Raw genomic sequence first — 142,505 nt, forward strand, 5'->3', positions numbered from 1 at the left:
TTCTATGACTAAATAGTATTCCATCATATGTGTGTGTGTGTGTGTGTGTGTGTGTGTGTGTGTATTCAACATGTCTCTATCCATTCAAACATTGCTATGCATTCATTTCTTGTTGATGGACACAGGTTCTGTCCATGTCCTGGTTATTGTAAATAGTGCTGCAGTGAACACTGGGGCGCTGCTGTCTCTTCAGGATAATTATATAAATGCTTTCAGTTATGTGTGTGTGTGTGTATTCTGACAGTTCTATCTTTAACTTTGGAGGCCCCTCCATACTGTTTTACATAGTGACTGTAACAATTTACATTCCCCACCAACAGGGCACATGGGTTCCCTTTTCTCCACAACTTTGCCAAAACTTACCTCTTGTCTCTCTGATGACTATTCCAATAGGTATGCACTGTTGGTATCTCATTGTGGTTTTGATTTGCATTTCTCTAATAATTAGTGATGTTGAGTACCTTATCATGTGTTTATTGGCCATCTGAATACCTTCTTTGGAAAAGTTTTCAGGCCCTTTGCCAGTTTTTTTTTTTTTTTTAACTTTTATTTGCATTTATTTTCTTGTGGCATTTATTCCCGGGCCATAAGTTTTTGTTTCTTCAGTTTCTTTTGGGATATCTTTTTCTTCTGTGCAACCTCCTCTTCTGGTTTAGGAACAATCTGTTCTTTTCCAGTAAGGATCATCTCAATGTGGCAGGGAGAGCTCATGTAGGGGCCGGTCCGACCGTGAGCTCTGTAAGTCCTGTGCCGCATCTTGGGGGCTTTGTTCACCTGGATGTGCTCAGTGACCACAGAATCTACATCTAAGCCCTTAAGTTTAGCATTACTCTCGCACTTTTGAGCATGTGCAGTAAAAATTCAGCACTCTTTTTGGTGCTGACCACCGACCCTGCGTCCAGCCCCACTGTTTGGCCTGTGCACACCTACCAACTCCACCGTTGCATTGATGGGATGTCCACTGAGCCAGTGATGCTAACTAACCATCTCATCCTCTGCTGCCCTCTTCTCCTTTTGACTTCAATCTTTCCCAGCATCAGGGTCTTTTTCAGTGAGTGGGCTCTTCACATCAAGTGGCCAAAGTATTGGAGCTTCAGCAACAGTCCTTCCAATGAATATTCAGGACTGATTTTCTTTAGGATTGGTTGATTTGATCTCCTTGCAGTCCAAGGGAGTCTCAAGAGTCTTCTCCAGCACCACAATTCAAAAGCATCATTCTTCGGTGCTCAGCATTCTTTATGGTCCAACTCTCACATCCATACATGACTACCGGAAAAAAAACACAGCTTTGACCATACAAACCTTTGTGGGAGATAAAGGACAGGGAAGCCTTGCGTGCTGCAGTCCATGCGGTTTCAAAGAGTTGGACACAAACCTTTGTCGGCAAAGGGATGTCTCTGCTTTTTAATATGCTGTCTAGGTTTGTCATAGCTATCCTTACAAGGAGCAAGTGTCTTTCAATTCCATGGCTACAGTCATGAAATTTGGAGTGATTTGGGTGTCCAAGAAAATAAAGTCTGTCACTGCTTCCACTTCTTCCCCATCTGTTTGCTATGAAGTGATGGCACCAGATGCCATGATCTTAGTTTTTTGGGTGTTGAGTTTCAAACCAGCTTTTCCACTGTCTTCTTTCACCCTTATCAAAAGGCTCTTTAAGTGAAGTGGCTTTGAGTAGCATAGACATTTTAACAATATCAATTTTTCCAATCCATGAACATGGGCTATCTATCCAATTTTTGCATCTTCAATTTCCTTGATCATTGGCTCATAGTTTTCAGAGTAGGGATTTTTCACCTCCTTGTTTAAACTGTGGTGTTGTTCAGTAGTTCAGTCGTGTCCAACTCTTTGCAGCCCCATGGACTGCAGCATGTCAGGCTTTCCTGTCCTTCACCATCTCCCACAGTTTGCTCAAATTCATATCCACAGAGTCAGTAATACTATCTAACCATCTCATCCTCTGCTGCCCTCTTCTCTTTTTGTCTCCAATTTTCCTCAGCATCAAGGTCTTTTCCGATGAGTCAGGTCTTAACATCAGGTGGCCAAAGTTCTGGAGCTTCAGCTTCAGTCCTTCCAATGAATTTCAGGGCTGATTTCGTTTAGGATTGATTGGTTTTATCTCCTTGCAATCCAAGGGACTCTCAAGAGTCTTCTCCAGCACCACAATTCAAAAGCATCATTCTTTGGTGCTCAGCCTTCTTTATGGTCCAACTCTCACATCCAGACATGACTACTGGAAAAATAATATCTTTGACTATACAGACCTTTGTCAGCAAAGTGATGTCTCTGCTTTTTAACATGCTATCTACGTTTGTCATAGCTTTCCTTCCAAGGAGCAAACGTCTTTTAATTTCATGGCTTCAGTCATTGTCTGCAGTGATTTTGGAGCCCAAGAAAATAAAGTCTGTCACTGTTTCCATTGTTTCTCTCTCTATTTTAAATGAAGTGATGGGACTGGATGCCATGATCTTAGTTTTTTGAATGTTCAGTTTCAGCTAGATTTTTCACTTTCCTCTTTCACCTTCATTAAGATGCTCTTTAGTTCCTCTTTACTTTCTGCCATTAGAGTGGTATCATCTGCGTAACTGAAGCTGGTGATATTTCTCCCAACAATCTTGATTTCAGCTTAGGATTCATTCAGCCTGGCATTTCGCCTGATGTATACTGCATATAAGTTAAATAAGCAGGGTGACTATATACAGCCTTGACACAATCCTTTCCCAATTTTGAACCAGTAAGTTGTTCCATGTCTGGTTCTAACTGCTGCTTCTTGACCTGCATACAGGTTTTTTCAGGAGACAGGTAAGGTGGTCTGGTATTCCCATCTCTTGAAGAATTGTCCAGTTTGTTGTGATCCACACAAAGGCTATTGTGAAATCAATGATGCAGATGTTTTTCTGGAATTCCCTTGCTTTCTCTATGATCCAACGAATGTTGGCAATTGGATCTCTTGTTCCTCTGCCTTTTCTAAACCCAGCTTGTACATCTAAAAGTTCTCGATTCACACACTGCTGAGGCCTAGCTTGAAGGATTTGGGGCATAACCTTACTAGCATGTGAAATAAGTGCAATTATATGGCAGTTTCTACATTCTTTGGCACTGCCCTTCTTTGGGATTGGAATGAAAACTGACCTTTTCCAGTCCTGGGCCCACTGCTGAATTTTCCAAACTTGCTGACATATTGAGTGCAGCACTTTAACAGAATCATCTTTTAGGATTTGAAATCGCTCAGTGGGAATTCCATCACCTCCAGCTTTGTTTGTAGCAATGCTTCCTAAGGCCCACTTGACTTCACACTCCAGGATGTCTGGCTCTAGGTGAGTGATCACACCATCATGATTATCCTGGTCTTTAAGACCTTTTTTGTATAGTTCTTCTGTGTATTCTTGCCATCTATTCTCAATCTCTTCTGCTTCTCTTAGGTTAAATTTAGTCCTAAGTATTTCATTGTTTTTTGATGCTACTGTAAATAGGATTGTTTTGTTTCTTTTTCAGATAATTTATTGCTAGTGTATAGAAATTCTACTGATCTCTGTATGTTGGTTCTGTATCATGCAACTATGAAATTAGTTGATTAGATCTAACAGGTTTTGGTGCAGTCTTTAGAATTTTTAATATATAATATCATGTCTTCTGAAAATAGAGACAATTTTACTTCTTCCTTTCCAATTCTAATGCTTCTTACTTCTTTTTCTTGCCAATTGCTTCTGTACTATGTTGAATAGGAATAGTTAAGAGTGGGCACCCTTGTCTTATTCCTGATACAGGTATTAGAGGAAAAGCTTCCAACCTTTCACCACTGAGTATGACGTTGGCTGTGGGTTTGTCATTTATGACTTTTACTATGTATGTTCCTTCTATTTCTAGTTTGCGTTTCTAATCATGAATGGATGTTCAATTTTGCCTAATGCTTTTTCCTATACCTATTAATTTTATTTTGAACCATTCTTGCATCTCAGGGCTGAATCCTACTTGATCATGGTGTCTCATCCTTTTAATGTGGTGAATTCAGTTTGCTAATATTTTCTTTAGAATTTCTGCATCTCCAGTCATCAGGGATATTGGCCTGCAGTTCTTGCATTGTCCTTATATGGCTTTGGTATCAGGGAAATTCTGGCATTGTAAGTTTGGGGGTATTCCCTCCTCTTCAAATTTTGGAAGAATTTGAGGATTGGCATTAATTCTTCTTTAAATGTTTGGTAAAATTCACCAGTGAAGACATCTGGTCCTGGGCTTTTCTTTTTTGGGTGTTTCCCACCCCCCCGCCCCCGCCCCCGCCCCCCACCCGATTCAATATCCTTACTCACTGTTGGCCTGTTCAGATTTTCTCTCTCTTCCTGATTCAGTTTCAGTAGGTTCTATGTTTCCAGGACTTTGTCCATGTCTTCTGGGCTGCACAGTTTTGTTGGCATATAGCTGGTCATAGTAGCTTCTTATGATCTTTTCTGTTTCTGTAGTATCAGTTGTATTGTCTCCTCTTTCATTTATAATTTTATCGATTTACCTCTTCTTTTTTTTCTTGGTTAGTCTAGCTAATGGTTTGCCAAGTGTTTACCTTTTCATGAGCTTCCCTTGTGGCTCAGCTGATAAAGAATCCACCTGCAATGTGGGAGACCTGGGTTCGATCCCTGGGTTGGGAAGATCCCCTGGAGGAGAGAAAGGCTACCCACTCCAGTATTCTGGTCTGGAGAATTCCGTGGACTGTATAGTCCATAGGGTCGCAAAGAGTCAGACATGACTGAGCGACTTTCAATTCAATACCTTTTCATAAAATCAACTCTTAGTTTTGTTGGCCTTTTCTATTGTTTTCCTATCTCTATGTAACTTACTTTTGCTCTAATTTCTATTATTATTTTTTTCCTCCTGCTAAATTTGGGCTTTATTTAGTCTTCTTTTTCAAGTTCTTCTAGATAATTAGATTTAAAAACATTTAAGATTTCTTATCATCCAATATAGTTAACCCATTTTTTGCGTATCAGCATGGTTGATATTTATTTCTATGTGAATTGTCTTATTCTGACGCGAAGAGTCAGACATGACTGAGTGACTTCACTTTCACTTTTCACTTTTATGCATTGGAGAAGGAAATGGCAACCCACTCCAGTGTTCTCGCCTGGAGAATCCCAGGGATGGGGTCGCAGAGTTGGACACGACTGAAGTGACTCAGCAGTAGAAGCAGTAGTAAGCTTTTGTTTGATAGCCATTTTCATGTTTTCTGTCTCTACCTTAAGGGTTGTGCTTTGTTTTTGATTGATTTGAAAAGTGACCTTTAAATTCTAATAGCCATTTTTGCATTCCAAAATATTTAAACAAGTATTATCTCAAAACTACAGCTAGTGACTCCCTCCTTTCATGTTTTGTTTTTCTTATTCCTCCCATAGCCACTTCCTGTTAATGACAACATAATCTGGGATTACTGAACAAAATTTTTATGGAAAAAGGTATCTTTTTAAAATAAAGTAGGTTAAAGCCTGAATTATTTTTAACATCTGCAGTGCTTTTGAGCCATATTTAAATAGTCACACTTGCTCCTATATTTTATTTCCATATTCACCATCAGGACTTCTACCATGCGGCTCTATTTCAAAAGCTTTTATTTTGAATCGTCTTTTAAGTTATTTCTATCAAATAAATTCTTTAGCGCTTTGGACTCTTCCAAGCCCATATATAAACAAGGATTATTTCTGTGGCTCATACATATGACTGATAGAAAATTAGTGAACACACATGTCCTTTTCTCCTCAGCATATTATATATACTATCCAGTGTATCACATTAGTGTGTGATATACACTAAGAAGATTTTGTGCCTTTGTAAGTAATCTTTTCTTTTTCTCCTTGAAAATCTGTGTTCTCTATTTTTAAAATTCAAAATGTCATCCAAGTATTGAACAATTTTTGTTATTTTTGTTTTGACCACAGTGGGATCTTTTTATCTGAAGATCAACATATTCCTTTAGATCAAGAAAAATTCATTCTATAAATAATGCTTATCTTCCATTTGTTGGAACTTTCATCTAGACATGCCAATAATCCACATATTGGATGCCCAACCTCTGTTCTTTTTTAATTTGGCTGAGCTGGGTCTTAGTTGCAGAACGCAGGATCTTCAGTCTTCATTGTGGCATGAGGGATCTTCAGTTGCAGCATGCAGGATCTAGTTCCCTGACCTGGAATGAAACCTGGTCCCCTGCTCTGGAAGCGTGAAATCTCAGTCACCTGACCACCAGGGAAGTCCCCCAACCTCTGTTCTGAATATCTGTTTTTCTGAAGCTTTAGTAACAAGGAGACCCGAGAACAAAAACAGTTCAGAGATCCAGGTTTGTCTCAAGGCAACAGTATGTACAAAGTTTCTGAGGTGGGAAAGAACTCTGAGCAGTCAAGAAGAGAAAGAAGATCCTCTGAGGAGAGTGCAGAGGGAGAGGGGAGCTTGATGACATCAGAGAAAAAGGTGAGGCCTTGTAGACCATAAATTTAGTGTTTAAGTGTGAAGAAATGCCATGGAAGGACTTTAATGAGGGCAGTGACATCATTTCAATATCAAGTTCACTTTTCCAAGAGGAATGCATTGAGGGGAAGAAAGAAAATGGAAACTGGCTCTGAAGCTGTTACAGTTGGTTAAGTGAGAGTCAACTGTGGCTCAAACCAATGTGATAGCAATACAGAGGTGGGAAATGGGAATTTCAAGATAATTGTGTATAATAGATCAATAGGACTTGATAGTCACCTGGATATAGGAATGAAGGGAAAGGTGGAATCACAAATGACTAAGATTTTTAGCTTCAATAATTGTTAGACTTCCAACATAGGGAAGGCTATGCCAAGGGAACCTGCTAAGGAGGGAAAAGTATAGATTAGGGAACAAACTAAACTGTTTTAACAAAGAGATCCTAAAATACAGTGGCTTATATGAAATAGAAGTGTATTTTTCTTCACATAACAAGCAAGAGGTGAGCAATCCAAGTAGCAGGCAGTTGTGCTTTCACATCTGGCTTCTGTCTCGGGGTCCGGAGTAGCTGCTCCAGTTGCCACCATTTCCAGCCAGTGAGAAGGGAAAAGAGAAAGTGGAAGGCAAGCAATTTCCTTTTAAAAGGATGTGACCTGCATATGCCCATGTATGTGGGCTCCTCCGACAAATTATCCTCCAGGAGATAAGTCCCCTTACATTCAAGTCCTTATTTTATCTCCCACATTACAGGCCCTCTTGTTTTATGTTGACAAAGAACTGTGAGGATAAGGACATGTGAGCCTGCAAGACTGACACCAGCCCAGTTTTAGATTCTTATAGAAGTCGTTCAGAAGCTGGCCTTGCTGCTTTGAGTAAATGAGTAAAGCATTGTTCCATCCAATACGTGGCAGTGTTGTGGTCTCCCTGGTGACCATAATACCAAGGTGTGGTGGGCAGACAGGATCAGGCCTCTACTGACAGGCAACAGATACCACCTGCTAGAAAAAGAAGCCGGTTCTACTCTTGGCTGCGGCACTAACTAGCTGTGGGAATCTGTCTCAGTTTTCTCGTCAGCAAAATCCTGTATTCACTGAGGTCTCTCCCAGCCGTAACATTCTGTTTTCTATAAAAATGAAAGAATAGGATGCCCAAGGCTAAACATCGGTAAGGAGAACTCCTATAGACTTAGAAGCCAGATGGAATGCAAACCCTATTTGTTGCTCTCAAAGTTTACATGTTGGAATCATTTACTGAAGACAATAGATTTTACTTTAGATCAGCGTTTCTCAACTGGGACCAGATAATTCTTCACTGTGGGTGGCTGTCCTGTGCATTCCAGGATATTAAACTGTATCCCTGGTCTCTCTCCACTAGATGGTAGGAGCATCTCACTCTCAGTTGTGACAACCCAAAATGCTCCCAGACACTGCCAGATGCCCCTAAAGGGCAACAGTGCCCAGGGCTGAGAACCACTGATCTAGCTGTTTTCCTCTGTGTGTGTGTGTGTGTGTGTGCATGTGTGTGTGTGTTAGTTGCTCAGTTGTGTCTGATTCTTTGCGATTCTACGACCCCACGGACTGTAGCCCCCCAGGCTTCTCTGTCCATGAAATTCTCCAGGTAAGGATACTGGAGTGGATTGCCATTCCCTTCTCCAGAGGAACTTTCCAACCCAGGGATCGAACCCTGGTCTCCTGCATCGCATGTAGATGCGATGCATTTGAGCTACAGGAAAGTCTTCATTTATCAATACTTTTTATGAAAAATGAAATTCAATGTATTGATACAATGCATAATATAGTCAAAGATCTGAAATATAACTGGTTCCTTCTTAACCATTTCCCATCTTTAAGCAATAAAGATTATTCCTCTTAAGAGGAGGTAAAAAAATTACCCATATTAAAAACACTGATAATAAATACCATTAATAAGCACGATTAAATGAATAGTTCTACATCTCTCTAGTAACCTCTTTGTATTCTGTCAAGTAGCACTCCAAAATAAAAATTATGACTTCTGTTATGGCTTCATATTTCTTTACAACAATCACTAAAGTAATTTCCAATTTGGTAAACTAATAACTTATACCATTTAGTTTTAATGGAATTACATCTTAATCATCAAGCTAAAGTCATAAGAAAATAATGACACTGTCACTTGAAGATCACCTCAGTCTTCTGTTCACCATGTATCACCCTTAAATTAATTCCAGCAGAAAGTCTAAGGAATTAATGGATCAAACGCCTAGCATATAAAGTAGTATGCTAATACAGTTCGAAGACAATACAGTAGAACATCTTATTTAAACTTTTGATAACAGAACAACACAGAAGTGGAAATCTCTGTGAAATTTTTTTTCTCTTTTTGGTAACAAAACATTAATACCTTATACTGGTGGGATACTATAAGGTTTAAAGGATAAAATAACAGAGCTACACAATACACTTGAGATAGGAGAGACTGCTCCTAGAACTTACAGGAACAAAGTTCCTTAAGTTCCAGGCACATCTAGTCAACCCTCATTTCTCTCTAGAACAACTACAAGTGGGCCAGCTTATAAAGCAGCTGCTCTCTACAGATGGCTCTTGCCCACTACAAAGCTCTTAGGATAAACGTGTTTATACTTTGGCAGAACTGTCACATGGATGCTATAACCTGTATAATCTCCATAACTGTGGGAATTATACAACACTATTCGGTGAAATTTCTTGCCTTCGTTCATGATTTCTTCATTCCTTTTTTCAGTGGACATACAGTTTTCTAAAAAGTTTGAATCTTCTAAGTACATCTCATCTCCTGAAAAATAATAGTTTAACTTTAGTGTTATTTTATAAAACCTTCCAATATATTAGTATTTATTTTTATTCATTTCATGTATTTGGAACTGACATAGCTGTTAAATAATCAGAACTTTTCAAGTTTACCTCAATATATTTCTTATGTTTTTAATATCCTACCTAACCTCCCCAGTTCCCCATTTTCTAGCCAAGAATTTTCTTTGGGCACATGAATATTTATAACTGGTACTTTTTCATCCTGAATTATAATTTTTTATACTAATTCGACTCTCTTTATTTCATTCAATATAACGTTCACCTTGATATCCATATAATTTTGGTGTTTCAGTGTAGGCTGCTCCAATCATTTTAGGTTAAATTAGAGAAGCTATCATTTACACATCAAAACTGCTAAGCTGTCCCACTGCAGGATGAGTAACAAATATTATCACAATTCTGAGAAGTGAGACAAGCAGCCGTAAGTAAGAGAGGTCAGAAAACTCCACTGTAAGCTGCCACAAAACTTCTGTCCTGTACTAACCCAACAATAACTGACCACCAACAAAACTCTCTTTCAATCAAATAAGTATAATTTACAAGTTTTCATAATTCAAAATTAAAAGGTAAAAAAGTGAGATAATAGTCAAGAAAGAACTCTTGCCAATGTCTAGGAAATATATTTACATAAGTGTATATAAAGTAATACATCCAGAATTTCTGGTTATAATAAAAACTATGAATATCTTATAGAACTTGACCCTATCTAATTAGCTCCACTGTAGCATATAAAACATAAGATTGTAATTCATGTGTCTGTGTGGGAGAATACTGCAATACAGCCCAGAGCATTAAATGGGAATATCAACAAGAACATTGGTAAACACGGATTTACCTGGTAAAAGATGGATCTTCCCATCAGCAGTTAACAATATGATTGGCATCCATCTTTCCGTTCCTTCTGATTCACGATCCAAAGAAAATTTGTGCAAGTCAGACAGAGAGGCAAAGTTTCCTAGTCTACGTATTTCGTAGAACTGTGGGGGTGCAAGCAAAATTTCCTTTGATATGAGGCTTTCAATTGCCTCTGATGGAGATGACCACTGTGGAAAACAAAGGTAGAGTTTCCTAAGGTTTACCCCATAGACAATGCAAGATTTGAGACCCTTGGATCAGTACTTAAGATCTAACTGAAAAAAAATGTAAAATTAATTCATTAATGTATCTTGTTAGATTCCTCTGAGACAACAAGGAAAGACTCAGTGAAGAAAGCTGGGTTGATCCCCTTCAGAGGTTGATTATTAGGACATGGATCCTCAGAACTAGTAAATAAGCCAGGATAGATCACAACAGGTTGAACTGGGAGAGTTGTTCAGCATAAAAGGCAGGAGATGCTAAGAAGGCAAGGAGGTTCTGATCACTTTCGAAGGAAGACTGAAGTATAAATTCATGGCAGCAGATTGAGAACGTAGAGCCCGTTCATTCCTCCCATAAATGGGAGGGACTCTCAAGGGTCTCTCATTCCTGCCTACCTTGGCTAGGCAATGAGGACATGCTGGCGGACAAGACAAAGCTCTCTCAGGCCTGGTAGGGCCTTCAGCAAACAAAATGTAGCATGGTACATGTAGTGTGTAACAGTGAAGGTAAAGAGTCAGGAGCAAGAGAAGCTTTCAGAAAGGTCAAGAGGCATGACTCAGTCTATTGTCCCAGGAGTGAAATAACTGCATATATCAACCAGACAGCACTTAACATAAGTAGCCTCACTGCTGTGCCCTCTTTCCCAAGCCTTCCTTCCTTCCACATTTAGCTAAAAAGAGTGGATTCAATTAATATGAAATAACTCCAAAAGGTCTTTCTTTCTTTAACTGCTTTACTGCTAAATATCCACATACACTGGGGAAATTGACTCTCACATCCAAAACCAGGGAGTTGAAATTGATTGCCTTGAATAATTACAGGCCAACAATTTACAAGCTTGTATGAGAAACCTGAGAAACTTGTTAAATCTTCACTGTATGGAGCCCAGCAATCTATGTTTAGTAAGCATCCTAGATTCTTCTGAAGTTGGCCAAGGCTACGTTTTGAAAAACAAAGCTTTGGTCTTAAAGGACCACCCAATCTCTAAGGTATGCTTTGTGAGTTCCATGCCAGTTCAATGGTAACAATGACGATAAAGGGTTAAACAACAGGCATTAACTCAGTGCAACCTGTTCAGGTCAGTCCAGACCATAGGCTAAAATAATCTTAATTAACTTATTGTTTATTGGTTATTTGTTACTAGTAGAACACTGCCCAAAATACTTCACATATTTTCCAATCCTTAATCACTGCAGATGGTGACTGCAGCCATGAAATTAAAAGACGCTTGCTCCTTAGAAGAAAAGCTATGACCAACCCAGAGAGCATATTAAAAAGCAAAGGCATTACTTTTCAACAAAGGTCCATCTAGTCAAAGCTATAGTTTTTCCAGTAGTCATGTATGGATGTGAGAGTTGGACTATAAAGAAACCTGAGAGCTGAAGAATTGATGCTTTTGAACTGTGGTGTTGGAGAAGACTCTTGAGAGTCCCTTGGACTGCAAGGAGATCCAACCAGTCCATCCTAAAGGAGATCAGTCCTGGGTGTTCATTGGAAGGACTGATGCTGAAGCTGAAACTCCAATACTTTGGCCACCTGATGTGAAGAACTGACTCATTGGAAAAGACCCTGCTGCTGGGAAAGAATGAAGGCAGGAGAAGAAGGGGATGACAGAGGATGAGATGGTTGGATGGCATCACCAACTTGATGGACATGAGTCTGAGTAAGTTCTGGGAGTTGGTGATGAACAGGGAAGCCTGGCCTGCTGCAGTCCATGGGGTCACAAAGAGTCAGACACGACTGAGCGACTGAACTGAACTTCCTGACAGGAAAAGTCAAACACCTTTAAAAAAATAGGACAAAAAAAAAAAAAAATAGGACAAAATCCAGTACTCAACTGAAAATCACATTCAACATCCCATCAAAAACTGGGCTTCCTGTGGTGGCTCAGTGGTGAAGAATCTACCTACCAATGCAGGAGACTTGGATTCAAACCTTGATCTGGGAAAATGGCCTAGAGAAGGAAATGGCAACCCATTTCAGTATCCTTGCCTGGGAAATACCATGAACAAGGGAGCCTAGTGGGCTACATACAGTCCATGGGATTGCAAGGAAGTCAGACAAGACTAAAGTGACTGAACAACAACGACAATAAAAAACTGTAAGACCTCAGCAGAAAAATGTGACCCGTAACCAGAAGAAAAATCAGGCAATAGAAACAGACCCAGAAATTATAGAGATGATGGAATTGGCAGAAAAGGACATTAAAAATCACTGTTACAAGTATGTTCCATTGGCTCAAAGATGTAAAGGAAAATATGAACATGAGAGAAATAGGAAATGTTTTTTAAAAAAAATAAATGGAACTTCTAGAGATGAAAATTACACTGGATGATATTTACAGCAATTTTGATACTACATATAAACAGAGAAAATTTGAAAATACAGCAATAAATCTATTCAGAATAAAGCACAGAGGAAAAAAGCTAAAAAAAAAAAAAAAATGAACAAGTCATCAAGGACCCACAAAAAATTATCAGGTAGTCTAACATACATGTAATTGGAGTCCCAGAAAATAGGGGGTGGTGAAAAATATTTGAAGAAACAAATAATTATTAACAAAACAAAAAGAAAACTATGCACATCATAATCAAATTACTGAATACCAGTAACTAGAGAGAAAATACTTAAAGCAGGCATACATATCAAAACCAAAAATACAAACACGTTATGTACAGAGGAACAGAGTTAAAATTAAACTTTTCTAAAAGATGATGAATGTGCACTAAATTTATTGTGGTAATTATGTCATGGTATATGTAAGTCAAACCATCATGCTGTCACTTTAAACTTACACAATGTGCAATGCTAAGTCGCTTCAGTCAGTCCAACTCTTTGCAACCCTATGGACTATAGCCCGCCAGGCTCCTCTGTCCATGGGATTCTCCAGGCAAGAACACTGGAATGGGTTGCCATGCCCTCCTCCAGGGGATCTTCCCAACACAAGGATTGAATCTTTGTCCCTTATGTCTCCCACATTGGCAGGCGGGTCCTTTATCACTAGTGCCCCTAGCTGTATGTCAATTATATCTCAATAAAACTGGAGGGAAAAAAAGGCAGATTTCTCATCAGAAGGCCATGCAAACTGGAAACTAATGAAGTAACATCCTTAAGTACTGGCAGAAAAACAAAACAAAAACTCATACTGTTAACCTATATAGAATTCTACACCCACATGAAATAGCTTTCAAAAAATAAAAGCAAAATATTTCCAGACAAACAAAATTTAGAGGATTCACTGTCAGAAGATTCAAGACATATTAGAGGAAGTTCTTTAGGCAGAAAGATACCAGATGTAGATTTAAATCTACACAAACGAATGAAGAGTGCAAAGAACACATATGCAGGTAAAAAAAAAAAAACATTTCCCCCCCATTTGCACAGTTTTCAACAGACTAACTGCTTAAAGCAAAAATAATCACTGTATTGTAGAGTTTATAGTAGAAATAAAAGTCAAATGTATGACTACAAAAGCATACATGACAGAAGGGGAGAAATGGAAATATACTATTTTATGATTCTAATACTACACATGAAGTGAGAGATGTACTGCAAATCCTAAAGCAACTACAAAGAAGTACAGTTAATTAGGCAATAATGGAGATAAAAAGAGTCCAAAAAATACTCAAATAATCCAAAAGAAGTCAAGAAAAGAAGAAAAACAGTGCAAAGAATAGAAGGGACAGATTAAAAAAACTAACAGCAAGATAGTAGATTTGAGAATAACATTGAATGTAAATGATCTAAACACTCCAACTGAAATGCAGAAACTATCATAATGGAGAAAAGGTAAGACTATATGCTGCCTACAATAAACATACTTTAAAGACACAGGTTAAAAGTAAAAAATGGAGGAGGATATACTATGCTATTGCTAATTAAATGGAAGACTGAGCAGCTATATCACTATCAGATAATAAACTTCAGATTTCAGAATCAGGAACATTGTCAGGGATAAAGAAGGCTAGTTCATCATAATCAAAGACTAGCTCCAACAGGCTTGAATAGTCTTATGCAACACCTTACAAACGAGCTTCAAAAAACCCAAAGGAAAACCTGACAGAACTGAGAACAAGACAAACCCACAGTTACTCCTTAAGGATTTTTCTCAGAAATCGATGGAACAGGTTAACGATATGGAAGACCTAAAAAGACACTATCAACTAACTTAACCTAATTGACATTTTTAAAAACACTCCATCAAATACAGCAGAAAATACATCAACTACAGCACATTCTTTTTCAGGTGCAGAGGAATCATTCACCTAGGTAGGCCATATCCGTAGCCGAAAGTGAAAGTGAAAGTCGCTCAGTCGTGTCCGACTCTGCGACCCCACGGGCTATCCAGTCCATGGAATGCTCCAGGCCAGAATACTGGAGTGGGTAGCCTTTCCCCAACACGTCTCAAATGAAAACGTTTCAAATAAATGTTAAAAGACTGAACTACGAGGAAACAAACGGCTGCGGGGACGAAAAGAGTGAAAGCGTGGCAACTGCTGAGGAAGGAGCACTTAGCAGAACTCCTGGGATCTCCGCCGGCCGCCCGCTGGAGAAGCCGCGTCGGGGAGACATCGTCGAGGCCCTGGGACTGCGAAGCGGGAGAAAGCAGAAAGCAGCTCACCAATGTCACAGCTTTGGCCTGCTGGGCCGGGGTCCGGCCCGCGTGGGTCCCAGGCCCGCCCGGTAGCTAACTGGCTATGACGGCCCTGAGGCGGCCTCCTGGAAGGTCCGGGGGGGCCTGGGCCGCCTGCCGGGGTCCTCATTCTCTAGCTCCTGTGGGTCCCCACTCCGGGCCGGGAGGACGCCCTACCTGGCAGCCCACCACCTCCACCAAGTCGGGGAAGACCGGCGGCGGCTCGCTCAGGCAGCACAGGAAGAAGGTGGTTTCGAAACGGCGGCCGCCCGGGCGTGAGAAGGGCGTGATCCAGCCGCTCCAGTCGCGCAGCGCCCAGATGTCGGGAGTGCAGTCGAGCTGCGAGCACAGATGCAGGAAGCACCGCGGGTCCCGGCGGACGCGGGCGCGCCAGTTGGCCAAGGCGGGCGGCGGCGCGAGGGCGCAGCCCGGCGCCTGATCAGGGGGCCGCGGGCTCCTGGGCCGCAGCAGCAGCACGCCCGCCTCCTCGAATGCCTCGCGGATGGCGCAGATGCGGAAGGCGATGTCATCGGGCAGCGCCGCCGCGTCCTCGTCCACGGCTCCCGGCTGGATGTTGGGCAGCACCGGGAAGGCGGCGCGCTGGGGCGGCGCGGGGCCCAGGCCAAAGCGGGGCGGCCCGTGGTGCGGCGCGAAGAGGCGCAGCCAATCGGTCGAGCGGTCTGCCGCCTCCAATACCCCGCCCGGGAAGACGTGCGCCCCGGGCAAGAAGCCTTGGCTCGCCGAGCGCTGCAGCAGCAGCACCCGGAATCCCTCGGCGGGTGGCTGGGGCCTCGATGGGGCGTCGGGGACCGGGCGCGTCCAGCCCGCCGCCAGCACTAAGGTGGCTGCCCGCCTCCAGCTGCTTGGGCCCGGTCGCACCGGGACACTCATGGCGAGCGGCGGCGCGAGGCTTCCGGGCTCGGGGTTCTGGTGCGACTGAAGCTCTCCCGGGAAGTGAGCACAGAAGCTGGCTTCTTGCAAAGTGAACTTCCGCCTCTCCCTGGGAGGCGCGCAAGGGGCAATCGGTGAACCCGGGCTGTTTGGCCTCGCTGGCGCCTGCCTGTAAGGAGGGTGTGGTGGCGACACAGAGAAGCTCCGCCTCGAATGCCCGTGTTCCCAGCCAGGTCACTCTCGTGGGACAAAGGCTGTCACAGCCACGTGCTAGGAGGGCCTCATCTTCCTCACCCAGGACACGTGGACTAGAGCAGGAATGCTTAGGGTCACATAATGACTGTCGAGGTAAAAGTGCGATGCAAACCTGGGCCTGGTGACACCTACCTGATCAAACAAAACCTGAGAACTAGGACTTTCTCGATTAAACAAGGAATCAACAAGAGGGTATGTTTCCTTTGGCGGGGGGTGGGAGGCGGTGAAGGGGGATCCAGGGGGTAGGTGTCGGAGCTTTGCAAACTGACATCAACCCCAGCAATGAGAAACTGACGGATGAACCAGATACCAAAATACAAATTTCACACTGCACAGTCTGAGTGTGAAAAGTGCTCCTTGAATCCCAGGACAAGCTCATGCCTTGTGATCTGGGACACCTTTTATTGTCAAGGGCACCTGGGACCACCTTAAGCATTTTAGGTCATTTGATAATTTCCTCTTTCATGAAAAGTGAAAGTGTTAGTCACTCAGTTTCTTTGTGACCCCATTGACTATAGCCTACCAGGCTCTTCTGTCCATGGAATTTTTCAGGCAAGAATACTGGAGTAGGTTGCCATTTGCTTCTCCAGGGGATCTTCCCCACACAGGTATCGAACCCAGGTCTCCCCCAATGAAGGCAGTTTCTTTACCACTGAGCCACTGGGAAACAGTTTCTCCTACAATTGCTATTATAGTTGATCACACATTTGTTATGTTTTTGGATGAGTATATAGACCATGGGCTTCCCAGGTGGCACTAGCGGTAAAGAACCTGCTTGCCAGTGCAGAAGGCATAAGAGACATGGGTTTGATCCTGGGTCGGAAAGATCCCCTGGAGGAGGGCATGGCAGCCCACTCCAGTATTCTTGCCTGGAGAATCCCATGGACAGAGGATCCTGACAGGCTAGTCCATAGGGTTGTATAGTGTCAGACGTGACTGAAGTGACTTAGCACAGAACACTTACAGACCATACTCATTGAGCTTCATTTTCAAACTATCATTCTAATGTGGGATGTTTCCTGGGAGAGAATCCAGAGATGGCACCAGCTGTATTTAGGTTGATTTTTTTGTTTACATCATTCTCTAAAGATGCAAATACATGTATGCTGACCACATCCCAGAAACAGGACCACATGTTTAGAAAAGCACACACAGAGGGCACGGGAGCACACATGTACTGGCAGATTGGGGTTTGGGGAGGTGGAGTCTGCCGAAGTTCATCCATCTCAAGTCTCTTCATAATCCACAATTGGGGACCTTTCCCTTATCTGCTTTCCCACTACATTTGGCTGTCTGCTCCGAGACAATCATTTCACAATCTATTGTAGAGATCAGGGTGGTACCCCGGAGCCTATGTTTTTACCAATCCCCAACCATCCAGGTGATTTCAGTGCTTTGAGCCATGGGAAGCCATGGTGGTGACATGATGAAGTTTGTATCTTCAGAGGGCACGCTGACAACAGCATGATGACTCAAGTGGATGGGGCTGTTCTGGAACCCTGTGGAATGTGCTGGGGAAGCAATACTGAGGGTCTGAACTAGGAGAGTGACTGTGAAGAGGGGGAGAGGTGGGGAGAGGGAATGATTTATTAGAGAGTATTTAGGAGGTAGAACTGTTGAATATGCAGAGCAAGGGAGAGAAAGGAATTAAAGTTTTATCTTGGGAGATTGGAAACTCAGTAGCTTTAAACAGTAAGCATTTACTATCTCAGTTCCTGTGGATCAAGAGCATCTTAGCTGGATGATTCTGTCTCAGTATCTCCCATGAGACTGTGGTCAGCATGTCAACCAGGATTTGATTAGGGGCTGGGGGATCCATTTCTACAATGGCTTGCTCATATGACTGTTGGCTAGAGGCCTCAGTTCCTCACCACACTTGCCTTTCCACAGGGCTGCCTGGATGTCTTCAAGACTTACTTGGTAATCAGTGATTCGGAAGAGAGGAGGGAAGAAGTCATGATGCCTTTCCTGACTTAGCCACAGAAGTCACACTCCACCACTTTCACAGTATCCTACTGTTACACTGGTCAGCTCTATTCCATATGGGAGGGGACCACATAAAAACACCAGGAGGTAGGGATCATTGGTGGTCATCTTGGAGGCTAGCTACAACAGTGGATAAAAAACCATCTAAGCATTAGGAGAAAAAAGGTAAATTCCTCTATAGTCTTTGACCCAAAATCTAGAAGCATAAGGGAAAAGATTGATCAATTTGACACACCATGCATATTTATAACTTTATTATGACAACAGATACCATAAGTAAGTCCAAGATGTAATAAACTGAGAAAATTATTGCGTTTCACAAAGGATTGAGAGAAAAAACAGAGAAGAAAAAAAACCTCAAGGGACTTCCCTACTGCTCCAGTGGTTGAGACCACCGAGTGGTCCGCCTTCTAAGGCAATGGACTCATGTTCAGTCCCTAGTCCAGGAAACTAACACCCTACGTACCACAGAGTAACTAAGCCCTTGTGCTATACCTAGAGAGTAGCCTGTGTGCCGAAACTAAGACCCAAAGCCGCCAAATAAGTAAATATTAAGAAAGAAAAAACCTCCAATTGTGTAATGGGCAAGAGATATGGAAAGACAGTTCACTGTGATCTACATATTTAAGGTCACACATGCCGCAAGTGTTGGAATGTCTCCAGGCCTATCGGCATGTCCTCCGGGTGCCCTGCCAGGCACTGTTCTGCCGGGAGCACAGTGTTCTACCCCAGGCCTGACAGTAAGTATACACAGCCATCCCTTATTAGAGTTGGCAGTTCCCATGTGCCACTTGATCACAAGAGATGAGTGACTTTGTTTATGACAGTGGTTGCCCACTTTAGAGAAGGACACGACTCTCAGTTCTTATGTTTCACTTGTCTGATCCTCCCCAGCTATCTTTATGATAATAAATGTCCTCATTTAATTTATCATGACAGGCATGATCCTGAAAAAAAAAAAAGACTTCCCAAACATGTTTGTTTGTTTGTTACCCATAGCTATCTACTTCAGTGAGCCTAGATTCACTTCTGTTGTTTGTTATTTATCAGGTTTTTCCATGGAAAAAGAAAGGAAGAGCCTATGTGTGGCTAGATGACTTCACATAGAGAGATGACTTCAGCTTGGAGAATCAATAGTGGGCAGGAGAGTGTGTTCAGCCTGCCCGGAAATAAAGACGTCATTGCGGTTAAATGAGATTCACCTATGAGTGACTGGCAAATCCAGTGCACCAAGAATCACCACATAAAAATGACTTCTCAGAATGTTTTTTGAGAAGAGTTTTAAAAAGGTTCATGTTTTCTCAAAAATGCATCGATTCTATTTAGGTGACAGTCTGGAAAAGGCAACACTGGAGGGACAGAAATCAGATCAGTGGTTGCCAGATTTGAGGGTGAGAGGAAAGGATTGCCTACAGAGGACAGGAGGGAACTTTAGGGTGGTCATGAAAACATTCCATATCTTGGTTGCTGTGGTGATTACATGGTTGTATATATTTGTCAGAACTCAAAACTTCACACCTCAGAAGGGTGAGTGTTACTCTATTAAAATTATACCTTAATAAATTTCACTTTAAAAATGTACAGATTCCAACTTCTAGATAACCTAAATTTCCTTCTATAAACGTGACTGTTTTATTACATACCTTTTCTCATTTGACACGTTTATCAAGTTTTAGTTTTCAGATTGGTTTGTAACAGATTGCACCTAAATTATAGGAAGTTAGTATTTCCATATGTATTGATTCTTCTGCCCAATCATTCCATTTTAGGCAGCCAATATTTATTGAGCCTTGTGCCAGAAAAAAATCTTCCCTCAATATGACTATGGGCCTTCCCTGGTGGTCTAGTGGTTAAGAATCTGCCTGCCAATGCAGGGAACACTGGTTTGATCCCTGGTCCAGGACGACCCCACATGCCTCGGAGCAACTAAGGCTTGTGCCACAACTACTGAGCCTGAGTGCTGCAACTACTGAAGCCCATGCACTGACAGCCTGTGTTCCACAACAAGAGAAGTCACTGCAATGAGAAGCCCACCCCCAGAGGAAGTGCAGCCCCTGCTCGGGGGCAACTAGAGAAAGCCCACGCAGCAACGAAGACCTAGCACTGTCAATACCCCCCAGCACAGTCAATACCCCATGAAGTCTTTATCATCATCATCAAACATCATCAAACTTCATCGTCATCAAACTTGTGACCCCATGGACTATAGCCCACCAGGCTCCTCTGTTCATGGGATTTTTCCAGCAATAATACTGGAGTAGGTTGCCATTTCCTCCTCCAGGGGATCTTCCCTACCCAGGGACTGAGCCTGTGTCTCCTGCATTGGCAGATGGATTGACCACTGAGTCACCTGGGAATCCCATCCTATGAAGTATACCCTCTTATTACTCCCACTGTAAGGATATGGAAATTGAGGTCAGGGAGATTAATGAACATCTTCAATAAGAATGGATCAGAATTCAGGGGTACCCAGGATTCTGTAGTCAGTGTTCCTAACCTTGATGCTATTGTCTTGATAATACATTTTAAAACATGCTTCTGTGTGCACCCACGGCTGACTCATGTATAGCAAAAACCACCACAATATTGTAAAGAAATTATCCTCCAATTAAAATGAATTAATTTAGGAAAAAACATGCTTCTGATTCCCTGTGGGTAAGATTCTAAAAGTTCTGCTTTGCCTGTTTGTGGCTCCTGGTGGGGTAAGCGTGTGTGTTCTGAAATCATTTCTCATTAAAATTGAGACCCTAACTGTTAAAATTTATATTTTAATAACTAACATTTTCTAGATAAGAGCATTCAAACTTTATTGTAAAAACAATATAACAATATTAAATACAAATATATTGAAAAAATACCATTTATAATCCCACCAAACATTAACAAACATTTTCATTTATGTATATTTCTTCATAGATCTTCTCTATGTGCCTGACACATACCTACAAACAAAAGACATTCAAATTTGCTTTCTGGGGATTTGGTCCAGTCCATGTTCCCAATGCAGGGGGCCCAAGTTCCATCCCTGGTCAGGGAACTAGATCCCACATGCTGCAACTAAGAGTTTGCATGCTGCAATGAAAGATCCTGCATGTCACATCTTGAATGCCACAACTAAGACCCAGCACAACCAAATAAATAAGTATTTTAAAAATTCCTTTCCTGACAACAGCATGTTGAAAGGACTCTTAAAAGTTATTTTGTCAACAGGAGTTTTCATTTGGCTTATTAACATTTGTCATATAAGCCTTAAGGTTATAACATTCTATATTCAAACACCAGAGAAGAAGGATGATGAAGATCTCAGAGCACTGCAATGAAAGCACCCAGAAATCCTCTTTGGAGTGAAATGAAAATAAGTAAATAAAAGAGAGGAATGCTTTTACATAAATCTAGCCTGTGCTCATGGACGCAGGGCATGTAGTCAGTTCTTGTACCTTTGGTCAGTTCCTAAGAGCTAAAGGAACAGTATTTGAACAGGACTCTGATCTATGTTGACCACAGCCAAATAGTGTTCTTATGGAGATCTACTGTTCTTCTTGGATTCCATCTTCCATGAAAAGAAGAGTATGATTGTATTGTAGAAAAACACCTGGAGATTTATAATCCTGGCGTCCTTCTGAACATCTCTTTATGTAATGAATTCTGTGAAGTATAAATATGTTGACCAGGAAATTCACTTCAATTTAAATGTACATGAAGAAGATTAAGAATAACTTAAAATATCATAATAGTTGATAGCTGAATCATTTAAGGGTGCCTTTTCCAAAAAAGTTAGGAATGCTGCATGTTATCTTCCTGCATTGCAGGCAGATTCTTTACCAGCTGAGCCACAAGGGAAGCCCCTTTAAATTATTAATAACCATTTTAGTTAGAAGCATCATTCAAACAGTAGACACGAAGCCTTTTACTTCCAACTAGGGTCTGATGCCACATTCAAAACAACCCATGCTGTGCTAGTTTCCCAGCATCAGGTAGGCAATGCCATTACAGTTCTGAGGGTACAGGGCAGTTACAGAAAAGGATTCTCCAAGACTCCATGACAAACTATGGGATTTCACATCTGTAATTTACCAGAATCAGTTTAGGTTGCTGGGTACAACCAAGTGTTTAATAAACACTAGGCCTTCTTGGATTTACAGTCTGAATTTAAAATTCTAATCTAAATACTATAAATAAGTAGCATCTTTACACACTTACAATGGACTAAAATCACAGTAAGCTTAGTTCATTCTGATTTTTAAAATTCATATGGAAGTTTACCACCAGACTAAGTTTAGATAAATTGTAAGATTCCATTTTAATATGCACCAAAACCAACAATAACAACTCCTCTCCACATCCCCACCCCCCAAAAAAAGCCCCCGACGAAATAACTCTTCCCTGTCTAACTGCATTCTGTTAAATGTTTTTGAGTTCACCAGTCAGGACCCTCCGATTTCACAGATGAGGGAAGGGAGACACAGGGAAGTCAGTGATTCGTTTGAGGTACTTGGAGAGAAAGGCAGAGCCCTGCCCACTGCAGCTGGTCTGGCTTTGTAGGAGGAGGCACTCCCCAAAGGAATACAGAAGTCAGCCCTGTAGCACTTCTATTTCTGAGGGTGCTTTACAGGCTCACACTTTGGGGCTTGCACCCTTAACAAACACTCATTACAGAATAGAGAACTGCATCCTAAAAATCAACTGTCTAGCTAAAAAAAAAAAAAAAAAAAATGTATGAACGTGCATGTTGAAAAAAATGCAGCATGATCAGGGTTCTCATGCAACCCAGAACTCTCTTCAACCCAAACTGCTTTTCAGTCATTGGACATCACACATCTCTTACGTAGTTTACTATAAACCTTAGGCAAATCATGAATTTTATGCTCTGATTTGACTTCCCAAAAATATTTTCCCTTGTGGCATTTAAAAGCATACATTCTTAGAGTACATAAAAAAGAATTTGCCAGGCATTTTTTTCTTCTATAAACATTGTTCTGTTCTTTTTTTCTAATAGGAATAGTTGAAAGTTCCCGTGATAAGTGTCTTGACATTACAAGTTCTTGTCATATCAGTATCAGATAAAGCTGTGCTATTTCCCCCAAAGAGAAGCCAGGTGTATTTTCTCTTACAGGTATTTAACATATGATAGATTTATCAATATAATAGCACTTAATTTTTGAGGTAAAGACCCATCCTTTCACTTGTACCTTTAATTTAGGAAAGTTGACTCTTAACACTGACCGTACCCTATATACTCTCTATTAAATATTTGTAATTTTTAAATGACTTGTATCATGGTATAAGATCATACCAAATGTTTTAAGAAATTAATGGCTTTGATATCCAACCTCTAAATTGAATCAGACTTCTACCAGAAAACAACCTCTTGAATTATACGGAGAAATGAGATCAGGGAGATATTGTTATAGGACAGCCTATTACTCAAGCAGAAGGAGATTTTGCTCACATCACAGAGCAAAAAGTTCTATTAGGCAATGTTACAACTCCAAATAATGCCAGATATTATGAATATTTAACAAAGAGGTATTTAGGTTAACAGAGCCACAGGATAAATACGTTCATTCTAATTCAGCTTTTTTGGTGTGTCGACAGTACTTTATCACTGATTTCAGTGAACAGTGGATTCTCAGAACCAGGTACACGTCTGATTGCACGTGTAAGTAAATACTCAAGGATCTGTCAAGTGGATGGAAAGAGTGAAAATAAAGACATTTGCTTGTCCCAATTGCCCTCTATGGATTACACAACTTCTACACTTGATCTTAGCCAAAAGGCTGAGAAGTGATGACTACACAGCTTCTAACAGGTTGTTTCTATAACAGATTCTGATGAATCATGAACCAAAACACCTTCATAAGAACAGTCACAATTTTATAGGTCAAAGAATATATTTAGGGCTTGGTTTTTAGGGATATTTTCCAACACTGTGTCACAATATGCCCCAGCCTGAGAGACATGAGGTGACAGAGTCCATGCTTTGCCCCAGGTGGATGAGAAAGCAGGGAGTTAGAAAACTTCCTATGTCATTTCTGAAGGTATCCTGGAAAGGCAGGTGTAAAAAGAAATTTACATGGCCCAATTCAGATTCACCCAGACTGGATGAAGCAGAAGGAATTCCTTTTATCAGTTATTATTGCAGAACTCTTAATCAGCTTAAGATTTTGTGGATCTTTTAAAATCATTATCACAGAAACACACAAACAGGTTCTGTGGTTTAACTATCTGTGTTGAGGAGTGGGACTGGGTGAGCGAGGCTGGAAGAGTGGTCCATAGGAGTGAGCTGTTGGTACTGATATTTACTTTTGACCCTTGGCCCTTCAAACTGCCCTGTGAAACACTACCCATTCCCTCCTCTGGGTCCTCTTTCTCCCCTCTGGGGTGAAAAAGAGAAAAAAAAAAATTCTTACCACTTTTCAGCCGAATCAGTTTCTGGGCTTTATTCCAAATTATCTTTAGAGTTAAATGCATCTGTTTTCTCAGTCTTTCTTCCCCAACAATGCTCTCTCTGAACCACAGGTGGGGAGTTGGTGGCACTGCTCAGGCAAATTCCAGCCTGGGACCTAGGGTGTTTTCCACATTTCCTTATTTATTGCCACAAAGAGGCTATGGCTACTTAACTTCTGTCATCTAACACCTGTGGTTCCAATAGTTTATGCTATGATCTCCTGCCTTAAGACAGATTTTCAAAATAAATGGAGATGTTTGTTTAGCAATCTAAGTATGTAAGTAAAGATACCATGTATGACTCACTGGCAACTGTATGAACTTGTGGCCAAATGAAAAATCAGCTTTGATAGCACACAATGTGGTCATATGATTTTTTTAAACAGAAGATCTTTTTTTTAAGCTCCTTAATTTTGAAGTTAAAGCTGTTACTTACGTTCTAACCCACTCTCAGGGTTGATTGGCTCAAAACCTCTGTGCCCAGTGATGTCACTTGACCCTCTCAGGGGGGTGTCCAGGTCAGGGAGTTGTGCAGCTCCCTCCAAAGCCAGCTCTCCTACTGGCTAGCAAGCAAATTCCAAGGGATAGATAGGATTAAGGGCTCCAAAGAGGATTCCCCAGCCCTCCCCCAAAGGAGGATCAAAAACTCTGGTCTAGTTCTGGAACAAAAATAAGCCCCAGTCAAGGAGAAAGTGCCTTTTTGGATAGACTGAGTCCCTTCCCAAAGTTTGTGTCCCACCCAGGGAGTCATTTTCAGCAGGCAAGCAGGTGCAGAAGTGTGTAATGCTGCCCTGTAAGAACGCCCTTTGCATGAACTGCTATTTGCACACTCTCCTAAGCTTAGGCCCCAAAGGATGAAGGTAATAAAAACTGCTCACATCTTATTACATTTGCTTTCTTGTTCCAGGAAACAATACCAACACACAAACACAAAACAGCGCCCTCACCCCACTCTTCATTTCACCCCATCCTCTTTCCAAACTGCCTCTCTCCGAGAATGGGAATCACCCGCAGGGGTGGGGGCACGAGGCTCAGCCTCAGTGTAAACACGCCCCAGCAGCACAGGCGGTAACGTATTAAGTCGGAGGAATCTCGGGTCACTGTGAACGGTTTTCTATTAATAGGGGATAAAGCTCTTGCATACATTAGCGATAATGCCCTGATGGCCCGCGCAAGATTAACTCCTCCCGGGCCAGCAAGAGGGAAGCCACGTTCTGCCCAGACAGATGTGTGCTTGAAACACGCGTACAAACATACACGTTACACACACGGTGCTTTAGAACCGCTGCCCTTAAACATGCCAGATCCCATTTCCATCCCTAGTCCAGGCGGTTGCAGAGGTTCTCCAGGGGTGTCTCCGGAGAGGGGTTGGTGGAGGCGGGGGCCCGTCGGGTACCGGTCAGCTCAGCTTCGCCACGCACACCGCCAAGGCTACAGCCGCCAGCAGCACGGCGCTGAAGATGGTGGCGGCCTTGGCCTTGCTCAGGTCGCAGGGCCCAGTGCGCTGTTCTACCGACACGCCGCCCACCGAGGAGACGCCGGCGCTGGCGCTGGACAGGAGCTCGGCACCTGCCGCCTGCCGGGCCTGCACCGTCCAGCGGGGCACGTTGACCTTCATCTCCATATCCTGGATCATTTCGCCCACCTGAAGGATCTCCCGCTCCAGCTGGTGCAGGTCTTCCACGTCGAAGTCGCGATGCGCCTCGTGCCGCAGGCTCCGGACGCTCAGGGCGCGAGCCGCTACGCCGGTCGCCCCGCCTTCCACCCCTGTGCGCACCAGCGGCCGCCGCGGCTCCTGCAACGGAAACTCAGTGCCCAGGGCCAATGCACGCCGCATGTCGGCCTCCAACAGGTCCAGGCAGCCGGAGAAGGCCACCCAGAGGCGTTCGAATTCGGCGCGCTCCTCGGCTCCCAGGCTCCGGTCGCGCAGCGGGGCAGTCAGCCGGACGCGGATGGCCACCGCCAGCTCCTGCGCCTTCTGGCGCGTCTTCTGCAGCTCCTCTCGCAGGTTCTGCGAGTCTGCGGAGCCGCCGATGGTCAGCACCAGGTGGTGATAGCATGCGGTCGCCTTATTAAGCGCGTCCAGTAGCGCTTTGCACTCCTCCTTCGCCATGGCGCTGCTCTCTCGCGCAGCCCGGCCGCCTGCGCCCCTCTCACCTTCACCCACTCAGCGCAGCAGGATGCAGCCAGCCTCGACGGCGTTCCCCGGCCGGACGGCCCGCGCATTCCTCATGGCCTGAGAGGAGCTTGGCGCTGCCGCTGCTCAGGGTCCACGACATGTGCTTCCGCTGACCCGGCGCGGAGAGAGCCCTGTTAGCTGTTTGCCAATCCCTCATCCATCCTCCCGAGGTGCGCTCCTAGTCACACGCCGAATCTCTGCGCGGCCCTCGCCTCCACGGTAGCACCTGCGAAGCCCGTGTTGAGGTCCCCATTCTCCTCCCGTGCCGTCGCCAGGGCTAGCGGGTCGCTGAGAGCGCCTTAGCCGCCGCCAAGGGCGGCCGGGTCGGGTTTCTTAGGATCCGCCCACCCCCGCCTGTCCTCGCTGGGCGCTCCCATCCCCTGGACCAGGGATAGGCGGGGCCCTGAGCGGGGAAGTCACGTGCAGGTCCCCCATCTCCCCCTCCTCTGCACTCCATTACAGTCTGGAATATTAGCGCTCAGCAGATCCAACCCTCCTCTGTTTTTGAGAAGGGGAAACTGAGGCTCAGATTTAAAAGAGGGGAGGGGGATCAAGATCACGCCACGTGCATGTGAGTGATGAGGCTACAAACTCAGGGGCTCTGACTCTTAGACCCAGCCAGCGACGGAAGTAGTATGCTTCGTAGGACTGGACACCCCTGTCCTCCAAACCGAGTAGTAAAGGGCAATCTGAGGGGCGGGAAGGCTGCCCTATCTCCCCATCCTAGTCCAGCCCGCTGTCCAGCAACGGAGCTTGGACCCCACCCCTTGTGTCAGATGTGTTTTTCGGCCCCGCCCCTCCCGTTCCAGGCAGGCGCAGTCGGTGGCTCTGGGCTGGTCCAGTCTGAGTAGGAAGTGTTGCACGCCTCCTGAGCCCCACCCCCGGCTGGGCGGGCTCAATGATTGCTCTGCGCACGCGTCACTCTGAATAAAGGCAGCTTCTCATTGGTCTGACCAGAGTCCTAGGGTGCGACTCCGCCCAACGGGGGTGGGCGGTGCAGCAGTTCTGCCGCGTTGGGGTGGTGGGCCCTGAGGTCTCTACCGAGGGGCCAGGAGGTATCGGCGCCACTCCTGGAAGGGCGGGGAGTGAAACTATGTAGCCTTTTAAGTAAGTGTCCTCCCTCCTGTCTCCTCCCGCGCCTCCCTTCCCTCGGGACGGCTGCGCCTCTGGGCCCAGAGGCCGGGCGGGGCCTCGGAGCGGAGAAGGGGGAGGGGCTCTTTCCTCCGCCGGCGCCCCAAGCTGGGCTGGCTGTCCCCGGGAGGCCCCCGAGGCCTGGGCCCATCGCGGAGTGGACTGCCGCGCCCGCACTCTCCAGCTCCCGTCCGCATCCTGGCTCTCTCTGCCCCTCGTGTGTGTTTGCGGGTCGAGGGGTGGGGTTGGCGAAGAGTGCGCCCTCTGACCCCCGCGGCATCAGGACAGGTTAGCAGGTCTGGGATCCCGGGAGCTCAGACTTGGGGGCAGCAATAGGCAGGGCCGTCGCTCACGGGTTGGGTGGCTTCAGGGGTTTAAGGGAGGCCTGGCGGGGCGGGTGGAGGGGAGGCTGTGGATGGCAGGCTGTGGATGGGGGTGCTGATCCTCGAGTCGGGCTGTCGTGGTCCCCGTGGTGATGGAGGCGCTGGGGGGAGAGGAGGGAATCCCTGCTAGCCTGCCTCTCATGGGGCGGGGGTCTCCTCTTCCTGCTGGGTTAAGATTACCCCGGGAAAACTATGAAGCACCAAGCGGTGTTCTGGATTCTGAGTCTGTTCAGTTCTTTTCGTTGAAAATGGACTGCCCATTGGAGCGTGAGCAAGGCCTTGCGGCTCTGGCCGCCCCTGGAGGTGCTGGGGACGTGGTCGCTTGCGGTCGTGCAGGGCCACGGGGAGCAAGTGGCGCGTCTTCCTTGAGGATTTAGGACATTCGGGGAATGAGGCGCAGAGGAAACTGTAGGGGACTCCTAGTTTGCCTTGGGAGCTGGAATTTTCCAAGTTTTGTGGGTGTCCGGAAGAGAGACCCCTATTTTGATTAGATAGTGCACCCTTCCACCAGCCCTAGAGAGGAGCAGCAGATGTTAGCAGGATATTTACATTTCCAGGCACCTTGCCAGGTTTGGCATTGAGGCAACCACCCCTGCCCCCAACCCCATCCAGAGGGCTGGGTTCAGAGATCTCTCACGCAGCAGTCTGTCCTTTAATTGGATGTTTCAGTGGTGATACTGTGGCCCTTGGCCGTCTCAGCCACCTATGAGCCAAATGGGGCCTTGACCGAGAGCAAGAGTAGTTTTTAGGATAAAATGGGTAGAAGGGAGGAGAGCCCATCTCTTCCGGGAGCTCTGTGGACAGCAGAAGGAGATGAAGCTGCAGAGGTGGGCAGGAGGCCAGGAATAAGAGGGCCTCCATGCCAAGCGAAGTTGAGAGTGCATCTGATAGGGAGTGGAGTAGTCCTGCTCAGGTCTCAGTGTTGGAAAGATCCTGTCTTTCAGGTGGACAGGTTTGCAGTGGATCAAAGGTCAGGGCCTGAAGGCCTGGGGCGGGGGAGGGGGGGGGAATGCAAGATGGGAGCAGAAACAGATAGGTCTCACAAGTCCTAGTGGCAGAAAAGCAGACGGGGCCCTGAAGCTGGGTGGACATCTGCGGTGAGTTCTCCTCACCTGGCCTTGTCACCTGTGCCAATCCCACGTGGCAGCACTGCTGTGAGGGCAGCAGTAGTGTTTGCCTAGGGCCTGGGCTCCGGGTCCTCATCGTGCCTCCTTGTGGCTCTTGGACTGTGTTGCTCTCATGAAGGCAGGTGCTGGGATTTGGTTCTACACATGTCTGCCTCTGTTAGTGTGTTTTTTTTTTCTTCTTTCAATGTGGACCTGATCTTGGCCAGGCAGCAGTAAGCAGTGGCATGAAGTGAGATCTTGATTTCCTAGCCAGGAATCGAACCTGGGTAGCCTGGATGAAAACCAGGAATCCTAGCCACCAGAACAGCAAGCACTAGAGGCTAGAAGCTATTTTTCCCTGACCTCTGCCGCCAGTGCAAAATGCATTTCTCACAGAGCCAAAAATGTAAATGCAGGTACAAAGTTTACTAGAGACAAAGCATAACAAGTGTGAGAAAGCACAGAAAAATTGTTTCGTTAAGACAGAAGCGAGACAGAGATGCACACCCGGAGAGGAAGGGTGTGGACGTCCCCTCTTTGAGGAGGGGCACAGAACAGAGGCAATTGTCATTTATATAGGACGGTTCTTCCGATTTTAGTATCTGTAGCATGTGTTGCTGAAGTGAGCACAGGACAGTTCTTCAGGGTCTTTGTTTACCTTTAGCCAATTACCTGGTTTCTTTTTCCACACCTGAACTGCTCTAGGACCCTCCCCAATATGTGTGCAGAACTTTTTTCCAGGATGGATTCTGGCCCAGAGGTCTGTGGAATGCCCTTAATATCACATGTTACGGGGTGGTGCCCCCTCCTTTTTGACCTCCAAGGAGCCTTTCTGCACATGTGAAATGTCTCCCTTGGCCCAAGGCCGGGACATACCTGATCTTTTAACAGGATTTAGCCTCACTCTGCCCCTGCCATAAAAATGCCCAATGTCTGGTTATTTACCCAATTCCTGTTGCTGGTTTTTATATCAAGGTGTAGATCTTGCAATATAGACAGGAGTCTGGTCATAAATATGTCATCCTGGAGCCCGTTTGTCTCTTGCTTCAGGAAATATAAACAGGGGGCTGGTGATGAATGTCAGGCCTGGAGCTCATCTTCTTCCCACCCCAGGAGGTGTGAATAGGCCAGTTGTAAATGCCTAGCCTGGAGCCCATCTGTCTCCTCCTCAGACAGTTTTTAAAGTCTTTATTGAAATTTGTTACAATATTGCTTCTGTTCTGTGTTTTTGATTTTTTTTTTTTTTGGCCCTGAGGCATGTGGTATCTTAGCTCCCCAGCCAGGGATCGAACCTGCACCCCCTGCATTGGAAGGCAATGTCTTAACCACTGGATCACCAGGGACACCACTGTTAGTGTTTGAGTCAGGGCTTTCCATTTATGAAGTGCCAGGGTTAGGTTGGTGTCCAGTAACTTCCTCCTTCCCTAGAGGAGCAGGGGAATGTGACCACGTGATGCTCGAGTCCAGATCTAGAAAGGGTTCAGACACGAAGAGTCAGACACGATTTGTCCTGAGGTTGCTTCCACATCCGAGAGAGCACCAAGAAGTGGTCCTTGGTGCTCCTGCCCAAGGGAGTTTGGTCCAGTGACTCCCCTGCATTCCCAGGAACAGGGTGTGGAGTGGCTTTCTGAGGGGTAGCTGTGTCCCTCCAAACTTCCCTGCTTCCAGCCCTGAGGCCTTCTCTCCCACTGTGAGGCTCCACATTCCAGTCAGCTCTGTGCTTAGCCTGCTCTGGGCACGTTTGGTTTTGGCTTTTTGCCAGCGCTTGCAGGCCCAGCCCCTCATCCTCCCCTGCATGTGGGCGGTGGATTTCCAGCTCCTGGGAGAAATATAATCCCTCCCTGGGAGCTCAATCTTCCTCTAACACCTCACTGTCATTTTGTTCAAGTGGACCAGCAGTTACTGCACATCTGCAGGGAGTCAGGCAGCCAGGCTTCAAAGTGCTTTGAAGAAGAGCTTTGAGAAGCGTATGGACAGGAGCCATAGACGTTAACAGAAGGACACAAGTGACTGTAATACCACACGTTACATCATCAAATTGCTTCCATTTGGTATTAGGCAGAGATGCATACCAAGTTTTCCCTTTCTGCCTTTTCCTTCTGAGTCACACATGAAGCCCGCTGGAGAATATTGCTCATCAACTGGAGAATACGCCTGGTCAGGGTCTATGGTCAGGGAGTGCATCTCTGGGAGGTGCAGGCTTTCCTGGGCTAGCTTCTGCTGAGCTAGGCTGCACACTATCACCAGGTGGTCCCTGATAACAAAGACTCATCTGGGCTGGCAGGACAGTTGAAGACCACAAAACCACGGGTGTGCACACCACCTCCTAAAATGCCCAGCACTGGGCTGAGGCCTCGCTTGACTCTCCTTTTCAAAATAACCTCAAATAATTCATGTGCAAGGGTATTTGGTACCTCTGACTAACTTCACTTGGATTTTCTGTAAATCATTTCATCATTTGCACTTAAGAAAGGGTGGAATTTTGTGGGTTTTTTTTTAAGGAGTTTTATATGAGGTTTCATACCTCTTTCCCTCACATGTGACTTTAAAATACAAAACCAATTCTTGCAAGTAAACTTGTCAGATTTTTTAAAGCACATACCCCTGTATAAGAATTCAGCTCTGACATTAAGCATTATTACATATTAGTATTTTTTTTAATTTATTTGGCTGTGCCAAGTCTTAGTAGTGGCACACAGGATCTTCTGTCTTTGTTATGGCGTGCAGGATTTTTTAGTTTTGTTGTGTGGGAGCTATTAGTAGTTCCCCGACCAGGGATCTAACCTGGGCCCCCTGCATTGAGAGTGCAGAGCCTTAGCCATTGGACCACCAGGGAAGTCCCTGATTATTACATATTTTTAACACTGGGACCAAAAGGTCAAGAACAGTGCTGGGCAGAGTTCTCTGTATCCCTACTGCTGGACAGGATTCAGTCATTGGCAACCAGGAGACTGATGTCCAAGAGCAGGCATATGACTTGGACTGAAAAACAGCCAGCTCCATCCCATTCACCAGCAGTGGGTGCTGAGAGTCTTCTCTGTTTACAGTTCATGCATTTGAACCCAGCGTTTTGACGTGACATTCAGGGCCCTTCCCTTCTCTTGCTGCCCCTCTCTGACCTGTTCTGTCTGGATTCTTATTATTTCTCAGAGCTCATTTTCACAACTGGTCAAGAAGAGTTTAGCCTTGAGTTTATTCCTGTGCTCCCCAGGAACATGTTCCAGCCTCCTGATGCTTTCTTTGGCCCTGCTGTGGTCCCTGCCAAGGATGCCCCCCACACGCCCCAGCCCAACCCCATCCCTGGCACTGCTTTCTCCTTACCTTTCCTGGCACTCTTCTGTTTCTGGGTTTTAAGTCTTCTTGCTTCCCAGCGAGGTGGTTCGTTCCTCCATCAGAGCCCACCCTGGTCAGGTCTATCTTGTAGGCGCGGGTGTTGGGGCTCTGCCAGCATCCTGTCTGAGGAGCAGGAGGAGTGTCCCTTCTCAGTTTTAGTCTGACCTTGTCTCATCCTGTTTCTCGTGTGGTTTTTATCTAAGCATCTTTACTTTTGTGCTCCGCCATGTAGAACCAGCTGTGTCCGGAACCAGCACAGAACTTTGTGTTCTTGTGACTCTGCCCCAGCCAAATTATATTATCCAGTTGTTCTGGTAGGGACTCATAAAAGGATTATCTGGGCTCCAGTAATAGTTGCCTTCAACGATTTAAATACCTAAATGGTTGCAGAGCTGGGGCCTGCCGAAGGGATTATATGGAGCCATTTTCATGCTAGGCTTTTCGCCCTAAGAGGATTTGCAGGGAGCTCAGGGGACTTCTTCAGGCAGTCCTCAGGAGGGCCTGCAGCCAGGACAGCCCAGACTGGACCAGACCGAGGGGATTTGATGCGGAGCCTGTTTGGCTGTCTGTCACGGGGAGTTCTTCTATAAGGGAAATGCAGCGTGGAGTCTGTGCCTCCGTGGCTTGTGTGATATAACCCCTAGGCATAATTATTTTTACGTGATGAATGCAGTGGTTAAAGGGATGAGTGTTAGAATAAATTCTGACATCCATCTAACCTTGATTTGGACAACTGACCCTCAGTTTCTTCATCTGCGACATGGGGCAATGATACCTGTGGTTATTGTGAGCATTAGTTGTATTTGGTTACCTGTAGTTATTGTGAGCATTCAGTGGGATGAGAATGTGTAGAAGTCATCACAGTGTCTAGACCAAGGATGCTCTCAAATAAATTGTGGCTGTTTTCAACATTAGACTTTAGGGATAGAATTCATAATGCACTTAGGCATACGGTTCTGGTGTTTTCCCAAAGAGGCATTTTGGAATACTGTTACAAAATGAAAAAGTAATTCAGTTTTTCACTTATATTTCATTCATCTGCTTGTATCAAGGGTAAGATTACTTGATGCCCTTTACTGTTGCTAATTTTCTCTTTTTAATGAAAAGAAGAGGCTCGAGTTCAGAACCTTTGGCAGGCAGTGGTATCTAGCCAGCTTTTAAATAATGTCAATTGGCTTTATCATTTTTTTTTTTGGCTTTATCATTTTTAATTATAAGATTATCTGAATCGGAAGTGATGCTGTTTTTCCATTTAAAGTAGTGATAAGGGTTCTTTTAAAAATACATTTTAAATGGGAGTAGATGTTTGAAGGAAAATGTCAAACATTAACAATAGAGCCGTTGTGTACAACTGTGAAGGTTATTTATTGCACAAGTGACCTACCCCGGGGGAGAAGAGGTGTTGGCCAACTAGGCTAGTGTGTAGCCTATGAGCTGCTTACTAAGCCATGCGCTTTGGCACAGGGCTGTACCTACGGGAAAGATGGGGTGCCTTTTTGTAATTCTCACGAAAGCACCATGTGGGCTAACAGAAAGTGACAGTACATTGGTGTGTAGAGTGGCAAAAATAGTGAGGGTAGCATGTAAATGGAAATCCTGTAAGACAAGTATTCATTTTCTCCATTGTTCAAAACTGAGATGGAGGCTCAGAGAGGTGAAATAACGTGGCCAAAACTCTGATTCCTTTTCTGTGTCCATTTTTCATATTCCTGTCTCATACTTCAGTAAAAACCACACTGATATATGGTCAGGGGAGTAGACTAGGTGTATTGGAAGCCCCATTCACAACAGGAGCAGATCTTTATAGAATATATAAATAATGTCTAATAAAGGTTATACATGGTCTGTGATCTTTCACGAAAATTACATTCTGGCTGTTCTGTGTCTTCATTGCTGTGCGCAGGCTCTCTCTAGTTGTGGTGAGTGGGGGCTTCCCTTTCTTTGTGGTGCGTGGGCTTCTGACTGTGGTGGCTTCCCTGGTTGCAGCGCACAGGCCCTGGAGTGTGCAGGCTGCGGTGTTCGTGGCACACAGGCTCAGTAGCTGCTTCTTGTGGGCTCTAGGGCACAGGCTCGGTAGTTGTGGCGCTTGGGCTTAGTTGCCCTGTGGCCTGTGGAATCCTCCTGGCTGCTGCTGCTGCTAAGTCGCTTCAGTCGTGTCCGACTCTGTGCGACCCCATAGACGGCTGCCCACCAGGCTCCCCCGTCCCTGGGATTCTCCAGGCAAGAACACTGGAGCGGGTTGCCATTTCCTTCTCCAATGCATGAAAGTGAAAAGTGAAAGCGAAGTCGCTCAGTCAGGTCCGACTCTTAGTGACCCCATGGACTGCAGCCTACCAGGCTCCTCTGTCCATGGGATTTTCCAGGCAAGAGTCCTGAAGTGGGTTGCCATTGCCTTCTCCAGGAATCCTCCTGGACCGGATATCAAATCCACTTCCTCTGCAGGTGGATTCCTAACCAGTGGACCACCAGGGAAGTCCATGATCTGTGATCAAATGGAGAAAATTTAGTTGGCAGAAGTAAAAGAGGATGAAGGTAGAAAGACATACCATGCTCATGAAGAATGATTCATTATTATAAAGATGTTGACTCTCCAGTCTATAAATTTAGTGGTTACAATAAAATTCCCAATAGAAATCTCATGGAATTGATAGACTGACTCTAGTTCATGTGATATTGTAGAGAATTAGGTATAACCGAACAACTTTGGAGAACAGGGGGAGAAGTCTTCCTCTATGAGATGTCAAGGCTTATGATGAAGCCATAATTATGTAAACTAATGTGGTCTGATCCTCTCCTAAAGTAATCACTTCTAGCTACAAGTGGCTATTAAGTATTTGAAATGAGGCTACTATGAATTGAGCAGAATACACATCAGATTTTGAAGACTCGGTAGAAGTAAACAGAATGTAAAATACGTCAATAATTTTAAAGCATAGTTCACATGTTGGAAATATATTGTGCCTATATTAAATAAGATAATTAAAATTAATTTCAGTTTTAAAAATATGACTACTAGAAAATTTTAAATAATGTATGTAATTATGTGTAATGTAAATACAGTTACACTTCTCACATAAATCTGTTGGATGGCACTGGTCAAGACCATTGAAACAGTACGGCCCAGAAATAGGCCAAACTTACGTGGGGAGTTGGAATTTGACAAAGGTAGCATTACCAGCTGGTGTGAAAGGGATACAGTATATAAAAGACGATGATGGAACAGTTGGCTTATGCTATGGACCGAATGTTTGGCTCCCCCCCCCCCCGCCATGCCCCCAGCCAGCCCAAATTCATATGTTGAATCCCTAATCCTAAATGTGGTGGTATTTGGAGATGGGGCTTTGAGATCTAATTGGGGTTAGGTTAGGCCATGAAGGTAGGGCCCTCATGATGGGATTAGTGGCCTTATAAAAGGCAGAAGTGACAGGAGAACTCTTTCTCTACTATTTGAGGTTATAGTGAGAAGGTGACCACATACAGTCCAAGACGTGGACCCTCACCAAGAACAAGATCTACTATAGTAGCACCTTGATTTTTGACCCCCAGCCTCCAGAACTGTGAGGAATAAAGTTTGTTGTTTAAGTCTCCTCAGTCTATTGTATTTTGTTATAAGACCCTGACCAAACTAAGATTACCTTCAGAAAAAAATTAGATGCCCAGTTTATAGCATATATAAAAATAAAGATGAATTGAATTCCAAAAAATGAAAAACTTTTAAGAGTCTTAGAAATTACAGGGACTATTTTTGTGGCCTTGGAGTTGGACAGGTTGTGGTTTCAGGTAGCCTTGGCTGCATAACCAGCCAGCCCCCAGATTCGTGACTTACAACTGCTATAGTTTATTGTTCCTTACAATTCTGTGGGCTGGCAAGGTGGGTCTTCCGCTCGTCTCACCTGTGCTCACTAGTGTGGTTGCACTAGTGGGCTGGCTTTGCTTACTGGACCCCCCCTCTCTCCCTCCATGGGCTTTCATCCCATGGGCTTCTCTATTGCATGGTGATCACATGGTGCCAAATGAATGAAAGTGAAATCTGCAAGGTCTCTTGAGGCTGACACTCAGAATCGCAGAACATCAATTCTGTCTGCTTGGTTGGTTAAAGCAAACCACAGGGATGGCTCAAATTTGAGAGATGGGGAAATAGACTTCACCTTCTCATGGGGAAATGGTGAAGTTAGTTTACAAGGGGGCATGCCAAGATGGTAGGATTGCCTTAGCTCCCAAGACCATTGACCAGTAAGGCAAAGATGGACAAGTTCAACTACATTAAAATAAAACACTTTTATTTCTGAAAACACTCATTTGGAAAAATGAAGAGACAAGTCACAGATCAGGAGAAGATATTTGCAACATCTTTTAGTGTCCAGATGTCAAGAGAGCTACCAATGGGAAAGAAAAGGGCCAACAACGCGTTAGAAAAGTGGCCAAAAAACATGGTAATTTATAGCACATAAAGAAGTGATGTTCAACTTCATTAAAGAAATGAAAATTAGAAACAGCGAAGTAGCTATTTTATACCTAGACTGGCATAAATGAGCTGGTCTGACAACTCCAAGAAGCACTGGCTAGGATGTGATAGGAGGAAGGGGAGTGCTCATGGACTTTGCAGGGAGGTCGAAAGTGGTCCAGTGTTGTCAGCATCTGGTGAAGGTGTAGGTCACTAGTACCTCTCCTAGTGACATTCCTAGATGTGTACTCCAGGAACACATAAGAGTGTGAGAGTGTTGGTGTCAGCATTATTTGTAATACTGAAAATGTGGAACCAACTTAAGTATAGGGTATTAGATTAATTGTGTCATGTTCACTTCATACAGTATAGCAGAAATTAGTAACTTAATAGGAGCTGTGTGGATCAGCACTGATAGAACTTGAAAGCATAACGTTGATGGAAAAGATGGAAAAATATATGCTCCAGATGACTTACAGCGTGATACCATTTATGTAGATTTTGAAGCCCATAAAGCAAGATTTTGTATTATATACATGAGTTTTAAAGGAGTAGAAATGTCAGCAAGAAGGATATAGAAACAGCTTTAAGATAGTGGTTGTCTCTGAACAGGGAGGAGAGGATGGGAGGGAGGGGGCAGATAGGGGAACCAGTCTACTCTGATATACTTTATTTCTGAAAAGGAAATCTGAGGCAGATATGGCAATGTGGTAAGATTTGGTAATCCTGGGAGGTGGCGGTGGTTTAGTCGCTAAGTCGTGTCTGACTCTTGTGACCCCATGGGCTGTAGCCCACCAGGATCCTCTGTCCATGGGATTCTCCAGGCAAGAATACTGCAGTGGGTTGCCATTTCCTCCTCCAGGGGATCTTCCCAACCCAGGAATCAAACCCCGATCTCCTGCATTGCAGGCAGATTCTTTACTGACTGAGCTATCTTGGGTGGTAGGTTAGCATTATTACTCTACTTTTCTGTTATGCTTAAAATATTTCATTAAAAACGTGCGTATCTTTAAAATACCATAATTTGGGTCATGTAAGATGTTCTGAAAATAGCTGTTGTTACTTTTGCAATTACTTGGAGCATAACAAGATTTTCTGAACATGATTTATATGTTTAACCAGTAAAAAAGTCATCTTGGAACTTGTGGCTTTTCTTTGATCTTTCCTGACAGTGTGTTAGATCTGTAGAGTGATGCATGTCAGGGATGCTTTTAGGACATTGCCAGATCAGAACTGTTATGTGACACTCCAGTCTGAAGGTGGTCATTTACGGCTGTTTCCTCTCTTGTCCCAGGAGACTCGATCTGCCCCACCTGAAGTCCATATGGCTCTGTATGATGAGGACCTCCTGAAAAATCCCTTCTACCTGGCCCTTCAGAAGTGGCGTCCTGACTTGTGCAACAAGGTGGCCCAAGCCCATGGCATTGTAAGTGCATCGATCCCGATGGTGGTCCTTCTGTGCTGGGCGTGGGAGGCCTGCCTACAAATCTAGTAGACTTCAGTTAAATTTAGCAGGATTCAGATATAGAACTGCTCAGTGCAGCCAGCCCCAGACCATGCTCGGCATGTGGACGAGCAGAGAAGAACCGCCGTGAGCAGCTTCCTCCGGGCAGTCTCCTAAGACTGCTCCAGCCCGGGTGTAATCCTTTCTCTGAACTCTCAGCCCCCAGTATCACCGGTCTCATGGTAGTGACCGCTGTTTCTCCTGTTTCCATGTTGAGCAGGAGGGCTTCTCCAGGGCAGAAATCATATCCTTCCTTGTCTATGAGATGGGTGCTCACTCCCAGAGTAGGGGAATGTGTGAATGTAGGGGTATGTAACCTTCAAAGGCATTTCTTAAAGAGGAGGAACCGAGAGAACTTTCACAGTAGAGACCACAGCCTCAGAAGCCTCCAGGGGCACCCAGGTAACAGGAGTCAGAGGAGAGAGAAACCGCTGTCTGTTGGCGGGGTGTCTGCTGCCTGGAGGGAGGAAGGGCCCGCACTGTAGGCCTTTTTTCTTTCTGAGGTTGGTGAACTTGGCTGACGTCTTACTTACACACTATGGGATACAGAGGGTTAGCTGGGCGCCTTTGTACCGCCTGCCTATGGCAGGGCCTCTTCTTTTTTTTTTTTCCCAAAATAATTTGTATTTATTTATTTGTTTTTGGCTGCACTGGCTCTTTGTTGTTGCGAGGGCTTTTCTCTAGTTGCAGCGAGCGGGGGCTACTCTGTAGTTGCGATGCTCCGGCTTCCCATCACCGTGGCTTCTCCTGTTCACAGCACGGGCTCTAGGGTATGCGGGCTTCGGTAGTTGCTGTGCGTGGGCCTCTTCCCTTCCTGCACTGTCCTCTTTTCTTCTCATGCTTTTGTTCCTGCTTCTCTCCCAATGATGGGGTTTTAGGTGAGTCAGGTGGCCGAGGATTTGAACCAAAGGAGAAATGAGTTAGCTCAGGTTTCTCTGCAACCTTAGAACTGACTTTCCCATGCTTAGCACCCCCCACTCTGCCATCAGAAGCCTGTTTTTGTTTTTTTTCCCAAGTCCTTTCTGGTTTTTATGATTGGTTTTGTGATTAATATCTCTTTCCCAGAATATTTTTTTTACTTTGGATTTTAGAAGTCATAAACTTCATTATTTTAAAAAAAAAATTAAGAGAATACAGTTATTTCCAAAGAAGAAAATAAAAATCTCATGAAGCTCACCACAGGTGTCCACTGTCATCTGTTTATTTCATAGCAGCTCTTAAATGCTGCTCTGTGTAAGGCACTAGGTTTGATGTGGAAGATTCAGCCAAAAATATGAGTAGGCAGCACGATCTTTACCCTCATGGATCTCTACCCAAAATCTAGTGGGAGAGACGGTCGTACTCTGGGTTAATATTTAACTAGTTATGGTGAAATGTCACAGAGAAAAGGCCCAGACATCATGTTAACTGAGAGGGCCTGACCCAACTGGGGAAATATTTCCTTCCCATCTTTGTTCTATGGTGTTTTAGAAAGAAATACTGTCTAGGTAAGAGTGGTTTTTCACAGGCAACTTTCTCTTGTTAAAAGCGCCGTGCCGCAGACCGCTGCTAACCTCTCAGGAAGCCCTGGGGGACCTGTCTCGCTCCTCACTGAGTTGCCAGCACTTAGCACTCCCTGTGACCCAGGAGGTGCTTTTGCAGCTGCCAGCTCAAAATCCCACTCAAGCTCACTTTAGCAAAAGGGGAATTTGGAATAAGAACTTTAGCATCTTAGTCACCTTCCTCTCTGGTACATGGAGGAATAGGACATGCTTCTTCTTCTTTTATTTTTTTTATTTTATATTTTAGTCTGCAAAGTGTGCATGTGAGACCTTAGTTCCCTGGCCAAGGATCAAAGTCTTGTCCCCTGCTTTGGGAACATGGAGTCTCAACCACTGGCCCACCAGGAAAGTCCTGGGAGGTACTACTTAAGTTGCCATCCTGAGATCCCAAGGGTGCCCCAGGCTTCTTACTCTGGCTCCCGCTGAGACCCACAAGGGGCTGTGTGAGGCCCACATTCAGTAGACTCGAGAATCAGCGAGGCCAACTCCTCAGGAAAGGGCAACTGTGGCAAGGAGCCGGCTGTCACTGTCCTGTTCAGCCAGGCCAGGTGTTGATAACCAGCTCCTGCCACCTGTTGGCCATGTGATGGAGCCCTGGCTCATCTAACCTGACCTATTGCTCTTTCTGGGTCTGTTGGTTGAGTGTAAAAAGTAGAATATCCCAATGACCTCTAGAAGAGCGCTCATCCTTTCTGCCATCTCTGAGGGACTCACAGGGCCTCAGCAGGTGAATGCTATATTTCCTTCCATGGGGCTTGGCCACTGGGCTGAGTTTGTGCTAAGTCACTTTAGTTGTGTCCGACTCTGTGGCCCTGTGGACTGTAGCCTGCCAGGCTCCTCTCTCCATGGGATTCTCCAGGCAAGAACACTGGAGTGGGTTGCTATGCCCTCCTCCAGGGCATCTTCCTGACCCAGGATTCGAACCCACATCCCTTAAGTCTCCTGCATTGGCAGGTGAGTTCTTTACCACTAGCATCCCACCTGGGAAGCCTGGACTGAGTTTGGTGGCCCCTGAATCTGCCCTGGGGATTAGGGTCCTTCACTAGGCTCTGAAAATGTGAAGTCACCACTTTTTATTTACTTTTTTTATTTGGCTGCACTGGGTCTTCTCCACAGGATATGGGGTCTTTGTTCCCTGACCAGGGATCAAACCCATGTCCCCTGCATTGCAAGATGGACTCTTAACCACTGGCCATCAGGAAAGTCCTGACATCACCACTTTTGAACATGTGTCTCCCCAGGGTTAAATGGCCTTCACCTCTTCCTCTGCAAATGGAGCTAGCAGGCCCCCTCCCACGACAGCTGAGGGTGCAGGCTGGCTGTTCCCCTCACCTGTCCCAGCCCCTCCTCGAGTTTGACTTCCTTCCCGAACCTTCCTTTGATGGGGCTGCCCCATGTCCAGAAAGGCACCCCCTGCCACCATTTGCTCTTTGACTGGACAGTGGAAGCCCATCTCCTAAAGTTCCTTCTAATTCTGATTCCAGAGACCTGTGACGCCCACACACTGTCTCTCACAGTCACCTTGTTCTTGTGACCATCCGGTTATTATGCAGTGAGTTTTCTTCAGAGCAGCTGCGTAGGCCTCCTGCACCCCGGAGCTCTTGTTCTTGGGGCGTTGGGCAAAAGTTCTCCAGATTTCCCTGGTGGACCGGGAGTGGGTGGGTCCATTTGCCTGTAGCGAAAACAACAATGGCAAAAGGAGATGACATTTGGTCCTTTTATCATGGCCCTGTAATTATGGGTCTAATTATGGGGTATGCAGGCTTCTGAGGGCTCACCTGGGAACTTCTAAGTTCCAGGGAACTGACTTTCAAGAACATGCTTGTACAGCCCAGCTAAGGGCGCTGAAGTTCATATTCCAGTTCTCGGCATTTGCTTAGTAGAGCATCATCTGACAAACACCGAGTTATCTCCTATACTCCGGGCACCACACTGGATTTGCAGGGTCACACGGAGGGATAGGGGACACGACATGCCTTCAGGGACTTCGACGAACAGGTCATTTGTAGGCTAGAGGGTTGAGTATTAGGACAGAAGTGGTCATGTGCTCCGGTGGAGTAGCCGACCCAGGCAGGGGGAAGTCAGGAGGGTGCCCTGGAGTAGGTATGACTAATGGTAATTCTTGTTTTTATGCTTTTTTTTCTTTAATGACTATTATTTTTTAAATTCTTTATAAAGGGGTTATAATAAAAAGTTTTATCGTTAAGCTCTGAACTGAGTCCCTAGCTCATGGGCTTCTCAGCAACTCTGAACTTGGCGTCTTCCACACCGGCTGGTATGGCTCCACAGCCTCCGTTCCAGAAATAGTCTGATCCTCCCTCCTGTGAGGGCACTTGGCACCTGAGCCTGCCTCCCGTGGGTGGCTTCAGAGCCCGCCGCTGATCCCACTCACCCCTGTCTCAGCAGGAACCTGGTGGATGGATGGAGCCACAGAGAGCCAGCCACTGGCTTCTGCTTGCCTTGAAATGCACCAGGCAGCCTTGCCTGCCTGAAAACTTTGGGAGAGTCCTTGAAATTGGAGGCTTCCCTGTTCACTCAGCAAGCACTGATTGGTATCTTCTGTATGGTGAGCCATGGGCTTGGTAATGGGGATTCAGTGCCTCGGGAGCTGGTCACACTTATTTAAGGAGGTGGAGAAGGTGTGTGTACACAGTGGGGATGCACACAGGATGCAGTCACAGTGGTGGTGGGGTGAACGGTGTGTATCTCTGAAGCACCTCACAAGTTCCTGGCCCCTCGGAGGCCCCGCCTCATATGAGACTGTGTGACCCCTGCATCCGCTGAGCTGGAGTAGGGCAATCCCTTGGCCTGCCTTTGGCCACCCCGGTTTGGCCACCTGGGTCATGCTGTCCTCTTGCCTGGGGCCAACCCTCTCATCTCCAAGATCTTCTTTTTGTGTTCCAGGTTGCAGTGAGGACATCTAGGAGCCTTGAGGCTGTTTCTTGATTCTGGCTCGTACCTGAGGGCCTCTTGTTTTTTTAAACCGCACTTTTATTAACATTTTAAAATTATTATGATTTTCTCTCCTTTTTTTCTCTCCTCATCTGGTACCACTAAGCCCATCTCAGGACCTTTGCACATGCTTTCTTCTGACAAAAACGTTCTTCCTGGGACTTCCCTGGTGGTGCAGTGGTGAAGACTCTGAGCTTCCACTGCAGGGGGCATGGGTTTGATCCCTGGTCTGGGAACTAGGATCCTGCATGCTGTATAGTGTGCCCCCCTCCCCAAAAGAAGTTTTTCCCTTAGATCTTTACTTGGTGGGTCCTTCTCTCCATCCATTCCTTGCTCAAATGAGACTTTCTTAGAGAGCCGCCCCCCAGACCTTAACAACTTGACCTGAGTTAGCTAACCTTTGCTCCACTCCAGGCATTCTCTGGCTTGATGCCCTGCTTTATTATCTGCATAAAACTTACTGATATATGGAATCTGTTATATTGTTTAAAAAAATCTGTATACCCCACTTAGAATGTAATGTCCATGAGGACAATTCACCATATCTCCAACAGTGCCCAGTGTCATGAATATTGAATGGAGAAAAGAACAGGAAAACCAAACTCAAATTTTAATACTTACTTGGATAAAGTTGGCTACCTGAAAAATTTTTTAAAAGTTATTGTGTTTAATCTCAAACACGAACAAGTGAAAAGAATCATACCATGTGCCCCTGCCCCCATCACTCAGCTTCCACAGCGCCGGGCTCAGACGCCAGCACTTATCACTTCGACCCCTGCTGCCCTCTCCCCTTGGCCAGGGGATCATTTGGAAACAAATTCCAGAAAATTATATAAGGTAGTCATACTGGCACCCCACTGCAGTACTCTTGCCTGGAAAATCCCGTGGACGGAGGAGCCTGGTAGGCTGCAGCCCATGGGGTCACTAAGAGTAGGACACGACTGAGTGACTTCACTTTCACTTTTCACTTTCATGCCTTGGAGAAGGAAATGGCAACCCACTCCAGTGTTCTTGCCTGGAGAATCCCAGGGACAGGGGAGCCTGGTGGGCTGCCGTCTATGGGGTCTCACAGAGTCGGACACGACTGAAGCGACTTAGCAGCAGCAGCAGTCATATGATTTCATCTGTAAATCTTTAGGAATGTAGTTTTCAATGATAAGGACTTTAAAAAAAAACCACAACCTCACGCCATTATCATAGCTCAAAAATTCCTCAGTGACTTTGGTGGTGGTGTTCACTATGCAAATCTCCCACCTCATCTCATAATTCTTTGTTTGTTTTCCAGTTGGTTTGTTTAAATCAAAATCCAGAGGAGATCCACACATTATTCTGGATTTGATAGGCCTTTGTTTTTTTCAGTTGAAGTTATGGTTTGGTTCAGTTCAGTTCAGTGATTCAGCTGTGTCCGACTCTTTGCGACCCCATGAACCACAGCACGCCAGGCCTCCCTGTCCATTACCAACTCCTGGAGTCCACCCAAACCCATGTCTGTTGAGTTGGTGATGCCATCCAACCATCTCATCCTCAGTCGTCCCCTTCTCCTCTGGCCCTCAATCTTTCCCAGCATCAGGGTCTTTTCAAACGAGTCAGCTCTTCGTTATAGTTGATTTACAATATTGTGTTAGTTTTGGGTGTACAGCAGTGATGCAGTGATTCAGTTCTTTTTCAACACAGGTTATTACAAGGTCTTGAAGATAATTCCTTGGGCTGTACAGTAAATCTTTGTTACTGGGTATGCCTTTTAAGTCATTCTTTTTTCTCCTAATGTTATTGAGCTAAACTTTCAGAGCAGTTAAACTGTACCTACGTAGTGTGAAAGTTGATCCATATCGACACATCTATAGGCTTATGAAGCCATCACCACAGTCTTAAGTGCCTTATTATTGTGTTTTTAATTTAAAAAAATTCAATTCAATTAATAATTATTATTACTTTTTCAGCTGCACTGGGATTTTGTTGCAGTACACACGCTTTCCCTAGGTGCAGTTCGGTCAGAGCAGGGGCTCTAGAGCATGCAAGCTCATTAGTTGTGTCACGAGGGCTTAGTTGGCCCATGGCATGTGGGATCTTAGTTCCCTGACCAGGGATTGAACCCACGTCCCCTGCATTGGCAAGGCAGATTCTTAACCATTAGACCACCAGAGAAGTCCCTTAAGTTTCTTTTTAGCTATATCCCTTTCTTTCCTCATTTTCCTTCTTTCCTTGAAATTCATGTATCCAGGTCATTTATCCTATAGGCTTTCCTACCTTCTGGCTTTTGCCAGTTGCAGTCCTGTGTTGGTGTTCACCAGAGTCCTCTGGTCTCTGTATTTCCTGAACTTGGTAGCTAAGTCTAGCTCTGGGTCTGATTCAGTCTTGATTTTTTGTGGAGGGGCAAGGCCACTTCATACACAGTGGTGATCTTTCATCAATGAGGGCCTCCGTTTCCTGCTCTGAGGACTTGGTGTGTCCCTGTCCCCTGTGGGGAGAGAGGCCGTGCTGCTCTTTCTGACCTATCTAGCGAAGCTCCTGGTGACAGCTGCTCTCAAAGGCCCAGAGTTTCACGGTGTCTTTGCAGAGGGAACTCCAGCAGGGACGGGGCTGTGTTCCCAGCACTGGCCTCCAGGAGGTCTCAGGACAGAGCAGTGATGGGTGTGGGTGGTGGGAGTTTAAGGCACGGCTCTGCCACTCTCTGTACCCCCGGACAAGTTGCTGAACTCCCTTGAGCCTCAGTTTCCTTGTCTGTACAATGGGGACGGTGCAGAAGCCCCTTGCCTTGTTAAGCTGCTTCAGGAGTTGGGGCCCTGGTCAGGGGCCCAGCTGGTCGACCACCTTGGTCATCTTCTTCCAGGTGCATTTGAGAGCCTCCTCTTAAATGTGAGTCCCCGGGCCAAGCACAGATCCATGTGGATGCCAGGGCACCTTCCTTTGCTGTGCTGAGCAGAGAGGCTGGTATCAGGTCAACGTGGTGGCCACGGTGGGACCAAAATTCACGTTTCAGGTTGAACCTGCTCCAAAGACAGAGCCTGGCGCCCGAAATATCCCTGGTGGAGATGGCAGCCTGAGCTAGGAAACCCTATTTCTGTGGCTGGTACAACCAGCTGCGATCACAATTGGGCTTAAAAAAAGCATGGAGAAAAGATGGGAAGGAAACTGTCTTCAATGTGCCATGTTTATCATGCAGGTGGTGGGATTATGTGTCATCTTTTAGTTTCACTTTTCTGTGCCCTTCAAACCTTTCTTCACTTGGAAGAAAGTGTCTGAGCCTGCTGAGGACAAAGCGGGCACCTGGGGTAGCTATGGAGAGGGGCCCAGTGGGGTGGGACTGAAGCCCCTCCCACCTCCTTCCCCCGACCCCTGAGATCCTGGATGGATGAGACGTGTCCCACTCCCTCGTCAGGGTGGGGGCCTTGGCTTCCATCACAGCGACAAGAGATTATCTGCTGCCACTTTGACTAATAGCCCCAGGGGTTGTCTGTCTGCAGGTCCCCACAGCAATTCCAGCTGGAGCATCTTCAGATACCTCCTGTTCCGCTGAAGTTGTAAACAACACATCTCTTTAGCATTCACTTTAATTTTTTTTTTCCAGGTGTTAGTACCCTGCAAAGGAAGCCTGTCAACCAGAATTCAGTCTACTTGTCAGTTTGAGTCCTATATTTTGATTCCAGTGGAAGAACACTTTCAGACCTTAGATGGAAAGGTATTCTTTGACTTCCTTATGGGTCACCCAGGACCACTCAGTGTCTGCGAGTTGGGGAGGGGAGGGAATCCTGCTGCTCACCCTTTCTTGTCTGTGTTACCTGGTGGCTTTGACACCACAAAGGCCCTGCTGCCTTTTGAGTGAAGAGGAGCTGGCCGTGGAGAGCAGGGTCCTGGCTGTGGCCTGGAATTGGAGGTAGTGCTGGTCACATCTCCTTTAGCCCATGGGGCTTCTGCCAGGGAACTGGGGAGTTACTGGGACACCTCCTCAGAGAGGCCCTGTCAGAGCGAGCTGTTTATCCTTGTGCCCTTGGGATCAGAGATGAATTTCTAATTTTTTAAGAAACCTGTAGAATGAGATGGTCAGATGGCATCACCGACTCAATGGACATGAGTTTGAGCAAACTCCAGGAGATAGTGAAGGACAGGGAAGCCTGGCGTGCTGCAGTTCATGGGGTCACAGAGTCGGACACTGCTTAATGACTGAACAACAATGACATAGGAAGTTTTAACCTATAGAAAGTTCCAGTAATGTACAGAGAACATTCACATAGCTTTCTCTGCAGACTGGTCAGCTGTTTGCATTTTGGCCACATCTGTTTCATCTCCCCACCCCCATCTGTCTATCTTTCTATCTGTTAACACACACACATATTGTTACTTTTTTCTGAACCCTTTTCAGAAAGAGTAAGTTGCAGATACCTTGCCCCTTGACTTCAAAACCACGTGTATCTCTTATGTAATGCAGCACAGTGGTCATACTCAGAAAATTTCAGGTTGGCAGAATTCTCTTCTCCAACATACTGTCCTTAAATAAACTGTGCTAATTATAATACCCTTTTAGAGCAAAAAAGTTCTTTTTTTAAGATCCAGGATCATGTCTGGGATCATGCAACATATTCTGTTTTTGTCTTTTTAGTTTCTTTCTTTTGGAACAGTTCCCGGTCTGTGTCTTTAATGACATTGACATTTTTGTCTTCCTTTGTAAACCCTCCCTCAGTGTGGGTTTCTCTGATGTTTGCCTTGGTCAGATCACAGTTAAGCGTTTTCAGTTAGAATGCCCCCTGAAGGGTGTTTTATCTCAGTACTTGGTGTCAGGAGGTATGTGACGTCTGTCTCATGGTTGATGTTAACTTTGGGGTAGGCTTTTTCTTGTTGTTTTTTTAATAAGTGGAAGCAGATAGTTTCTGAGAGGGTTAAGTTCCGTCCCTGGTCAGGAATGGCTGTGGTCCCCAGCCTACCCACAGTCAGCAGCGGGGGCCCACGCTGGTGTAGCCGGGGCTTGTGGGTGCCTGAGGTGGGGTGGGACCAGAGGTGGGTACGGTATGCCAGCCTGGGAGAGGGGAGTCTGCAGTCCGGTGGCCCCTGAGCAGGCTGCTGTTTTCCTGCGGGGTTCTGCTCACCACAGCTGTGCGTCAGTTTACCTGTTCACTTCCCAGTACCCAAATCTCCCAGGAGAACAGAGGCACCAGGCTCATCGTGGCCAGTCTTCCCTGGGCACCCCAGCCACGGCCAGAGTGATGAGCCAAGGAGGAGTGCCGTGAGCATCCTCCAACCCCTCTGGGTTACAGCATCGAGGTCATTCTGATCTCTTATTCAGCAAGGAGAACCTTCTTTTTCTTTTTCCAGAGAATACAGGCTTTCTTCTTCTCTAAGGAGCAGCTTAACGCTTTTCTGTTGTGACATGTGAAATTGGTCAGGGTATCATGTAGCCACCATAAGAGGGTGCACAAGGAGGGAAGAAAACATTTTAGTCCCCAAAAGCAAGATCGAAGTATTGGTGCCCTCCTGAAAACCACACTGGGGAAGAGGCGGGTGGGCGGGTGGGGTGAAGCGCCTGATGGTGGCCAGGCTGAGAGGGGTGGGTGGTCACAGCGGCTGCTGGTGCAGTGACCTATCTCTTGTTCTAGGATGTCTTTATCCAAGGAAACAGGATTAAACTAGGAGCTGGTTTCGCCTGTCTTCTCTCAGTGCCCATTCTTTTTGAAGAAACTTTCTACAATGAGAAAGAAGAAAGTTTCAGCATACTGTGCATAGCCCATCCTTTGGAAAAGACAGAGAGTTCAGGTATTCTGGGAGAAAACCCCTTTCTCCTGACTGGGAGAAACCTGCCTGTTGAACTTCCTCCTGACACAGCAGTTATGAACATCTCATAAAATATTCAGGAGCCCACTAGAAACCTGCATAACTGCTTACAGTAATTCCCCCTGGAACGTAGATCCGAAAGTCATCTTGAGCCAGCGTGACGTGGGTGAGGCCACATCACATGCGGCTACACGTGACCTCAGTGGGAAAGTCACCCCCTGGAGTCATGCAAAACGGCAGCCCTGGCTTTGTCTCTGGGCCTTAGCTTTAGGACTGTCTTTTATGGCATTATTAGTCACAGAGCCCCACTGCCATGCTTCTCTGAGATCTCATTATTTTCAACAGATAACAATTCTTTGGTGCTCCAGGAAAACTGAGATAATGATGTACCAAATGCTGTCCGAGGTCTTATTGTCAGGAATCAGGGCTTCATCTCTAGAGCCTCCCAGGCCATGCCTGTGATCGCAGAGAGTTCAGGTTTTGTCCCAGGGAAGGGCTTCAAGAGGACCAGGCTCCCTGGACCCCTACCTGGGCCACTGTTGGGTGATATCTTGAAACAAGCTTATCCCTCTCCTCCTGTGGGAGAGGGTGACCCAGATCCTGGCTGAGCAGGGCAAAGGACTGTGGGACTTCTTTTCTTCAGGAAACAGCGATGGCTTCAGCCAGCCTGACCCTCTTGCCTCTTTTTTTCAGAGGAGCCTTCGACATCCTCAGATTCTTTTTCCCTGAAAACCATCGAGGATGTGAGAGAGTTTCTGGGAAGACACGCAGAGAGATTTGACAGGAACATCGCCTCTTTCCAGCGAACGTTCAGAGAGTGTGAAAGAAAGAGCCTCCGTCATCACATAGTCAGTCGCTGAGTCCTGCTTTTCCTTAGGCGTGGCCTGGCTCAGAGCACCAGGATCACTCTGCCACTTTGCTGCCGCCTCTGTAGGCAGTGTTTACATATCTGAAGTGAACATTGAAACGTCCAGCAAAATGTTGGATTCTGTTTAAATGTTTCTTGTTACCTAAAAAAGTAACAAGCATGGTAGAAAACCTGAAAAATCACAGAGAAGTATAATGATGAATATTGTTATCATGTGTGTTAACCCTAAGGGGAATATTTTTTCCTACTCTTACTGCATAGACACCCAGAAAAGAAAATTGGAAAAAAAAATCACATACTTAATTTGAAAAAAAAATCACATACTTAATTTGATAAGCTTTCATTAGGACTTAGAGATTTTTGCACAGGAGATCCGTTTTGTGAGATATTCTCTTGGCTCCGTCCTGGGTTGTGTTGTGGCCTCTGATTCCAAGGGTGGCCTCTCTCTGGTCTGTGTTCCGCAGGACTCCGTGAATGCTCTCTACACCAGATGCCTCCAGCAGCTCCTGAGGGACTCCCACCTGGTAAGCAGCATGGCCTGCAAAAGAGAGACTTGCCAGAAAGAGAAAGACAGATACCATACAATGTCACGTATACGTGGAATCTGAAACAGGATACGAATAAACTTACCTACGAAACAGAAACAGACTCACAGACACAGAGAACAGACCTGTGGTTGCCAGGGAGGAGAGGGTTGGGGTGGAGATGGAGGGGGAGGTTGGGGCGGAGATGGAGGGGGAGGTTGGGGAGGAGATGGAGGGGGAGGTTGGGAGTGGGATGGAGGGGGAGGTTGGGGTTAGCAGTTGTAAGGTACTACATATAGAAAGGAAAACAACAAAGTCCTACTGTATAGCACAAAGAACTACATTCCATATCCTATGACAGGGATTTCCCTGGTGGTCCAGTGGCTTAGAATCTATGCTCCCAATGCAGGGGGCCTGGGTTTGATCCCTGATCAGGAAACTAGATCCCAGATGCTGCAACTAAGAGCTTGCATGCCACAGTTAAAGATCCCATGTGCCTCAACTAAGACCCTGTGCAGCCAAATAAATAAATACATATTTAAAAAAAAATCCTTTGATGAACCATAATGAAAAAGAATATCATGGAAAAGAATGGGTATATAATGGAAAAGACTATAGAAAAGAAAAAGAATATAGAAAAAGAAGATCTTTTCATAATGGAAAAGAATATAGAAAAAAAATGTGCATATATATATATATGTATGTATGTATATGTATAACTGAATCACTTTGCTGTCCAGCAGAAATTAACACAATACTGTAAATCAATTATACTTCAATTAAGAAAACAAAACCAAAAACCAAACAGAGACTTGTGGTTTGGCCCAGGCCAGTCCACGCTCTGTAACTGTCCTCTCCTTGTCCTCCAGAAAGTGCTCGCCAAGCAGGAGGCCCAGATGAACCTGATGAAGCAGGCGGTAGAGGTAAGGGGCCTGGGAAGCGAGGGGAGAGGCGGTCCAGTGCCGGGGCCTCCTTTGCTGCCTCCTTTCCCACACACACATATCTTGAACCTGTTGACTTCACAGATGTACGTCCAGCATGATATTTACGACCTGATCTTCAAGTACGTGGGGACCATGGAGGCAGCAGAGGTAGGCTCTCTGTCATCACCATGCAGGATGGAAGCCCTGTTTTCCAAGCCTTTTCAGACATTTGAAGCTTCATTAAAATCTCTTGTTAGGATGCTGCCTTTAACAAAATCACGAGGAGCCTTCAAGATCTTCAGCAGAAGGATATCGGTGTGAAACCTGAGTTCAGGTAAGGGTTTATACTGCAGCATTGGCGTCCTCGGGGGCTGGGCCACTGTGTCCCCTGGAAGCTGGAGCCTCAGTAGCAGTGTTGGCACTGGTTGACATGGTTCAGACTGCGGAGCAGGGCGGTTATTTGTGACCAAAGATAAAGGCTTAAAGTTGGTAGATGAGTGTTTCAGAGCCGGCACATTCCTGCACCCAGCTGCCAGCGTGCCGGTGGGTGGGAGCCGGAGGAGGTGGGGTCATGCACAGCTGGTCTCTGGCTGGGCATGCAGCTCACCCAGGTGGGCCTTGCACACTGACATCTCTCATCACCTGCTGGTCTGAGGGCCCCCTGCCTTAGGGGCACCTCCTTTTGATTTTGTTTCTTTTTTTTTTTTGGCTGCAGCTTGAGGCTTGCAGGATCCCAGTTCCCCGATCAGGGATCGTATCCTCACCCCACCCTGCAGTGGAAGCGTGGAGTCCCATGCCCTGGACTGCCAAAATATTCTCTGGAGTACCTCCTTTTGAGTTGTTTCATCAGGATACAAAAATGTCTAATATCTTTGTCTAATTTTTTTCCCCCTTTGGCCTATTTCACTCTGAAGCTAAAGATTGTTGATTTTTTCCCCCCTAATTTTTTGGTGCAGCAACATCACCTGGCAGCCTGCTCAAGACCTTGAAAGCTGCTGGGTTTTGCCGCTGACTCAGATTGCTTCTGAGTGTCTATTTCTGTTTGCCATTACTTATGGTTTGCCATGAGAAATGTAAATCTGAGGTTTGTGATTACCAAGAAGGGCCCTCACACCATGGTCTTACATGGTCACTTCCCAAATGACTTTGCAGCTTCAACATACCTCGAGCGAAGAGGGAGCTGGCTCAGCTGAACAGGTGCACGTCCCCGCAGCAGAAGCTGGCTTGTTTGCGGAAGGTGGTGCAGCTGATCACCCAGTCTCCCAGCCAGAGAGGTGTGTGCTCAGGGCGGTGGCTGCCAAAGTCCAGATGCAAACGTCTGTTGAGGAGCAGTGCCATCCTAAAGGGCCATAGAGATGGGCTGATGTGTAGTAGTGTGTGTGAGCACCCCGGAGCCTATTCTGCAGAGTGGGTGCCTAGAAACGGGGGTAGGGGGTAGGGGGATAGGTTAGGCATCTTTAGGTAAGAAAATGTTGGTGGAGAAGCAGTGGGCTCAAAAAAAAGCCAAGCTGGTGATGGGTACAGGGGATTTCAACTGTTAGGTTGTTCTAATTTTGTATATATTTAAAATTTTCCATTATTAAAAGTAAAAACAAAATAAGAAAAAATTAATGAGAAGGCAGATCTTTGTGGGCCAGTACGGATGCTCTTCAAAGTGTATTAAATAAAATGAACAGGAGTGTGGAAGGTATACTTCCAGGAGCACTGCACAAAGGGAGTTGCTCTATATCCATATATATATATATATATATATATATATATATATATATATATACACACACACAGTGGGGTGATCATAGCCTCTCTTGGAATGATACGTGGGAAGCAACAGAAGTGGCTTCTGAGGAAGAAGTCTGGGTGGCACGGATGGGAGAGCCATGCACAGTCAGCTCTTTTGTACCGTTTGGAATTTTAAATGTGTGACTGAATCACTTAAACAAAATTTCAATGAGAAATTGCCCATCAGCCCTGGACTCTGCAGTGTATAAAATGGAAATGATCTCGGGAGGAAAGAGGCTTCTGGCAGTGATCCTGGCACACCTTTGAGCCATATCCACCATCACTGACTTCCCTGGGCTCTTTCCCTGTCCTGGGATTGGGGTGGTGAGGGTGGGACGGGTAGCAAGGGGTGGTCTGCTTGGAGCTTGCTGTTTTCTGCACATGTTCTCAGGACACGAGGCACTCATTTCCTCCTGGAGTCTGACATCTATTCAGGACACTAGAAAGGAAATTGTGCGATTGAATTTCTCCCCGATGTGCCATCTTCCTGGATTGTGGTTTTGTGGGTTGGACGGTGGGGGGGAGTTGATAACGCCTGTCAGTCCATTTGTGTCCCAGGATGGCCCTGAATGTGTGTTTCCCGCTTGCAGTTAACTTGGAGACCATGTGTGCTGACGATCTGCTGTCAGTCCTGTTGTATTTGCTTGTGAAAACAGAGATCCCTAATTGGTAATATATATATATATTTTTTTAAATAACTTTTTTCAAAACGGCAGCACTGCACTGGGGTGGTTTTAGTGTCACTCTAGGAAGCGGAGTGCCGCCTATGAGCCAGGTACCTGCCCTGCAAAGGGTGTCTGTCATCCACCTGCAGGTGGGGAAACTGAGGCCCAGAGATCTTACGTTTCTCTCTGGAACATGTGGCTAGTCAGCGGCTGAGAGGCAAGTGAGCTGCAGTTCTGTGTGGCCCCAAAGCCCATCCTTTTCTCACAGAAACCCAAATTCACCATAGAAAAAATCAGCTTCCTACAAATTAGCTCATTGCAGGAAAGTAGCAAGTGGCTTTACTTCTTTTGCCTTTTTTTTTTAATATTTATTTATTTGGCTGTAGCAGGTCTTAGTTGTGGCATGTGGGATCTAGGTTAGTTCCCTGACCAGCGATGGAACCTTGGCTACCTGCATTGGGAGCAGAGGCTCTTAGCCACTGGACCACCAGGGAAGTCCCAATTATTTCCCTAATTGCACTCCATCTAAATAAAGATCCCAGGGGAAGCCGCCTTAGCTCCCCAGAGCTGACTGACTTTGTGACCAAGCCAATAGCATCATTTCTACCGAAGTGTTATTGGGGGTATAGAGCAATTAAACTGTTTTCTTCCTTTTATTAGGATGGCAAACTTGAGTTACATCAAAAACTTCAGATTTAGCAGCTCAGCCAAAGATGAACTGGGATACTGCCTGACCTCAATCGAGGCTGCAATCGAATACATTCGGCAGGGAAGCCTCTCTGTTAAGCCAGTAAGAGCTCCATCCTGTCCCGCCCTTTCTCTGTGGCTGCCATGGTGTGTGTGGTGGGGTTCTCAGGGTGGTGTGGAGGAGGAGGAACAGAGATGCTCTCCCAAGAGAATGGGGACTCAGCCATTTAAAAACTGCCTGGCAGACTGCACACAAAGCAGCCAGTAGGTTGTGAAAGTTGGCAGGTTATCCTTGGCTCTCACTTCATTGATCTCCTGCTTCATTAATCCTGGTCATCCTCGAATGCACACGGGCAGAAGGGGACACCAGAAGTGGTGAATTGGGGTACCCTGATCATGCTGGGCAAGAGATGAGGTTAGTAACATCTGCAGTTTTAAGGACTCAGCGGCCCTATTGTAATTTCCTTGGTTGGTTGATGAACTTAGACTGGCAGAGGCAATTATATTCCCATGAGAGCTGTGAGAGTCTTAAACCAAGATTGCACTGCTGATTTATTTCGCATTATACCAACCACCAAAACGTGACAGTACTCACAGAAATTGCAAAGTTGAAATCAATCGAATGAAGAGATTTCTGTATTAAAAACCCAGAACCCCAAGGATTGAACATTCACACTCAATCTTAATTTTCCCCTGATGTTGGAAGCTCCCCAAAGTAATGACAAGTTGAAACATCTGAAAAAGAACATAGGGCTGTTCAAATGGGGACACTCGGGTACAAGCAGTTCCATGAATTCATTCATTGTTAACATGTTTATGTATTTTCCAGTCTTTTTCCTTGCCATGTATATCTTAGGTAATTGAAATGATATTGTAGATAACATTGCATACTGTTTTTTTCTCCAGAAAGGATAGTTTTCTTTTTTTTCTGATTAGAAGGCTAATATTTGTTTATAAATAATATTTGATGTATAAAAAGTTGCAGTGAAGACAGCAAAAGCCTCCTATAAACACAGTAGCTGTGAATGACTTTTACTAACATTTTGATAGATGTCTTTTTCTGTGCTTACACAATTATATTTTTAACCAAAATTTGAGTTTCTGCTGCACTTGATGGCACATAGCCTGACAGAATCCTGGTGCTTGCTGAAGAATTAAGTTCTGCTCTCGTCTGGGTTTGATTTGATCACCCATACACATACACAGGAGCTTGCCAGGTGACTCAGTGATAAAGAATCCCCCTGCCAATGCAGGAGACACAGGTTCGATTCCTAGGTCAGGAATATCCCCTGGAGGAGAAAATGGTAACCCACTCCAGTATTCTTGCCTGGGAAATCCCATGTGCAGAGGAGTCTGGTGGGCTACAGTTCATAGGGTCTCAAAGAGTCGGACACGACTGAGCATGCCTGCATGAATATAAGCACACCCACGCAGGTAAAATTAGAGGCTGTGCAGAATTGGACATAACTGAAGCGACTTAGCATGCATGCATCTCATCTCAGATGGGTCTTGTGCGACTCTCAAGAAAAGTTGCTTCTAATTCAGAGGAAACCATTAACATTCAGAATGTACATGTGGTGTACATGGGCGCCTCCGCATACACACGTGTCCACAGAGTCAGAAATGCCGCTCACTTCCAGAGCTGGGCAGTAAGATGTCTTAGGTTGAATTGTCTTCTGTGAGGTTCCAGGAACGCATGTTGTTCCCATGGTGCCTGCCTTGGGGAGGTTTTCCATCACAGCCCTGCCCTTCTGGTGCTTTCCCTCTGATTGCTGTCCTCTCCTGGACCCACTGCCCTGCAGAGGCCTCGCCTAGTGTCCTCGATGGGGCCTTGTCACCTGGAGGGAGGCACCCACCTCTTGAGGTGCTCCTGTCCCCTTGCTGCCCACTTCCTGTTCCGCAGCCATCCTGCTTTCTCGCTTTCCATGATGTGTAGGCAGGATGGCCAGCCCTTGAAGGCCTTTGGCCAGAGAATAAAGAGATGGTTGACCAGACACCATCACTCAGCTTCTCACACCTGCTTTGCCTTCAGAAAATGTTCCAAGTGGGATCGGGGAGTATGTGAGGGGGGACCTCTCCTGCTGGTGTATGTTGGAGTCTAGCCCTTGGGCAAGTCTGTCTCTCTGAGCCTCTGTCCGTTCTCCTGTCTACCCTGGGGAGCATGTTGTATATTTCACCCCTACAGGATGCTTGTGAGGATCAAATGAGATTTTTTTTTTTTAAATACTTATTTATTTAGTTTGGTTGGGCTGGGTCTTAGTTGTGGCCTGCCGGATCTTTAGTCTTCATTGCTCTGGGTCTTAGCCACTGGACCAGCAGGGAGGTCCTTAAGTGGGATATTTGAAAGTGCCTTTTCAATGTGTGAAGTGATCATTGATGCACTTCCTTGCTCTTGCAACACTCCTCATCTGGATGTCCCCGTTTCCTGATTCTCTGGTGTATTCTGTGTGGATCGCCCCAAGGCTGGCTGTTAGCTTGGATGGGCAAGGTGGGTACACAGCCCAGTATGCCCCTCTTGTCTGGGCTGTCAGACCAGCTGGTCCTGCCTTCCCCGGTGAAGGCTGGTCGACACCCCCAGACTTGGGACAAGGTTGCATCATCCTCATGGCCAGCCATGGAGCCCGACCCTTGGGTCTTGAGGGGATGAGACCTGAGAGCTGCCTGCCTTGACCTGTATGGAGAGAGCAGTTACTTGTTGTGTGTGATGTCAGCATTGGGATTTTGTCTGTGGCGTTGCCTCTGCCTCGGTGCAGTTCCATCTGGAAGTGTGCAAGGTCATAGCTGCTTGGTGGTGGTATTTCCTGGGGAAAGAGCCCAAGTGTATATCTAAACAGCAGGTGAGGTTTCTGAAAAGTATTAAGTGTTTCTAAATCAAATAATGTTTTCCTATTGACTTTTTATATACTTTAATGTAGTTTCGTGGAAATTTTCTCCCCAAGACATAATCCTAGTTGAGATGACTATAAATATTCTTTAAGTATGTTCATTGGTGAAGGCTTGAACTTTTGGAAAATAACCATTACTGGGGTAACTTTTACCTTTGTGGACAGAAAAAAACAGGGCAGAACCCAAATAGTATTTCCACACTTCTCTGCTCCAGCTTTGCAGGCTTTGGTTCACTCCTGCTTTACTGGGCTTCCAATAAATAGGGTTTACCCTTTTCCCAGATTGGTCTTAGCTGATATGCTATCTCTTCTGGTCATTGTTCCCTGAAGATTCAATCTTAGAAGATCTGTCTCTTTTCATCACTGCCCTGTAAGCAGTCACCCCAAGTGGAGGAAAGAGCCCCAGATTCACCCGAACAATCAGGTCTTTGATGTTTTTCTGACCCTAAGCTGCTCAGCTGCAAATCACTGAGTAAAGCAGTCGATAGAGCTTTATGCAGCAGACACCAAAGGGAGCAAAGGTAGCTCTAATACTGAGGGGTTGTTGTTTGCCAACACAACCCTGTGAGGGCGGCTGGTGTGAGGGGCCCTGATCGGCGGTGGGCCCCGGAAGTGTTGGCAGCTTTATCTTTAACTGGACCGCCTACGTCAGAACTTAGGGGGCCACAGAGAGCTGACCCCATCATTTTGTCAGGGTCTGGCAGCAGCTGGCTGGGAACAACTCTGTCCACCTTCCGCCGCATTCTTTCCAAGGTCGTTAATCTGTCATCAGAAAATGGAGTCACAAGTGCTTAGGTGAGCATTGAGTGTCTCTCTAGAAATGATTTCATAAATTAAGAATATTTGTTTGGATTTTTATATCTAGGTAAAAATAATCTGCACAATGAAGTTTATCTGTTGAGGTGGACCCAGTAGTTTATTGGACTTTGGGCCAAGTGGCCGTGTTGTCTGATGTTTCAATATGTATGTTCAAGAAGCACAACCCTTCTCTCTGTTGCTGAGAAGCGTAGATCAGCCTGTCAAATGGTTCTCCTGTCTGTGTGTGCTCAGTCGCTCTGTTGTGTCCGACTCTTTGCGACCCTGTGGACTGTAACCTGCCAGATTCCTCCGTCCATGGCATTCTCCAGGCAAGAATACTGGAGTGGGTTGCCATTTCCTCCTCCTGGTCTCCTGTCTGTGGGTCTAGATAAAACGCAGGGGACAGAGCTCTGCAGGCATTAGGGCAGATATTGTGAGAGGTGCGGGAGGCCAGGACAACCTAGGTTGCCCTGGGGATGATAGTGCTGTGTGCACGCCACCTTCCACACTTAGAGATGCTACATTATACACACACACTCACACACAGCCGATACACTGCCCACCTCCCACATCCCTGCTGGGAATTCGTCGTCAGAGCCCCGCTTCCTGGAGAGGCAGATGGGGAGCCCCTCTCCCAGCATGATGAGGGTCTGCTGTGTGGCTCAGTAGGGGCGGGGAGAGGCACTGCCTGGCCGCTCTCTGGAACATGGTGCTGATTGTCCTGGGTCCTCTGTTTTCAAGGACCTGCACTGCAGTTCATGACATGTGATAACATGGCTTATCGGCTTTTTCTGCAGGAGTCGGAGGGATTTGGTGACAGACTGTTCCTTAAGCAGAGAATGAGCTTACTGTCTCAGCTGACCTCAACGCCCATCGACTGCCTGTTTCAGGTAAGACGCGGGAGGTCCTGGGGGTGCCAATGTGTGAGGAGTGCTCCGTCTTTTATTTTTTAACATATATTTATTTTTGTTTATTTGGCTGCTGCTGGGTCTTAGTTTCAGCATGTGGGATCTAGTTCCCCAATCAGGGATCAGACCCGGGCCCCTTGCATTGGGAGTCTTAGCCACTGGATCACCAGGGAAGTCCCAGGAGCTCTCCATCTTTCCTCACCTTTTGAGTCTCTGTAGAAGCCATCAGGGTGGTTTGCATAGTTCAACACGGAAGTCCATTTTGTGCTCAAGGAGGCGGTAGGGATGCTGGGGTCTTATGGGATCAGCTTGCTGCCCATCTTCTCTGATGTGAGCTGTGCTTCCCACGGAATGGACCCTTGTGAGTGGAACCCTCTGCCCGCTGTCCTCCTCTCTCCATTCAGCAAAACACGGCTTGTTCTTCACCGTCTACTCGGTGGCACCTCACTGGCAGCTCTGCCAGAATGAGTGCCTCTTCGCAGCTCCAGGAACCCGCGTTATAGACACCTGTGGGCTGGGAGCACAGCAGCTGGTGGTGGTTTGATCCCCAGGCAGTGCAGGAGGCTTCCTCCTCGGATCTGATCTACCACGGGGGGCTGGCGAGGTGCCCTGGGAGGCAGTCATCAGGAGGCCACCGGCCAGAGTGGGTTCCATGAGCTCTGCGCCCCAGAAAGTCTCCCTCCATATAGGGACTATATCTGGGAGTAACAGGGGTGAGCCCTGCAATTAGCAGGGGTCTCCTGCTAATTGCAGCTGTTTTGAAAGCCGAGGCTCTATTAGATTGTAAGACAATTGTAATCTAAAAGAAGGGTCAGAATCTGTGCCGACACTCAGGGTGGATTGTCCCCCCATGCCTGTTGCTCTGGAACTTTTGTCAGACTGTTAGTTATGGAAAAATCATAATGTTTACCAAAATGAAAGAGAGTAGTATGATGAATGAACCTCCATGTAGCCATCTCCCTAATCTTGTTTCATTTCTATCCCCTGGCCCCGCTTTTGCCATCCATCCAAATTATTTTGAAACAAGTCCCAGAGAACAGATCATTTCATCCATCCACACATAGTTGGGCTTCCCTGGTGGCTCAGATGGTAAAAAAATCTGTCTGCAATGCAGGAGATCTGGGTTCAGTCCCTGGGTTGGGAAGATCCCCTGGAGGAGGGCATGGCAACCCACTCCAGTATTCTTGCCTGGAGAATCCCCATGGACAGAGGAGCCTGGCGGGCTACAGTCCCTGGGGTTGCAAAGAGTCAGACACAAATGAGCTACTAAGTGCACACACATAGATACATGTTTCTGTAAGGATGCTCCCAAAATTCACAGCTTAGAGAATGAATCGTTCCAACCTATCAACAGTGTTTTTGATGTCACTTTTTAGCATATCGCATCAGGTAACCAGAAGGAAGTGGAGAGACTTCTGAGCCAGGAAGACCAAGATAAAGATGCCGTCCAAAAGATGTGTCACCCTCTGTGTTTCTGTGATGACTGTGAGAAACTCGTCTCTGGGTAAGAGTCCCCCTCAGCACCGGGAAGGGGGAGACTCGGGGCCTGGGTGGAACTTTCCCCCTCGTTCGCTGTGCAGTTTGGAATAAGGAAGTTATCCTTGCTGCACTCTGCTTCTTCTGCTGTAAAGTGGAGATGGTAACCTCCGCCTCTTTGGCGAATTAGATGGAATAAAAACACTTAGCACCCTGTTGGGCTGCTTAACCTGGGGAGGCGGGCAGAGGGCCTGCCTAAACCTCGGAAAGTGGGTTTTAGATAGAGGACTGTCAGCTCCTCCCCACAACCTTTTCAGTTTCCTCTTATCTTTATCGGGCTGGGTGTGGGGAGGGCACCGGCAGAAGCCGTGGCTGATGATCTCCGGGACGCTATAGACGAGACCCAGCCTGGATCACACCGGAGGTCTGTCTTCTGGTCCCAGGACCCCAGCCTGTCCATGCCGCGGGTCTATTTCTCTGTGTCCTCTTTCCCTTTTAGGAGGCTGAATGACCCCTCAGTTGTCACTCCATTCTCCAGAGACGACAGGGGTCACACACCGCTCCATGTGGCTGCCCTCTGTGGTACGTGGTCTGGCCTCTGTGCTCTCAGGGCAAAGGGATGAGGCCAAGGGTGTCCCAGAAGAGCCTGGCTGCTGGGGGAGGTGGTGTGGGGTGGTGGAAGGGATTGTATCACATGCCCCCCGCCCCGGGACTTTCACGTGCTGTCCCTGGGCTAGAAGAGCATGTGCCCGGCCTGTGTGGATGCCTGACACTGCCCTGGGCTGGTGGTCCAGCCAGGCAAGGCTTGAATCTGAACTATGAGACTGACCTCAGAATTGAGGTTCTTATATTCCTGATTTAAAAAAAAATAACTTTACTATCTTTATTTTTTATTCTATATTCTTTTCCATCATGATTTATCATAGGATACTGAATATAGTTCTCTGTCTTCTAAAGTGCACAGTCAAATAAAAGTGCACATTCAAGGTAGAAAACACAACATCTGTAAGCTCTTTCCATCCTCCAGTCATCTGAAGATTGTTTCGATCCATGACTGTCTGAAACGTCAGCACGCTTGAGTGTGTGTGTATATAAAAGATATGATATTGTGGGGCTCACAATGTCTGTGGGGTGCTTTTTTTCCACTAGGCGATATATAAAAACATTTCTCCACGTCAGTATTTCTTTTTTCATGGTCGCACAATATTCCATCCTATGAAGTGATGCACCATGGACTCTTCCGTGGACATCTAAGGCTCTTTTCTCCTTCCTTCTGTGGCTGTGGCAGGGGGGTTGGGTGGGGGTGGGGCTGGAGCCAAACTGCCTCCAGAGGGGGAGCACCACCCCCAGAGTGTCTGGAGTCTGCAGCGTGTGACTTGACGTTAGCTCTGGTTCCCCCCACGCAGAAAAATGCCTCCTGGCTTGTCTCGTGCCAGCAGATGAGAGGGTGAAATAAAGTCATGGCTTCGCTCACTGGTTTCAGAAAGCCCCCCTTCTTCCCTTCTGTTCTGCAGGGCAGGCGTCCCTCATCGACCTCCTGGTTTCCAAGGGCGCGGTGGTGAACGCCACGGACTACCACGGCTCCACCCCGCTCCACCTTGCGTGTCAGAAGGGCTATCAGAGCGTGACGGTGAGCAGCTGGGCTCTGCTCGAGGCCTCACGGGGCTGGCCGCTCCTCTGCTCCACGTGGCTCTGTGGGGGGGGCGGTCACAGCGAGCCTGGGGTCTCGGGTGCCTCCCCCAGAGTCTGCTGGGCAAAAACTGTTAGATGTAGATTAGAGACGTCACGGTAATCCGCAATAAGAAGGGCACCCCTCAGGTACTAGAAATATTTTAGATAGGGCCCCAAGATGGACTTTCCCTTAGACTTAATACCTACGGGTGAGAAGACAGTCCAGAAACTGGAAAGCAAAATTGTTTTGCCAGTCAGTGATGTTTTGATTTCAACCGAAGTTGTTTGGTACTTAAAGTGCCTCCGTTCCTGCAAGTGATTGATGGGGGTTGTTTTTCTTTTAAGTTTTTATTAGAGTATAGTTGATTTACAATGTTGTGTTAGTTTCAGCAAAGTGAATCAGTTATACATATACATATATCCACTCTTTTTTATTTTTTTAATGATCTCTAAACTCTCAGGAAAGAGGAGTGATACTTTTTTTGCTTTTATTTTTTAAATTTTCAATTTTTTTTTGTGTAATTGAAGTATAGTTGATTTACAATGCATAAGTTGCAGATGTACAGCAAAGTGATTCAGTTATATATATATATGTATGTTTGTAGTATATTTACAGTGTACAATTTTTTACCTTTTTAATTTTAATTTTTTTAGGCCAATACATGTCTGACATTGCACACAAGACTCAGCGCCCTGGGGCTGTGGGGAGCTAACCTTCATTGACTTATTAAGCACGAGGCCCAGGGCCAAGTACTTTTTTTTTTCTGTAACTTTTTCTTTATTTTCTGGCCGCAGCATGCAGGACCTTAGTTCCTTGACCAGGGATTGAACCTAGGTCCCTTTCAGCGGGAATGTGTTGCCCTAACCACTGGACCATCAGGGAAATCCCTATAGTATATATTCTTTTTCAGATTGGTTTCCATTATAGGGCTGATCTGATTTTAATTGTAAAGCAAGTAGATAAGGTTGAAAATGGAGAGCGGGCAACAACCGCCTGTGAGGCCCCAGGCCGTGCTTCCGGAGGGCCCCAGGCCTGCCCTGCCACGCTCGCTGGTGGTCACCGCTCTCTCCTCTCCCTTGGAAGCTGTTGCTGCTGCACTACAAAGCCAGCGCCGAAGTGCAAGACAACAACGGCAACACCCCGCTGCACCTGGCCTGCACCTACGGCCACGAGGACGTAAGTGGTCCTTGCTGTCCCCAGGGAGGGTGCCTTACCCTTTCTCACTGGAGGAGAAATGTGAATTTCACATTTGTTGCATGTTGTATTTTATGTTCACAATTATTGGAACATTTGGTGTATTATTTTTTTAATTAAAAATTTTAAAAGCATGTTACAGATGCTCTACTGAAATAACAGAAATCTAAAACATAACTGCCTATTGTCTTTTCCTGAAATCTCATGCACCATCCCTGCTGCCATCTGCTTCTTGCCTGTGTTCGTCCTCAGTCTTTACATGTTATATTTTTGTGGTAATATCAAGGAATTTTACCATTTCCATTTTCGCTTAATATTTAACTGTGCCTGTGTTTTTTTCCCCCTAACCACTCTCTCCTCTGCTTCTCTCCACGATGATATACAGGTAGATTTATACAGACCAAAGGTTAGGTGGTTGAGGAGTGAAAATGAGATCATACCCTACACATGTTAAAAATATATATTTATTCTTATTTGGCTGCATTGGGTCTTTGCGACGTGTGAGACCTTTTGCTGCAGTTTGAGGGCTTAGTTGCCCTGCCGCATGTAGGATGGTTCAGCAAGCAAAGCATCCACCTGGAATGCAGGAGACACAGAAGGCATGGGTTCGATCCCTGGGCTGGAAAGATCCCCTGCAGAAGGAAATGGCAATCCGCTCCAGTATTCTTGCCTGGGAAATCCCATGGAGAGAGAAGCCTGGCGGGCTACTGTCCATGGGGTCGCAAAGAGTCAGACTTGACTGAGCAACTAAGCACAGACATACATACAATGTGGGGTCTTAGTTCCCCGACCAGGGATCGAACCTGCGTCCCCTGCATTGGAAGGCAGACTCTTAACCACTGGACCACCAGGGAAGTCCCTCTGACATATTTTTATGCAGCTTATTTTCCTAATTTACTATATAGTGGACATCCTGTAGGTCAATCAATGTAGATCTAGCCCATTCTGTAATCACTACACAATAATCTGTCATGTGTATTGTGTCGGGGTCCCTGAGGCCACTCCCCAGTTCAGTGACTCACTAGGAAGGCTCACAGGACTCAGCGTACAGTTGCTTCACAGCTCTGATTTGTTGTAGTGAAAGGACACAGAGCAAAACCAGCCAAGGGGAAGGTGCAAGGATGAAGCCCGGAGGAAACAGGGACAGGCTTCCGAGAGTCGCTCCCTGTGGAGTCACTCAGGACACACTTATTCCTCTGGCAACGTAACAACACGTGCATGGTGTTTCCCACCAGAAGCTCATCAGGGACTCAGTGCCCAAGATTTTGGTTGGAGGCTGGGCATGTGAACCCTCTCTGCCTAGCATGTTTCAAATTCCAGACTCCCAGAAGAACAGCAGGTGTTCAGCATAAACCAGTGTTGGACAAACAGTTTAGGCCCAGTGAGCCCATCTTATCTATCAATCAGGGCACTGTGAGAACGGTCCTCAAATCCAAGCTGCCAAGGAACTTGGCCAGTCCAGGGCCAGACCCGCAGGCAGGCCTCTCACGGGATGATGGTAGGGCCTACTCTGGGAACTCCTTTCTACACATGATATGTGGCAATTTATTCAGCCATTCTAGTTGATTGGCAGTTGGGTTCTTAAAAAATAAAAATTGTGTCCTGATCAGGTTACCTGGAGCCCTGGAGGTGTAATGTCCTCTTACTGCACGTTTGCGTGGCAGATGGCACCTGGATGGAGTCGGGATATAGGCTGAGGCTGCAGGGTGCACAGATCTGCCGGGGGCCTGGCGTGTGAGCTCACGGGGGCCTCTCCCATTCTGTTCACAGTGCGTGAAGGCTCTGGTCTACTTTGACGTGCAGGCCTGCAGACTGGACATCGGTAATGAGAAAGGAGACACCCCGCTGCACATCGCTGCCCGCTGGGGTTACCAGGGCATCATTGAGACCTTGTTGCAGAACGGGGCGTCCACAGAGACCCAGAACCGACTGAAGGAAACACCCCTCAAGTGTGCGTTAAACTCAAAGGTAGCGTTTTTCCTCTCAGAGCGGCAGTATGACTTAAAAAAAAAACACCACCATCCGCAGATCAGGTCTCTGCCGTGCTGTTCATATTGCATTGGTCCCCAAGGCTAGAATGTGTGCATACCCGCTGTGCTAACACCTGGTTGTTAATGAGGTTCATGCAGTCATATTATTTTACATCTTAGTAGGGGTTTTTCTCAGTGTCCTATCTGGAGCTGCTCCCGCAGAGTTTGCCTCTGAGGGCTGTTGGCTTGTGAGCAGATAGAGTGAGAGGAGATGGGGCAGTGGCTCTAGCCAGGAAGAGCAGGGGTGGGGCATGGAGACAGCAGCGTCAGCTCTGTTCCCTGTTCTGCAGCCTCAGTGCCTAAAACCTTACTCTGAGTCGGCCGGCTCTGGATGTCATTGAGTATAGTTTCCTCCGTAAATGATTCATTAATGAACTACTATCCTTTCCTGCCAGTAACTTCTGGACACACGTAGTTTGGGGCCACATGTCATGCAGTGCTCACTTGCAAGGGGGTGGGGAATGGGGGGGGTCCTTCCAGAGGCCAGGCCTGTATGCCTTGTGGCAGCAACCCTGTTGAAGAGATGCCCACAGAGAAGCGTTTGACCAACTAGCCGGGGGAGCGTAGGGCCACCTGCCGTGGCCATCTGAGGTCCTGATGTCCAGGCCAGCCTGGCTGGTGGCTCGCGCAGGTGATTCTGTTTCCATGCAGGTCTCCAGATGTCTCTCTTTACACAGGCCCTACTTTTGCCTTTTGATATTTTATCATATCATTCCCAACCCTCATCTAGGGAGTTCTTTTAGTTCCTGCCTGTCTTCTAGGAGTACCAGTTTTTGTTTTTAGACTACTTTATTGAGGTATGAGTGACATACAGAAAGCTCCTCAGATGGTAAAAGTCTGCCTGCAATGCGGGAGACTTGAGTTCGATCCCTGGGTCAGGAAGATCCCCTGGAGAAGGAAATGGCAACCCACTCCAGTGTTCTTGCCTGGAAAATCCCATGGATAGAGGAGCCTGGTTGGACACGACTGAGCGATTTCACTTTCAATTTCATTGAGGTAATGTTTGACATACAGAAAGCTGTGCACATTCAGCGTATGCAACTTGATGGGTTTGGAGATCAGTCCCTGCCCATGAGACCAGCACCACAGTCTCTGCTGTAAACAGATGCATCACCTCCAGATGTTTCCCCCCGCCCTCTTTGTTTATTATTATTATTGTGTGTGTGTGTGATAAGGTCACAATGTAAGACCTAGTTTTTGGAGTTTTCGGAGCCAAGTTTTCAGAGGTTTAAATCCCTGCTCCTGGCCCGGGGGAGGGGAGTGGGCTCAGCTGCCCATGACCTCACGGGGTCTCAGCTTTGCAGCAGCCAGAGCTGGGGGACTGGGTGAGGCCATCCTTGGCCGGAGATGCCCATGAGGGGCTGAGGGCACCTCTGTCCTGGAGCTTCTCCCAAAGGCCCCTCCAGAGGGAGATCTGCAGACAGAAGCAGCAGACAGCCGTCCTGCTCGGCTCTGAGCTGCCCCCACTTGAGGCCCCTGGCTGCCAGTGGAAAGGCCACATTTTAGGCCTGTGGACAACCAGCCCAGGCTGGACCAGGCAGCCTCTGAGGCCCCTCTGTGCCTGGGTTGCCTTGTCCTCTGAGCCCGTTGGTGGGGAGACCGGCTCCTCCTGCTGGACTTAGTGTGAGTCTGAGTAGGTTCCCGCCTGCCATGGGCCTGGCTGGGCTGAGTGCCCTCCCGAGGAGGTGGGGGGCACCATACAGGTGATGAGACTTCGGTTACTCACCTCAGGACTCATCCGCATCCGCTTTGTCCTAGATTCTGTCCATCATGGAAGCCCACCATCTGTCCTTCGAGAGGAGGCAGAAGTCTTCAGAGGTAAGACGGCAGGGCTGCGCTCATCGGCCCTGTTCGCGACCAGCCTCTGTCTGGCCCTCACCCCCACTCTCGCCGGACTGTAGGTGTCTGTGCAGGCCCCTCAGTGCTCCATGGACTCCATCAGCCAGGGCTCCTCCACCTCCAGCTTCTCCTCCGCGTCGCTGAGCTCCAGGCAAGAGGAGCCCAAGAAGGACTACAGGGAGGTGAGGCTCCCAGACGGGAGGGTGGAGGGGACCCGTGTTCTGGGGGCCAGTTAGAGCCCTGGCCTGACGGGGCCATGCCGTGTGCTTGGGGGAAGCCCAGCCGCCGCCACCTTGCCCTTCATGGACACACATGCTTAAGTGTGTGTGTGTGTGTGTGTGTGTGTGTATGGGAGTGGGTGTGTGATGGGAGGGGGAGTATTCTAAGAAGCCTACAGGTAGAGTCACCTGCAGGTCCACTGCTTTAAGATTATGTTACCAAGCACGTTCTCCGTCCTTCCCTCCTGCTCCGTCAGCTCACTTATTGACTTGGTGTGTCGTTCCTGACTTCCTGCAGAGTTTATGGAGATACTTAGGTGTCCTCTCGAACTGCCTTTTATAAAAGCTGACTTACACCCCGTTTGTTTGTTTTTCCCTGTCTAACTTACCTTAGAGCTTGTCCAGAGTCAACCCACAGAGCCGACCATGGTGTGGATGCACCCCAGTTCCTCCCCTGTGGTTGGGAAGCCCTCACTGACCCCACCCCGGGGCCCCTCCACCCCCGCCACCCCGAGCTCAATGCAGAACCACAGCACAGAAAAGCCCAGAGACACGCTCCAGGGTTTAACAGAGGCTTTAACCTCATGGCATCCGTAGCTGTTGGATAACGAGAGCTGAATAGATGCAGGTCTGGTGGGTGGTCGCCCTCTTAGGAAGCACTTGGGCTCCAGGTGGCTGGTGTCCCACTGTGCCACATGAGTGGCAGGTCATCTTATAGACCTTATGTGGAAGCTGCCCTGTATGAACAACTTTGGGGATGTGTTTGAAAGATAATGAGATCAAGAGACATGAAAGCTACTAGGTCTTCAGAATGCTCTTTTTTTGTTTTTCTAATAATAACATGAATTTCACCTTTATTTAATCATTTTGACCATGAGTCTTGTGGCGTCTTAATCCCCAGACCAGGGATCGAATCCGGGCCCCCAGCAGTGGAAACACTGAGTTTTAACCACTGGACCACTAGGGAATGCCCAGAATGTCATTTTTATTGTTTCTATTCTTACCATATTATTATATTTTCCCTTACATTCTTTTTCCTTTTATTAAGGTAGAAAAACTTTTAAGAGCTGTTGCTGATGGAGACCTGGAAATGGTGAGTTTTATTTAATAAGTAATAGAGTTTACTTTTTAGAAAGCTTTAGGTTCATAGCAAAAGTGAGCAGGAAGTACAGAGTTCCCATATGCTATCTCCAAACACATACAACCTCCATAGAAATGGTGAGTTTTTAGAAGTGAATTTCAGATGGCTTGCTCTCAGCTGAAGCAGCTGTGCCCATGTTTTTTGTTTCCAGGTGAGTTAGGAGCTGTGGGGGGGGGGGGTCTTTGTTCACGTTCACGCAGAAGGGGTGCATTTCATGAGTGATGGTGATGGGCTGGGATGTTCCCTCCCTCCAGTAACAAGGCAGGTGGGATAAAGCCTCAGAGGGAGCCTGCCCCCGCCTTTTAGACATTCGTATTCCAGGAGGGTGGTGATGCTGGCAAGGGGGCCGGACCCCACTAGCCGAGAGCAAGGTGAACAGGCTGGGTAGGGGATGGGTAGAGGTGGCGACGGGGAAGCCAGAACACAGAAGGCGTTGGTGTGGCCCTGCAAGGAGCTGTGGGTGGTGTGGCATCCTGGTCAGGGGGCTGAGTCCCAGGCTTGGGGCTGAAAGGACCCACAGCAAGCAAGTGTCCAGATGAGATGGCGCTAAGGTGTGCGTCCTAACCCTTCCTGTCAGGTGACGGGGAACAGCTGTGACATCACTGGGGATGCCCATGGGCAGTTCCCCCGGCTTCTCTTCCGCTTCCTGAAAGGAATTTGTTCTGTCTTCCACTTTATTTTTTAAAAATTTAAAAAAAAAAAATTTTTTTTTAATGTATTTGGCTACAACGGGTCTTAGATGCAGCATGTGGGATCTTTAGTTGTGGCCTGTGGGATCTAGTTCCCTGACCAGGAATTAAACCGAGGCCCCCTGCGATGGGAGGAAGGAGTCTGAGCCACTGGACCACTAGGGAAGTCCCCTGTCTTCCACTTTAAAAGGAGGAGTAAATTCGCCCTTACCAGATTTGGAGCCTTGAGTGGATCGGGTTTACAAGAGCGCTTTTAAGAGTCATGTTTCAAGAGTGCTTCTCAAGGATGATGGAATTTGGGGTGATGGACAGAAGTTCCTGGGATCTGATTAGCACAGTCTCCGGGGGTATATAGAGTCGGAACATAGTTGTCAGTGTCAGCCTCTGCCCAGAGCCCACTGTGAACCCCTCAGCCTGACTCGCGGCTCTCTCATGGGAGGACCCGGGGTGTAGATCTGGCCGGTGCTGGCTGCTCCCTTCTCAAGACCAGCCCCGGGGAAGCCAGCGTTCTTGAGGGAAGCCAAGGAAGAGTTTCTCGGGCTCCTACGAGTGTAGAGAAGAGACTGACCCTTCCTATGTCGAGGCAAATCTGCTCTTCATCCTGTGGGTGGGCGAGCGGGTGGGGGCACTCACGAGGAGCTGAGCAGAGGCAGGCTGCCCAGTGCCCGGTGGTCACCACCCAAACCCATCCACACACACGACAGAACCCCCATCCCACAGCCTGAGGCCACCGCCCCTCAGCCCCCTTCCCCCATTTCGTACCTTCTAACCACTGCCAAGAGGAATCGCCCTGAGTCCGGTCTGTCCCAGCCAGCCTGGGAGGTGAGGCCTTTGGCCTGGGTGGAGTATTTGCTGTCAGCGATGTGGAGGGTCCCTGGAGGAGGGATGTTTGGGGGTGCATAGCATCTTCCTGGGGCCCTCTGTCACTCCTTGCAGGCATTTGCTGACTTCCCCAGGGCTCAGAACCAGGTCTGGAAATGTATTCGTGTTTTCTCATATTTAATATCCTAGAAACTGGCCTTTACTGGAACACAGATTTGACCTGTTAGGGGTCTTTTCAGTGCTTCCGCCTGTGGGCTAGGGCACTAACGTGGAAGGGATGCTTGTGGAGTCAGAGAGCCTGTGTTTAGGTTCTGGCCACCACTTCCTCATCGTGTGGTCTTGAACAAGTTGTTGGCCCCTTGAAGTGAGTCTGCTCCCCCATAAGAGGAGACAGACTGCTTGTCGAAGCAGGACAATTAGACAAGAGGAGGTGCTCGCGAGATGCTCCAGGACCAGGGCTTTAAAGCCGTCACCCTGAAGCAACACCACGCTGCCCCTTTCTAAGACAGAAGAAAGAATCTAACACAAGCTGCAGAAACGGTAGCTCAGTCGCTCTGTCACCACTGAAAGGATTTAGAGAGGCCTGAGCACAGGAGACCCTGGAATCCTCAGGAGAGAGCACCACCATGTATAAGCTACTTCGGTGGTGGAGATGTAGACCTGATTTGGGAACGTGTGTGTGTGTGTGTGTGTGTGTGTGTGTGTGTGTAGGACACTGTGTGTGTGTGTGTGTGGGACACTGTGTGTGTGTGTGTGGGACACTGTGTGTGTGTGTGTGGGGGACACTGTGTGTGTGTGTGTGTGGGACACTGTGTGTGTGTGTGGGACACTGTGTGTGTGTGTGTAGGACACTGTGTGTGTGTGTGTAGGACACTGTGTGTGTGTGTGACACTGTGTGTGTGTGTGTGTGGTGTGGGCACTGTGTGTGTGTGTGTAGGACACTGTGTGTGTGTGTGTGACACTGTGTGTGTGACACTGTGGTGTGTGTGTAGGACACTGTGTTGTGGTGTAGAACTGTGTGTGTGTGTGACACTGTGTGTGTGTGGTGGGACACTGTGTGGTGTGTGGACACTGTGGTGTGTGTGTGTAGGACACTGTGTGTGTGTGTTAGGACACTGTGTGTGTGGTGTGTGTTGTGTGGGACACTGTGTGTGTGTGTGTGTGTGTGTAGGACACTGTGTGTGTGTGTACACTGTGTGTGTGTTGTGTGTGTGTGACACTGTGTGTGTGTGTAGGACACTGTGTGTGTGTAGGACACTGTGTGTGTGTGTATGACATGAGGCACTGTGTGTGTGTAGGACACTGTGTGTTGTGTGTAGGACACGGTGTGTGTGTGTACACTGTGTGTGTGGACACTGTGTGTGTGTGTGACACTGTGTGTGGTGTGGTGTGTGTGTGTAGGTGACACTGTGTGTGTGTAGGACACTGTAGTGTGTTGTAGGCACACTGTGTGTGTGTGTGACAGACACTGTGTGTGTGTGTGTAGGACACTGTGTGTGTGTGTAGGACACTGTGTGTGTGTGTGTGTGGGACACTGTGTGTGTGTGTGTGTGGGACACTGTGTGTGTGTGGGACACTGTGTGTGTGTGTGTGGGACACTGTGTGTGTGTGTGTAGGACACTGTGTGTGTGTGTGTGACACTGTGTGTGTGTGGGACACTGTGTGTGTGTGTGTAGGACACTGTGTGTGTGTGTAGGACACTGTGTGTGTGTGTGACACTGTGTGTGTGTGTGTAGGACACTGTGTGTGTGTATGACACTGTGTGTGTGTGTGTGGGACACTCTGTGTGTGTGTGTGTGTAGGACACTGTGTGTGTAGGACAGTGTGTGTGTGTGTGTGTAGGACACTCTGTGTGTGTGTGTGTGTGTGTGTGTGTGTGTGTAGGACACCATCACTTGTCCAGGGGCTGGGGATGGGTTTTAAGTCCCTGTTTCTCCTCCCTGCCTGACACCAGGTGCGTTACCTGCTGGAGTGGACGGAGGAGGACCTGGATGAAGCGGAGGACGCTGCCGGGGTGGCGGACCTCGAGTTCTGTCACCCCTTGTGCCAGTGCCCCAAATGCGCTCCAGCTCAAAAGGTTTGGCGTCTCTTCTGTTGGAAGGTGGGGGTGGGAGTAGACGGCACGTTCTTCCTTTCCTCATAGGAAAGTTGTCCCCTTCTCAGCCCTAACGGCTGAGTGCTGGTTGCAGGTGTCCCTTGAGACAGCTCAAGGTGGAGGAAAGTGGACACTCGTGCAGGACCAGCTTGGGCCGCCTGCTTTCTGAACGTGCAGGTCAGGGCACAGGGCCACGCACGAGGGGTTGGTGTTTCAGTGGTTCTCAGGGCCCCTGAGTCACGAGGCAGGAGCTGATGAACAGACACACACCAAGCGGCTGTGGCCGTGTGGCCCTGGTCCCCTGGGGAGGCTGCAGGCGCCATCCACTGCCCTCTGCCTTTGCTCATGTTGGTGCACCCTCTGCGGGAGGGCCCCCTCCTAGCACAGAGAGACGCCTGTTCCCCCCCACCCCCCATTTCCCCAGTGGTAACAGCTTGCAGAAGCACAATACATAGCCTGACCAGGGTATCGCTATGGATACAATCCATCCGTCTTAGATTTCCCCAGTTTTACTTGTGCTGTGTGCATGTATATGTATTTAGTTCTGTCTCATTTTATCACATGTGTAGGTTTGTGCATCCACCACCACAGTCAGTACAAATGAGTTTTCACATCACAAGGAAAATCACTCATGTTGCCTCTAAGAACCACACCTCCTCACCCCACCCCACCATCCCTGGCCCCTAGTCACCACTAATCTGTTCCCCAGTTCTAATATTTTTGTCATTTCAAAAATGTTATATAAATGTCATCAATACAGCATGGAACCTTTGGGGACTGGCTCTGTTCACTCAGCCTAATTCCAGGTTGCTGCGTGTCGTCAACGTTTTATTCTTTATCACTGAGCAAGCTGTAATACACCACTGGGCTGGAAGAGGGTGGGGGTTAATTTAATCACAGCAAGAAGCAATTTACTCTTGTGTCTTTTTGAGAAATTACAAAGGAGAAAAAGATAGCAGGTTTTAAGTGAGCAGGAACTTAAGTTTATCTGACAAATCCAGCAGACACTGTGATGTGTAATTCAGCTTCTTGTTACAATTAATGAACTGCGAGGTGGAAAAAAACCAAGTAAACAAGAACAGCAGAGATGTGGTGACTGCCTCCAGCCATATAGTCACCGGCTGGGCCCGAGGTGCTACTTCATTCACATCACATCCTTTGAAACAGCATCTGCCTTTTTTAACCCCTTTGATTTTTAAGCAGCCCACGTAGGAGAGGTCAGTTTTTTGGACTGTAAATATCCAGCAGCGTGGGGACAGAACAAGAGTCGCACATCCCAGTGTGCACACTACCCGGCAGCCGCAACGGTTCATGTGAACGGCAAACTCAGCCATTTCCGTATTCTAGGGTTAGAGACAGGGAAATGGCAACCCACTCCAGTACTCTTGCCCAGAGAATTCCATGGACAAAGGAGCCTGGTAGGCTACAGTCCATGGGATCACAAAGAGTCAGGCACGACTGAGTGACTTCACGTCACTTCATTATCTTGCTCTGTATCTGTTTTGTTAAGTCAAATTAATTTTCTTAACATGGGACCTTGAGTTAGACAGCTAGCACATGAGCACATACTATATATACAACATCATTTTGACAGCTGCTCAAAAACAATGACCTACTTAGGTAAACATTTAACAGGACATGGATAGGTTCTGTATGCTGGAAATCACAAAATGTTGATGAAAAAAAATCAAAGAATGCCTTAATACTTAAGAGAGATATACAGATTCATGAAGCCTCAGCATAGGAAAGAAGTTATTTCTCCTCAGATTGATCTACAGTTTTAATGCAATTCCTATCAAAATCCTAACAAAGCTTTTGTAGACACAGACAAGCTAATTTTAAAATTTATATAGAAAGGCGCAGGTCCCAGAATAGGTAACAACAATCCTGGCAAAGAAGAATAAATTAGGATCACTCTACGCAATATTAAGGCTGACTATGTAGATACAGTAATCAAAACAGTGTGGCCCTGGTGGAGGGACAGACACACAGATCAGACAGATCAGAGAGCTCAGAAATAGACCCACACATATATAGCTGCTGAGGTCCAACAGGAAGTTGGTGGGGGAAGGATAGCCTTTTCAACAAATGGTGCTGGAGAAAATGGACATGTTCAGAAAAAAAAAAAAAGAATCTCAACCTAAACTCACACCCTGTACAAAAATTAATGCAAAGTGGATCATAGACTTAACCGTAAAATGTAAAATTATAAAACTTTTAGAAAAAAAAACAGGAGGAAATCTTTGGAATCCAGCATTTAAGCAGAGAGTTCTTATACTGGACACCCACAGCATGATCCATAAAGGACAAATGGATAAATTGCACTTCTTATTTATTTATTTTTTAATTAATTATTTGAATTGGAGGTTAATTACAATATTGTGGTTTTTGCCATTCACTGACACGAATCAGCCACGGGTGTACATGTGTTCCCCATCCTGACCCCCCTCCCACCTCCCTGCCCATCCCATCCCTCAGGGTCATCCCAGTGAACTAGCCCTGAGCACCCTGTCTCATGCATCAAACCTGGACTGGTGATCTGTTTCACATATGCTAATATACATGTTCCAATGCTATTCTCTCAAATCATGCCACCCTTGCCTTCTCCCACAGAGTCCAGAAGACTGTTCTTTACATCTATGTATCTTTTGCTGTCTCACATATAGGGTCATCATTACCATCTTTCTAAATTCCATATATATGCATTAATGTAGTGTATTGGTGTTTTTCTTTCTGACTTACTTCACTCTGTATAATAGACTCCAGTTTCATTCACCTCATTAGAGCTGATTCAAATGCATTCTTTTTAATAGCTGAGTAATATTCCATTGTGTATATGTACCACAGCTTTCTTATCCATTCGTCTGCTGATGGGCATCTAGGTTGCTTCCATGTCCTGGCTATTGTAAACAGTGCTGCGATAAACACTGGGGTACACGTGTCTCTCTTAATTCTGGTTTCCTTGGTGTGTATGCCCAGAAGTGGGATTGCTGGGTCATACGGCAGTTCTATTTCCAGTTTTTTAAGGAATCGCCACACTGTTCTCCATAGTGGCTGTTATTAGTTTGCATTCCCACCAACAGTGTAAGAGGGTTCCCTTTTCTCCACACCCTCTCCAGCATTTATTGTTTGTAGACTTTTTGATAGCAGCCATTCTGACTGGCGTGAGATGGTACCTCATTGTGATTTTGATTTGCATCTCTCTGATAATAAGTGATGTTGAGCATCTTTTCATGTGTTTGTTAGCCATCTGTATGTCTTCTTTGGAGAAATGTCTGTTTAGTTCTTTGGCCCATTTTTGATTGGGTTGTTTATTTTTCTGGAATTGAGCTGCAGGAGCTGCTTGTATATTTTTTAGATTAATTCTTTGTCAGTTGCTTTGTTTGCTATTATTTTCTCCCATTCTGAAGGCTGTCTTTTCACATTGCTTATAGTTTCCTTCATTGTGCAAAAGCTCTTAAGTTTAATTAGGTCCCATTTGTTTATTTTTGCTTTTATTTCCAATATTCTGGGAGGTGGGTCACAGAGGATCCTGCTGTGATTTATGTCAGTGTTTTGCCTATGTTTTCCTTTAGGAGTTTTATATTTTCTGGTCTTACATTTAGATCTTTAATCCATTTTGAGTTTATTTTTGTGTGTGGTGTCAGAAAGTGTTCTAGTTTCACTTTTACAAGTGGTTGACCAGTGTTCCCAGCACCACTTGTTAAAGAGATTATCTTTTCTCCATTGTATATTCTTGCCTCCTTTGTCAAAGATAAGGTGTCCATAGTTGTGTGGATTTATCTCTGGGCTTTCTATTCTGTTCCTTTGATCTGTATTTCTGTCTTTGTGCCAGTACCATACTGTCTTGATGACTGTGGCTTTGTAGTATAGTTGGACTTCTCATTTAGAAACTTGCCTTGTGGAAACCCATGCAAAGAAGCTACAGGCAAACTACTGACTTAAAAGAAAATGTCTGCAAACCATGTATCTGACAAAGGGCCAGAATCTAGACTATATAAAGAACTTCCAAAAGTCAATAGTAAAAACAAAACCAGTAAGAAAATGGGCATAGAAAATGAACATACATTTCACTGAAGAAATTGAAAGATGGCAAATAAGCGTGTGAAAGGATGCGTTTCCCTTCAGGGAAATGCAAATTATAACCACCATGAGAGAGTGCTACGAACCTATCAGAATGGCTAAAATAAAAATTAGTGAAAAGTGACAGTGCCAGATGTCCGTGAGGATGCGGGGAAATTGGTTCACTCATGCCTTGCTGCTGGGAATGTAAAAGCCACTTTGGGAAAACGTGTGTGTTGTTGTTCCTTATAAAACTAACCATAGAATTACCCTGTAATTACAGTATGATTCAGCAATTGCTTTCCTTATTGATCTTAGTGGAATGGAAGATCCACTCAGGGCACTGATCTTAGTGGAATGGAAACATGTTCTCACAAAAACCTGTAAACAAATGTACACAGCAACTTAAAAAAAAAATTTTTTTTTTATTGGAGCATAGTTGCTTTACACAGAGAAGGCAATAGCACCCCACTCCAGTACTCTTGCCTGGAAAATCCCGTGGACGGAGGAGCCTGGTAGGCTGCAGTCCATGGGGTCATGAAGAGTCGGACATGACTAAGCAACTTCACTTTCATGCATTGGAGAAGGAAATGGCAACCCACTCCAGTGTTCTTGCCTGGAGAATCCCAGGAATGGGGTGGCACAGAGTCAGACGCGACTGAAGTGACTTAGCAGTTGCTTTCCAATGCTGTGTTGGTTTCCGCTGTACACTGAATCAGCCCTGTGTACACTGTACCCCCTCTTTTGGCTTTCCTTCCCGCTGAGGTCACCACCGAGTCACATTCCCTGTGCTATACAGCCACTTCTCATTACTTACCTGTTTTATACGTAGTATCAGTACTGCATATATGTCAGTCCCAATCTCCCAATTCATCCCTCACCTCACCCCCTTGGCGTTCCATACCTTTGTTCTCTACGATCTGTGTCTTTATTTCTGCTAATAGGTTCATCAGAAACTTTATTTGCCATATCCCCAAACCAGAAACAACCCATGTGTCCTTCAGCAGATTAACTGGCTAAACGAAGTGCTACAGGGGCCTGCTCAGTGGTAAAGAATAAACTGTTGATTACTCGAAACCACCTGGGATCAGGGCATTTAGTTGTCTCCCACTTTGGGCTTTGTGAATAAAGCAACTGAACTGTGAACATTTGTGTGTACAGGTCTTTGTGTAAACATATGTCTACTTGGGTAATTACCCATGAGTATAATCAATGTGTTACACAGGAGGTATATGTTAACTTCATAAGAAATGGCCAGTTTTCCAGAGTGATTGTAGCATTTTTCATCCTCACCAGCAGGGTGTGAGAGTTCTAGTTGACCTACATCCTGGTCAACACTTGGTATTTTGACTTTTTAACTTTAGCCCTTCTGATAAGTATGCAGTGGTGTTTCATCATGTTTTTTCCCCTTCTACTTCTTCACTTGTTTGTTTGTAATTTTTGAAGTATAACTTATGTACAGTGAAATTCACCCTTTAAGTTCAGCATGGTTTTTTAAAGAGATAATATTTTGAAAAAAAGAAAGAAAAAAAAAAAAAAAAAAAGAGATAATATTTTTAATCATCAAGAAGTGAACTAGATAACCCAAGCTTTAATCCTTGATCAGTCACAGAAAACACTGACATATTCATTCCACCATCAAATACTTGATTCAGCATCACAATTTAATGTTTGTTTTTAGTTCTATTGGTTTGTTTTGTTGGCCCTTATAATTTAGTGATTGATTTTCCTTATATCTGCATGATTGGTTTTAAAACTGTTGTGAATAATAAAGAAGTTCCATGATAAACATGAGGGGGAACTTCAGCTTGAAAGATAAATAGCAAACAGCTTTCTGAGGTTGGACAAACGAATGCTTAACCACCAGCGCAGGCAAGATAATAGACTGTCTCTATCGCCCCAGATATTCCCTCCTGCCCCTTTGAAGTTGGCTGGATCACATGTTCCGTCTTCCGACCGTCACTTACGTGCTTTGTGACCCTTTAGTTCTGTGATTCCTGGTTTGATTTGCATTTCCCTGATAACTAAAGATGCTATTTTATGTGCTCATTTTTTACTATTTATCTGGTTGGGTCTTAGTTGCTGCATGTGACCTCTTAGTTGGGGCACATGGGATCTAGTTCCCCAACCAGGTATTGAACCTGGGTCTGCTGCATTGGGAGCAATGAGTCCCAGCCACTGAACCAGCAGGGAAGTCCCTTGTGTGCTAATTGACCAACCATTCAACTGTCTTTTGTGAAGCCTTTTGCAAATCTTTTGCCTATTTTTTAAGTTGGATCATCTTACTGAGTTGTAAGCGAGTTTGTTCTGTTTTGAATTTCTGGTTGGTGCAAGTCCTTTGTCAGATAATACATATTGCAAACATTTTTTCCCCGTCTGTGAGCTGCCTTTTCATTTTCTTACTTGTCTTATGCAAAGAGCAAGCATTAAATATTTTTATTGTCCAGTTTATCAAACTTTTCTTTTGCTTTTTGTGTCTTAGCTATTCTTTGCCCATCCCAGTGTAGCAGAGATTTTCCTTTGTGTTCACTTCAAGTTTAATAGCTGTAGCTTTTCCATTTAGGTCTGCGATGCACTTTAGTGTGTGTGTTGGGTGTGAGGTAAGGGTTGATGGGCAGTTTCTGCCTATATGGATATCCAGTTGTTCCAGCACCATCTGTCAAGACAGGATTTGCTTTCCCCATTGAACTGCCGTGGCATAATATGATATCATTGTAGGGGGCTTGCTTTCTTGAAAATGGAAGTTACACTTTGATGTAAAGTATTAATTCACTTCCAGGCAACCCAATTCAGAATCCCGCTGTGATTCCAGATTTTACACAGGGGCTGCTGAGATGGGTGGCTTCAATTCCTTTAGCTGGTTTTCTTAAAAACTAAAGACATTTCTGTTTCCACCTCCTGCACTTACTAGAAGCTGGCAAAGCTTCCCGCCAGTGGGCTTGGTGTGCATGTGACCGACCAGGACGGCGCCTCCCCGCTGCACGTCGCTGCCCTGCACGGCCGGGCAGACCTCATCGTCCTCCTCGTGAAGCACGGCGCCAGCGTGGGGGCCCGCGACGCCAGCCAGGCTGTCCCACTCCACCTGGCCTGCCAGCAGGGCCACTTCCAGGTACTGGTGCTGACGCTCGGGCAGCGTGGACAGGGTCAGAACTCACCTGATCGGGATACTGCAGAGGGGGAAGGTGGCTGTCCGAAGGGACGGGCCCGTGTCCTTCCTCCCAGCTCTGAGATTCTGAGAGGCACAGGGCAGGGCCGCTCAGCAACAGAACACACAACCCTGGTGCTTTTGGGGTGGAGCCAACCCCCATCCCGTCTGGCCCCACAGAGTCTGTCCTGATTCTCAGCCCCGCTGGGAACTGCCCCTCTCTTCTTATCGGGATTTGGTCATCAAGGGCTGAAGTGTGTCTGACCACTTCTGTGTTCCCCCAACTCCTGTCTTGTGCCAGACAGTTTAATATCTATTTATTTTTTTCATCTTCCTTTATTAGTTCTACTGTAAGCTTATTAAAGACAGGAATCGTATTTCAGGTAATGCCTAGCATCAGCTTCCTAACATGTAGAACTAGAGTAGTTATTGCAGGTCTGCACAGAGAACATACAATGATTCAATGACAGACACTGGTGCCTGGCACATGCCTGGCCTGCAGGAGACCCTCAGCACAGGTTAACCCCTTCATGCTTCAGCTGGTCTGCTTTCTCCTGAGGGTCAGACATGTGTCTAAAGAGCTCTCTGGATAAACCTACAGAAAAGTCAAAAGAATATCAAGTTAGAGGATCTCTCCCTGCAAATGTTCAATTTTTCTTCTCTGGGCTAGGTGGTGAAGTGTCTATTAGAGTCGAATGCAAAACCCAATAAAAAGGACATAAGTGGAAACACACCCCTCATTTATGCCTGTTCCAGAGGCCACCACGAAGTTGCGGCGCTGCTGTTGCAGGTAAGGCCCCCGCCACCCCTGCCCCCACCCCGGCCCAGGAGCTGCTGACGTGGGTCGGCACGCAGGGAGCCCCTGGCAGCGCCCTGGGGAGGCGGCAGGGCTCGTGATGTAAGCGGGCCCTGGGAGAGGAGCTCTGGAATCAGGGGCCTCGGAGTCAGCACTGCATCAGAGACGCAGGGTTAAGGACCGAGACACTGCTTTTCCTGGAGGTTTCGGTCTTGCCTCATTTACCAGGTCAGCTGAACCATTACCTGAGATGTGAGCGGAATGTCTTTTGTCACTGCTACTTTTTTCCCTCTCTTGATGAAGGTTTTGTGTTGACTGTAGAAGGAAGAATTTTTAAAAGTAGGGAAAAACCCAGCTTTTCCATAACCCTGTTACTCAAGGGTAACTGTTCTGGGTGACTTTTTAAAATATGCACAGTTTAGATCAGTGTTGTTTTCTATCTTGGTTTTTTTTTTATTGCACTGCGTGATATGTGAACTTCCTGGACCAGGGATCAAACCCGAGCCCCCTGCAGCGGAAGCACAGTCTTAATCCCTGGACTACCAGGGAGGTCCTCTTGTTTGTTTTAACTTAATGTAGAAAACTGTTTATTAAAAATCTTGAATTTTTTTAATGGTTGCATAATTATGGATGTACTGTAGTTTTCTTTTTTTAAACTTTTTCTGCTTAATACATTTAGGTGACTTCTATTTTTTTCCCCTGCTGTTTAATGATAAATGCTGCCATGAATATCTTTGTACATAAATTTTTTTTCCTCAGTATTACTTTTACCCCTCACATTTTAAGACAAATTTCAGACATACAGAAAAGTTGAAGGAAGGTTATAGTGTACACCCATATAGCTACCAGATCAATTCAGCGAGGGTCATTTTTAGCATTGCTCTTGACTGCACTGTTTTTCTTTCTAGCATGGGGCCTCCATCAACGCTTCCAACAACAAGGGCAACACAGCACTGCATGAGGCTGTGATAGAAAGGCACGTCTTCGTGGTGGAGCTGCTGCTGCTTCACGGAGCATCGGTTCAAGTCCTGAATAAGAGGCAGTGCACAGCGATCGACTGCGCTGAACAGGTAGGTGGGAGCACTTCCTTGCTGAGGGCATCCCGAGCTCCCTTACGGCTCACGTGGATCCCCCACGTTGAAGCCCGATCTGAGAGAACAGTAACCAGACCTCTGACTCACCGAGCTGAATTAGCATGCTAGAGTCGGCCAGTGTGGCTACACCCCTGGTCCCTGGTCATCTGGTCAGAGGTGGCCTGCCGGGGAGCCAGCAGTTGTTTTCTCTTTTTTTGCCATGCTGCATGCCACATGTGGGATCTCAGTTCCTCAACCAGGGATCAACCCCAGGCCTCCTGCGTTGGAAGCACAAAGTCTTAACCACTGGACAGCCAGGGAAGTCCCCAGGGGTAGTTTTCAAAGGCCCGAGTAGAGGTGCCTCCCACCCACTGCAGGCCTGGGTGCCCTGGCCTGGCCCACTGTCCAGCAGTCAGGTGCCTGGGGGAAGCAGCAGGATGAGACAATGCCCTGGTCTCGCACTTCTGGCCCTGGGAACCCATCACGGTCGTAGCAGCACAAGGGAGAAAGTGTGTGCAGTCCGTGAGCACACCTTGAGTTCAGTGAGGAGCGGTTTACCACCCTCCCAGGGGTGGATGTGCACTGTGGGAAATGGTGAGGGCACAGTCTGCTCCTCCTGGGGAAGAGGCACCTCTTCACTGGTCCTCTGTTCACGTTGAATCTTTATACAGTTTCCTACTCAGGTAGACAACCGGCAGGCTGTTGAACTGCACCACTGACACTTTTAAGTCACCATAACCCAAACTACTCATGTTGTTGTCGTTGATTTGCTAAGTCGTATCCAACTCTTTGCAACCCCATGGACTACAGCATGCCGGGCCTGCTGCAGTCCCAGCATCAACTCACCATCTCCCAGAGTTCGCCCAAGTCCACGTCCACTGAGTCGGTGATGCCATCCAACCATCTCATCCTCTGCTGCCCTCTTCTCCTTTTGCCTTCGATCTTTCCCAGCATCAGGGTCTTTTCCATGAGTTGTCTGTGTCAGGTGGCCAAAGTATAGGCTGAGTATATTTATTTGGGATATTCAGTGTAGTTTGTAGTATATTCATTTCTAATTTTCAGTTGTATTTCTTAACAGAATTGACATATTTTAAACATTCAATTTAGCAGTTCCTCAAATGATGATAATTATGAGTATCTTTTATTGAGTACTTCTGTGTGTCAGGCGCTCGATAACCTCACAGTAACTCTACAGTAATAGATCCTATTCTCATCAACCCAGTTGCACAGAGCAGTGAAACATGGGCCCAAAGCACTAGTACAGGGCAGAGCCGGCCTCCAAATGCGGGGCTGTTCTCCACCACTTTATGGCCTCCAAGTTTTGTCTGTAGTGGCTTCTTAGCTTTTCTGCCCAGCCATGCCAGCATTGACACTTAAGATTAAAAACAGGCAATAAACTCCTAAGAAAGAATTAAAAAACCCTGTCATTGTTACCTTTTCCTTTTCAACTTATAGAATTCAAAAATAATGGAATTGCTTCAAGTTGTACCAAGCTGTGTGGCCACATTAGACGACATTGGTGAAACAGACCACAGCGAGTGCGTCACTGTTAAGATCAGGAAAAAATGTAAGAACTCACATTCTTTCTGGAATTCTCAGCTTGGGTTTATTTGGAAATTCATGAGTGGTTGCCAATTTTCACCTAACTATAAATGTAAAATGTAATTGTAATCATGACTGGGGGTGGGATTATAGGCACCAAAGAAATGTATGTTATAGCCTGTTTCATCGACTTTTTTGGATACTGGCTTTCCGGTCCATGGCAGTGCTTCCTAAGGAGGTGAGGAGGACACTTGTAGGCCTTGCCCTGAAGGTCAGGCCCCCACTTGCCAGCTCTGGAGGAGGCCCTGCCTCTGGTAGTTCTGGTCATGTCTCAAGTTCTAAATCCAAGCCTTTTTCTAAGCACTTCCTGGACATCTGGGATAAATGCTACCTTTAAATATTTTTTTTTTAAATGAAGTAGTGCTATTTGCAGCAACATGGATAGACCTAGAGACTGTCATTCTGAGTCAGAAAGAGGAGGAGAAATATTGTATGACATCCCTTTATGTGGAATCTAAAAAGAAACGATACAAATGAACTTCCAAAACAGAAAGGGACTCAGAGAAGGAACTTATGGTTGCTGGCAGAGGGGAAGGATGGGAGGAAGGGATAGTTAGGCAGTTTCAGGTGGACAGGTTCACACTGGTATATTTAAAATGAATAACCAACAAGGACCTACTGTATAGCACAGGGAACTCTGCTTAGCGTTTTGTAACAGCCTGGATGGGAGGCGAGTCTGGGGGAGAATGGATACATCTATATATATAGCTGAGTCCCTTCGCTCACCTGAAACTACCTGTTTTCAGGTGTTGTTCACCTGAAACTACCACAACATTTAATCGGCTACACCCAAATATAAAATAAAAGTTTAAATGTTAAAAAAAAAAAGATTTCTTTTTTAATTTGCAGGTGTATAGAGGTTGATGGTAATTAGAACAGCAGCTGCCAAATAGGGGTGGGGCTGAAGTATTTTCTTATTCTAATAAAAAAGTTGTTATAGATGGGGGTCCTTGTTCAACTTTTTAAAAATTATTGTTGTAGTCTGAAGTGTAATAATGTGAATAAATCTATTCACATATCTGGGTAATCCTGAGGCTATCTCATCCTAATTGGTTGTGCCTGGGGAATATCAGGTATTAAGGGTTTATTTTTGTTTCATGGGGGTTCACACAGTAATACACAGGTATCTATTAACACGTCTCTGTAAGCAAATGAAATCCTTAATTTCCTAAATGTTGTTAAACTTTAACCAAAAGAAATGTTGGAAGTTTGTGTCTGTGCTATAATTTCTAAACAACTGTTAAACTACCTTGGACGTTTTCAGATGTTTATCCTTTTATCTACAGGGAATTCAAAAATGTATAATCTTCCAGATGAACCTTTTACAAGACAGTTTTACTTTGTCCACTCAGTTGGTCCATTTAAGTGAGTATAAAATTCAAGTTGATTTCTGTGCTTTTGACCTTAATTTTACTTAAAACTCCAGCAGCTCATTTGCAGCTTTAATGCATATAAATAAATCTGCACTCATCAAATGCTGCCACCTCGTGGCCAACCAGAATATTTTGCACCACTATCCCAAACATTTATCTTAGTTTGTTTTGGGTTTCAGGGCAAGGACTTCAAAGGAGATTATGGCACGAGATAGAAGTGTCCCTAATCTTACTGAAGATTCTTTGCATGAGGTGAGTTATTAAACACTGCTTATACCATTCTTTTTTAAATCCTAGATTTTTCAAAACTAATCCTTGGAAAACACATTTCTTATTTCAGTAGTCTCATCACTGTTAAGAGTTACAAACAAAATGAGTTTGGTGGCATGATTAAATATTGTTATATTTAATAACGCATTTCTGAGGGGAGAAAGGAAAGTGAGGGAAAGTGGCAGACAGTTGTGACACATGGAAAGATCCTGCAGTTCATAACATGCATACTAGGTGAACCATCTCAGATTTTACTGTGTAAGCTACTTAATTCACTAACGTGTTAATCACTAATGTAAGGAAGAAAACACATCTGTATATAGATAGTTAAAAACCTTGGCAGGATGGTATAATGTTGCTCATATAGTCAATTTTGTTTGTGGCCATTTTCCTACAGCACTATTTAATACTCATTATAAAAAGAAGCCTGCTTTCCTTTCTGTGGTGCTATTAGGTGGCTCTTCTCAGAAAACATGACTTTTCTTAATTGAAGTATAGCTGATTTCCATTGTGTGTTCGCTTCTAGTGTATAGCAAAGTGATTCAGTTTTTCGTATATATATATATAATATTCTTTTTCAGATTCTTTTCCATTATAGTTTATTACAAGATACTGAATATATTTCCCTGTGCTGTACAGTAGGGCATTACTGAAACATGACTGTTCTTATTGCTGCTCATCAGTATCACACATGCCTTATTTGAGAAATAGAATTTATAGTGTGTGTGGCATAGGCTTGCTGGAACAAATATACTACAGTTCTAAATCTTTTAGCAAATTAAAGTGATTTTTTTTAGTATGACTGATTTTGATTTCATAGTTAATCTTCCCTGGCTTTGTTAATAGATCTGCTTCTGGGTGAAAAACCTGCAAACTTTGAAATATGCCTGGGTTCAAGTGCTAGCTTTCCCCTTGCTGGCTGGGGGACTTCAGGCAGATTGCTTAACTTTGCTGATCCTATTTCCTCAGCTGTATGCAAAATGGGGATGACAACAGTACACATCTGTTAGCGTTGTAAAGATTAAATGTGAAAACATGTAGACATGTTTACACTGTGTCTGACATGTGGAGTATGCACAGGTCACACTTTCACTGCGGCGATGTTAAGAGTTGAAAGTATGCCTGCAAAGTCCTTAGCACACTGATGACACCTCAAGAAGCGCTCAAGGATAGCTATTACTGTGGTGGGTGTTTTAAAGTACTGTGCAAATGCGAAGTGTTTGAATCATATCTTTTCTTTAGCCAGGGAGACAGAGAGTCACACAGAAGCACAAGAACCCGCCAGACCAGGGCAGGTCTGAGACCGCTGACAAAGGAGATGGTCAGCCGGAGAGGCCTGGACCGAGGCAGACTGCTCCCAGAAACAGGCGAATGCTCCGCAGACACACAGTCGACGATACAGTCGCACCCAAGGGCCCAGAGGCTGCTGGCAACCTGACCACTCCCCAAGAGGCTAGCATTTCCCAGTCTTAACAGTAATAAGGATGCATTATCTACTGCCAAGAAGCAAGTCCTCAACAAGAAGATGCTGCGCATGAATACAGCTTAGCACTAAATGAAATTTGTTTGGCTTGAGAAAAGCAGAAAGGTCCTGAAAGCTTTTCTGTGGCTGACAGAAAGAACACAACAGAAGGTCATCACTCTCTCTTTCCTCTTCAGAGGTAATGGATACACTTGAAAAGGGATGGACAAAAATTCCAGTGGTGTCCAGATCTTTAAGACATTTAAGTATTTGGGTTCCTGGGTTACAGTGAGAGGTTTCATCACCAGATTCTGACCTCCTTCTACTGAAAGGTGCTAAACCTCTGTGATGTGTATGAACTAGCAAACCCACAGGCTACATGAACTCCTCCCTCTGGGATAAGCTCAAGAAAAGCAATTTAGGTTTCACTGTACTGTGGAGGCTGGGCAGAAATATGGCATTTGAATAAAGAAAACAAGGCTGAAAAATGCCCCTTTTTAAGCAACACTTGAACCCAAAGATGCCTAAATGCCATTTTGATTGCTCATTTTAGTTCAAAGGACACATATGACATGTTCTACACTATGTAGGTGGGGAAAGCTGGGTATACTTTTTCTTCCAACAGAATACAGATAAATTGACCACTGCACTTATACACCTGTAGCAGTGTCTCTAGAAACATCCCTTACCATTAAGAGCCCCCCTAAACGTCACACCAGATGGATGGTTACTTAAATTGGAGAGTAGACTTGGCACATCTTCTCTTAGTCTTTTGATTCAGATTCAAAACTTACAGCACAAACCAGGTCAAAGTAACTTTACGTTAGAATTTATTGCCATTTATTCCTTTTTATAAATTTCTATAGATTATATTTCTTATTTTTTTATGTTACTAATTAGTCTAGAGCTGCAAACATGGGTTTGTCCTGAGTACATTTTCAAATAACTTTGTAATAGGGAAATGGTTTTGTGCACGTTCTTGGAAATAATTGTGTATGTACAGAAGGGAGGGGCTGATTATTTTTCTATAAAGTAATTTATGATTTTTAATTTTCTAATGTGCCTTGGATATGTGCCAAATGATGGGAAAGAAACAGTAAACTTTATGATTCTTGAGTGTGTCATGGTGTCTTTTTAGTTTGTTCTCCTATGGTGGTATGTTTCTCAGCCTTGCTGCTACAAACATGTGCTTGGTATGTGGAATCATCTTCTCCCACTGGATAGATATACATTTTATTTTTCAGCTAGAGACAGAAGTGTGACTGAAACGTGTGAACTGGGTTATTTGGAGTAGATTATCCAGGGCTGCTGACCTAGTCCAGTCAGCACAGTGCCTAGGGCCCCCACAAAGGTATTTTCATTTCTTTTAGCATCAGAAGAACAAACTGAATATAATACAGCTCCTTAGCCCAAACAGCAAATAAGCACGGTTGCTTTGGAAGTTTCTTCTATTTTTCCTCCTCAGCCCCACTTTTAAACAAAACCACCTTATTGGCTTAAGTTGCTGTGTTTTCTAGCATCCCGAGTAAGAGACTTGGCACTGCAGTTTTTAGCACAGTCCTGTCCAAGATACAGTACATACATTTTAAACCACCTACTTTTGGGGGTGGGACAATAGTTTTGAAAACCTACCGTGAACCTATCTGCAGGGCAGGAAGAGAGACGCAGGTGTAAAAGAATGGACTTGTAGACCTGGCACGGGGAGAGGGTGGGACTATTTGGGAGGGTAGCGCTGATATAGGCACTGCTGTGTGTAAAATACATATACCTAGTGGGGAGCTGCTCAGCTCGGTAATGACCTAGAGAGCTGAGGGGGCCGTGGGAGAGCGCCTCACGAGGGAGGAGATACATGTACACATACAGCTGACTCACTTTGCTGTGTAGCAGAAACACAGCACTGTAAAGCAACCATACTGTGCTTAAAAAAAAAAGAAATATTAAAAAAGCCAAACTTTCACATATACCCTCCATCATTCTAACAACTGCCCTAGCTGGTAGGAATGTCAAGGGAGGAGGTTTACGGACATAAGGGGGCTAATTTGCTTACACGGTCAGAGCTGGGGTAAGGGCCCGGCTGGCAGTGTTGCCCTTCACCTGGAAATAGAAATACCATGAAGGGGACTCTCAATCCTGGGGGACAAGTTTCCTCTTGAGCTATTCTGGTAACCAGCAGGGTGAGCAATCTGAAGCAATACCTCAATTATTTTTAAAAACACATGGGTTTCTAATTACTTTCTCAATTAAAACTAAATTTGGAGCCATGATGTATCACTGAGCTCCAAGTCATTTTTAGTGTTGGGAAGTGTTTTTCTTTATACCACAAGATTGTCCATTATATTGATTGAGAGGAGAAAATGTTACCCTGGGGAAATTATTGGGTGGGCCTTGATTTTGTAGTTTCTATATTCCAAGGATACAATAAAATTTTAAATTGTATTTGAAGGAGTTAGTAATTTAAGAATACATAAAAATAAATAAAACTAAATTTGACAATTCAGAAATTGGCAATGACAAAATTCCTATTTTGTATGAGACTGTTTTGAATTCAGAGTATTGTCAGTTAAATCAGAAAGGTGAAAATAACCAGCCCCCACCCCCAACGTCATCAAGAATTTCTGTCCTCAGTCACTTTCTGTTCTCGAGTGTCTTTGAACGAGGGGAGGCTTACCGTCCTTCCACAAATTCACCTCAACAGCTGCCGTAACAGTGGTTATTTTGTAAGAGAAAGCATGTAGCAAACTTGCTCAGAGCTGTCTAGTCTCCCAGTGTTTCTATGCAAAATTCACCTGTTAACTGGGATTATTTTTTCAAAGTCCTTGATCAGATTTTACTTTGGTGATTTACTGTTCCTCTGAACTCTTTCTGATGTCCTTAATGGCTCTACTCATTTATTTGTTTACTCAGGAATACTAGACATGTATTCTAACACTGACTTCACTAAATTTTAAGTCTGAAATATTGTAAAATCTCAAGTATAATTTAGAAATATATCAGCAGTGTGTATATCTCTAGCTAGAGACTGGGACTATAAATCACATTTTCCATCACTTTTCCTGCTATTAATCCTACTGAGCTCATTATATGTTATGCACTTCCTCTGGAGCTGGGTCCCCCCAGGACTAAGATAAAAGTTACACCGAACAGCTCACTTGAGAGTCACATTTATGATTTTAAGTTACAAGCACAGTTTTTCATAACCTGGTGGGAATAAAGGAGAAAAGATGACACTTGCTTTAAGTTACCTGCAACCCTATCAGTGAAGACCCAGAACATTTCTGCCACAATGGTGAACTGCTAAACTGTTTCAACTGGATTTTAATCATCAAAAATCATTTCTCTTAAAAACATGTTTACTAGGGTTTAAGTATTATTACCAGTATGTCTCAGTTATTTTGTTAATTTTTTTCCAATGGACATATCCTCCAGTTACAGAGGTGGTATGGGTAATATTTGTTAGATGAGTTAATCTCAATGCTTTGAAAAGCAGATTATAAATGAAATCAAAGTTAGGAATTTTCCTACATTAAATGTAAGGACTATCTGCAGGAAGAAAAAGGTCTTACCTGCTTTCAGAACCTATGTCTTGGAAATACTAAAACTACTCAGCTTAATCCATGAGTCTTAACACCTATGATGTGACAGACGCTGCTATTTTACAGATGCTGCTATTCTCATTGAAGATGTTGGAGCAGCTCCTACTTCTGCTAAGGTCATTTTCCCACTTAACACTAATGTCACAAGTATGAAGGATATATTCATGCTGCTACACATGTTCAAAAGCTTTTGATAGGAAAGGACAAAAATTTAAAAATGCAGATCTTCTGCTCATTTCTCTACGGTAGAAAAACAACTTTGTCCAAATTGTTCTAGTTTGCATAACAAGTTTATTTTTAAAAGGTATATAGACAATAAACAAAGTAAACACACCACCAGATCTTAACGTCTGCCAAGTATTATCTGTCCTAGAGTTATTTCGTTAAGTTCCAGTCTCTAGACAAATTCAGTAATCGTCATCTTCATCAGAGTCCATTACTTTTCTTCTGTTGAACTGGGGGGAAAATTAAACGAGTATCATGTTTCATAAAACATAACTCAGATTTTCTGAGAAAACAAATTCCTACCTACTACAGAAAAGACATTTCTGTGTTTAAAATAACTTAAGTGTTTCAGACCAACAGAAGAGCCTTGAAAATCAGACCCTCAATGTATGCAACTTTCTCCCCAAACTTCCCTGTGTTGTAAAACAAAAATGTCTATGGGCTAAAATGTTTGACACGCTACATGCAGATGTAACACTTATTTAAAATATCAATCTTTCTTTTGTCGTATGCTTTGGGGGAAACTTACTTTAACTGTTGTTTTCTTTTCTGTTTGTTGGCTTACTTTTTCGAGGATTTCTATTAAACCTTGTTCTGACACCTAGGAATAATCAAAGAGAAAAACAGTGCTTTTTTAAAACAAAGAATTGACCTTAGCCAACTGAATCGTTTCAATCCTTCCAGGGTGTGGAGGTAGAGGTCAAGAAGGAAGGAGAATGGGACAGCTGGCTGAAACCACTGGCTGTAATTCTCGGTTTAAGCTGCACTTAAAATCTGCTCTGCTGGGCTTCATTTGAGGAAGGAAAAGTATCCATCAGTTAGCTTCCTCGAAAAATCCAAGGTTAACAGCTATTTAAGAACCCCTTCATTACCACTAGCAGACAAGGACAACCACCTACATCACTGTGTTAAGTGAAAGGGACAGAGATACTCCGCCTCTGCACGGAGACCTTGAGAAGCTTAAAAGCAGGCGACGAGTCACTCAAAAAAATGAAGCCACTGTCACCCCTCCACACACGTTCTCAGTGTAAAGGGTTCAGGGCAGGTTGATCTCTGCAGGCTGTGGTGGCGGCAGAGGGCTCCCCAGTGCTGGTGGGGCTCGTCTGGATCTTGAACGAAGAGCAGTGTTGCCAGAAAATATCCTCCATGGCAATACGGCAACGCACGGAATAACTAGGAAATTTAGCACTTCTTCATTTGCAAAACAAGCATAACTTTCCCAATTTTAATTAGTATTGCTGACAAACCTTGTTTCCACTGTAGAAGCAATTTAGGCTATCTGACCCTAATAGTCACTGGTTCCAGAGCAATGTCAGAAAAGGAAAGCAGCAGAGGATTTTAGAAAACAGAGTATCTTTTAGGATCTACGGTAGACACAACTATTCTCTCCTTTAAAAACTGCTTCAACAAGAATTCTGTAACCAGAAAGGGATGAAACTGACCTTCTGAGGATACATTTTGATAAAGTAGGTAACAACAGATTAAAACTGCCTCAAGCTTACCTTCCCACTTAGTTGTCCATACCGTGCCATCTGTATAAGGTAATTCTCTACCGCTTTAGTTTTCTCAGGCTTTACAAGTGCTAAGTTACTTACTAAAAAGAAGGAAAAAAAAATTATATATATAAACACACACACACAAACATGCACAAAAAGAAGTCAGAACTAAATGCACTTGACTAAATGCACTTATTCCTTGAGACTAAATACTGACATGTCTAAAGCACTTAAGACTTATTCATGTCTTGAGACCAGCAAGGTAGATAAGGCAGATGCTATTGTTACTCTTAAAAATGAGGAAACTACAGTTCAGTTTTGTCAACCTTAGTCAAGACCACAGAGAGGCAGTGGTGAACCAAGATAAAACTCGGGGACTCAGATTCTAAGCTCCATGCTTTAAAAACAAAGCAAAACCATGACTGTTCCATGAAGAGCAATTTCTATATTGCAGGCATGCATGCTAAGTCGCTTCAGTCATGTCCAACTCTTTGCGACCCCATGGATTCAGGCTCCCTTGTCCATGGGATTCTCCAGGCAAGAATACTGGAGTGGGCTGCCATTTCCTCCTCCAGGGGATTTTCCTGACCCAGGGATCGAACCTGCATTTCTTGTGGATCCTGCATTGCAGGCGGATTCTTTACCGCGTAAGCCACCAGGGAAGCCCTCGAAAAAGCAACCTGCCCTTGCGAATTTCTGTATTACTATGCATATATAATCATGGTGAGCCACCCAGGGCTGCCTCTTCTAAGCTGGGCTTCAAGTTATAATACAGAAGATAATGTTTCATTCTGATTGGCTCATTTAATTTTTTTTCTTATGGTTTTTTTTATTTTTTGTGACGAAAAACACAACACAAATGGAGAATACAGGTATACCTCATTTTACTGAGCTTCATAGATACAGCCGTTTCCACAAACGGAGGTCTGTGGCATCCTACATCCCTGCTTTGAGCAAGTCTACTGGCACTGTTTTCCTGACAGTATGTGCTCACTTCATGTCTTTGTGTCACATTTTGGTAATTTTCACAACATTTCAAACTTTATATTGTTATTCTTATATATATTATGGTGATCTGTAATCAATGATCTTTGATGTTATTACTGAAAAACAAAAATCGTGACTTGCTGAGGACTCAGATGATGATTAGCATTTTTTAGCAATAAGGTATTTTTAAATTAAGGTATGTATACTTTTTTTTTTTTAAAGACATAATGCTATTGAACTTAACAGACTATAAAACTTTTATATGCACTGGAAAGCCAAAAAATTTGTATGACTTGCTTACTGTGGTGGTCTGCAACCAAAGCCAAAATATCTCCAAGATCTGCCTGGACAATAAAGCAGAGCCCCCATCACCTGAGTCAACTGCTAGCAGTATTTTGTGACTGACTTGATTGAAGAGTTATTTCCAATAAATTTTACCAAATACAGTCGTCCCTTGGAATCTGAAAGGACTGGTTCTAGGACTCCCTGCAGATGCCAAAATCTGAAGATGCTCAGGTCCCTTATATAAATGGTGTAATACCATCAGTCCTCTGTATCTGTGGGTTCTGACTCTATAAAAATGGAGGGCTCACTACACGCACTTGGAGATCATTTCAATAGCAGGAGAGAATGGAGCTGGAACTTTTAATAACAACCTAAGTATGTTTCTTCAGGTTTGTAAACCTAACACTTCTTACAAATAATCTGTATCTCACATGCTTTTAGGTTAAACAAGTATTTAATCTAGAGACAGCAATTACTTCATATACATCTCCCTATTCAAATAACTCAAGCCAGTTTTATAAAGAAAGCTGAAGATGCTTACACCGGGCCCGGGCTGACTGATCCAGAACTTGGGCTAAGATACTGTTTCTCATTTCTGCTTCCCTACAACAAAAACAGGACAAGCAAAATCAGAACCAAGCTGCCAGCATTCCTACAGAACACAGAAAGATACAAGAAGTCCATTCTTACTCAAAAGCCAGTTTTATATTTTGTGAGTTTGAAAGATAAAACTTCACAGTTTCCCAATTCAGAAGGCAGTTTCAGTTCAACCACCATTATAGACATTTATTAAGTACCTAGTGTGTGAGAAGGGCTAGAAATTAGTAGTGAGATTTCAGGCAAATACACGGACGAATGATTAACCCGTGTAATTTTCTTAGAGATAAAGAAGCTGAGGTTCATGGAGACCACGTTAAGGAGACACAGGTAACTGTGGCCAAGGTATGAACAGATTCCACGTTTTAAGATTCTCAGTTCTAGTTTTGGGTTGGGGGGGGAGTTACAATTACACCCGTTTCTATCCTTGCACCTTCCCACCTATCCAGGCAGGAACTACTTAGTATTCACAGGACAGTGATTTCAAATTTTTTTGAAGCAGATATTTTTTCAAATGAAGCCCTTCAAAGAAGTTAATATGAACTTAACACAGAAAAAAGCAGAGATTCTTTGGCTGAATTAGAAAGCTGAATCCTCTGTACAAGGGAAACAAGAAATAAAACACTATGCAGAAAGCAAAGTGTGCATTCATCAATCTCAGCCCTGAGTGGAGAAAGGAAAAAAGTGTCTCTTGACTTCAAGCTTTAGCCTTGTAGGTTTGCTGTCTGAATTCCTTCTGGTAGCAGGGTGGAGGCAGGGAAAAAACATCAGAGAATTTTAAGAGGTCTAAGGTTAGAAATGACCCAAGTGATGGCAGAAGTAAAGGAAAATCCTCTTCGGAAGAATCCAGAAGAGTGATCAATTATGTGACACATCTGAATTTCAGATATGTTAAAATGTGAAAAAAAATTCACATCTTCAGAATCAGTGAAGTTCATGTGGTAGATTTATTTTCTTCTTAGCACTATCCCAGGTGCTTACCAATCTGTCTTTCCCTCTAATGTGAGCTACATACAGAAGGGAAGGAGCCTTCTCCATCTTGCATATTTCTGTAGACACAGCACAATGCCTGAGCAGGTGCTCAGTAAGTATTTGATGGATCAATCAATGAGTTAAAAGGTAGCATGTGGGACTTCCCTGGCAGTCCAGTGGTTAAGACTCTGCACTTAATACACAGGAGGCATGAGTTCCACCCCTGGTTGGGTACGATCACACATGCTGTGTGTGTGCTGTGCCAGGCGAAAAATAAAAGGTAGCTGGGGGCAGGGAGGGATAGGGAATTGTTTAGTAGGTATACTTCCAATTTTGTAAGACGAAAAAGTTCTAGATATGTGTTATAAAGCAATGAGAATACAGTTAATACGACTGAATGATACAATCAGAAGTAGTTAAGAAGGTAAATTTTACCTTTTGTGTTTTTTACCAGTTAGGGAAAAAAGGTAGCATGATGGGGTAACTAATAAACCTGCCAAGTGTGAGGTGCTCTGCCACGTGATGAGATAAAATAACTTTGAGAATAGGAAAAACAGTTAATATTTCTTGTGCATATGTGCTCAGTCACTTCAGTCGCCTCCGACTCTTTGCGACCCTATGGACTGTAGCCTGCCAGGCTCCTCTGTCCATGGGATTGTTCAAGCAAGAATCCTGGAGTGGGTTGCATGCCCTCTGTACCCCTGCAATCCTAACACCCCTATGAGGTAGTCCTATTATTATGCTTATTTTAAGGTAATCACAGTTTAGCAGAGAAACATCAATCAGTAATTGCAATACAAAGTAGTAAGTATTGCGGGGTTCCTGTACATGCTTAATTAACAAAATAGCCATGGGTCTGGAAAAATCCCTATGCCAGGAAGAACTTTTAAGATTCACACATCTATGAATATAACTAAAGTTAAAAAGAAAAACAGGTGAAACCACCCTTCAAAGAGTTCAGAGTTCCTACAGACATAGAGAACAGAGCAGGAGGTTAGTGGCAGAGCAGGAGGTGGGCAAAGTGGGTGAACGCTGTCAAAAGCACAAATTTCCAGTTATAAATAAGCCATGGGGATCTAAAATGTAATATATAGAGTGGGTGGTGACTATACTTAAAGAGTATTTAATTGTATATAGTCAATAGTATTGAAAGTTGCTGAGAGTAAATCTTAAAAGTTCTCATCACAAGAAAAAAAATTTGTAATTATGTGTGGTGATGGATGTTAACCACTTACTGTGGTAGTCACTTCACAATATAAACAAATATGGAATTAGTATGCTGTACACCGGAGACTAATGTTGTCAATTATTTCTTAATTAAAAAAAAGTGGAGGGGGGGCCTCTACATTCAGAGTTCCAGCCCATACCTGTGCTTTGCTTCCTGTTGTGCTGCATCGCCAGGATCCTGAAAAAACAATTTTATCTTTTAGAAATTTCACAGAGGGGGAATAAAAAAAAGGAACTATTTTATTTTGTTTCTGGTACCTGCAGTGGTAGAGATGGGCTTACAAAATAATTAAAAGCTGAGCCTCACAGAAGTAAAAAGATAAGTTTCCACTTACTACCACGTTTTGATGAACTTCTAAAGTCTCAAGCTAATAGAATGTCTTAGAATACAAACAGGTATTAGGGCGAAAAGTCCCCTCTTACGAAACCGTATTTTACAAGATAAGAATAATTTCTGGAAAAGAAAATGTGCTTCGGTATTGGGGACGCTGATGATCAAACAACGCTCCCTTGCAGGCTATCCGGCTCCATCCCTAACACTTCACTCCGGGTCTCCTCACAGGAGAGTCATTAGTTGGACGTTTCACCTACGGGGTTAGTGCTCATGCCTGGCTCTCCTCAGGACTGTCAACTCCGTCAGGCGATGTTCCCCGCTGTCCCCTCAGCACCTGGCACAGGGAAGACCCCTCAGAAGATGTCTGTCGACCCCTCGGGTCGAACCAACTGTATTCTAAACAATATTCGGCTGGAACAGTAGTCAAGTAGGCTAGGTCCATTAGCTAAGGGCACCGAGAAACCGGAGAAGCTGAGCATTCTGCTCGGGACCCAAGACGGCAGGCCGGGTGAGAGACCGACTCCCGGCCGCCGACCGGCCCGCGCCCGACCAGCCCCGGGCAGCACGTGGTTCGCTGGCCGCCCGAGCCCCCACGCGACGGGCAGAGGGGCCGAGATGGCTCGGAGGCTACCAGAAGCCAGCCGCGGGCGGAGGCGGGGTCCTCGGCCCCGGGGCAGCGACGCCTGGAGCCTCCGCCGGGGGCCGCGCCCTCTACCTCGGGTGAGGGCGGCGCCCAGCAGGGCACGGGCTGGGCGGGTGTCGGGCTCGCTCACCCCGTGCTTCGCCTGCAGCTCGGCCAGCCTCTGCTTCCTCAGCGCCTCGAGCTCCTGCTCCGCCATGCTGCGGCCGTCCCGGGCGAGCAGCCGCGAACACGCACCGACTCACTCCGAGGGAACGCCGGCAGTCCCTCTGCGCGCGCGCCGCCCTCCCCAGTGCGCAGGCGCCCGCAGCGCCCAGGCATCACCAATCCAGCCCAGAGCCGCACCGCCCGCCCCAGCCAGTGCCTGGGGAGAGGCCCGAATCCGCGATCGCAGGCGGTGGGACGTAGTGCAGAACTGATGCGCCGACTCTTCCAGAACTCGGTCCTTGCTCCCAGCTGCAAGCGCGTGTTCAGCGGGCGTGGGCGCCGGCAGTGTTAAGATCCGGCTGTGTGTGGGAAAAGATAGTAACCTAGAAACAGGCTACCATCAACAACTATAACTGTAGGTAAAATTTGTTGAGCCTATAACGTGCTGCTGCTAAGTCACTTCAGTCGTGTCCGACTCTTTGCGACCCCATCCCTGGGATTCTCCAGGCAAGAACATTGGAGTGGGTTGCCATTTCCTTCTCCAATGCATAAAAGTGAAAAGTGAAAGTGAAGTCGCTCAGTCATGTCCAACTCTTCGCGACCCCATGGACTGCAGCCTACCAGGCTCCTCTGTCCATGGGATTTTCCAGGCAAGAGTACTGGAGTGGGGTGTCATTGCCTTCTCCGCTATAACGTGCTAGGCTCTTGTTATCTCCATTGGCGGATAAGGTTCTGGGCGCTTAGATAGACTAAGTGGAATGATGGACAATGTGCTGAAACTGGACGGCAGTGATGGTTGCACAATTTTGTTTTCCTCAGCTGTCACCAGAGTTTTGTCTACCTCTTGGGTCGGACAAACTCGTCTTCTAGAAAACATTAAGCTAGCAGGCTAGATTCACGTGGGAATTTAGTTCCCCAACTAGGGATGGAACCTGTGCCCCTTGCAGTAGAAGCCCGAGTCTTAATCACTGAACCCCCGATGAAGGCCCATAATTCTTAAATTTGTTCAAAAATGTTAAATTGTACACTGAAAATGGATTGACGGCGGGACTGGAGCAAACAGAGACTCACTGGTCATCCTGCATGGAGAAGCCAAGTTAAAATAAACCTGGGAGGCTGAAGTTGGGAATCAGACAGGTCTGGCTTCCCTGATAGCTCAGTTGGTAAAGAATCCGCCTTCAATGCAGGGAACCCAGGTTTGATTCCCGGGTCGGGAAGATCCCCTGGAGAAGGGATAGGCTACCCACTCCAGTATTCCTGGGCTTCCCTTGTGGCTCAGCTGGTAAAGAATCCTCCTGCAATGTGAGAGACCTGGGTTCAATCCCTGGGTTGGGAAGATCCCCTGGAGAAGGGAATGGCTACTCACCCCAGCATTCTGGCCTGGATAATTCCATGGACTGTATGGTCCACGGGGTCACAAAGAGTCAGACAAGACTGAGTGACTTTCACTTTCACTTTCTTTCCTCAGAGGTTGGTGCAGGAGCTATGAAATGTGGTGTGAACTGTGGGGACACTCCCAACACACACAGAAACATGCTCACACACAAACACACACACATGGCACACTCAGGGCTGTCCTGGGGTGAATTCTCTGGCAGTAAGATTGTGCGCCTCGGGCCTGGAGACACTGGTTCCTGTTGGGGGGATGTCAGCTCCGTAACGGTGTGTCATGCTTGTTTTCTCAGTTGTGGCTAAATATAATACGTCATTTACCATTCTAACCAATTTTAAATGTACAGTTCAGTAGTGTTAAATACATTGACCTTGTACAATCTCTAGTATGCTTTTCATTTTGTAAAACTGAAACTATGCCCTATAATTAACAACTCCCAATCCCCTCTTCCTCCAGACCGTGAACCATTTTACCTTCTGATTCTACAAATTTGCCTGTGACAGGTGTAAGGTGAGTGCAGAGAAAAACAGAGCGAACAGGGCAGTCAGGCAAGAAAAGGAAATTTATTAAAGGGAAAAGAGAGTCCATCTTATACCTGACCAATGAAAAAATTCTCTGAAGGGATGGTCACGTAGCCGGAGGGCTATAATCTGGTAGTCTTGAAGCTTTGGGAAGATAGGCCCCAGTGAAATAACAGGATGCTATTTGGGCAATCTGGTCAGTCTCACAGATCACTGTGATTTATTCCTTGTTTGTGAGGTCGACATAATGAGCCATCTTATCAATGAGACCCTATGTGGGCCCTATCAACAGGTATCTCATTAAATGGAATCACACTATTTGTCCTTTTGTGACTAGCTTCTTTCACTTGGCATAATGTGTTCAAGGTTCATCCATGTTGTAACCTGTGTCAGAATGTTCTTCCTTTTTGAAAGTGAATAATATTTCTCCCTCCCTCCCTTCCTTTTCTTGAATATACTTTCTAGTCATTTTAGTATTTTGCTGGGTTTTTTTTCCCCAAGGAACTCAAAATTTATCAGTATTGATTACTTTTTTATCTATTTTTATCTATTTCTACCTACTTTTCATATTTCCACTGTTATTTTCTTTTCAGTTCCTTCAGATGAACATTCTATATGTTCATTTTTATTCTTTCTTATTTAATAATGAAAACATTTAAGCAATTAATTTACTTGTGAGTAATATACACATATATAAAACTATATATATATATACACATAGTCTTACATATCATAGTTATATATATCAGTAGTGTTATTTTTTCTCTTTCATAATGTCTTAAAATGGTTTCCTATTTTGTAAAACCATGGTCAAAATAATATGGTTTTAAAAAGTCACTTATTTATAAGGTGACTAGCTATTACTGATGCACTCCTACCCAATACGTTCTTAGTTCCCCAAAGGTAAACCTAGCTGACTCTGTAGTTATTCTATCATTTATTCTTTTATTAACTATGTATTGAGATTAAAAAAAAATCAGGTAGTGAGGACAGGGAATGGTGTCAGGGAAGTGTTCATTGAGATGGTGACTTTTGAATAAGGACCTGAAGAAAGAGAGACAGAGTCACAAAGATATCATATGGAAGAGAATTCCAGGTAGAAAGAACAGAAATGCAAGGACCCTGAAGTTGGAGCCTGCAATGTTTAAGGAACTGCAGGAATACCACTGAGGCTGAACCATGAACTATGGGAATAGGGAGAAGGCAAATGTAGAATCATGAAATAATTTAAGAGGATATATATCTAAATAATATACCTATGCTGTTATGTCTTAATTTATATAATTTAGACATTTTCCTAATGTCTTAGGAAACGACTTAGGCTAAGTCGCTAGCCTAAGGATTTAACCCGTGATGGCTAAGGATTTAACACACTGCACAACCCTTATTTCTCTTCCTTAGTTTCTTAATACACATATTACTATTTTTAGTTCCAAAGTTGTTGATTGTTCTATCTTTAAGCAATACACTTACAACTTGTATTTCTTATTTCATCAGGTATAGACAGTGTCTCTTGACTCCCAGCTTTAAAGATGAAGACATCAGCATCTCTGATGCTGACTCTCCCAGTAAGTTCACATCCTTTTTCCCACATTCCCAGGTTCTATTATCTGTGCTGCGTCTTATTGATATTCTAATCTGTAATCATAATTAAACCTTTTTCCTTCCTCTTTATTGAGATATAACTGACCTACAGCCCTGTATAAGTTTAAGGTATACAGCATAATGATTTAACTTACATACATTATGAAATGATTATGACAATAAATTTAGTGAATATGTATCATCTCATGTGTTCTGTGCACAATAGCTTCAGTTGTGTCTGACTCTTTGCAACCTATGGACTGTAGCCCAGCAGGCTCCTCTGACCATGGGATCCTCCAGGCAAGAATACTGGAGTGGGTTGCCGTGCCCTCCTCCAGGGGATCTTCCCAACCCAGGAATTGAACCCATATCTCCGACATCTCCTGCATTGCTGGCAGGTTCTTTTCCCACTGAGCCACCTGGGAAGCCCCATCATCTCACATAGATACAAAATAAAAGAAAAAGGAAAAAAAAATTATTTTCCTTGTGATGAAAACTTTTAGGATTTACTCTCTTAACAACTGTCATATATAATATATGGCAACGTTAATTATGTTAATCATGTTATATATTACATCCTTCAGTTCAGTTCAGTTCAATCGCTCAGTCATGTCCGACTCTTTGTGATCCCATGAATCATAGCACGCCAGGCCTCCCTGTCCTTCACAAACTCCAATAGTTTACTCAAACTCATGTCCATCTAGTTGGTGATGCCATCCAGCCATCTCATCCTCTGTTATCCCCTTCTCCTCCTGCCGCCAATTCCCCCCAGCATCAGGGTCTTTTCCAATGAGTCAACTCTTTGCATGAGGTGGCCAAAGTATTGGAGTTTCAGCTTCAGCATCAGTCCTTCCAATGAACACCCAGGACTGATCTCCTTTAGGATAGACTGGTTGGATCTCCTTGAAGTCTGAGGGACTCTCAAGAGTCTTGTTCAACACCACAGTTCAAAAGCATCAATTTTTCGGTGCTCAGCTTTCTTCACAGTCCAACTCTCACATCCATACATGACCACTGGAAAAACCATAGCCTTGACCAGATGGACCTTTGTTGGCAAAGTAATGTCTCTGCTTTTTAATATGCTGTCTAGGTTGGTCATAACTTTCCTTCCAAGGAGTAAGCATCTTTTAATTTCATGGCTGCAATCAACATCTGCAGTGATTTTAGAGCCCCCCAAAATAAAGTCTGACACTGTTTCCACTGTTTCCCCATCTATTTGCCATGAAGTGATGGGACCAGAGGCCATGATCTTAGTTTTCTTTAAGCCAACTTTTTCACTCTCCTCTTTCACTTTCATCAAGAGGCTTTTTAGTTCCTCTTCACTTTCTGCCATAAGGGTGGTGTTATCTGCATTTCTGAGGTTATTGATATTTCTCCTGGCAATCTTGATTCCAGGATTGTGCTTCTCCCAGCCCAGCATTTCTCATGATGTACTCTGCATATAAGGTAAATAAGCAGGGTGACAATATACAGCCTTGACGTACTCCTTTTCCACATTACATCCTTAGTACTTCTTCTATCTTTTAACTGACAGTTGTAACTTTTGACCACTTTCATCCAATTTCTGCCCTCCTAAACCCCCTGGTAGCCACAAATCTGATCTCTTTTTCTATGAGTTTGTTTGTTTGAATTATAATTGACCTACAACTTTATGTTAGCTCCTAGTGTGCAACATATTGATTCAGTATTTCTATGCATTACAAAATGATCACCACGGTAAGTTTAGATACTGTCTGTCACCTTACGTGGATGTATGTGCTCAGTTGTGTCTGACTCTTTGCAACCCCATTGACTGGGGGCCTTGCAGTCTCCTTGCAGGCTCCTCTGCCCATTGAATTTTATAGTCTAGAATACTGGAGTGGGTGGCCATTTCCTGATCCCCAAACATAGATATTACATAATTATTGACTATATTCTCTATGCTGTACAGTTCATCCTGTGACTCATTTATTTTGTAACTGGAAGTCTGTACCTCTTGATCTCCTTCACATATTTCATTTCTCCTTCCAATCCCTCCTCTTCTCTAGCAACCACTTGTTTGCTCTCTGCATCTATAACTTTGTTTTGATATTATCTGTGACTGCTTTTCAGCTCACTTGTTTCAGATTCCACGTACACGTGAAATCATATGGTATTTGTCTTTCTCCATCTGACATTTCACATAGCATGGTACCCTCTAGGTCCATCCATGTTGTTGCAAATAGCAGGATTTCCTTCTTTTTTTTAATGACTGAATGATATTGTGTTGTTTATATATGCCTCATTTTCTTTATTCATTCATCCACTGATGGTCACTCGGGTTGTTTCCGTGTCAGAGCTATTGTGTATGATGCTATTGTGTGTAATGCTGCAGTGAAATTGGGAGTGCCGTTGTTTTTCTTTATCAAAGAAAATCGAACATTTCTTTTCAACTCTCCATCACGTCATGTGTTCTGACGGACTCCACTCTCATTATCAGATAGCTGTCTTATAAAGGCCTTCCTCCTCCCTCTTTAATTTGGACAGGTTTCTCTCTATGATTGTTGCATCCCTGTCCTTCTGGATTTGTTTCTTGGATTCCCTGTTTTCTAGCCCTCATCTAGTTTTTTTAAAAATTCTTTTTAAAAAATTTATTTATTTTTGGCTGCCCTGGGTCTTCACTGTTGCAGGCAGACTCTCTCATTGCAGCAAGTGGGGGCTACTATTTGGGCTTGTCATTGCAGTGGCTTTTCTTGTTGTAGAGTTCCGGCTTTAGGGCACATGGGCCTCAGTACTTGCAGTTCCTGGGCTCAGTAGTTGTGGCATGTGGGCTTAGTTGCCGTGAGGCATGTGCAATCCTCTCCGAACAGTGATTGACCCAGTGTGCCCTGCATTGGCAGGCAGTTTCTTAACTACTGGACCACCAGAGAAGTCCTACATTCTGTTTGTTTATTTGTTTATGGCTGCACTGGGTCCTGCATTGGCAGGCAGATTCTTAACCGCTGGACCACCAGGGAAATCCTAAATTCGATTTATTTATTTATGGTTATGCTGGGTTCTCGTCGCTGCACTCAGGCTTTCTCTAGTTGAGGTAAGTGGGGGCTACTCTCTAGTTGTGATGCGTGAGCTTCTCATTTCCATGGCCTCTCTTGTTTTAGAGCATGGGTTCTAGGGTGCACAGGCTTCACTAGTTGTGGCACATGGGCTTAGTTGCCCTTCAGCATGTGGAATCTTCCCAGACTAGGGATCGAACCCGTCCCCTACACTGGTGGGTACATTGTCAACCACTAGACCACCAGGGAAGTTCCCTCATCTTGCCTCAACTAGAGAAAGCCCCCACTTACCTCAACTAGAGAAAGCCTGGGTGCAGTAACAAGAGCCCAGCATAGCCATAAATAAATAGAATTTAGGATTTCCCTGGTGTTCCACATCTTCAAGTAAATTTCTAAGAAAAAAAGCTAGTAGGTAAGATTTCTATGTGCTTGCATGTCTGAATATTTATCTTATACTTTCATTGCTTGATTATAAACTTATAAACAAAAGAATTTTCTCTCTGAATTATTTTAAATTAAAAAATCTTAAATTATTTGCCATTTTCCTTTACAACTTTGTTATGTATTGGTTGTATTTTTGAAATTCCTTACTTTTCATTTTGGAAAACATCAAATCTTTAAAAAATGGAAGGAATGGTAGAAAGAACACTTATATGTTCTTCACATAGCTCCACTAATCATTAAGATTTTGCCACGTTTGCAGTATCTGTCTACACACATGTGCGGTGCATGCATACACACACAAATGCACATAGACAGGCACAGTTTTTCTAAACCATTTGAATGTAACTTTCAGATAGCAAGTCACTTCACCCCTGAGTATATATAGCCTATGAAAAAGACATTCTCATACATACCTACAATTATTACATCCAATAAATTAATATAGATAAAATGCATCATCTGACTGATGTACAACCCACTGTTGTCTCTAATTGTTCAAATAAACTTCACCACAGCTCTTCCTTTTCTTGTCAATCCATGATTCAATTGTATTTATTAGTCAGTCTCTTTGAAGGTATTGATGTATCTCATCAGTTTTCTCACATTTGGTGTTGGTGATAATAAAATCTGAATTTTGTTCCATCATAAGTGGTATTTTTTTTCGTTCTGGAAGCTTTTAGAATATTTTTCTTTTTTGCTCAGTGCTCTAAAATTTTGCAAACATGTGGGTCTTTTAAAAGTCTTTGTGGGGGACTTCCCTGGTGGTCCAGGGGTTAAGAATCTGCCTTCCAATGCAAAGGATGCCAATTTGATCCCTGGCTGGGGAACTAATATCCTACATGCTGCCAGCCCGTATGCTACAACTAGAGAGCCTGAAAGCAACTAAGGCCTGATGCAGCCAAATATATATACATAGTAAAGATTCTTGGTAAAGGATCTGCCTGGAGTGCGGGAGACCTGGGTTTGATTGCTGGGTTGGAAAGATCCCCTGGAGGAGCGCATGGCAACTCATTCCAGTATTCTTGCCTGGAGAATCCCCAGGCCAGAATAGTGGATATGTTTTTGAAAGTCCTTATGCTATTTGCTTCATAGGTTCTTTCTGTCTGAAAACTTGTAACTTTAACTTTGGGAGCTTTTATTGTCTTGTACATTTGATAATGTTTCTCTTCTGATTTCTATCTTTGTCTGTCTAGATTGCTGATAAAACTGGACTTCCCGGATAAAGCTACTGTGTCTCTTTGATGTCTTCCATCTCACGAGCTTTTGGCTCTGCTTTCTGGAAGACTTCTTCAGTTTTGTCTTCTGAACCTTCTATTTGGTTTACCTCAGCATCATATTTTGATTTTATACAAGTCTCCCTCCCACCTTTTTTTAATTTTGTGGCTGCACAAAATTAAAGCCCGTGGTCTTCGTTGTAGCACACAGGCTTCTCTAGCTGCGCATAGGCTCAGTAGTTGCCGCGCATGGGCTCAGTTACTCCGAGGCACTGAACCTGGGTCCCCTGCCTCGCAAGTTAGATTCTTAACCACTGGACCACCAGGGAAAGTCCCACAAGCCCGTTCTTGTTCTCTGATCATGCCATTTACTTAGTAGCTTGTTCTAGATTTTGAATGCAAAACTTCCTGAATATAGTTACAATAATAATTAGAAAAAAATTTAAATTCACTTCTGTTTCCTGAATTAGTTCTCTTTCCTCTGAAGGTTTTTTTTTCTTCTTGTTTGCAGTTCTTTCTTATGGCAGCCCTTAGCAAATTAATACACATATCTGTCTCTCTGTCTTTTCGTCCCTTCTTTCTTCTCCTTCCTTCTTTCTTTCTTCCTCCTCCTCCTTCTTCTCCCTTTACTTCTTCTTTGTTATTAAATTTCTTAATAATTTCTTCTTTGTTTCTAAATTTCTTGTCAGATGTTTCACTTGCAGAGTTGATTGTGCATTCTCTTCAAGGGTAGAGGTAAGGACTGGACTGTTTAAGACGGAGCCTTTTGAGTAATCTCTGTGTTTTCGGCTGGGTCTCACTCGTGTCCTCTGTCTTCTGCCTCTCTGGAATTCTGTTGGGAAGATCAGCAACCTCCTCATGGTGTGTCATCTGTTGTTACTACTGTGTCAGCTTGACATAGTCTCACGATTGTTTTTACACCTTTCTTCCACTGATGGACAACTTCCTGGTGATTTATTCCCATTTTAGTCCTTTACTGCCATTTTTGTAGGGTCTTGAAAAGAAAGAAAGTGAAAGTCGCATCCAACTCTTTGCAACACCATGGACTATACAGTCCATGGAATTCTCCAGGCCAGACTGCTGGAGTGAGTAGCCTTTCCCTTCTCCAGGGGATCTTCCCAACCCAGGGAACGAACCCAGATCTCCCACACTGTGGGCAGATTCTTTACCAGCTGAGCCACAAGGGAAGCCCGAGAATACTGGGGTGAGTAGCCTTTCCCTTCTCCAGCGGATCTTCCCGACCCAGGAATCAAACCAGGGTCTCCTGCATTGCAGGCGGATTCTTTACCAACTGAGCTATGAGGGAAGCCCCTTTGTAGGATCTTGGTGGTGGTGGGGGGCAGGGGGCGGGAGAGAAAAACTGAGTGGTCAATCATCATTTTGAAAATAGCACTTGTTTTCTTGTCTCCAACGTGCAGTTTTGATCTTTTGTTGTTTAGTTGCTAAATTGTGTCTGACTCTTGTGACCCCGTAGACTGTAGCCCACCAGGCTCCTCTGTCCATGGGATACCCTAGGCGAGAATACTGGAGTCAGTTGCCACTTCCTCCTCCAAGGTTTCCTCCCTGCCCAGGGATCAAACCTGTGTCTCCTGCATTGTTTAGCGGATTCTTTACTGCTGTGCCAACTGGGAAGCCTTTGGTCTTTTTAGCTGAGAAGTTATTCAGGAGGCCTGTATCAGTCAGGGTGCTATGTTGTAGTAACAAAATTCTCAGCATATTAACAGCTTGAAACAACAGAAGCTTATTTCTTGCTCACCGAGGTTGGCTGGGGGCTCTGCTCCAGGTCTCCCCACTCTGAGACCCAGGCTAACAGAAGAGCTGCCGTCTCACTGTGGCAGAGATAACCTAGAGAATTGTGTACTGTCCCTTTAAGTTTCCACCCAGAAATGATACTTATAATTTCTCTGCATATTTCACCGACCAAAGAAAATCATTTTACTATTCTTAACATCAAGGGGGTGAAGAAGTACAATCATACTTTTTCACAGAAAGGCACAATTTTCTGTGCCTAGAAAATGGAAAGCTGGAAATATTTGTTGCATAGTACAGTGAACCACCCAAAGACTGTAAAACTTCGTGTTTGAGTTTTAAAAGCGTTTAACTCTTGAATTTAAAATAAAATTGCACTAGAGTCAGAGAATGTGAGCTTGTATCAAACTCCAGAGTTTTTTTTATTGCATTATTTGTAAAAAATTAGCTAATTTTTTAAATATTTTGTGGGATTCGAAAACACGCACCCTTTATTGTTAGTAGACAAGTTTGATACATACGCAACATAAAGCTATTTATATCTTCTATATACCTGTTAGTTTTTTTATATACCAGATCTATCAAAGACTAATGAATTATTTGAAGTTCTTAACATATACTATTGTGTTTCTATAGATTTCTCATTGTTTTTTTTTTCCATTTATTTTTATTAGTTGGAGGCTAATTACTTTACAATATTGTCGTGGTTTTTGCCATACAATGACGTGAATCAGCCATGGATTTACATGTGTTCCCCATCCTGAACTCCCCTCCTACCTCTCTCCCCATCAGAGACACATGTATAGAACAGACTTTTGGACTCATTGTTTTTTTATAACAGTTTTGTATTTTTATTTATTTTGTAAGAGTTCATAGTTAAATATGCATTTTCTATGTTGATTAAATAACCTCTGTTTCAATTAATAGGACTTTTAAATTCCTATTTCACTGACCACATGTTTACTCTCTTAGTGTCTCAAGTTGCTTTTTAAAATTAAAAAAATTTTTAAATGATATTAGATTTGGTATTGATTTCCTGGATATGATGCAAAAAGAAAACAAAAGTAAAAAATTGATATATTGGACTTTATCAAAATTAAAACCTTCCATGTGGCCAGGAACACTATCAACTTAACAAAAAGGCAGCCTACAAAATGGGAGAAAATATTTGCAAATGATATATATAATAAGAGGTTGATGTCTGGAATGTAGAGAACTCCTACCATTCACCAACAAAACAAACAACCCAATTCAAAATGCTCAAAGGACTTAAGTAGACATTCCTACGAAGAAGGTATACAAATAACCAATAAGCAAGTGAAAAGATGCTCAACATCACTAATTGCTAGGGAAATGCAAATTAAAACCACAGTGACAGGGAACTATATTCAATATCTTGTAATAAGCTATAATGGAAAAGAATCTGGAAAAGTGTATGTGTGTATATGGGTATATTCATATATATATAATATCTGAGTCACTTTGATGTACATCTGAAACTGACATGACATTGTAAATCAACTGTACTTCTACTAAAAAAAAATCAAAACCACAGTGAGAGACCACCTCACACCCATGAAAATGATTACTATCAAAAACAAACCCCAGAAAATAGCAAGTGTTGAGGAGAATGTGGAAAAATTGGAACTTTTGTGCCCTGTCTTTGGGAATATAAAATGATGTAGTTGCTGTGATTGGTTTCTCAAAAAATTAAGCATAGCATTCATTCCCATATGATCTAGTGATACACCTCTGGATCTTTACTCAATGAAATTGAAAACAGGGTCTTGAAGAGATTTTTGCATTCCCATGTTCACAACATCATTATTCCCAATAGCCATAAGGTGGAAGCAATCCATTCACCCATTGATGAATGAATGAATGGATGAGCAAAATGTGCTATAGACTTAAAATGGAATATATTCAGCTTTAAAAAAGGAAGGAAACTGGAGCAGGTGCTACAACATGGATGAACCTTGAAGATATTATGCTGAGTGAAACAAGCCAGTTACAAAAAGATAAATACTGTATGATTTCACTTATATGAAGCACTTAGATGCTATGGATTAAATGTTTTCTACCTTAAATTCATATGTTGAAGCCATAACCCCCAGTGTGGCTTCCTTTTGAGACAGGTCCTTTTTTAAAACATTTTATTTATTTATTGGACTACATCAGGTCTTAGTTGCCGCGTCTGGGATCTTTCATTGTGGCACATGGAATACACCCTCATTGTGGTGTATCTGCTTGGTAGTTTCCACGTGCCAGCTTAGTTGCTCTGCGGCATTGGGATCTTAGTTCTTTGACCAGAGATCAAACCTATGTCCCCTCCGTTGCAAAGCAGATTCTTAATCACTGGACCACCAGGGAGGTCCCTAGAGATAGGTTCTTTAAAGAAGTAATTATGAGTGGAGCCCTAATCCAATATGACTAGTGTCTTTATAAGTAGATGATGCATGCACATGGCGGAAAGGCCATGTGAGGGCTCAGTGAGGCGGTGGCCATCTGCGAGCCACAGACAGAGGGCTCAGGAGAAACCAACCCTGCCGGTACTTGATCTTGAACTTGTAGGCTTCAGGACTGTGAAAAAATAGATTTCTGTTGTTTAAGTCACCCCGCCTCTGGTAATTCATTATGGCAACCTTAGCCATATATACTATAGACTACTATACCAGAGTAGTCAAATTCATAGAGACAGAAAGTATGAATGGAATGGTGGTTTCCAGGGTCTTGGAGGAGGGGGGAATGGAGAGTTGTTTAATGGGTACAGGGTCCAAGTTTTGCAAGATGAATTCTGGAGATTGGTTACACAACAATGTGAATGTGCTTAACACTGCTGAACTGGCCTTTGAAAATGGTTAAGATAGTAAATTTTATGTGTATTTTAATCACAATTAAAACAGAACAAAACACTTGCCTTGATGCTACAACCCCCTTCTACTACAGCCCTATTTTTATCCTTCTCCTTTATAGCAGAACTCCTGAAAAAAAGTAGTTTGTATTTGCTGTTTCTACTTCTTCACTTCTCACTTTCTCCTGAACTGTTCGAGGCGGGATATTCTGAAACTGCTGTGTTCAGGGTTACTGCATAACTCCAGTTCATCAGCAGCGATGTTGCTCACTGGCTCCTCCTTGAAACACTTGCCCCGGGGCTTCCTGGTTCTCTCACTTCCCCTTTGTAGGTACTGGCTGCCCCTCCTCCTGACTATCTGTGAGTTACTCCAGGGCTCTGCCCCAAGTTCCTTTTATGTCTTTATTTTTGAAATTTTTATAATTTTTTACTCATTTATTTTGGCTGCGCTGGGTCTTCATTCTGGCACATGGGCTTTCTTCACTTGCAGCAAGCAGGCTCTCTAGCTTCCCTGTGGCATATAGGATCTTAGTTTCCTGACCAGTGATCCAAACTGTGCTCCCTGCATTGAAAGATGATTTCTGGACCACTGGGGAAGTCTCCTGCCCAGGCTTTTAAAATTCTTTCCCTGGCAATCTCGTCCAGTGCCACCTATACACTAATGACTCTCAAATCCTATCTCCAGCCCACCCTTTCTTGGAACTCAATGTAGGACATCCATCTACCTACCCCACCTCATCATGAGGATATTGACCAGGCACCTGAAATTCATCATGCTGAAAACAAATCCTGACTACACCTTGGGACTCTGTCTCCCTCCATTGTTTGTCATCCCAGGAAATGGCATGCATGCTTGTGACATCGCTTCAGATGTGTCTGAGTCTTTGCGACCCCATGGACTGTAGCCCTCCAGGTTCCTCTGTCCATGGGATTCTCCACACGGGAATCTTGGAGTGGCTTGTCCTGCCCTCCTCCAGGGGGATCTTCCCAACCTAGAGATCAAACCTGGGTCTCTTATGTCTCCTGCACTGGCAGGGGTATTCTTTACCACCAGAGCCACCTGGGAAGCCCAGTAGATGGTACCACCTTGCAACCAGATAAAAAAAAACCAGGCACCCTCATAATTGCACGCCGAAGGTCTTGGAGTCACCTTGACCTCTCTGTCTCACCCCACATCCAACTCACCTGAGTATCTCGTTGTCTCTCTTGAAAGTCTCTCCAGGGTCTGCCTCCCCTCACCTCTTCTACTGCCTGTCTTGGCCAGGCATGATTCTCTCATCTGAATGACAGCAGAGGGTTTTTTTTTAAAGTTTTCTAAAATATATATATATATAAAGAAAGCTGAGCGCTGAAGAATTGATGCTTTTGAACTGTGGTGATGGAGAAGACTCTTGAGAGCCCCTTGGACTGCAAGGAGATGCAACGAGTCCACCGTAAAGGAAATCAGTCCTGAATATTCATTGGAAGGACTGATGCTGAAGCTGAAACTCCAATACTTTGGCCACCTGATGCAGAGAACTGACTCATTGGAAAAGACCCTGATGCTGGGAAAGATTAAAGGCGGGAGGGGAAGGGGATGACAGAGGATAAGATGGTTGGATGACATCATCGACTCGATGGACATGAGTCTGAGTAAACTCCGGGAGTTGGTGATGGACAGGGAAGCCTGGTGTGCTGCAGTCCATGCAGTGCAAAGAGTGGACACAAGTGAGCGACTGAACTGAAAACATGTATATTATACATACTATTCACCTATATATGTATACAAAAGCTTTTCTATTAATACTATGCTTGATAAAGGCCTGAGAAGAACATTTTTTTAAAAAGACACGGAGAAATTGGAAAACATAAGCTAAATGAAATGGGAGCACTGAATATGAAAGAATATGAAAGTGAAACAAACTAGATAAAAGTCAAAGATGGTCCAATTGTTGGTGACTTTTTAGTTAAATGAACCAATGAATAATGCTTTGCATGTTGAAATTAGTGGTATGAAATATAAATGTGTATTTCTGAGGACACCATCAGAAATGTCATCGAACAATCTTCCCTGCAGCTGCAGGTAAGAATAGGTGATCATATATCACCCAGAGAGCTAGCAGTTTCCCCATGCCCCTCTCGCCCAGTAGCTAGTGTGTAGGTGTGGAGAAGCCTCTGCCTGCGGCTGTTTGGAAGGTAAAAGAAGGAAAGAGATGGGGGAGAGGGAGGGAGGGAGAGAAGGAGCGTGGGGGAAAGAAGGAGAGGAGAGGAAGAGGACTAGGAGGAAGAAGACAGGCTTCCCTGGCAGCATAGTGGTTAAGAATCTGTCTGCCAGTGCAGGGACATGGGTTTGATCCCTGGTCGGGGAAGATTCCACATGCCGAAGAGCAGCTAAGCCCGTGCACCGCAGCTATTGAACCTGTGCACTAGAGCAGGCAGCCGCAACTGCTGAGCCCACACTCTGGGTGCTGAACTCCACGCACCCAGAGCCTGTGCTCTGCAACAAGAGAAGCCCCCGCGATGAGAAGGCTGAGCACCGCAACTAGAGAGGAGCCCCCACTCTCCATAACTAGAGAAAGCCTGCAGACAGCAACGAGGACCCAGCACAGCCACAATAAATAAATACAAGTTTTTAAAAAAGAAGAAGGGGAAGGAGAGAGAGGGCAGAGAAAGAGAAAGAAGGAGAGGAAGAAGATGAGGAGAAAGAAGGAAGGGGAGGAGGAGGAGGGAGGGGAGGGTCACCCCTCTGGGGGGCTGCCTCCCAGCACCACTGCTGTGACATATTTCAGGATGGACACAGGTGGTGTGGACAGGTCCCCTTTGTGTTTCCCATCACTTGCAGGAGCATCACGGATAGTCACAGTATCCCACGGAGGCAGAACCTACAGAACAAGTCTGTTCATCTGAATGTTCAGCCCCAGCCTTCTCCTCCCAGGACACCTGCTCTGCTCAGGTGCCCAAGGATTCCTGAGTTACCGAGTCTTGGTATCTCCTGTCGGCAGCAGAGGGAGCCCACACTCTACCAAAAGGCATTGAGTTTCTCATTAGAATACAAAGCAGAAAATACAATAACTGTTGTTGTTTTTTTTTTGCCACGCAGTGTGTCCTTACAGATGAAGCTTTAATCTGCCTCGTACATCTCCGTTGCTGTAAATTCCTGCTCCATTTATGGTACCATATGCCCTGATTTGCCGGGAGAAAGCCACAGTGTGAGCTTGGGCTTCTGAGCTGTTTGTACGCCGTGTTGAATTGCGTATTATCATACACTTAAACGGTATGTCTTAATAAGCTCTTTTATATCAGTTTATTAGCCTTGATCTTGCAGTTGATCAGATAGGTCATGGAAGGGTACCATGGAGCTCACTGACAATTAGGAGATGTGAGGGGCAGAAGGAAAAGTTAGGTTTGAAACACAGCAGAGTGCGGCTTATCTGATTGTCTAGCAGCTGCTGATTCACCTTCTCATCTGCTTCTAAGTAGTAGATATAGAGTCTCCTCTGCTCAGAGCAGGTCTATTGTACATACAATTGCAAACAGTACCAGAATAGTCCTTTTTTTTTCAAACTCCTTCCCAGGTGACTATTAAAGGCGCAGTGTCAGATGTCAGGACCCACAAGGCTTACTCTTAGGGCGAAGTCACACCATCCTTGTTCCTAACTCCATGCTCTTTCTGGGAAAAAGAAACATATTCGCACTCTTCCTCATTTCCCTCCCAGAGCAACTGACCTAAGTTCTGAAACCACTCTCAGGAGGAAAAAAAAACCTCAGGTCCTATATCCTTTATGATGACAGCCGTCATCTATGCCTGGTGGGAAAGGGGGACCACAGGAAATGTTTAGGAGAGAGTTTCTTACCTGAAACCAGCCGTGGAGTTTTTTACTTCAGATGCAGCTCTGACTGAGCTTTTGTGGTCACTTGCTGGGATGGCAGCCTCGTTCTGAGGATGGTCTCCATGCCGCAGGGCAACTGTGCTGTTACCCCAACTCGGACTTCCTTCTCCCAGCTGGAAAGCTAACAGGCACAGGGCCAGTTAAAGAGCCTCCCAAGCCCCAGAAGCCTTTACTTTTGGAGACTCTACTATGTAAAAAGTAAAAAGAAAAAAAAGTAGAAATGCAGTACCATGTCACATTATGATAATATATGAATACGTTTTTGTAATAAATGACGATACAGGCATGGAAACTAGTGGACGTATTATGTCCCATCAAGTGTGCTAATCCTGGTGTTGCATTGCTTTCTCTATAGTTTGATGCCAATACATTTTTTCCCTCCCAGGCTGTGTACATACCCTCTGGTTTTCAGGGAATTCTTGGTTTCAATCCCTGCTTCTGGAGCGGGGTGGGGGGTGTTGATGCAGACAATGGGTGCTGAATTGGAGGCCAAGATGAAGTTTGGTCCTAGTTCTCACCTGCCTGGTCCAAAGAGAACCAACGTCAAAGGAAATAAGAAGACCCTTGAAAGAAAGTAAAGGTGTTAGTCACTCAGTCATGTCCAGTGCTTTGCGGCCCCATGGACTGTAGCCCGCCAGGCTCTTTGTCCATGGGATTCTCTAGGCAAGAATACTGGAGTGGGTAGCCATTTCCTTCTCCAGGGGATCCTCCCAACCCAGGGATTCAACCCAGGTCTCCTGCATTGCAGGCGGATTCTTTACTATCTGAGCCACCGGGGAAGACCCTTACCTGTCCTTAAATTAAACTGCAAAGACTCTCACCTGTTTATAAAAACGGTGCTGAGAAGGGGATATCTTTTCTAGCAACATGCTCATTCATTCATTCATCCACTCACTCATTCAAAAAACATTTTTTAAAAACCCTACTAAGTGCCAGGCCTTGTGCTGGGCGTTGGGAAACAAAAACAGATAAGATGCAGTACCTGCCCTCAGGAGAGAGTTCCTCAGTCCCTTTGTCCTGGGGCTGTTCTTGATCAGGCTTCCAGGGCTCACCGCTGTCTCTCAAGCCTCCTCAGAAATTCTTGGCTGTTATAGGCTGAGTTGTGTCCTCCAGAAGTTCATATATTAAAATCCTAACCCCTAGTGCCTCAGACTGTGACTGTATTTGGAGACGGGGCCTTTAAAGAGGTGAATGAGGTCATTGGGATGGGCCCTAGTCCAATATGAATAGTGTCCTTGTAAGAAGAGATTAGGACACAGATACACACAGAGGGAGACCATGTGAAGACACAGGGAGATGATGACCACCTGCCAACAGGGAGAGAGGCCTCAGGAGAAACCAACCTTGTTTCTCCTTGCTCTGTGCTGCCTCCCAGTGTCTGTTCAGACCATCTACCGGGAGCATCTTTGCCACTCACTGGATTATCAGCTGTTCAACCTGCTCCAGTGTCAGGGGGGATATGCGGGACTCCAGCAAGCTTGTTGTAACAAGGGCTCTTCAACCAAATCAAACAAAAGGAACCCTGATGAGTCACATTTGCCGCTTTCTGTGGTGTCAGAGCTCCCATCGTGGCCAGTTTCAGGCTACCAATGTGAGGTCCCACACGTTGTCCAACAACTCTGTTCAAACAGAGTTGAATTGGGAAGAGATGTCCACTAACACACCATTATGTTGTCTTCCCACCACTGAGCTACAACAAATGTAAAAAACCTCAAGTGCAGGGACTTCCCTGATGGTCCAGTGGTTGTTGTAATGAAGATCTCGAGTGCCACAACTAAGACTTGATCAGACAAAAAAATTAAAAAAAAAAAAAACAACACACAACCTCAAGAGCAAAAAAGTCAGTAAACCATTACAAAATAAAATAACTAGGAATGATGTTTGGGGTATATATTACCTTTGTGTTGGAATCCAATTTATTTAATTTTAAGCTCATATCATTTAATTTTTTGTAATGACTATGTTTAACAACCAGCTTACAGATTTTCTGAAAGTTTAATAATTGACCCTTGCAAGCCAGAAGGAGCTGGCTCCAGGACACAGCTAGGGTGACAGTCCTCTGGGTAGAATAGGGAGTATGTGGATGTAGCAAATGGGGTGGGCATGGTGAGCCAGTGGCCCTTGCCTGCAAGACCTTGTGGATTGTGAACAAAAGCCCAACAGTCTGGAAGCTTCCAGTGGGAATGAGTAATGGAATATTACTCAGCCATAAAAAAGAATAAAATAATACCATTTGGAGCAGGGATTGGGCCATGGCTCAATGGATGTGTGTATCTGGAGAGACACTGAGAGCCACCCAGAAAAACACACAATGAAGGCATGGAGGCAGGGCTTAGGGCTGTCTAGGAATAAGGCTGTGCCACAGGGGTTGAAATTGTTTCGTGGCCATGGCACTCTCTGCTTACCCATTCCCATACAACTCTTCATGTGGACATGTTTTCATTTCTGTTGTTAAACACCCAGGAATGGCATTGCTGGGACTTGCTATAAGTATAACTTTATTAAAAACTGCTAAGTTGTCTTTCAAAGTGGTTGCACCATTCTGCATTCCAGCTGCAGGCTGACAGCTCCATTTGGTTGATATCCTCACAAACACTTGGGATTGTCAGTGTTTTAAAATTTTAACCATTTGAGTAGGTGTGTATAGGTACCACATTGTGACTTTAATTTGCATTTCCCTCATTGGAAAAGATCCTGATGCTGGGAGGGATTGGGGGCAGGAGGAGAAGGGGCCGACAGAGGATGAGATGGCTGGATGGCATCACCGACTCGATGCACATGAGTTTGAGTAAACTCCGGGAGTTGGTGATGGACAGGGAGGCCTGGCGTGCTGCGATTCATGGGGTCACAAAGAGTCAGACATGACTGAGCGAATGAACTGAACTGAACTGAATGACTAATGATGAGTTTCCCTGGTGGCTCAGTGGTAAAGAATCTGCCTGCCAATGCTGGAGACGTAGATTCCATCTCTGGGTCAGGAAGATCCCCTGGAAAAGGAGATGACAACCCACTCCAGAATTCTTACCTGGGAAATCCCATGGACACAGGAGCCTGGCAGGCTACAGTCCATGGGGTTGCAAAAGAATGGGACATGACTGAGCGACTAAACAACAACAGTGACTAATGATATTGAGCATCTTTTCTTGTGCTTATGGACCATTGGTATATTTTCTTCAGTTAAGTGTCTCTTCAAGTCTCTGCCCATTTTTAAAAATTAAGTTGTGAAAACTTCCCAAATGTTTATCAACTGATGAATGAATAAGTAAAATGTGATATATCCATACAATGGAATATTATCTGGTTACAAAAGGAATGAAGTACTAATACATGCTGCCACATGGATGATGCTTGAAAACATGCTAGGTGAAAGAAGTCAGACGCAAAAGGCCACATGTGTATAATGCTATGTATGTGAAATATCCAGAATACCAAAAACTGTAGGGATAGTAAGTAGATTAGTGGTTGTCTAGGCTTAGAGAGGTTGTGTGTGGGGTGTAGGTGGGTGGGAGGGTGGACTGCTAAGATGATCAGGATTTCCTTCTGGAGTGAGAAACATGCTCTAGAATGGATTATAAGGGTAGATGCACAGTTTTGTGAATATACTAAAAGCCATTGAATTATACCTTTTTAAATGGGTGAGTTGGGGACTTCTGTGGTGGTCCAGTGGTTAAGAATTGCCTTGCAATGCAGAGGATGTGGGTTTGATCCCTGGTCGGGGAACTAAGATCTCGTGTGTCGCTGAGCAACTAAGCCCGAACACCACTACTAGGGAATGCGTGCACCACAACAAAAGACCCTGCACGACTCACCAAAGACTCCACATCCTGCAACTAAGACCTGATGCAGCCAAATAAATAAATACATAAGTAAATATATATTTTTAAACGGGTGAATTGTATGGCATGTGAATTACATCTCAGTGAAGCTGTTAGATATGTGGGTTGGGCTTCCCAGGTGGCTCAGTGGTAAAGAATCTGCCTGTCAGTGCAGAAGATATGGGTTCGATCCATAAGTTCATGTGCCGCAAGGACCGAGCCAGCACTCTAGGGCCTGGGAATTGCAACTATTGAACCCGGGAATTGCAACTATTGAACCCGAGAACTGCAACTACTGAAACTCACATGCCCTGGAGCCCATACTCTGCAAGAAGAGAAGCCACTGCAATGAAAAGCCCGAGCACCGCAACTAGAGAGTAGCCCCCACTCGAGGCAACCAGAGAAAGGCCCCTGCAATAGCGAAGACCCAAAATAGCCAGAAATAAATTTTTAAAAGTATTTAAAAAAAGAAATGTGGATTGTTTGTATTTTTATTAGTGATTGGTGGAATTTCTTTATATATTCTGGATATAAGTAATTTGTCAGTTTTTTTTTTTTTGAAGAGCAGACACTTAAATTTTGAGGAAGTCCAATTTATTTTTTCTTTTATATTTAGTGTTTTTACTCTTGTGTCTAAGAAGTCTTCTTGGCCCACTCGAGGTCACAAAGATCTTCCCTATGCTCTCTTCTAGGAATTTTATAGTTTTAGCTTTTACATCTAGATCTCAGCTGTATTTCCAGTTAATTTTTGTATAGTATGAGGCAAGGATTGAAATTCATTTTTCTCCAAATGGACAATCCAGTTTTATCAGTGCCATTTTTTTGTTGAAAAGAATATCATTTAGTCCTTTAAATTACCTTTGTTTGTGCCTTTGTAAAAAAGCCACTTAACCATATGTGTGTGGACCTATTTCTGGGTCTCTGTAAGTTCCATTAATTAATCACCTATCTTCTGTGCTTTGTGTTGGAAGCAACGTGCTCCTTTATTGGCAGCATTCATTCCAGTACCTCGAGTCCTCTGCCCAACACGTGCAGGTAAAAGCCATGATGCTCAGAGGGTGGCTGACCAGCTGCAGTCTAGGCCAGACATCCTCAGCCCGGTAGCTCCTGATAGAGCGAGTGTGTGCAGGCCCCAGGCATCTACCGTCTATCCTCAACTCTGGCCCCCATCAGTGGGGAAGGTGGATGCCCCTACGTGAAGGGGACGTGTAAACATTGCCTAACCTGGAACTCAGGCAGCGAGGTCCTTCCGGCCCCCCTCGGCGCCCTGTCCTATGTATGCTGACCTTCCCCATCTCATTCCCTTTGCTTTTTAGCTCTCTTTTCTGTTGCTTCAACACATGATGTGATTGCAGTGTCTTAATTTGTCACTTCTGGGATAGAGTGCCTGTAAGTGACCTGCAAGTCTGCCGTTACATCAGGGCAAGTCCCCACTCAGAAACGTCGCTCCTGCTGCTGTGGACAGTAGCCGGGGGTAGAAACGGAAAACCCTCTTCTTGCTGACTGATCTCGGCGTATCTGACACTCGGTACAAGCAGCACAGACAGCCTCGGGTGCGCAGCTGGAGGTGAAGCCAACCACCCCGCTTGCCCTCAGTTGCGATTTTGTGGGGACTCTGCCTGCTTCACTGGAAACAAGTGAATTACTGTATATATATATATTTTTTCCCTTTTTGGCCAAGCCACCTGACTTGTGGGTCTCAGTTCCCAGACCAAGGACGGAACTCAGGCCACAGCTGTAAAAGCATGGACTCCTAACCACTAGACCACCAGGGAACTCCATATAATCTATGTTTTAATGGGTATTATAAACCTCCAAAGAAGTTGTCTAATTTGGAAATGTGTATAAACTTATATCTATATTTTAATTTGAAAATCAAAGAATATCAGTTTGGAAGGGTGCCTCCTTATAGATGATGCCCTAGTGCTCCAGAACCTGGTCTGACCCTGCAGTGGTGACCTCTGGTGTGGGTCTCCTGTCTGCCCCTCCCTCCAGGGCCCCAAGGGGACGAGCGGGGGCTAGGCAGTCAAGGCCTGGAGGGGCTGGGATGGGAGGGTCACTCCGTCTCTCCCACTGCCTGCCTCTGCCTGGAGAGCCCCCTCTGGTCTTCCTTTCTCCTCCCAGTCCCTTTGCCCGGGGAAGCACGTGCAGGATGAAAGAGGAGAATCTGATCCTTGGTGCTCTTACTTTCCGGGCACTGAACAGAAGAGCCCAGAGCGTGCCAGGCTGCAGACCCTGCTGGGTTTCGATCTGTGGCGAGGGTCCCTGGCCTCAGCAGTCGCGTGGCAGCTGCGCTGGTCAGGCAGGAGTAAGTGTCTGGTCTTCCCTGGATACTGCCCAGCGCGTTTGGGCAGCCTCCTTGCCACAGTCTAGGACCCTGGCAAGCCCTGGAAGAGGGGAGGCGCTGGGACCGCTGGTCAGGTGTCCAAAGTCGGGGGGAGAGGGTGGTGGGGATGGACTGGGAATGAGAGGACGCCCCCTCGTTTCTCTGTGACTGCATGCACCCACTCCACTTACCTGGGAACCCTGCCCTTTACCAGCCACTTTGCAGCAGAGACATTGGCATGGTAGAAACTACACTGGGTTTTTGGCAACACCTTTCACTCTCCAGGGTGGTTAAACCAGAAGTGTTCAGTAGTTAACCGAGGCCACTGAAAAGAGTCATTGTGAATGTTCACTCTGTGGATGGAAATCAAAAGACTGTGGGTGACGTGCTGTTTTCAGCGATGGGTTCTCTGTCCCGTCGAGTGGGAAGGCAGGGGGCTCGGCCAATGTCCCCTCCCTTCGGAGGGAAGCCCAGCTTACCAAGGGTGCCCCCTTGATTTCATCCTGGGTGCCGCAGCCCCGGTTGTCCACACTGATGGGGAGCAGAGACTGGGGAGTCTAGGGACAGAAATGTCAAAGGGTCTCTCTTTAACACTGGAGTTAACCTTCTTCTGGCTAAACCATTCTTTCTGGGTTGCCCTCAGAGGCATGCCTCATCCCCGTCTTCTCGGGGGCTTCTCCTGCAGTGGTCAGGCTAGCAGAAGCTGGGCCAGAGACCCCCTGGCCACCCGTCCCAAGCAGGAGCATCTGGCATCTTCCTGCTCTAGGAGGCCGCAGTGCTCTTGAAAGGCCCTCAGGCATCTAGGGTACCGACTTGCCTGTAAGGAGATCCGGCGGGAAGGAAGCCTAGAGGGAGACAGTAGTATTTGGCTGCTGGATAGCCAGCATAAGCATACTTTAAAAAGAAAAGAATTTTCCTGCTAGTTCTAAATGCACATTTTAGAGCTAGCAGATATGTGTCTTAAAATCATTATTTTAGCAAAAATGAGGGCCCCGCCCCCTCCCCCCCACTTCACACTACACTTTTTGGCACAATTAAGTCCTGTGTCCTAGGCCCCAGAGGGAGTGAAGTTCAGGGACAAGTTGGAGAATGCCTCTTTGTTTCCTAGAAAACCAGCAATGTATTTTCCAGGTAATAATAACAATATAGATAATAACTCTTGATGAATACTGAGCTCATTTCATGAGATAAGAACTCTGCTCTCGACTCCAGGGGCACAGAGGGTTCAGAGTTGAGCAAATCAATAGGATTTAATCTCCTGGCCACAGGGACCTACCCGGAGCGAGAGAGGAAAAGTGAGACCTGCTGGAGGACAGGCGGGCTCTCTGCTGTGAACTTAGGCAGTCTAGGCCTGCCCAGCCTTCTTCCCCCCAGGTAAAGCCAAGTGCCAGAGATTGTCCAGAAATGTTCTGGGATTCACCGATTGGACCAACTTGGCTTACTGGCCAGAACAGCAGCTGTCCACTAGAATTGCTTCATTTAATAATGTTGAGTTGAAAATTCTGTGATTTGTAGGAATTTCCTCTTGGTCCAGTGGTTAGGATTCTGTGCCTTTAGTATTGAGGATGTGGGTTCAATCCCTGGTGAAAATTATGTGGCCTGGCCAAAGTAAATAAATAATAAATAAGTAAAATAAAAAGCTCTTTAAAAACTCCGTGATTTATGATAAAAACAAAGTTTTCATTTGTTATCTATTGAAGTGAAGTGAAAGTCACTCAGTCGTTTCCGACTCTTTGTGACTATACAGCCCATGGAATTCTCTAGGCCAGAATACTGGAGTGGGTAGCCTTTCACTTCTCCAGGGGATCTTCCCAAGCAAGAGACTGAACTCAGGTCTCCCACACTGCGGGCAGATTCTTTACCAGCTGAGCCACAAGGGAAGCCCAAGAATACTGGAGTGGGTAGCCTATTCCTTCTCCAGCGAATCTTCCTGACCCAGGAATCGAACCGGGTCTCCTGCATTGCAGGTGGATTCTTTACCAACTGAGCTATGAGGGAAGCCCTTATTGCTGTGTAACAAATCACCCTAAAATTTATGGTTCAGAAATGTCAACAGTTTATTGTATCCTATGATTTTTTTTAGGTTATCTGGGTGGTTCCTCTACTGATTTCACTTGGGATCAGTTATGGGGCTGTATTCAGCTGGTGGGTCAGCTGGGATGGAAGGTTCAAGATGGCATCACTCAGGTATCGGGCAATTAGTGCTGACCCTATGGTTCTCCTGCACATGGTCTCTCATCCATTGTTGGCCAGAAGTTTCGTTAAGTGGCAGTGTTGAGGCGACATTCCAAGAGAGAAAAAATTGAAATTGCCCTGCTAAGGAATTCACACATCACTCCCATACATTCTATTGCTCAAAGTAAGCCAGAGGATAACCCAGGTCCAAGGGCTGTGTCAACAAAGTCTGCCTCTTAGTGGAAGGAGGTATAAACTATCATGGCCTTGTTCTTCAGTGTAGATAGCTATTTTTTCTGAGTATGACTATGTCTCCATGTGACAAAGTTGACATATATTGCTCTTACTGTCCTTTATTTATAGATGGTGACTTTTGTTGAGTTTCAGTTTGACTGGGAGAATAACTTTCAGTTTACAAGTCATTAGATTTTATTTAGTTTTTTGGTTTAACCCATCTTTTTTTTTTTTACCCTGTGGTGGTAACAGTATGTGTCCTATTATTTGGGGAATTAACTCAGGTTTTATTTGTAGCTTAGTATAAAATTACTGTTTTATATGTACCTAGACATTTGAAAAGATTGTGTTTTTTCTGTTTAAAAAGTACAGAAATTGATAGGTTTATATTTTTCAAATGTCCTGTATCCACTCTATTGTTTTTTCTATTTGTCTAGTATATCATGGCAGATTCCTACAGGCTTCTTATGGCAAGCAGAATTGGGGGGCGTTATGCTGGATGAATGAGGAGGAATTGAAATAAATGATGATTTTCATTGTAACCACAGTTGACTTCAGCAGGTTAAAACTGTAGAGTTATTTTTTTCCCTTTTGCTGTTGTTCAGTCGCTAAGTCATGTCCTACTCTTTGTGACCCCATGGACTGCAGCACGCCAGGCCTCCCTGTCCTTCACTATCTCCTGGAGTTTGCTCAAGTTCATGTCCATTGAGTCAGTGATGCTATCTAACCGTCTCATCTTCTGCCGCCCTCCTCTCCTTTTGCCTTCAGTATGTTCCAGCGTGGGGGTCTTTTCCAATGAGCTGGCTCTTTGCATCAGGTGGCCAAAGTATTGGAGCTTCAGCTGCAGCATCAGTCCTTCCAATGATTATTCAGGGTTGATTTCCTTGAGGATTGACTGGTTGGATCTCCTTGCTGTCCAAGGGACTCTCAAAAGAGAGTCTTCTCTTTTTTTTTAATATAGGTCTGTGCAAAACTCAAACACAGACTTTCTGTATTTCATACACTTAACAATGATCACAATCATAGAAACAAGAGGCTATATTTTCAAAGAATGCCATAGAGATGTGGAAGCTAGTATTATGTGTTTCTTTGTTGGTGATAGACTGCATAATTGATTTGGGAAGGGGACTTTGTTGTTTGTCCAGTGGTTAAGAGTCCACACTTCCCCTGCAGGGGGCACAGGTTTGATCCCTGGTCGAGGAACTAAGATCCCATATGCCGCGTGGCACAGCAAAACAAAACAAAAAACAGAAATGTAATCAACTTGGGGAAACAAAAGTAATACAGTGAAAATATAAAGACAAAACACAGGAAGTGGCCAAAAGTGGTGAACCAAAGAGAGGGACAGAGATGAGGAGAGCTGTGTGGAGGGGGTTAGGGCAGGGGAAGCCTCTGGGCTGGGGTTGGGGGTCTGGGCCTACAGAGTTGGCTTGAAGCCTGAACATGGGTTCCTTTGGCCTGAGGGAAGAGTTGCCCCTGAAATACTTAGAACATATAAGCAGTTTAAGTCATAGTCGCCACTAGGCTTCCCAGTGAACCAGCATTTTCCCATTTTTGGTGGAGCATTACTTTGAATTTTTGGTGGTTGCCAGTGTATCTTATGAATGCTGATAAACAACACAACAAAGGTTGATCTTGAACAGAGGTGTTGGGGTGGCCAGTTTGGTTTTCACAGGACAGGGACCACATGGCTTGTCCTTGGTCTTGTTGAGCCATGTAGTGATTTCTGTGGTGTCCTCAAAGAATTCATATTCTTCATAAATAAAGAACTTTTTATTAAAACATTAGGGTACAGTTCCAGTTGTTACAAACTGTAACCTTTCTTTTTTTTTTTTTTTTGTCTTCTGAAAATGTTTGCCAATTGATGGTTAAATTTGACCCTTTTATCTGCCAGAGTGATGCAAATCTTAGGCCACTTAAGAATTCAAGAACTCCCGGTGGGATATCTTTCTGTGGTCAAGGTAATGACCAGTTCAGTAAAGGGCCAAGCATAATCATAATGTGGAATAAAATGCATTATGCAGGGTAGTTCAGATCCCAAGAAGGTCTTGAACTGCTGTGCACATCTTGATTGCTAATTAGAAAAAGGTGTTTCAACCCAGAAACCCCTGAAATATGTAAACTGAGAAGCATTGGTTATGGAAATTAAAATCAAAGGCATCAAGCTTTGCATTTTTGATTACATATTCAAATCATACAATTACAGTGTATAAAATCAATTTTTACCATAGTTATAAGTAGTAATTAGACATAGAATTTTAAAATTCAAATCATATTTGTATTAGATGACATTCTTCCAGTTCTTTGCCCTCAAGCAGAAAAAGATGTGAATGGGAAACTACTGCCTGCTCTTTTCTTCATAGATAATCCTTAACATTGTTCCTGAGGGGACACACTGGGAAAGAAATGAAGATGTTACTCTTCAAATGTCATACCATTTAGGTTCACATTTTCCAGTCTTCAGAGCTTCCAACATTTTGTCAAGTATTTGATACCAAAGAAGGAGAGAAAAGAAGTGAGGGTGGGTAGAGAAACGATTGAGAACTGATTAACAAAGACTAGCTCTTTATGAGAGTGAGTAAGTAAAAAGGGCCCAGAACCAGTGAAAACCCCTAGCACCCAGACTGTGGTCTCTAAATACCATTCTTTACTGAAAAGAAACAAGGCTTCTTGGAAAATAGTGGATTTCAGATATGGAGCAGCAAATGTGCTAACTGAGGCTGGAGTATTTTGTTCCCAAATGCAAGGACATTCTCCAAACTTGATGCAAACATGGCAGAAGGATGCAAGAGCGAGTTTGAAGGCATTCCCACTGGGCAAATCTGAAACAATTTGAACATAACAAATGATGACAGTGATGGATTATAACATACTTAATAAAAGATAGTTTGAGTCAAATAATACTGCCCTTCATACTCTACATCATATAAAAGAGTAGCAATTAATAAGTAGAAGAAATGCCAATGCTAGAAAATCACTTTTTGCAACAAATTTTATAATTGATTCAGATAAAACTAATTACTATTGAGTAACAGGATGTTGCAACAGGATAGTCATGTGATCTCAAAATATCACCTCCAGAAGACTTACTAAATTACAAAGGGGAAAGAGGGTCATTACAACAAAGAAATCTGGTAGATGCCACCTTAACCAAGCTTTATCACCAGTGATGGGACCAGATGATACCGTAAGACTTCTGATGAAGGGCCTAACATCACTTGTGAGTATCCTTGCCAAAAATGTTTAACTTGAGTCTAATCATGAGGAATCTAAATCCAAATTTAGAGACTTTCTACAAAACAACAGGCCTGGATTCTTCAAAAATATCAGTGTAAAGAAAGGCCAAGAGAGATCTGGGGAATCATTTTGGGTTAACAGAGACTAAAGAGACATAACAACTAAATGCCACTTATGATCTAATTTTTATCAAATAATTGCTTGGCTACTGCTGCCAAGACAATGGTATGTAATAAGAGTGAAGCGGTATTTTTGTTTTCTTTTTGAGTCTAGTGGGACTGTCCTTAGTATATGCCCACTGTACTGATGCTGGCTTTTTTTTTTATTACATTGGAAATAGATGGAAGTTTCCTTATTTCTTCAAAAAATATTTTATATATTTGGCTGCACCAGGTCTTAGTTGCAGCAATCAGGATCTTTGGTAAATGTTTGCAACATGCAGGCTCTTTAGTTGGCATGTGGGATCTAGTTCCCTGACCAGGGATCAAATCGGGCCCCCATACATTGGGGCCCGGGCTCCATGCTTGGAGTCTTAGCCATTGGACCACCATGGAAGTCCTGAAATGTCCTTATTTCAATGTTTATCAAGAATGTATCTTTCTAGCATTTATGGAAGTGGTTGTAATTTTCTCCTTAGTTTCACTGTTATGAAAACAAGCAATGTGGTTGGAAATCTTCTCACAAAATGCAAGCCAATTTCCCATTTAATATTAGAGATAGAGGTTCTTATAGCATGCTAAGTCCAGGCTGGAAATGATAGCTGTCCAGGATCAGGGTCATGATGGTGGTAATAGAAGTAGATGAATTTGACTTACATTTTGGGAATAATATTACTGGTAGAGTCAATGTGGAGTGTGAAGGATAAGGAGAAATTAAGGATACTTTCTAGGTTTGATCTGACAAATGCTTCAGACAGAGCCAACAACTCTTGATTGCCAAATGCGATAGGATTTTTCTCACCTTACCCAACTCCTGAGGTCTGAGACCCTGCTGACCACTCTCTCCACTCACTGTTTGGCAGCCCGCAGGCCTCCTCCTTCACTGCTCTCTGTATGTCTTCTCAGTTGCTAGCAGGCTCTTTTCCATCTGCTGGATGCCCAGGCTGAGACCCCCACCCTTGGCTCTGTCTATAGCCATCTTCTCTCCCTGAATATCCTTGGACATCCTCTTTTCTCCCCAAGGTTTCAGGTACCACCTGTGATGTTGATGGCTCCCAAAATCATGTCTCTAGTCCCATCTTGCTCCTGAACTCCCAGGGGAAGATCCAGTTGCCTATAAAATTTCTCTCTATGTGGATCTTCTGCAGGTGTCTCAAATCCTTGAAGTCTGAAACCAAACTCCTTTTCTACTCCAATTCTGACACCAATTCCCATGTGCTTTTTCACACCATCAAGTGTGAAAAATGCAATTCCCCAACATAAAATGCATGTTCTACAGGACTACTCTGGTGGTATAGTGGATAAGAATCCAGCTGCCAATGCAGGGGACATGAGTTTGATCCCTGGTCCTGGAAGATCCCACATACTGAGGGACAACTAAACCTGTGCATCACAACTACGGAGCCCATGTGCCCTAGAACCCATGCTCTGCTGCAAGTGAAGCCACCACAAAGAGAATCCTGGGCACCACAAAGAAGAGTAGCCACTGCTTAATGCAAGTAGAGAAAGCCTGCACACAACTACAAAGGCCCAGCGCAGCCAAAAATAAAAATAGACTGAAAAAAAAAAGACAGGTGTCCCACAATTTGACTCAATTCTGACACTGTCTCTGGAAATAGCAACTGATCCCATGGGTTAAGGACTCAGCCCTACAAGACGGCACCCTCCTCTTTCAGATGTCAACTAGCGCTTCTGACTGACTGATTGTAGGTGCAACGTTCCAATAACCCCTTCCTTAGGTTTGATTAACTTGCTAGAACGGCTCACAGAGTGCAGAGAAACGTTTTGCTTTCTAGATTACTGTTTTTTTTATAGAAGGATATAACTCAGGGACAGTGAGATGGAAGAGATGTGTAGAGCAAGGTCTGGGAAAGGGCTTGGAGTTTTCCATGCCCTCTGAGGGTACCATTCATGACATGACAGAGGTGGGTCTTATCATGGGTTCCATTCTCACCCTTTTTCCTCATCAATAAGTCACTAAGTCCTGAAGATTCTACCATCTCAAATCAGTTCCTCAGCCTCTGTCTTAGTCATCTCTGTTGGGAATTACATGACGGCATCCTCCACTTCCTCCCTGTTTTGCTCCCTCACGTCCACCATTTCTGAACTTCTCTGTTTTCCTAGAGCATTTTAAAAAATCTATTGAGAAAGTTTTTTGTGTTATAAGAGACTTCTCTAAGAATGGCTTTTTGCTGGAAGAACAATGAGCACAAGGACAGAATGCTGTGTCCTTCCTAACTCTTTATTCTGATCATAGAAACTTGGGATGTATAGATTCCTTAACCTTGGGATCAGTGCTTTGCAGAGCTTCCTGTATTGTCAAGAGTATGTAGTCAACCAGATCTATCACAGATTCTGTGCAACCTTCTAGCCAGCATTCTGTCCTTGCGCTCATTGTTTTTCCGTAAAAGGGTGGGGGTGATAGAGACTCAACAAATGAGTTGATCTTCTCAGTGGGGGAATAACCTCAGTCTATGGGAGTTTCTAGAGAGAAAGGGAGAGACAGAGAGGCAAATAGGCACAGATAGACACAACAGACTCCATTAAGTGAAGGAAAAACAGCCAGAATCGACAAAAATGCCCACTAGGCAGAGAACTTAATTGAAGTATCCTCCCTACCTGAATCATTCTAAAGCAGTTAAAAGAAAAGAATAAGAAATATATATATATTTATATATATACTATCATAATATATATGCTATTATTACATAATATATATATTTACCACTTCAGAATGATTTAATATGTATTTTTTCTTTTTCTATATTCATAGGAAATAAGTAACGTTTATTGAAAGCTCTGTGAGCCAAATACTGTGTGTGTGCTTTAAGGCATTATTTCTTTTATTCCTATTGCAGTCCTACTACGCAGAGGAGAAAGTGGCGTCCAGAGAGATTGAGGAGCTGGTAATCAGAGGTGCTGGTATGGTACCCCCAAGAACCTGAGCTGTTAATAGCCACTCTGGACAAAAAGAGCCGTGACTGGTGTTTCAACCACTGGTGTAGGCTATTTGGAGGTACGTTGGACAGTTCTGTTTCTGCTGGTGATGGGTTTGAAAGAGTAAATGATGAACTGGTTGATCTCCAATTCTTGTAGCTGCCTTTGTCCTATTTGGGACTATGAAGGTAAGGGCTGTTGAGCAGGTGTGAAGGTGGTCAGTAAATAGGTTTCGGGCACTTTAAAATAAGGTGCTGAATTGGATGTGAGATATGACATTCCCCACGCCCAAGAAGCTTCTTATAAAAGTCACTGGAGGAATCAGCCCTTGATAGGAAGCCAATAGCCATATCTTTTTTCTCTCCATTAGGGCACCCCAATTAAGACACTGGACTTAAAGTCACTTGAGAACTTTATAAGATTTTAATGTCTAAGAATGCAAATTAGCACGTTTCTGTCCAAAGGGTATGAGAAACTAATCTGAGTGTAATTATCATATAATGTGATACTGGGCAGACACATGGGGCCTGTTGCCTATGGACCTAAGTTATTACTGAGGGAGTTGCGGTGTGGACCACTAATGGCTCCATCAGTCAGAATGCCCCTCAGAGCAGCTTAGGGGAGCACCCCTCAAAGGTCTGAGGAGGGTCAGCGGCGGCTGAATGTTGACAGCCTTACAGCCAGGCCAGGCAGAGAGATTGTTTGGGAGTCCTGGAAGAAAAGCCACATTTAAAATTCAGATTTGAGATGCTCTCAGGCGGAAGATACTTGTTCAGTGAGAGGTGTGACTAGGACAACAGCAGGGGAGGGGGTCTGCGAACTTTGATTGAATGCTACCTGTCTCAACACATCAGATCTGCCTTCAGGCTGCTTCAGGGAGCTGACCTGTGCCTTTTATTTGATTCGAAGGGGTGGGGCCACCTCTAATAGGGCATCAATAAAGCTTCAGGATAATTAAGTGCCTAATTGAGTGTCTAAATTCAACTGAAGCAATTTACATGCAATCTTGCCAAGTCTGGGATACCTTTTTCACTTACGTCTAAGAAGTCACATTTTTGACTCTTTATTTTGTTTCATAAATTCCTTTGCTATGACTGTGGCTGCCTTTGCATATTTATGATATTGAATAGGTCGCTGTGGGCACACTTGCAAATCAACAATAAATGCAGTAGAAAAATAATATGGAAATTTAAAAAGATAAACAATTGGGAGTTAGGAAAGAGGTTAGACAAGAACCCCAGAAACTCCCTTAATGAGAATGACCCTCAAAGGAGTACCAGGATATCTGGAATATTGGCACTTACTCCTGCCAGGGAACTCTTGGATTTTTACTGGAAATAATGTACATTTTTATTTTGGCTTTTAATCAACAGACCTCTTCTCTTGCCTCTGGGAAAAACTTACTGCCTTTCTTTAGTATCTGTGCTTTGGTTCCCATCCATCCAGTCAAACATTTATTAAGTGCCTAGTGTGTGCTCTGTTCCAGCTGACAGTCTGGTTCTTGCTCTCAACTCTGGCCCTCACTTTCTCCTCCTGGCTCACTCTCCAAATCCTCTACCCTCCCTCTCCCTCCTGAAAGTGGCATCCTGGCCTGGCACAGCAAGCCAGCCCAACAAGTGAATCGGGGGCTGGAGTTGGTGGGGGGTGGGGAGACTCAGGGCTGTTGCAGACGGGTTCTTGGAGCTTTGGAAAGCATAAGGCGTTGTTCCCTCTAGCACAGTGCTGGTCTCTCTGCTTCACACCCTCCCAAAACCAGAGATGGCCAGTGGAGTCCACACTTCAGAAATTTGTGTTCAAATCCCTTAGGAGGAGGAGAATCGGCCCCAATTAGGGCTTTATTTTAAAACTGAACATTACATTTTTGATAAAAAATATAAGATGTCAAGATATGTTCTGTTGCCACTTCGTGTATACATCCTGACTCTGTGCCTGGCTTGAATAGGGACAATTTCAAACATACATGCAAGCTGGGAAAACCATATGACCCCCACATTTCAATAGCTATCAACTTACCAATTTGCTTTCATTGGGAAAGTACCCGCTTCCCACTGGATGATTTTGAAGCAATATCAGGCATCATATAATTTCATCTGTGAATATTTTTCAACATGTACTTCTAAAAAAAGAAAGGTATTACAAAATCCACAAATTATGCCATCCATCCCTCCTACTATTCCTTAATATCCATATATAATCAGCAAAGGCTTAAATGATTCAACTGCTTTTTAGTTTGTCTCTTCTAATAGGTTTTCAGAGAAGGTCCATGTGTTGCAGTTGACTGAGATGCCTGTTCATTCTTAATCTGTAACACTTCACCCCGTTCCCCTTGTGTTGATCAAGTGTTTCTTAAAATGGTAAAACCACCAGTTGAACATCATCAAAAATGTGTTTTGATGTCACGAAATGATTGTCAGTGAAAAATTAGAATTGTTTTATCAATTTACACATGGTTGAAAACATAGAGAATTGCTTACAATGAGAAGAGTCCCCTGTGTCATCGGCTTCCCCTCTGAGTTACTCCTCCATTTTCTATTTAGTTTCTCTAGTGTTTATGTCCACAACTGTAATTAACATACGTGGATCTCTCTTCCCTGGATATTGTACACTGGCTCTTCACTGTGAAAGATGAGGACTTAATGCTCTTACCTTGTGTTACCTCCTCCTCCTTCTTATTTATATTTTGTTGTTGATGAGGCTGGTGGTTCCTGTTGCAGCATTAAATAACTCAAACTTCCGTGTCTTGTTTCACTACTTTTCAGTAGGACCTCTAAGCTTGTCACCATGGAGGAGAACGTACTGATCTGCTCTAACTTCCCTTCCTCTCTCCTACTAATTTCCTAACTTTTGTTAGAGGTTCCTTTCACTTTTTCCTGTGTTCAAGGTTAAAAACATTGCCTTTTGTTCCTGTAACTCTTTGTTCTCTCTGATCTGCCTAGAGGCTAACTCAAAAAGTAGAATCTAATACACCATTTATATTATCTGTTTTTTTTAAAAAAAAAAGTTGGTTTAGATCTTGCAAATACTATTCACTGGAAGCTTTCATTTGTGATTAAGTGCATCCATACCTAACTTGATCAAAGTGAGTTCTTAGCAGGTCAATTTTCTAAATCTTTGCATATTTGAAACCACTTGATTGATAGTTGGGCTTCCCTGATTGCTCAGCTGGTAAAGAATCCTCCTGCAATGCAGGAGACCCCAGTTCAAATCCTGGGTCGGGAAGATCCCCTGGAGAAGGGATAGGCTACCCACTGCAGCATTCTTGGGCTTCCCTGGTGGCTCAGTTGGTTAAAGAATCCACCTGCATGGCTGGAGACCTGAGTTCGATTCCTGGGTTGGGAAGATCCCATGGAGGAGGCCATGGCAACACACTCCAGTGTTCTTGCCTGGAGAATCCGCATGGACATAAGAGCCTGGTGGGCTGCAGTCCATTGAGTCGCAAAGAGTTGGACCCAAGTGAGTGCCTAAGCACAGCACAGGTTGATGGTTGGCCTGGGTTAGGAGTTCCTGGGTCAAAATTATTTTCCCTAAGAACCTACAAGATCTTTTTCTATTGAAGAAGTAATTTGCAAGGTTAATTTCCTTAGGTGTTAATACTCTGGCCATCATATTTGAATACTTATGATTTGAACAGTGCCAAGCACTGTTCCAAGTGTTTTAATCAGTATCAAATTTAAACCTTAGCCCTGCGAAGTATGTAGTATTATTATCCTCAATGTACATATGAGGTAACCAAGGCATGTAGCTTGTCCAGATACAGATACTTGCTTAGTCGTGTCCAACTCTGCAACCCCATGGACTACCAGGTTCCTCCGTCCATGGGATTTTCCAGGCAAGAATACTGGAGTGGGTTGCCATTTCCTTCTCCAGGAGTAGCTTGTCCAGGCAGGATTTAAACCCCAGAATCCACATTCTGAACCTGGCAACTTTCTTTTGCCTGAGACCACACCTCTTGTGGAGGACGCCCTCCCACAGCCCCGGTCTTGCAGGATTCCTCCTCTGACCCGTTCAGGCCCAGGAGTAACAACTTTCCAGGGTTGCTGGTCCCCATACCCCAGCCCACACCTTTGAAGAGTCTGTTTGTTGCCAAAATTCAGCCTCTGTTCACTGATGCCAAATAGAAACATGAAAACAAAGGTTTGGGTGAAGTAAAAAAATAATAGTTTTATTGCTCTGTCAAAACTCTGTGTCACACCCCGGAGGAGGGACTTAGGAGACTAAGGGTGTTCAAGGAGCAGGGTGTGGTCAGCTCATGGACATTTTCCTGATTGGTTGGTAGTGAGGTAATTGGGAGTCAGCATCATCAATTTACCAACTGATCTGGGGTCTATGTGCTTGTGGGCAGGTACAGTTAACTTCTTCCACCTGGTGGGAGTTTCAGGATCTGCAAAATAGCTCAAAGGATATGGCTCAGAATGTTATCTAGGGTCCTTGAGGAAGAACTAAAGTTCTCGACTTCGTTTAATGGCTTGCTGTTGTTAAGTTGCCAAGTCGTGTCTGACTCTTCTGCGATCAGTGTGTCTTCTGGACAGTCCATAGGATTTTCCAGGCAAGAATACTAGAGTGGGTTGCCATTTCTTTCCCCAGGGGATCTTCCAGACCCGGGAATCGAACCTGTGGCTCCTGCAGCATCTCCTGCATTGTGGGCGGATTCTTTATCACTGAGCCATTATTTTGTCTTGCTTGACTGTTTTCCTTTCCTTCTGCCTTTTTTTCACTTCTCTGATGAAATTTATTCTTAGACTAAAGTTTTTCTATGAAAAAGACAGGCGGAGGACATGGGCCGGAGCCTATTGTGAGAAGGCCTCCAGGGTGGTGCTCAGTTACAGGTTTATTAAACAGCTTTCCTATGCCTTCTGAACACCAGCAGAGACCACAACCAATGCAGCCAAGTGTCTGAGGAGTACTGAGGCTCAGATTCAGCCTGGTTCTGTCAGACTCTGAGTGCTTGTTACCCAGAAATAAATTTAAGACATAAGAAGACAACAGTTTAGAAGCTGTAGAAAATGGAAATGGAGAAAGCTTAGGCCAGTGTGTTTTAATTTGGTACTGAATATCCCTATATTTTAAAAAAGCAAACCCATTTTAATATTATTAGCATTATAGCACTGTTCATTTTGTCATTTTTATTTATTACTAGTTCATATCTGTGTAGTAAAATAGTTGATCTAAGCAACTTCTCTTTTTACAAGTGTCGTATAACTCTAAGTTCTTGTTTTACCATTTCTGAAGTGTTTTGAAAAGCAGTGAGGGTCTCCCTGTGGTACACCCTGGGGGCTGCCAGGTTCCCCTCCCCCATGGGCTTTTTTAGTCATCACAGAGCAGGATGGCTGTTCTCCAAAGTTTAGACAACTGGTCCACAGAGAAGACATTGTTTCTGAAAGAGTTGCCATGACAACCTCCTTCTTCAAGGTAAGCATTTGAGTTTTATCAAAACAAAGGACTTGGCTTTGTTTTAAATTGGTCCCCACGGCAGTGTTCATCATGCCATGCAAGCTGTATTAGCCGTCTTCACTCCCGGTGTATTTTTTTTTCCTAAGGTTTAGGGGCTCAGCTCATGGCTGGGTGGCCACCTTCTTGCATCTTGGACTCTGACCAGAAGTCTGATTTCTTCTGTGAAACAAGATCCATCCCCAAATAAAGCAAGCTCCCTGTTGGCTGGATGGGGCTCTTTATCATGTGGTTACTATTTCCTCTTTGAATACAGGCTCTTAGATTTAGAAAGAACATTTTTTTTTTTTTTGCACTGGAATAGATGCTTGTTTTTTCATGTGTCTGGCATTTCTCTCCTCTGCTCCTTTTTCTGATAATAGTATTTCACTATGGATTGATCCATTGATTACTAAATCAAGTTAGTAAATATTGCCTGGACAACTGGTTTTCCATTTGGGGAGAAGTCATTTCTCTACTTTCATGTTATTCACAGAAAATCTTGATGGGTTAAAAATAAAAGAATTTCTAGAACTGCAGAAGAAAACATAGGAGTCTATTTTCATAATCTGAGAGATGGAAGGAAAACTAGAAGCAGTAGAAGAAAAAAAGAGAGAATCCCTTAAATTTAAAACTTATATACATAACTACATAATAAATAGTTGAACAATATATAACAAAATTGAAAGTATATTTGTGACATATGGCAAAGTGTTAATATTCATAGCATGGTAAAGGCTTCTAAAAGTAGATAAGACAAATGTATGGTAAAAATCAGTCAAGTTTATGAATCAAAGAAGTATAAATAAACTAACAAAAATGCCACTGTTGGGCCAACCTAAATGTAAAAATTTAGAAGAAAATTCACTGTTTGTAAAGGTGTTGGGGAGAAGCATTCCTGCACCGTTGATGGAATTGTGGAGTTTACCCTCTTTGGAATAGGTAAGTATGGCAGTTTTGGTCCATTTAAAATGTCCGTGGGGACTTCCTTGGTGGTCAAGTGGTTAAGACTCTGCGCTCTCAATGCAGGGGACCTGGATTCAATCCCTGGTCAGGGATCTAGATATCACATGCCACAAGTAAAGATCCTCCATGTCACAACCAAGAGCTGGCACAGCCCAGAATAATAATAATAAAATAAAATGTCCATGACTTTCAACTCCCAAATTACCTTCATACAAACCTATCCTACAGGAATACAGTCACAGATTCAAAATGAGTGTGTGCAAAGAGGTGTGTGAGAATGTGTGGGTGTGTACCACAGTGTGTGAATGTGGGAGTGTGCAGGTGTATGTGAGTGTGTGTGTGAATATGAGTCTAGCATCCTTCATGAATTTGCTCACATGTTCTCTCCTCCACCAAAAGCTCCCTGAGGGCAGGGTCCTCGTTGGAGCCATTCATCCCTTTATCTCCGCACCAGGGATGGAACCCCCCATGTGGCAGATAACCAAATGTTTTAATGAATGAATGAAGTTAGGTAGCTGCAAGAAAAAAACTGAAATTACATCATTAATATGTGATATGGATTCAGATCAATCGCTCAATCATGTCTGACTCTTTGTGACCCCATGGACTATAGCCCATCGGGCTCCTTTGCCCATGGAATTCTCCAGGCAAGAATACTGGAGTTGGTAGCCATTCCCTTCTCCAGGGAATCTTGGATTAAACCTGGGTCTCCTGCATTATGGGCAGATTCTTTATTGTCTGCGCCACCAGGAGAATGATATGGTTGGATAGCATCACTGACTCAATGAATATGAGTTTGAGCAAACTCTGGGATACACTGAAGGACAGGGAAGCTTGGTGCACTGCAGGCCGTGGGATCACAAAGAGCTGGCCACGACTTAGTGACTAAACAACAACAACATTAATGGTCCAGAGGTATAATTTACAATGAGGGTGTTCATATTACCCACACAAATGCAGTAAATTACTGAAGCTGAAATAGACAAAGCAAAAAAAAAAAATGAAAGGATAAAGGGTCGTAAGGAAAATCAGAGTGGGATGCTTGAACACACAGTTCTCAACCTTTGACGGGTCAAATAGGAAAAGCAGAAGAGCTTAAAGCCTTTGTATAAAGCTGACTTACAGATTCGTGGGGCTTCGTGCCCTGTGCATGATCACCTTCTTGACTCAGAACCTGCAGAACTCTTCAGTTCCACACGGCAGGAGTCGTAAGGGCACATTCTCTGAAAACAATGTCTTAAAACTAAAAATTCATTACAAGAAGTTTATTTTAAAAATTCAAGGCCTGGAAGTCAAGCAGATAAGTCTTCTCAGTAAGGGTTAACTACTTCCAAGTCGCAATTATGGGCTCTTTAGAAGACAGGACGTGGAGAGCATAGGGTACCTAAGCTTATGAGAGATGCAGGCAAACTATGCTCGGAGCAAGAGAAGAAGTGTTTTCATTATTAGGCAAGAGAGGATGAAAATAAATGAACTCAGGCTTCAATAAAAAGCTGGAAAACCAATAAAACAAAGCCAAGGAAAATAAAAATGGAACTGCTGGAGACAGAACTGGAGAACAACAAATTAGAGAGAGGAGCGAAAATAGAATTTTTAACATGAAGAATGGTTCTCTGGAAAAAGTTAAAAATGACTTTGGTTTTAGCAATGCTAATCAAGAAAAAAAGAGACAACATTGGTAAATGGTAAAGGGCATGTAAGCACCGAGGTGGGCGGGGGAGATGGATGTGTTACATCATGTCCCCTACCCCATCCCCCATTTTCTCCACAGGCCTGGCTCTCTCAGGCATTGGGAGGTAGTGGAGACCCTCAGAGCAGCCACCGCTGGACCCTGAAGTAGTATGTGCCTGTGTGCATGCTAAGTCACTCAGTCATGTCTGATCACCCTTTGTGATCCTATGGACTGTAGCCTGCTAGGCTCCTCTTTCCATGGGATTCGCCAGGCAAGAATACTGAAGTGAGTTGCCATGCCCTGCTGCAGGGGATCTTCCCGACTTGGGGGTCAAACCTGCATCTTCTGCGATTCATGCATTGCAGGCTGATTCTTTAATGCTGAGCTACCAGGGAATCGCCTTAAGTAGTATGTAGTGGTGGCGGTTTAGTCGTTAAGTCATGTCCGACTCTTGCGACCCCATGGACAGAGAAGCCTGGCAGGCTACAGTCCATGGGATTCTTCAGACAAGAATACTGGAGTGGGTTGCCTTTTCCTTCTCCAGGGCATCTTCCCAACCCAGGAATAGAACCCATGTCTCCTGCATTGTAGGCAGATTCTTTACCAACTGAGCTACAAGGGAAGCTGCAAAAGCAGAAATGTCGCAGCCTGGTCCTTATCTTCCAGGAGGTAAGGGACAGATGCTGGCGTCATACTAGTCAGTCTCTCTCCTGGAAATGAATTTAAGATTCTTGGACTCTGGTCCACCTGGGCCATTCCTCTAAATCTAGAATATACAAACCTGAGAGCCATTTTCTTTGGCATTAACAACCAGGATCTGGTCCTTGGCCTCTTTCTGCAGTAGAAATTGATAAGAGGCCAGACAAGAGATTCAAGCAAGTCTTTACTGGGGCCCCTGCGACAACAAGGAGGGAAGCAGAAATAATAACTGGTTCTCTTGCTCGCTTCTTGAGGTGGGGCAAGCGGGTTCCTTATATGGGGTGAGGGTAGTGGTGGGCCCAGGGGTCAGGCCAGAGGGGTGACTTAGGTGGTCACGTCACCCCTGGGGTGGTGCTGTGTGGGCTTTTGGTTTTTTTGTATCTTGTTGTTCATAATTTGCCCTAACTGCGCATGCACAGAGTTATTTTTAGTCCCTTATGGTTTCTTTGTGTTTTCTTGCTCAGCATGGCTCTCTTTCCACACCCTTGTGAGATAGGCTGGGACCTGAAGTCCTCTGCTGCAGTGCTTGCACCTGGAAAAACATCTCCTTCTGCAACAGAATACAGAGAAACTATAAGGCACTAAAAATAACTGCATGCAATGAGTTATCTTATGAGCAAGATACAAAAAGGCCAAAAACCAACTGCCACCTCTGAGAGGTGTCAGGGGCAAAAGCTGGGTACTGTGCATGCTCCATGCACACAGCGCCACGCAAGGGGTGAGCAGACTACTTAAGCCACCCCTCTGGGCTGACACGCTGATCCTTCCCCTAGGCTCATCCCATTTAAGGAACCTGCCTGCCCTCCTCGGAGAGAGAGTAAGGGCAGCTGTTCCTTGCCTTCACTCCCTTGTTGCTGCAGCCTGAGTCTCGTGAAGTCTTGCCTGAATTCTTCCTTGGGCCTTTTACCAATTTCTAGTAGAGAGTCCAAGGACCCAAGATGGTAACAATTCTGCCAAGAGGAGAGTGCCTCAGTGTGGGGCCAATGGAGAAAAAGAGACAGAGACAGACGCCAAGACTCTGTAGCCCAGAGTGACCAGCCAGTGGCTGCTTCAAGCCTTTGGGTTCTCTGATACCTTCTTTTCTTTTTTTCCGGGTCTTATGTAAAGTATAATTTACAAAAGATTAAATAACGTGACTCAACAATAACGAGAACAAGTTTCCAAGATTTCCTTTTAAATCAGTTTATGTGGGAACCAGGGAAATGTTGAAACTGGTTCAAAACACATTGGAGGAATTGGGTATTTTAGAGAACTTTAATAAAGGAAAGTTAGGGTAGTGAAACCACTGGGTGTCATTTCAGGGGCTCTGAAGAGCTCCAGTACAACAGTTCTTCATGCCTCAGCACGTAAAAGAATTCAGTGAGAGGCCAAGTGATAGATAAGAAGTGATTTATTAGAATAGGACACTTGTGAGGTTTATAAGTGGATGCGTGACAGATATCTTGCCCTGAGAACTTACTGGGCTGCAGTTTTATAATCAAAGTAGAAGTGAGGAGGGGGAGAAGAACTTCTCTGCCTTTCTTAAGTAGGTTTCTTTCTTAAGAAGATTTCATGCTTCTGCCATCACCTCCTCCTCCAGGTTGAGCAGGGGAGTTTTCTTGTCCTTATATGTACAAGGTAGGTGCACAAATATCCATTTTTATGTGTGCAGAGTGCATGTCCTAGGGATCGTTAACTTACTGAGCTCCCTGGGCAGGATGTGGGTCTCATGCCACCATTGTTTTATTGTTTTGGGGCATGTCTTGTGCTTCTGTTGCCTAGTTTTGTTGCTAAGCAAGCCTGCTTGGTTTTGTGGTTAAGGAAACCTGCTCTCTTGAGTAATCATTAACTTACAGGGGCCTCCTATATATATATAATTTAAACTTACAATCTCCTAGTGGGATTATTTAATCACCTACTTTGTCCCTTTGGGCTTCACTGATGGCTCAGCTGGTAAAGAATCTGCCTGCAACATGGGAGACCTGGGTTCAATCTCTAGGTTGGGAAGATCCCCCTGGAGAAGGGAAAGGCTACCCACTCCAGTATTCTGGCCTGGAAAATTCCATGGACTGTATAGTCCATGGGATCGCAAAGAGTCGGACACGACTGAGCGACTTGCACTTTTTGTCCCTTTACCCTGTCCCTATCCGTAGGATTGCGGGTCTAGATAGAAAACTGATTCATCTCCTACAGGACTATAACCATAGCATCTGGGTTTTTTGTTTGTTTGTTTCACTGCTCAGAGGTTATTTGCATATCTAACTGAAAAAAAAACCTTTAAATTCAGCTCTGCTCATACAGAGTTGTAAAATAGCTCTGTCAATAGAAAAGCAGTCACAGGTGCAAACCCAGCAATGCACTGGACATTCAAGCAGCAAATCTCATTAATCTATTTTCCAGTTTTGGATAGCTTTTATGACACTGAAAAGAAATCTCTCCTTAACCTAGTCTGAGAGTTTTGGTACTCAGATCCTAAGTTCTGATGAGAAGAAAGGGAATCAAACAGTGGGGAACAACCAGGTATGTCCTTAGCTGGTTGGAGGACCAGCCCAGAGCACACATACTCCCTCCCATACAAGTGTCCCTTCCCACAGTTCTAAGTCAAGCTCTGTGAAAGAGCAACATTTGATCAAATATCAGTGAATTTTAGTTCATTATAAATTGACCAAACTATCAATCAACTTGTGTATTTGAGAGTCTGCTGCGTAATCATGACCGATTGGAAGCACAGTCTGCCCTCGGTAACCACGGGTTCCACATCCACAAATTCAGCTGATCGGATCCATGGTTGGTTGAATCCTTGATGTGACACCTGGGCATAAGGAGGGGCCCACTGTCCTACACCTTTTTATGAAGGAACTTGAGCATCCACGGTGTTTGGTATTTGCTGAGGTCCGGGAAGCAATCCCCTGTGCATACTGAGAGACTACCGTATATAGATGCGGAAGTACTCTTAAGACCAGCCTGCAAGGCTTCATCACTGTAACCAGCACATTGAAATTTGTTCTGCATGTATCACCATACACTTGCTATTTTTTCCTAGAAACTTTTTATAAGCATGATCATAGATGTTATTGTGACTTACAAAGAGACCAGGAATACTATGTGAATCAACACAGCAGCAATACTTACTAGTGGAAAAAAATGAGAAAAAGGCACATTTATGTTTTTGGGGATTATTCATGATAGTCACACTCACTGTGGTGGTCTCTAGTATCATAGGGACGTTCCTGGAAAACTGGAGATTTGGAGACAGTGTCAGTTATCTAAGGATGCTTAACAAACCACTCCCAAAATTAAAGTTTAAAAACAACAATAACATTATTTCTCTAGAGTCCATGAGTAGGCTGGGCTCAGCAGAGGTATCCTGTTGGTCTCCCCTGGCATTTCTTAAATAACTATAGTTATGTGGCAGCTGGAGGGTCCGAGATGGTCTCCTCACATGTCTGGGGCCTTGATGCTGTCTGTCAGCTGGACTTCTCACTCCACTTGGCCCATCACTTGGGAGTCTAGGGAAGACGCACAGAGCAAGCTGGAACATTCCAAGAACCAGAGCAGGAAGCTGCAGGCTTTCTTCTTGCCCAGCTTCATGTCTACCGTGTTCTATCAGCCAAACTTAACAAAGCTTAGATCCAAGTGGTGGGGAAACTGGACCACACCTCCCTGATGGGGGAGCTACAAAGTCACAGGGAGTAAAGGGCGTGGCCCCAGGGAGTCGGGCCGATTTGCAGTCTTGTCTCATCTACCACAGAACTGAGGGAGTTGCTACATGAGACAGGCTATTGGCACCTACGATTCAGGCAGGGCCTGGCCAGTGGGAGAATTTTAATAAACACTTACTGTATTGAACCAGACTGAATTAATTTAGGCCCAAAATGTTTCGTCTCCTTGTTTTATAACCTTTATAACCTTACCTTGTACAGTCAATGGACCAAAAACCCTGAAAAAGATAGTTAGAGGATTGAGTAAAACCCTCTTCAAAATTTTTCATTCTACTTAATTCTAACAAATAGTATATGTATCAGCTAATGAATATTTCAGTCTTTCATGTATGAACCAAAAATGTAATTATGGATTTGATTTTACCAACGTTTGCTGCCTGCAGTAGTCAGTGATCACAAATCGCATTAAATGAAAGGTGAACCCCATTATGGTATCTAGAAAATGGAACTTAATAAGTTATGTAATTATGGGGCAAATCTATGCAAATTGCAATTTTTATTAGGCAATTTTCCATCTTCATCTAGGCTCTAATAGTCTATTAGACTTGTGGCAGTTCAGTGCTTTTATTAAGGAAGTTCCTTAACTTCTTTTCTGTTTGGATCCTTATAATGAAGAAATTGTATTTTGGGGTAAAATGGTCACAAGCCTGCTTTAACTTATCTTTTTCAATCTTATTACAAATAACCTGAATTCTAAGTTAATTATTCAGCTAAAACTTCTGTAGAGCCAATTTATGCCCATCTTATATAAAGACTTAGAACATAAGAGACTTTTATGAAAAACTCGTACAGTTGAAATCTTTTCCATTTATTGCACCATGCTGAAAAGTTGGCTGAAAGAAAAAGAACTTGATTTTTAAATTTTACCAGGTCAGTTTTCATCCAGGTCATTCATTTCATCAAAAAATGTTGTTTTGCCTGTTTGGTGATTATGAAACTATAAATCATTTTATAGACTGGAAATTCAAAATTGACACATGAAATTACCCATCACACTACCTTTTTCTGTACTATTTTGTGGTTTTAGGAAGATGTTTATGATATGTAAGATCCAGTAATTCTGTGTTTAGCAAATTCTCAGGTCTTATTGTCATTTAAAATCTTTTGTAATATGTTTTAAAACTGTGATTTGATGAGAAGTAAATGACCCTGTGTTGCTAAGTATTAAGAATAACCTTAAACTTCCCTGGTGGTCTGGTGGTTAAAAATCCACCTGCTGATGCAGGGGACATTGGTTCAATCCTTGGTCCAAGAAGATCCTATATGCCAAGGGACAACTTGGCCTTTGCATCCCGACTACTGAGCCTGCATGCCTAGAGCCTGAGCTCTGCAACAAGAGAAGCCACAACAGTGAGCAGCCTACACACTGAAATGAAGCGTAGCCCCCACTCACTACAACAAGAGGAAGCCCGAGGAGCAAGGAAGACTCAACACAGACAAAAATAAATTAATTAATTAATTTTAAAAAGCCTTGTGGAAGGTTTTTCCAGGTTGCTTGTATATTTCTATATGCAATATTGGAGGAGGTTCAGGTAGGACAGGGCTGGACTCTGCTCTAAGGTCAGTTAGGGATTTAAAGGATGTACTTGACCTAGAGACAGAGGGCGTGACAGATAATGCTTGCCATGAATAATTCCCAGTGCACCAGAACTCTCCTGACTAGGCCCAGGGACATGCACACTTTTGGTTTAGTTTTAAGAAGGTTTTATGCCAGGTACTCATGTCTCCATAAACTTCAGGTTTTCGAGGATGTGAAAAACACAACTGTCTTTTCCAACAAATTACTTTACATCTTGTACATGTTGCCCTTGCAGACGGTGCAAATAACCTCTTACTTGGTGGGGTGGGGGTTCCCAAGTAAATGATTTTCTGAGTTTCCTTGGGATCAGTGATCCAACAGATTATTAAATTCGATCAAGATTTGGCATTCATTAATATACATGTTCTAAGACACTTCCTCTTTCCTCTCTTGTTAAGGTGATAGGTAACATCAATCTGACAACTGAGATATAACTATACTTGCATTAGTATCTTTCTTTACTAATCTGGTACGATTCCTGACTCCTCAATGTCTGTTTTTGTCATCTGATTATTAATTTGGAAAGATAATCAGACTGGGAATG

The 142,505-nt window shown here is 44.6% G+C and overlaps 4 protein-coding genes, 2 long non-coding RNA genes and 2 other non-coding genes across 10 annotated transcripts; 3 read left to right on the forward strand and 5 right to left on the reverse strand.

Moving 5' to 3' along the window:
* Positions 1–6,481: 6,481 nt before the first annotated feature.
* NUDT19 (nudix hydrolase 19) lies at positions 6,482–15,883 on the reverse strand. Its single transcript, XM_043435506.1, has 3 exons — positions 15,163–15,883; positions 10,111–10,318; positions 6,482–9,237 (listed from the first exon to the last, which is right to left on the reverse strand). Exons 1-3 carry the CDS (start codon positions 15,874–15,876, stop codon positions 9,014–9,016), a joined length of 1,146 nt encoding a protein of 381 aa, XP_043291441.1. The 5' UTR covers positions 15,877–15,883; the 3' UTR covers positions 6,482–9,013.
* A 225-nt stretch (positions 15,884–16,108) lies between these two features.
* Positions 16,109–19,698, forward strand: LOC122420382. Its single transcript, XR_006263280.1, has 3 exons — positions 16,109–16,323; positions 18,022–18,857; positions 19,168–19,698. It is a non-coding gene; the product is annotated as an uncharacterized LOC122420382 (long non-coding RNA).
* An 849-nt stretch (positions 19,699–20,547) lies between these two features.
* Positions 20,548–27,332, reverse strand: LOC122420381 (regulator of G protein signaling 9 binding protein). The gene has a single exon (XM_043435507.1). The coding sequence runs from the start codon at positions 26,675–26,677 to the stop codon at positions 25,964–25,966; it is 714 nt and encodes a 237-aa protein (XP_043291442.1). The 5' UTR covers positions 26,678–27,332; the 3' UTR covers positions 20,548–25,963.
* On the reverse strand, positions 23,714–23,906 carry LOC122421861. The gene has a single exon (XR_006263666.1). It is a non-coding gene; the product is annotated as a U2 spliceosomal RNA (small nuclear RNA).
* Positions 27,333–27,715: 383 nt separating the features above from the next.
* On the forward strand, positions 27,716–87,017 carry ANKRD27 (ankyrin repeat domain 27). 3 transcript variants are annotated; one of them, XM_043435579.1, is made up of 29 exons: positions 27,716–27,850; positions 38,435–38,566; positions 46,706–46,816; positions 48,726–48,882; positions 49,594–49,748; positions 50,233–50,292; positions 51,162–51,215; positions 51,318–51,383; positions 51,473–51,549; positions 52,368–52,489; positions 53,585–53,663; positions 54,320–54,449; positions 58,827–58,919; positions 60,314–60,441; positions 60,913–60,995; positions 61,928–62,043; positions 63,169–63,261; positions 65,050–65,247; positions 67,068–67,127; positions 67,211–67,330; positions 68,415–68,459; positions 71,973–72,095; positions 79,087–79,284; positions 79,991–80,110; positions 81,025–81,186; positions 82,645–82,756; positions 84,078–84,156; positions 84,344–84,416; positions 85,677–87,017. In XM_043435579.1, exons 2-29 carry the CDS (start codon positions 38,465–38,467, stop codon positions 85,905–85,907), a joined length of 3,147 nt encoding a protein of 1,048 aa, XP_043291514.1. In that variant the 5' UTR covers positions 27,716–27,850; positions 38,435–38,464; the 3' UTR covers positions 85,908–87,017. The 3 variants fall into 3 exon arrangements, with proteins under 3 accessions (XP_043291514.1, XP_043291513.1, XP_043291515.1); XM_043435578.1 differs by lacking the exon at positions 27,716–27,850 and adding an exon at positions 27,868–28,162; XM_043435580.1 differs by lacking the exons at positions 27,716–27,850; positions 38,435–38,566; positions 48,726–48,882.
* Positions 32,127–32,199, reverse strand: TRNAE-CUC. Its single transcript has one exon. It is a non-coding gene; the product is annotated as a tRNA-Glu (tRNA).
* Positions 87,018–89,760: 2,743 nt separating the features above from the next.
* On the reverse strand, positions 89,761–96,555 carry PDCD5 (programmed cell death 5). Its single transcript, XM_043435581.1, has 6 exons — positions 96,386–96,555; positions 95,419–95,456; positions 93,024–93,085; positions 91,217–91,308; positions 90,244–90,315; positions 89,761–89,944 (listed from the first exon to the last, which is right to left on the reverse strand). Exons 1-6 carry the CDS (start codon positions 96,449–96,451, stop codon positions 89,897–89,899), a joined length of 378 nt encoding a protein of 125 aa, XP_043291516.1. The 5' UTR covers positions 96,452–96,555; the 3' UTR covers positions 89,761–89,896.
* Positions 96,556–96,681: 126 nt separating this feature from the next.
* Positions 96,682–112,351, forward strand: LOC122420442. Its single transcript, XR_006263288.1, has 4 exons — positions 96,682–96,814; positions 98,249–98,302; positions 99,811–99,881; positions 112,246–112,351. It is a non-coding gene; the product is annotated as an uncharacterized LOC122420442 (long non-coding RNA).
* Positions 112,352–142,505: the final 30,154 nt, after the last annotated feature.

Source organism: Cervus canadensis, chromosome 18 (assembly GCF_019320065.1).
Source record: "Cervus canadensis isolate Bull #8, Minnesota chromosome 18, ASM1932006v1, whole genome shotgun sequence".
Lineage (NCBI taxonomy): Eukaryota > Metazoa > Chordata > Mammalia > Artiodactyla > Cervidae > Cervus > Cervus canadensis.

Excerpts from the sequence above, each read along its gene's own strand:
- PDCD5 (XM_043435581.1), bottom strand. The coding sequence starts at position 96,451 with ATGGCGGAGCAGGAGCTCGAGGCGCTGAGGAAGCAGAGGCTGGCCGAG. Across the intron at positions 95,457-96,385 it reads AGCTGCAGGCGAAGCACGGG|GATCCTGGCGATGCAGCACA; the intron begins GTGAGCGAGCCC and ends TTGTTTTTTCAG. Across the intron at positions 91,309-93,023 it reads TCAGTCAGCCCGGGCCCGGT|TAAGTAACTTAGCACTTGTA; the intron begins GTAAGCATCTTC and ends CCTTCTTTTTAG.
- NUDT19 (XM_043435506.1), bottom strand. The coding sequence starts at position 15,876 with ATGAGTGTCCCGGTGCGACCGGGCCCAAGCAGCTGGAGGCGGGCAGCC. Across the intron at positions 10,319-15,162 it reads TGGAGGTGGTGGGCTGCCAG|TGGTCATCTCCATCAGAGGC; the intron begins GTAGGGCGTCCT and ends TGTTTTCCACAG. Across the intron at positions 9,238-10,110 it reads GAAGATCCATCTTTTACCAG|GAGATGAGATGTACTTAGAA; the intron begins GTAAATCCGTGT and ends ATTATTTTTCAG.
- LOC122420381 (XM_043435507.1), bottom strand. The coding sequence starts at position 26,677 with ATGGCGAAGGAGGAGTGCAAAGCGCTACTGGACGCGCTTAATAAGGCG.
- ANKRD27 (XM_043435579.1), top strand. The coding sequence starts at position 38,465 with ATGGCTCTGTATGATGAGGACCTCCTGAAAAATCCCTTCTACCTGGCC. Across the intron at positions 49,749-50,232 it reads AGAGCCTCCGTCATCACATA|GACTCCGTGAATGCTCTCTA; the intron begins GTCAGTCGCTGA and ends TGTGTTCCGCAG. Across the intron at positions 54,450-58,826 it reads GAAGCCTCTCTGTTAAGCCA|GAGTCGGAGGGATTTGGTGA; the intron begins GTAAGAGCTCCA and ends CTTTTTCTGCAG.